The sequence below is a fragment of the Leptonychotes weddellii genome, chromosome 1 (genome assembly GCF_054177405.1).
Source record: "Leptonychotes weddellii isolate Sample4059 chromosome 1, ASM5417740v2, whole genome shotgun sequence".
Classification (NCBI taxonomy): Eukaryota; Metazoa; Chordata; class Mammalia; order Carnivora; family Phocidae; genus Leptonychotes; species Leptonychotes weddellii.
In genome coordinates this window covers 140,447,615-140,586,476 of record NC_138369.1, presented here as the reverse complement: position 1 = coordinate 140,586,476, position 138,862 = coordinate 140,447,615, and the positions used below count along the sequence as shown (strand labels likewise).

At 38.9% G+C, this 138,862-nt stretch overlaps 3 protein-coding genes and 2 pseudogenes across 6 annotated transcripts; 3 read left to right on the top strand and 2 right to left on the bottom strand.

Annotated features, from left to right (window-relative positions):
- Positions 1–17,486: 17,486 nt before the first annotated feature.
- LOC102731845 (primary cilium assembly protein FAM149B1 pseudogene) lies at positions 17,487–18,536 on the top strand (annotated as a pseudogene).
- A 5,455-nt stretch (positions 18,537–23,991) lies between these two features.
- On the bottom strand, positions 23,992–56,427 carry ATG3 (autophagy related 3). Of its 3 annotated transcripts, none has more exons than XM_081797085.1 (12): positions 55,959–56,427; positions 52,393–52,434; positions 48,712–48,761; positions 45,705–45,775; positions 44,104–44,211; positions 40,529–40,578; positions 38,165–38,246; positions 34,743–34,777; positions 34,103–34,258; positions 33,181–33,308; positions 30,949–31,017; positions 23,992–24,055 (listed from the first exon to the last, which is right to left on the bottom strand). In XM_081797085.1, exons 1-12 carry the CDS (start codon positions 56,028–56,030, stop codon positions 24,013–24,015), a joined length of 906 nt encoding a protein of 301 aa, XP_081653211.1. In that variant the 5' UTR covers positions 56,031–56,427; the 3' UTR covers positions 23,992–24,012. The 3 variants fall into 3 exon arrangements, with proteins under 3 accessions (XP_081653211.1, XP_081653206.1, XP_081653216.1); XM_081797080.1 differs by lacking the exon at positions 23,992–24,055 and adding an exon at positions 28,809–29,079 and having other exon boundaries at positions 55,959–56,424; XM_081797090.1 differs by lacking the exons at positions 23,992–24,055; positions 52,393–52,434 and adding an exon at positions 28,809–29,079 and having other exon boundaries at positions 55,959–56,424.
- Positions 56,428–56,569: 142 nt separating this feature from the next.
- SLC35A5 (solute carrier family 35 member A5) lies at positions 56,570–76,284 on the top strand. Of its 2 annotated transcripts, none has more exons than XM_081797063.1 (7): positions 56,570–56,781; positions 57,599–57,747; positions 61,824–61,922; positions 63,266–63,396; positions 65,958–66,025; positions 72,491–73,271; positions 74,807–76,284. In XM_081797063.1, the coding sequence occupies exons 1-7, from the start codon at positions 56,738–56,740 to the stop codon at positions 74,873–74,875; spliced, it is 1,341 nt and encodes a 446-aa protein (XP_081653189.1). In that variant the 5' UTR covers positions 56,570–56,737; the 3' UTR covers positions 74,876–76,284. The 2 variants fall into 2 exon arrangements, with proteins under 2 accessions (XP_081653189.1, XP_081653179.1); XM_081797053.1 differs by having other exon boundaries at positions 56,572–56,781; positions 63,263–63,396.
- Positions 76,285–86,452: 10,168 nt separating this feature from the next.
- Positions 86,453–122,680, bottom strand: CCDC80 (coiled-coil domain containing 80). Its single transcript, XM_081797044.1, has 8 exons — positions 121,738–122,680; positions 119,395–121,301; positions 111,509–111,665; positions 99,295–99,431; positions 97,418–97,566; positions 90,644–90,747; positions 87,966–88,046; positions 86,453–86,956 (listed from the first exon to the last, which is right to left on the bottom strand). The coding sequence occupies exons 2-8, from the start codon at positions 121,288–121,290 to the stop codon at positions 86,610–86,612; spliced, it is 2,871 nt and encodes a 956-aa protein (XP_081653170.1). The 5' UTR covers positions 121,291–121,301; positions 121,738–122,680; the 3' UTR covers positions 86,453–86,609.
- LOC115937901 (U4 spliceosomal RNA) lies at positions 98,819–98,944 on the top strand (annotated as a pseudogene).
- Positions 122,681–138,862: the final 16,182 nt, after the last annotated feature.

Genomic DNA, 138,862 nt, shown 5'->3' with positions numbered 1-138,862 from the left:
GGACCTCGAGATGGAGAGATTATCCTGGGTTATCCCCATGAGCCCGATGTAATCCTTAGAGGGATATGGGAGTCAGAGATGGAGGAGAAGGCAATGTGACAACAGAAGCAGGGATTGAGATGTGGCCACAAACCAAGAAACGTCAGCAGTCTCTAGAAGCTGCAAGAGACAAGGAAGGGATTCTCCCCCTGAGCCATCAGAAAGAATCAGCTTTGCTGATATCTTGACTTTAAACTTGTAAGTCTCATTTTGGACTTCTGACCTCTGGAACTGTAAGAGAATAAATCTGTGTTGTTTTAAGCCACTGAATCTGTGGTTATTACAGTGGTAATAGAAAAGTAATGAGCGACATTATTTTGCTCTCCATCACACAAATTCCCAGTAAATATAAAAATGTTTAATGTCTAGCAAATATTCTACACTAATACAAGAGAAAACTTGAATCACTATAGAACCTTCATGGAATTTCTTTTAGAAACAGTACGATGTGGCTGAACTATAAGAAGCTATGATGTTTTAGGGCCTAATTATCTCCTATGAATCTCAGTGTACCCAATAACTATTGAGGACACCAGGCAGCCCATCCCTCAACTTCCCTTGGAAGAGTGATGACAGTTCAAGAGGCTGTTTTAGGATTACCTCACTTGAATTCTGTATCAGTTTGAATTAAGTCCAGCGTATATAGTAGGAAAATCCAAAATTGTGATAGCTTAAATAAAATACAAGATTGTTGTTCACATGCAAAAGAGGTTTAGAGGTAAGCAGGATGGGGCTAACATCTTGGCTTCTCCTTCTTCAGTGACCATGTCTCCTGTCTTTTTCTTCACTTCTTAACTTTGACATCTGTCTTCTGGGTCCATGGTCCAAGTTGGATGGTCTCAGCTCCAGTCATCATATCTGACTTGTGGGCTCAAAGAGGGAGGCAGAAGGTCAAAAGAAGCAGCCCATGGGGATGAGTGAGACCTTTTCTGGAAATCCAATACCAACCTTTCACCTACAACACACTAACCCTGACTTAATCATATGATCCCATATTCCTGCAAGGAAGACTTGTAAATAGCATCTATTCAGGCAGGAAAAATGCCCAACTAAATTTCTAGGTTCCATTACTGAGAAAGATGGGCTGAAGCTGTGGCTACCATATCCACCACTTTGGCCACCTAAATATCTATGAAGAACACATTTTCTTCTCCAAAAGGGACAATACCAATATCTCGCCTTGCTACCTTGTTCAAGTCAAGATATTTGGAAGACACATATTCTCCCCATCAGATTTGTATGTAGCTTCTCATGGTTCCATGATCTATGACCCGAAAGGCAAGTTATATGTTCCCAACATTCCCATGATGGTGTTTTTAAAATTTTTCATATGCAATTTTTTGATTGTTGAGTGAAGTGTTACTTGTAATAATAAGACATAAGGGAGTCCCACTTTTAAAACTACTCTGCCAAAATGAGGAAAGAATATAGTATTCATAGCTTAAATTACTCTATGATAGTAATCAATTCTAATTGAATAATATTTGGTCCATTTTGATAAAAATAACATGTTTCTGCATCTTTTTTCTAGGCCATGGTGCATCAGTGCTCCATATTATGTAAAGGCTACTTGAAGCCAAGGGCAAAAGCATCAGTATGATTTCTTTTCAGTTTTTAGGAAAAAGACACACACAGACACACACACAGAAAAATTTATAAAGAAAAAGAAGGTCAAGAGTGAGTGTCCCCTGCTACAACAGTGGACAAATTCCTTGTTTAGTGCATCTGGTGCCCCAGCCTCTGTCCTCTGCAGTTTCTTCCTAGTCCCTGAAGATTAAGTTCCCTGGGAAGCAGACTCTGAGGCAGAGTTTAGGGTACAGGAAATTTATTGGAGAGTGCTCCAGGGATCAGTGAGTGCAGGGCCTGAGAAGAGAGTAGGACTAAGAAGAGGGAGCCCCCAGACTGTAATGCAGTCTCAGCAAAGTCCTCAGCCACCCAAGGGAGGTCTGACACTGGTTCAGCCCCTTAGAGTAGTTTGGTTAAGAAGACACGGACTTTATGTACCTGCATTGACCAATCATTGGATATAAGCTGTCTCTAGGAAAGGTCCTTTGGTGAAGTACTTCTCTTTAGCAAATTCCAAGACAAGATTGACAGCTGAGGACTCTCAGCTAGGAACACTCTCAGCAGCTGGAGAAATTAGTGCTTCGGTTCTGAAGGGAATCTGGAAGTGCATCACAGCCTCCACCAATCAGTCCTTTTTCCATTTGAGTAGAAAGTACAGAGAGTTCCCGTATACTCCCTTCCCCCACACAAGTACGGCCTCCCCTACCATCAACATCCTGTACCAGAGCAACACTTTTGTTACAATACACATCATTATCACCAAAGCCCATAGTTAACATTAGGATTCACTCAGTGTTGTACTTTCTATGGGTTTTGACACATGTATAATGACATTATAGTATCATGGAGACTAATTTCATTGCCCTAAAAAATCACTGTGCTCTGCCTACTCATCCCGGCTTCTCTCCTCTCTACCCCCTTGTAACTACCATGGCCATAGTTTTGCTTTTTCCATAATGTCATGTAGTTGGAATCATACAGTGTGTAGCCTTTTCAGATTGGCTTCTTTCACTTAATATGCATTTAAGATTCCTCTATGTTTTTCCATGAAAATGGAAATGATAGCCCATTTCTTTTTTACTGCCAAATAATATTTCATTATCTGGATGTACCTATTTGTTTATCCAAGCACCTACTGAAGGGCATCTTGGCTACTTCCAAATTTTCACAATTATGAATTAAGCTGCTATAAATATCTTTGTGCAGATTTTTGTGTGAACATAAGTTTTTAAGTCCTTTGGGTAAATGCCACAGGTGGATTTTTTTTAACTCTGCAAGATTCCAAATTACTGAAGGTTTAGTCTACTTAGATTGCAGGCCACAAGCCCGTGGCCTCTCTTAGCCAAGTGCTATTTCCTTCCATCACCACCTTGAGTTGATCTGTACCTTGCAGAATTTTGCTAAAAGCGGCAGGAATCAGCACACTTACACTAATATTTTGAATTTTTCCTAACATTTTGGTTAATGTTACAGGCATAGCTAGCATGGGTTCTGCCATTCAAGGATTGTTTGATATATAACTTGGTTCACAAGTTTTCCAGTCTATAAAATCTAAATCCTTAGAATCTTTCTCCCTACTTCCTTTTTATAGCCAAAGCTACAGTTTAGGATTGTGACACTTTCTGTGCACTGTCCTGAGAGGAATGACTGTATTTTAGATAACAGAATTGTCTATAGCTAGTTTAATCAAAAAAGGACTCATTTCAAATTTCTTGAAGCACCAGAAAACCAACTTAGGGGCTACAGAGTGAGAAGAAATACCAAAAACCGTATCTAGTTATCCAATAGGGTTGTTATGACAGAATCACACTGCTGTCACTACTCAGTATCTGTGAAGCCAGAGACTAGACCTTCCCCACTGCTGCTCTAGAAACAAAACAAAACAAATACCTCCATGATGGTGTTCGTCAGAAAAGTCACATGGCTGCTGCCTCATGATGTTCACTTCCACATTCCAAGTGTGACCCACAGAATCCTAACTACAAGAGGGTCTGGGGAATGTGGTCCTCAGCTTGCTTGTCTCCAGAGTACTGGAAGGCAGGATACAAAGCAGTTGCATTTGTATAGAGGAATGGTTCTCACCAAGGAGTAATTTTGTCTCTTAGGGATATTTGACAATGTCTGGATACATTTTTGGTTGTCACAACTGGGGTAGGCATAATAGTAGCATCTAGTAGATAGAGGCCAGAGATGCTGCTCAACATCCTACAATGCACAGGACAGAACTCACAACAAAGGATTATCCAGCCCAAAATGTCATTAGTGCCAAGGTTGAGAAACTGGTGCAGAAGGAACCAATCTGCAGTATCTGCCTCAAACTTCCTCCTTAGATTCATATTCCCTGGGGGCAGTGGAGGACCTAGAAATCCTTTCTGGAGACTCAGAATGCTGGGTCTTACACTAAGTACTGAAGAACCACACAATGATCATGTCTTAAAAAAAGAGGGGGGGGCTCTGTAACAAAGATAGGGACTATGCTTTGTGACCACCTGAGTTTCAGGCTTCCACCCCACTTCCCAAGGAACCTGCATTACTGCATCTTAGAAATGATGAAAATTTATGATAAGTATAAAACTCTCTTCTTTGACTCAAACTTGAAGAATTTGAACAAGTACCTACACCAGTCTCTCAACAAAGCCATCTCAAGTTCCATTTTAGATTGGGTTCCCCCTGAAGCAAAACCCAATTTGAGGACTCAAGCACAGTTTATTTGGATTTGTTCCCAACGTAGTAGGGGAGTGAAGAAGACAGGAAAGAGAAGGAAACTAATCAGTGGTTTGTTTTCTAGCAAGTTACTGCTGTGAATAAGGCCCTTAATCCTCTCCTCTGGGAACACCTGAGAGCCAAAATTGAAAAATGCCTCAGAGTCATCCCACTCAAGGACTGAGGAAGCTGGGGCATGTAACCATTTTATTAGTTTCCTATTGCTCCTATAATAAACCTGGTGACTTAAAATAACACAAATTTATTATTTTACAGTTCAGAAGGTCAGAAGTCCAAAATGGGTCATACTAGGCCAAAATCAGGGTGACAGCAGGGCTGGATCTGGAGGGTCTAAAGGAGAACCACTTCAGCCTGTAGATACCACCTGCATCCCTTGGCTGGTGTCCCCTTCCTCCATCGTTAAAGCCGGCAGCATAGCATTTTCAAATTGCTCTCTGACTGTAACTTCCTTCTTTCAGTTTTAAGGACTCATGTCATAAGACCGGGCCTGCATGGATAATCCAAGATAATCTTCCTTCAAAAGATCATGAACTTAGTCACACCTACAGAATAACTTTTGCCAGGTAAGGTAACATATTTGTAGATTTAGGGGATTAGGATATGGACATCTTTGAGTGGGCCATTTTTCTATTATTTCCATCTGCTCTCATAAGTCATTAGTTGAAGACTGCTCCCAAGAGGGGCATTGGCATTTCTAGCCTGCTGCTCAGGTAAACCAAGCAGATTCTGATGGCTAGGGAAAGCCTGTAAGCAAAGAAATATAGGTGTCAGCAATTGGAAGTTGGGCAGTATTCACCAAAGCAGTGAGGGTGAGGGATATAGGTGGGGCTCAGACACCATCTGCTGCAATTCTTCTTGGATATGTCAATAATTAGAGAGCACAATCCTTTTATTAGTTTTTGTTTTAAGAGGGAAAGAAAAGAATGCAGAAATGGAGGAAGAGAGGATAAAAACCATAGGATATCTATGTAAAGATAATGTTTACACACAAGAAAATATTCACATAAAGGTGGAGGAAAGACACAGAATTCAAAAAGCAAGCCACCATTTTTTTAACATCATTTTAAAAAAGGAGATAATTCTGAAAAATCAAAGGAGCCCCCTCCTTTTGAATGAGATTTATTAAGAGAAACAGAATAAATTTTGGAAAATGTTATGTTCTTAACATGATTCAGGAGTTCATAGTTCATTTTGGGAAGTTGAGGGTGGCAGCAGCATGTTTTTGAATCCTTCCAAATCCCCACACCAAAACAAATAGAGCAATTATACAGCAAAACCAAAACTCATAAATAATAGTTACCAAAACACATGCACACATGCACACGCACACACACACACACCCCAAATAAACAAAAATCTTAGATAACAAACTAATCCACAGACCATAGAGGAAGACAAACTACCAACAGGCATAAATCTACATGGTATCAACTCTGTACTGGAAGAATAAGAGGGATGCAATAGGAATCTCTCAGATATGAGAATAAGAGAATCCCCACATAGCTAACAGAACTAAATCATTGGAGCATGCAGCAGGCCAAATGGAAAACAGCAGCTGAAACTGGGATGGCTGTGTCCACTCCATCAGCAGGTAACCACAGGAGCCCAGTTGTTAGAGGGCTAGAGAAGTCAAGTCCCCATGAACTTTCAACACAGGGCCCATGCTCCTTCCCACAACAGGGCCCTCTGCTGAGTAGTAGCTATTAGGAGTGACATCAGAGCAGAAGAGGACAGAGATGATGAGGATGAAGAGAAAAAAGTTCATGTAAAGGTGGGGAAGGGAAATAGAGTTCAAAAAACAAGCCACAATATTTTTGACTTTTATAAAAAAGAGAAAGAAAATAGAGCATTCTGAAGTTAGAAAAGCTATACTGAATCATTCTTCCTTTTAAAAATTTGGAAAAACTAATTAAAAACAAGAAAAAAGTCTTGAGGTCAAATCCCATACAAAATTATAAGAGAATAAAAAACAGAATAACTTCACCACAAACAATGAAAGCATTGCATAACCGAAAGATATGTTTGCAGAAGAGATTCAAAAAGAGCTAAAAGAAATTATATAACATAAGACATGAAAGAACAACATAATTTAGATCAGAAAAACTCAAATGAAGTGACAATTCAAAAAATAATTAGAAATAAAATAACAAAATGTATTTCAAAAACAAAGACCTAACAAGAAAGAACACAAGAGGGAATTAGCACAACAGAATGCCTTCATGAAATAGAAGGTGAATCTGAGACAAGTTTTTAAATTCAAAAGAAATCAATAGGTAAAAAGGATTTGTGAGAAAGTAACACAATTGAAAGTAGGCAAAGAAGATCCAATACGTAACAGGGAAGAACTACAAATACAACCATAAAACAAGTAACAAAATGGCAACAAATACACATCTATCAATAATTACTTTCAATGTAAATGGACTAAATGCTCCAATCAAAAGACATAAGGTGACAGAATATATAAAAAAACAAGACCCATCCATATGCTGCCTACAAGAGACTCATTTCAGATCTAAAGACCTGCAGATTGAAAGTGAAGGGATAAAGAAACATTTCTCATGCAAATGAGTGTGAAAAGAAAGCCAGAGGTAGCAATACTTATATCAGACAAAATAGACTTTATTCATTCATTCATTCCCTTATTTATTTTAAGTTGGGCTCCAATGCGGGGCTTGAACTCACAACCCTGAGATCAAGACCTGAGCTGAGACCAAGAGGTGGATGCTTAACCACCTGAGCCACCGAGGCGCCCCCAAAATAGACTCTAAGACAAAGATTATAGCAAGAGACAAAGGACACTATATAATCATAAAGGGGACAATCTAACAAGAAGATATAATAATCATAAATATTTATGCACCCAAATGGGAGCACCCAAATACATAAAATAGTTAATAACAAACATAAAAGAAGTAATTGATAGTAATACAGTAATAGTAGGGGACAAGACGGACAGATGATCCAAGCAGAAAATCAACAAGGAAACAGTGGCTTTGAATGACACATTGGACCAGGTGGATTTAACAGATATATTCAGAACATTCCATCCTGAAACAGCAGAATGCACATTCTTTTCAAGTACACATGGAACATTCTCCAGAATAGACCACATATTAGGCCATAAAACAAGTCTCAACAAATTCAATAAATTGAAGTCATACCACACATCTTTTCTGACCACACACTATGAAACTAGAAATCAACCATAAGAAAAAAATCTAGAAAGAACACAAATACATGGAGGTTAAATAACATGCTACCAAACAATGAATGGGTCAACCAAGAAATCAAAAAGGAAATAAAAAAAAACATGGAGACAAATGAAAATGAAAACACAATGGTCCAAAATCTTTGGGATGCAGCCAAAGTGGTTCTAAGAAGGAAGCTTATAGCAGTACGGCCTACCTCAAGAAGGAAGAAAAATCTCAAACAACCTAATCTTACACCTAAAGGAGCTAGAAAAAGAATAAACAAAACTCCAAACCAGTAGAAGGAAGAAAATAATAAAGATTAGAGCAGAAATAAACAAGAGAAACTAAATGAACAATAGAACAGGTCAAAGAAACTAGGAACTGGTTCTCCAAAAAGATCCACAGAATTGATAAAACTTTAGCTAGACCCATAAAGAGAGAGAGAGAGAAAGAGAGAGAGGAAGCATTCAAATAAACAAAATCAGAAATGAAAAGAGGAGAAATAACTGACACTACAGAAATACAAAGGATTGTAAGAGAATATTATAAAAAATTATATGCCAACAAAATGGACAACCTAGAAGAAATGGATAAATTCTTAGAAACAGATAACTTCTAAAACTCAACCAGGAAGAAATAGAAAATTTGCACAGACTGGGGCACCTGGGTGGCACAGCTGGTTAAGCGTCTGACTTGGTCTCAGTTCAGGTCATGATCTCAGGGTCCTGAGATCAAGTCCTGAATCAGGCTCTGTGCTCGTTGCAGAGTGTGCTTGAGATTCTTTCTCCCTCTTCCCCTCCCACTCATGTCCCCCTGCCACAATAAATCATCTTTAAAAAAAAGAAAGAAAATTGAACACCAGCAATGAAATTGAACCAGCAATCAAAAAACTCCCAACAAACAAAACTCCAGGACCAGACAGCTCCACAGGTGAATTCAACCAAACATTTAAAGAAGAGTTAATACCTATTCTTCTTAAAATATTTCAAAAAGTAGAAGAGGAAGGAAAGCTTCCAAATTCATTCTATGAGGCCAGCATTACTCTGATACCAAAACCAGATAAAGACACTACAAGAAAAGAGGACTACCGGCCAGTATCTCTGCTGAACAAACATGCAAAAATCCTCGACAAAATATTAGCAAACGGAATCCAACAATACATTTAAAAAAATCATTCACCATGATCAATTGGGATTTATTCCCGGGATGCAAGGGTGGTTCAATATTTGCAAATCAATGTGACACATCACATCAATAAGAGAAAGGATAAGCACTATATGATCATTCCAATAGATGCAGAAAAAGCATTTGACAAAGTACAACATCCATTCATGATAAAAACCCTCAACAATGTAGGTTTAGAGGGAACATACCTCAACATAATAAAGGCCATCTGTGAAAAACCCATAGCTACCATCATACTCAATGGTGAAAAACTGAGAGCTGTTCCCCTAAAGTCAGGAACAAGACAAGGATGTCCACTCTCATCACTTTTATTCAATACAGTACTGCAAGCCCTACCCACAGCAATCAGACAAGAAAAAGAAATAAAACTCATCCAAATTGGATGAGGAAGAAGTAAAACTTTCACTCTTTGACCTGATACTATACTTAGGAAACCCTAAAGACTCCACCAAAAAACTACTAGAATTGATAAATGAATTCAGTAAGGTCTCAGGATACAAAATTGATGTACAGAAATCCACTGCATTTTATATACTAATAATGAAGCAGCAGAAAGAAATTAAGAAAGCAATCCCATTTCCAATTGCACCAAAAATAATAAAATACCTAGGAATAAACTTAACCAAGGAGGTGAAAGATCTGTACTCTGAAAACTATAAAACATTGATGAAAGAAATTACAATGTTCCATGTTCATGGCTTGGAAGAACAAATATTGTTAGAAGTGTCCATACTACCCAAAATAATCTACAGATTTAATGTAATCCCTATCAAAATACCAACAGCATTTTTGGTTTAGAACAAACAATCCTAAAATTTGTATGGAACCACAAAAGACCCTGAATAGCCAAAGCAGTCTTGAAAGAGAAAAACAAAGATGTAGTTATCATGATTCCATTTCACATTATATTATAAAGCTGTAGTAATCAAAACAGTATGGTACTGGCACAAAAATAAACATAAATCAATAGAACAAAATAGAAATCCAGGAATAAACCTGCAATTATATGGTCAATTAATCTTTGACAAAGAAGACAAGAACATGCAATGGGAAAAAGACAGTCTCCTCAGCAAATGGTGTTGGGAAAACTGGCCAGCAATATATAAAAGAATGAAACTGGACTTTCTTACACCATACACAAAAATAAACTCAAAATGGATTAAGGACCTAAATATGAGACCTAAAATGATAAAAATCCTAGAAGATAGCACAGGCAGTAATTTCCCTGACATTGGCCATAACAACTTTTTTCTAGATATGTCTCCAGAGGCAATGGAAACAAAAGCAAAAATAAACTATTGGGACTGCATCAAAATAAAAAGCTTCTGCACAGCAAAGAAAACAATCAACAAAACTAAAAGACAACCTACTGAATGGCAGAAGATATTTGTAAATGATACATCTGATAAAGGGTTAGTATACAAAACATATAAAGAACTGATATAATGTTAACACCAAAAAACCCAGACATTTCTCCAAAGAAGACAAACAAATGGCCAACAGACACATGAAAAGATGTTCAGCATCAATCACCATCGGGGAAATACAAATCAAGACCACGATGAGATACCATCTCACACCTGTCAGAATGGCTAAAGTCAAAACCACAAGAAACAATAAGTATTGGCGAGGATGTGGAGAAAAAGGCATCCTTGTGCACTGCTGGTGGGAATGCAAACCAGTGCAGTAACTGTGGAAAACAGTATGGAGTTTCCTTAAAAATTTAAATTTAAATTCAGTTTAAAAATAGAACAACCATGTGATCTAATAATCACACTACTGGGTATTTACCTGAAGAATATGAGAACACTAATTTGAAAGGACATACACACCTCTATGTTTATTGTAGCATTATTTACAATAGCCAAATTATGGAAGCAGCCCAAGTATCCAACAAATGAATGCATAAAGAAGATGTGGTGTATATATATATGAATATGTGGCATATATATATATATGAATATTATTCAGCCATGAATGAAATCTTGCCATTTCCAACAACCTGGATGGATCTAGAGAGTGTAATACTAAGCAAAATAAGTCAGTCAGAGAAAGACAAATACCATATGGTTTCACTCATATGTGGAATTTAAGAAAGAAAAGAAACAAAAGGAAAAAAAGAAACAAACCAAAACCAGACTCTTAATTACAGAGAACAAACTGATGGTTACCAGAGAGGAGGTGGGTAGGGGGAATGGGTGAAATAGGTGAAGGACATTTAGAGCACACTTACCATGATGAACACTGAGTAATGTATAGAATTGTTGAATCATTATACTGCACATCTGAAACTAATATAACACTGTATGTTAGCTACACTGGAATTAAAATAAAATAAAAAAATTAAAATAAAAAAACCCCAAAACAACAAAAAAAGATCTAATATGGGATTAATATAAATCCTTCATGAAGAAAAAACAAAGCAAGAGAAAAAATACTTAAAAACATAAACAGTTTTCCTGAAATGGACAAAATATTGTCATCTAAGACTATTATGTGTGTAATATAGGATAAAGTAAATATGTATTTATAGGATAATCTAATTCTACCAATTCCTATGTCTCTGGGAATCATGAGTCTCCGTGAAAGAAGGGAGATACAGATGTAATGTGGAGGTCAAAGACTCTGTAGCATTCCTAAATTTTGGATGGAGGTATTAAATATTTTATCCTAAAGTATGTATGTGTATATATATATATATATATAAAAGCACAGAGCTAGGAGATAGTTGGATAGGAAAAAAAAAAAAGGAAAGAAAGGAGGGTGGGGAGAGGAAAAAAAGACAGAAGGGAGAGAAGGAAGGAGGGAGATCTTTCCAAGCTCTATCCACCCAATAAGCCTAAAAACTGTGACCAACCCTGTAGCAATGAGCATCTCTACTACCGGAATTGTGGTTTTGACATACAATTTCCCAATTAAAAACAAAACAAAGCAAACAAAAACAACAACGCAAAACCAGGGCCTGTTGGAGAAACAGTTAATTCAGGGTCTGGAACAGGAAATGTACAAAATAAATCTAGAACATCTTGTCAGAAAAAGAGCAATGAAGCTATGAAAGATTACTAGGTTATATCGGAAAGATCTGGAGCAAACTTGAAGAGGCTCCTAATGGCCAACAGTGGGACAATTGAGCATTTAAATAGATAACTGCAATTTATTAAAATCTCTCAAGCGTGAGGAAAGAAGTGAGCAGGGAGAGAATAGAAAGCAGGGCGCCCATTCTAGCAAGACAAAGAGAGAAAACTTCATATCAATTTGAGGATTTAGTTTTCTACAGTGGATCAAGCGTAACGATACTGAATCATGACTGTGTTTGCAAACATGATTCTAGGACAATCTATTACTCAGGAAAGATCAGAACATCCATGAGCCTGCTGAAGCCTTTACCCAGTCAGGGCAGGCTTATTGCTACTAAATAAAGTTTGAAGGAATGGAAGGAATGATGAAGGATAAAAATAAAGTGAAGTTTTGATTATAATCCATGTGACTTGTTTATTCAATGTACCAGTTACATGCATAAAATTGAACCCTGCTCCCATGGAGTGGATAATCTAGGAAAGATGTTACATGTACACAAATAACTATAATGTAAAATGGTAAGAAATTAAGTGCCACAATGGAGACACAATCAAAATTCTATAGTTCGGTAGACAGAAATATCACATCTGACAATGGTGAGAGAGAAGAGTAAGATCTGAGCTGGTCTTTAAAGAATGAGTGGCATGTGGTGGGCAGAGATGAGAGGGAGATCATGCTAGCCTGAGAAATAGCTGGAACAGAAATGCAGTATAGGAAAGTACAGGGACTGTCTTAAATCACAATAGGAAATTCCAGTTGTCTGGAGAGGAACGTATGTGATGGAGGAGTGAGAGACAAGCCTGGGCAGATAGATTGGGACCAAGCAACTGGACAGGCCTTCATCATCAGTGTGAAGCTTTGGAATTTATCTTATTAAGAGAGAGTCACTGAAAGTTTTTCAAGTGGGATAAAGTTCTACCAACTAAAGAGCATTTTAGGGTACATGAAAGATATTCAAAGAAAGAGAATGCAGAAGCAGAGAGACCAGTGAGGAGGCCATCGCAGTCATTGAAGAACTGAGCTGCCATGGTGGCAGTGGGGATGAAAGGAAGGAGGTGCCAGAAATATTTTGAATGAAAACTCAAAATAGATTTTGGATAAATGATTAGCTAAGGAGTTGAGAAACTTGAAGCAGGTAAGGATAACTGAATCTACGTGATTGGAGAGAACTATGATTGGAGAAGAGAGAATTTTGTGCTTCCTAAACTTGAAGTATGTTGACTGGGAGGAGCAGGACAATTGAAATGAGGAACTGGAAACAGTGAGGGGCTGGGCAGGAAACAGTTTTGCGAGACAGGCTCATAATGCAACTCGGGGGTGGGGGGGATAAATGAGAGTTCAAGGGGTGTGCAGAGGAAGAAAAGAAGGGAATCGAAGACAGGCCCTTGGGAGAGGCTGACATCTGGCGAGGGCAAGAGGAATCAACGGAGGGTAGGGCAGGGACCTGGTGCAAACTCTCTGGCATATGCCAGCGTCTCCCAGGGCTTAGGCTGCCCCACAGTATAGATTATATCAACCTACCCTTTCCACCAGACCACCAGACACTACTTGAGAGATGGCACACTGCACAGCAGTGCTTCACAACCTGTGATGAAAGACAAGTTTTTTCTTTCCGATTTGTTGGAACCGATATCTGTAAAATCAGTATGAGTCAATCACGAAAAAAACAAATGATCAAGAGCTTGGATGTTTTGGCAATGTCAGCCTGCTGTGAAATTTTCTGAAAGCTTACTTTCAATTTCTGTACTTAGATTGTGGTAAGTATAAATACCAATATATCCAAGGAGTGCTAAGAGGAACTGACACAAAGACAGGATGCTATTTCCAGTTCTGTTATTAGCATTGTGACTATATGCAAGCCTCTTAACTTCTCTGGGCTTATATTCCCTTGTTTGTAAAGTAAGATGATTACATTTGCCCCACAAAGTCTAGATTGTATGTGTTTAAATGTTAATTGACACTGAAATGGCCTAAATTATCATTCTGCCCATACTCACTTTTCATGCCTAAGTGAGAAAGAACTATTTTCTATTCCTGGGAGCCTCCCCCACTCCTTATGTTTTGAAGTGTATTACTGTGTTTTGAGGCTGGAAGGCTGGTCAGGAAGAAGGACTTCAAGGAGCCAGATTTTCTGCAAAACTATTCTGAGCTAATCTGTAGTTGTTTCTAATCATGCCACATCAAAACCTACAGGAAATCTAAAACAAAAACCGTAATCTGAACCACAGGCCCAGTTTACGTAACAGGATCCATGATTCACCAGCTCAGGATTCCAGGCTACAGTGTGTGCACTTCTACATGCCCCAGTCAACTTGAGATGGTCAGTGGCGTTTACCATATCCTGTTCATCTTATATGCTAATGCCAAACATAGTGCCAGGCATACAGTAGACACCCAACAACTCTTTCCCAAGTAAATGAATGAATGTGAATGCCTCACATCCTTCAAAAGCCTTCCACACCCCAGGCTGACACTAACTTTTTCTTTATTCAGTGTCCCCCAGCATTTATTCTGTGAAGAAATTACCTGTTTCCTGCATTTGCTAAAGGAATTGTGATTCACATCTCTAAAAAATGCCTATTTGGACTGAACTGTGTCCCTCTTCCTTCTCCAAATTCGTATGTTAAAGCCCTAACTCCCAATGTGACTGTATTTGAAGATAGGACCTATAGGGGTTTTTTTACTAAAGGGTAAGAAAAGTAATAACAATGAGGCCTTAATATGATAGGACTGGCACCCTTAAAAGAAGAGGAAGACATTTCTCAATCTCTCTCTCTCACTTTCCCTGCACACCACAGAGGAAAGGCCATATGAAGATATAGCGAGAAGACAGCTATCTGTAAACCAATAAAAGACTCCTCATGAAACAGAACTTGTCAGTATCTTGATCATGAACTGCAAGAAACTAAATTTTGTTGCTTAAGCCATCCAGTCTGTGATGTTTTGTTATGGCAGCCCAAGCAGACTAATACAATGCCCTTCCCTGATTTCTCTCAGGTATGCATCAGATGATGGAATGAAACTAAGTCAGTAACAGCAAGAAAACAGGAATATTCACAAATACATGAAAATTAAACAACTCTTGAACTATTGAGTCAAAAAGGAAATCAGAAGAAAATTTAAAAACATCTCAAGACAGACAAAAATGAAAACAAAACATAGCAAAACCTATGGGATGCAGGAAAAGCAGTAATAAGAAGGACATTTATAGTAATAAATGGTTGGATTAAAAAAGAAGGAATATCACAAATAGATAATAACTTTACACCTCAAAGAACTAGAAAAAGAATAAACTAGGCTCAACGTTGGCAGAAGGAAGGCAAAATGAAGGTCAGAGAAGGAAAAAAAATGAAATAGACACTAGAAAGACAATTATAAAGATCAATGAAACCAAGAGGATAAACAAAATAGAAAAATCTTTAGCCACACTAAGAAAAAAACAGGGAAGACTCAAAATCACAAATGAAAGGAAATGTTACAACTCATAACACAGAAATACTAAGGATCATAGGAAACTACTATGAACAATTACGTGTCAACAGATTAGATAAACTAGAAAAAATGAATAAACCCCTGGAAACATATAATTTACCAAGACTGAATCATGAAGAAATAGAAAATGTGAACAGACCAACAATGAATAAGGAAATTGAATCAGTAACCAAATATCTCCTAATAAAGAAAAGTTCAGGAACTATCTGGTTTCACTGGTAAATTCTATTAAACATTTGAAGAATTAATACCAATCCTTCTCACATTCTTCCAAAAAATAAAAAAAAAAGAGGGAACACTTCCAAACTCATTTTCCAAGACCAACAATATCCTGATATCAAAGCCAAACAAGGACACTAGAAGAAAATTACAGGTCAATATCTCTGATGACCATAAATCCAAAAATCCTCAATAAAATATTAACAAGCCAAATTTAATAGTACATTAAAGGAATCATACATCATGATCAAGTGAGATTTATTCCTGAATGGTTCAACAAATGCTAATCAACAAATATGTTACAACCCATTAACAAAATGAAAGATAAAAATAATATGAACACCCCAATGTATGAAGAAAAAGTATTGGACGAATTCAACATCCTTTTATGATAAAAACTCTCAACAAATTGGGTGTAGATGGACTGCATCTCAACATAATAAAGGCCATCTATGACAAACCCACAGCTAACATCATACTCAATGGTGAAAAGCTGAAAGTTTTTCCTCTAAGAGCAGGAACAAGTCAAGAATCCCCACTCATGCCACTTCTATTCAACATAGTAGTGGAAGTCCTGGCCAAAGTAATTAGGCAAGAAAAAGAAAAAAGGCATGGAAATAGTAAAGGAAGAAGTAAAATTTCCTCTGTCTGAAGATATATTATATATAGAAAACCCTAGACTCTGCCAGAAAACTATTAGACTAATAAAGAAATTTAGTAAAGTTTCTGGATACAAAATTAATATACAAAAATTAGTTGTGCTTCTATACACTAACAGTGTACTATCCAAAACAGAAATTAATAAAACAATCCCACTCATAATAGCATCAAAACCAATAAAGTATTTAGGAATAAATTTAACCAAGGGGATAAAAGATCTGTACCCACAAAAACTATAAAATATTGATGAAAAAAATTGGAGATGACACTAATAAATGGAAAGATAGTCTATGTTTATGGATTGAAAGAATACTGTTAAAATGTCCAGACTACCAAAAGCAATCCATATTTTCAATGCAATCCCTATCAAAATTCCAATGGTATTTTTTCACAGAAATAGAAAAAACAATCCTGAAATTCATATGGAAGTACAAAAACACCTTGAATAGCCAAAGCATCCTGAGCAAGAACAAAACTAGAGACATCACATTGCCTGCTTTCAACTGTATTGTAAAACTATAGTAATCAAAATAGTATAGTATTGGCATAAAATCAAATACACAGACCAATGGAATAGAATCAAGAGACCAGAAATAAAACCATACACACATGGTCAATTAATTTTCAACAAACGTGTCAAGAATAAACAATGTGGAAAGGAGAGTTGCTTCAAGAAATGATATGGGGGGAGGGGGTTGCCTGGGTGGCTCAGTGGTTAAGTGTCTGCTTTCGGCTCAGGTCATGATCCCAGGGTCCTGGGATCCAGCCCCATGTCGGGCTCCCCACTCAGCGAGGAGTTTGCTTCTCCCTCTGTCCCTGGCCCTGCTTGTGCTCTCTTGCTCTCTCTCTCTCTCTCTCCCTCCCTCTCTCTCAAATAAATAAATAAAATCTTAAAAATAAATAAATAAATAAATGATATTGGGGAAACTGGATATACACACGCAAAAGAATGAAATTGGACGCCCCCCACCTTATACCATACACAAAAGTCAGCTAAAATATATTAAAGACTTGTACATAAGACCTGAAACCATTAAGCTCCTAGAGGAACACATAGTAGGTAATGTCCTTGACACTGGTCTGGCAATGATTTTTTGGATTTGACACCAAAAGCTAATGCAACAAAAGCAAAAATAAACAAGTGGGATTACATCAAACTAAAAAGCTTCTGGACCCAGGGAGTGTTGGCGGTCCGGAGTCTAGGTGACGGGGCGTGACGGGCCCGGAAGATGGCGGGAGGGGGCCGGGCAGGAGCCGGCGGGAGGGCCAGGCCTGGAGGCCCCGACACTGGCGTGTCCGCCCCCTCCACGACAGAAGAGGAATAGGAGGATGATCTCCAGATACACTTGGAAGGCGGTGCCACAAAGCTTGGAGCTGAAAGGAGTAACAAAACATGCCATCCTCTTCCAGGGCAGCTGGATGAAATTTCTTCTACCAATGACAGCCATGAAAAAGACACAAGTTCCCAAAGTGAGTCTGTCATCACACAAGAATCACCTTTCACATCAGCTGACACTGGGAATTCAAGATCTGCTTTTCCAAGCTATACAGGCACAGGGATCTCTACAGAAGGTAGCTCGGACTTCTCCTGGGCCTATAGTGAACTTGATCAAAATGCCACTGATCACAATCACATCAATGTTCACAGCCATTGATGAGCTCTTGTATGAGCAGAAGTTGAGCGTGCATACTAAGAGCCTACAAGAAGAGTGCCAACAATGGACATGTAGCTTTCCTCACCTCAGGATTTTGGGTAGGCAGATAATCACTCCAAGTGAAAGTTATGGGCTGTATCCTAGATCCCCTTCTGTTGTTTCAGCTTCATATGAGGCAACACTTTCTTAAGAAAGAGATTCTACTATATTTGGTATTAGGAGAAATAAGTTACATTTTTCATCTTCTTATGCTCATAAAGCATCTTCCATTGCCAAATCCCCTAGCTTGTATTCTATGGAAAGAGAAAAGAAAGACTGTGTAATCTTCTCTGAAGGAATAATAGAGGAATACCTAGCATTCAACCACACTGATATGGAAGAGGGGTTTCAAGGAAAGAAATTACAAGCAGCTCCAGAGAAACAGAAATTAGGGTACCCTCCCATTGCTCCATTTTACTGCATGAAAGAGGATGTCCTTGCTCACATGTTTGACGACATGTGGAGCAAGGTTCTGAGCTGTATGGAGCAGCTGACACGTTGTCATTGGGAGGGATTGGCTTCTGGTAAGGATCTTTGTGAAAACAGTATAAAAAAAATAATTGTTTATGATTTCCAAAGCCTAACTAACTAGTTTATCAGATTATATGCTTCATTAGTGTAAAAGATTCATATTTGTATTTCCTACAGACACTAACAGATATTCAGAAAATTTTGAGAATGAGTGGATGAGTAACAAGGCCTATTCTATGATGACTAGATTGTGTTTTCTTTGAATATAATTATTTGTGAGAAAAAACATGTACAAGTGGCAAATACATTTTAAAAACTGCTTTACTTAAGAATAATTGATATACAATAAACCATTCATATTTAAAGTGTATAATTTGGTAAATTCACCTATGTATACAAACATGAAACCACGAAACAGTCAATATAATGAACATATCCATCACCCCCAAAAGTTCATGCCTTTGTAATCCTTCCCTTCTGCCCATGCCTGATCCACCATCTCCAAGTGACAACAAATGTTCTGTCACTATAGTTTAGTTTTTATTTTGTAGAGTTTCATATAAATGGAATCATGGTATTTACCTTTTGTCCGCTTCCTTCATTCAGCATGATCATTTTGAGATTCATCCATGTAATTGTGTCAGCAATTTATTCCTAGTAAGTATTCCATTGTTTCATAATTTGTTTATCCATTTACCTTTTCATGGACATTTGGATTGTTTTCACTTTGGCACTATTACATGTAAAGCTGGTCTGCACGTTACTGTATTAAGAGTTTTTTGGGGTTAGGGCGCCTGGGTAGCTCAGTCGTTAAGTGTCTGCCTTTGGCTCAGGTCATGATCCCAGGGTCCTGGGATCGAGCCCCGCATCGGGCTCCCTGCTGCGCGGGAAGCCTGCTTCTCCCTCTCCCACTCCCCCTGCTTGTGTTCCCTCTCTTGCTGTGTCTCTCTCTGTCAAATAAATAAATAAAATCTAAAAAAATAAAATAAAATAAAAAATAAAAAGCTTCTGTACAGCAAAGGAAACCATCAACAAAAGTTAAAGGCAACCTATGAAGTAGGAGAAAATATTTACAAACCACATATCCAATAAGGGGTTAATATCCAAATTATATAAGGAACCCCTATAATTCAATAGCAAAGCCCCCCACCCCCATATCCCAATTAAAAAAAAGGGCAAAGGAAGGGGAAGATTGGGCCTTCCTCGGGCAGAGCAGTCCCACTGGGCCTGCTGTAATGGCTACTCCAAACCTCTCCATTGTTTTCTTGGTTTTCCACCGGGCTTCGCAGAGTCCAGGCGGCTGCAGCGCTGCCCCATATCGTCTCGCTCTACACGCGCTTGGGCTGGAGTGTTATGGTCCTAGCTCGCTGACACCCCCCACTTGAAAAGCGACTCCCCCGGCCTGGGCTAGCGACACAGGCAAGAGTGGCTGTGTCTGACCTAGGCAGCAGACAAGAAGGGTTCAAAAAGAGCCCTGTCCTTCACCGTGGCCTTTATAAAGCGCTGTGCACTCTGGACATGTCACTGTGCTGCTTGCAACATGGCCTGTGATGCCCTTTGGGGTCTGCCCCACCGTCCTGTCCCTCCTGAGCCTGCCCTGCTCCAGCTTCCAGAGAGCCCTCTGGCCCGTGGGGTGCCCAGGTCCCCCATCTCAGACCTGCTCTTCTCTCGTGCCTCCCCACCCTGCCCATCTCCAGGCCCCTCAAGAAGAAAACAAAAAACAAAAAACAAACAAAGACATTTTTTTTTCAAATAAGACATCCAAGTGGCTAGCAGGTACATGAAAAGATGCTCAACATCACTAATCATTAGGGAAATGCAAATCAAAACCATAATAAAATATCATCTTACATCTGTTACACAGTTATTATCAAAAAGAGATAACAAATGTTGATGAGGATGTGGAGATAAGGGACCTTGTGCACTGTTGGTAGGAATGTAAACTGATACAGGTACTACAGAAAACAGCATGGAGGTTCCTCAAGAAATCAAAAACAGAACTACGATATGATCCATATATCTCATTTCTGGGTATATTCTAAAGGAAACAAAATCATTATCTCAAGAAGATATCTGTACTCTCATGGTCATTGCAGCATTATTTATGATAGCCAAGGTATTGAAACAACCTGTCCTTTGACGGATGAGCGGATAAAGAAAATGTAAGACACACACACACACACAATATTATTCCGCCTTCAAAAAGAAGGAAATCTTGTCATTTGCAACAACATGGATGACTCTGGAGGGCACTTCACCAAGTGAAATAAGCCAGATAGAAGACAAATAACACACATTATCACTTATATGTGGAATCTTTAAAAAAAAAAAATCAAACTCCTAGAATGAGAGTAGATTGGTGGTTGCCAGGGGGTGGGGCAAATAGGGAGAGGTTGGTGAATAGGTGTATTAACTTTCAGTTATAAGATGAATAATGTATCAATATCTAATGTATTGTATGGTGACTATAGTTGTTAATACTTTATTGTATAATTGAAATTTAGGTAAGAGAGTAGATTTTAAATGTTTTCATCACCTCCCACAAAGGGAAATATGTGAGGTGATGGATGTGTTGTGAGAATCCATTAACCATTTATTTATATATCAAATCATCACTTTGTATACATTTTTAAAAAAGATTTTATTTATTTATTTAATAAGAGAGTGCGAGCAAGCACATGAGCAAGGGGAGGGGCAGAGGGAGAGGAGAGAATCCCAAGCAGATTGCTGTGAGCACAGAGCCAGATGCAGCCTGCTCCCACAATCCAGAGATAGTGACCTGAGCCGAAATCAAGAGTTGAACACTCAACTGACTAAGCCACCCAGGCGCCTCCACTTTGTACGCTTTAAATACATCATTTGATCAATTATACCTTGATAAGACAAAAACAATTTTAGTCCATTTCCCTCATTTTAATATGAAGGACAAGAGAGGTGTTAGGAGATTGAAACTGCAAATAATTACAAAAACAAAATCTAAGTATTTGTAAACCACATGGTTGATAAGGGGTTAATAACCAAAATAAACTGGGTGTATCACTGTTCTTCAGTAAATGGAGGGATGAGAATCTCACATATTGGAGGTTCACCAACATCATCCATTTCCTTCCTCCATTACAACAAAAAGTATCAGGAGAGGGAGAAGTGATTTTCAGTAACTGGCATCTCCAGTATGCTTAAATACTTAAATCTTGTGCTATTCTACTGCCCTCTGCCGGATGTATGTGATACTTGTCACCTTAAACCTAGTTCTAGAGTGGTAGCAATAGTGATCATTATCATCATACTAGCAGCAGCATTAAAGGTCAAGCACTGTGCTAAGTGCTTTACATGTACTATCTTATTCAATCCCCTTAATAACTCTATGGCTAGAAACTGCAATTCTTATAGGTGAGGAACCTGGAGGTTCAAAGGCAAGCAAACCGACTAAGTTTACACAACTAAAGTAAGGGAACTGGGAATTAAATACTAACTCTAGAGCCCAGTTCTTAGCTATCTCCTGTTTACTAAACTCCCTGTTCAACTGTACTGGAGATAAATCTGGAAAGGTATTATCATTTGAGACCTGCTGATTCACTGATTAATAATGGAATCAAGAAAATGACTTTTATTCTAAAAAGCCCAAATAAGTATCTTTTAATTTTTCCCTCTCAAGCCCTAAAATTATTCAAAAAGGAAGAGTTTACTCAATTAAGAGGACAAAGTGTTTCTTAGGGCTTCTCAAAGTGTGATCCATGAATCTCCTGCATTAGAATCATGTGAGTTGCTGGTTCAATGTGCAGAATCCCAGGCACCAGGATGCATTGTGGAGGTAGAAAGGACAGGACCTGTTACTGAGACATGATATGTGTTACTAACGTAGGGGTTGACAGAAAGAGGAAGCAAAGATGATTCCTAGGGTTTTTCGCTTAGCAACTGGATTGGTAGTAATGACATTAACTGAGATAGAAGATCGGAAGAAGATAATGGGTTTTTATTGTCAGCAGCTCAGTTGTGGTAGTTGGGTGTTTGGTAGTGGATATAGAACTGGGAGTTTTGGTTTAGACATGTTTGTAATGTCTAACAGGTAGCCAAATAAAAACGGAAAACAGAAACTGCAAAAGGAATAACAGACCCATTTTTTTTATTCAAAACTGTATTTAAGATCCATGTTGTGTCATGTTTATCTGATTGCTGTATAGTATCTTGTAACCCAACAATGAAAATGGCCAGATCGCTTCCAACTCCTGTTACCACAAACAATATAGCAAAGGCATCCTCCCAACTGTTCCCTATAAAATAATAATAATATATAGATTGGTCCTTGCCCTCAGTTCTTGACACCGGGATCCTAACACTCTTAGAAATTCCTAAAAAGAACACTAAGAGCATCTTTTGTTCTACTGAGGTGATTCTGGGTGGGTTCTTGGTTGGCTGCTGGTCACCAGAAATACCAAGCCATGATTAGAAGTTTGGAATTTTCTTTTTTTTATTTTGTTATGTTATGTTAATCACCATACATTATATCATTAGTTTTTGATGTAGTGTTCCATGATTCATTGTTTGCGTATAACACCCAGTGCTCCATTCAATACGTGCCCTCTTTAATACCCATCACCAGGCTAACCCATCCTCCCACACCCCTCCCCTCTAGAACCCTGAGTTTGTTTCTCAAGGGTCCATAGTCTCTCATGGTTTTTCAATACCGCACCTCATCCTCCAGAGAAGGGAGAGGGACTAGAAATAGAGTAGATTGATCATGCGTATGTGAGCAAGTGTTCACAAAATCTCAGTAGTAAAGGGTTCAGAGAGCTTCGAGTCAGCCGAACACATTCACACTGGGTGAGACACCCCAACTCCACAAAGACAAAAAAGCTCCTGTGCTCAGGACCCTCCCAGACCTTGCCCTATGTATCTCTTCATCTGGCTGTTCATCTGTATCCTTTATCATATCCTTTAATAAACCAGTAAACGTTAAGTGTTTCTCTGAGTTCTGTGAACCCTTCTAGCAAATTAATCGAATCTGAGGAGGATATCGTGGGAACGCTTAATTTTGTAACCAAATCAGATGTAAGTTGTAACCTGGGGACCTATCACTTGCTATTGGGATTTGAAGTAGGGTGGGCACAGTTTTGTGCAACTGAGCCCTTAACCTGTGGGTCTGATACTATCTCCAGGCAGTGAGAATGAAGTTAAATTGCAGGACACCCAACTGGTGTCACAGAAAACTGCTTGGTGTGGGGAAAAACCTTTACACATTTGGTAACTAGAAGTAAAGTGTTCTACATGAGAAAACAGGTAGAAAACTGAGTTTGTCTAATACATCCCTATAAGGTCTTCTGCATCCACTCCTTTGATTATACTCAGAAGTGAGACATTCTTAATTTGATGAAGTACTACCAGATTCTTTCCTAAAATGGCTGTATCAGTCTACACTCCAGCAGTGCACAGGGTTGGTTCCAGCACCTTCGCATGTCTTTGAATGCCTGTCATTATCCAACCAAATGTTTGCCAACTAAACAGATATAAAGAAGCATCTTGTTTTAAAATCTCTCTGGTAAGTTTATCTTAATACTCCTTAGCTTTTGGGGTTTTTCTTCCATAAATTGCCTATTCAAACATATTTTATCTTTTTAAAAGAAATTAGAATTCCTGGCTGTGGACTTAGTGAATCTACAAGATGGCCCACAATGATCCTTGCCTCATGGCATTCACGTCTTTGGGTAGTTTCCTTCCACACTGGATAGGGCAGATCTGTGTAACCAATTGGGTATTAAGGAAATTATGGTGTGTAAATTCTGAGGTCATAAATGATATTGTGGTTTCCACTTTATTCTCTTAGATGACTTGAGCTCTGGGAGAAGCCTGCTGTCATGTCCTGAGGACACTGAAAGAACCTTATGGAGAGGTCCACAAGGTGAGAAATAGCTACCAGCCAGCACAAACTTGCTGGTCATCTGGCAAGTGAGTGAGTTGTCTTAGAAGTGGATATTCCAGGACCTGAAGCCAAGCCTTCAAGTATTTGCAACCATGGCCAACAAGCTGACTGCAAGTCATGAGACCCTGACCCAGAAAGAGGGCGAAGTCACTCTCAAATTTCTAACCTATAGAGACTGTAAAAGATAGTAAGTGCTTATTACTGCTTTAAGTCACTACATTTTTGGGTAATTTGTTATACAAAAGATTACTGACACCCTGATTGCTCTCTGTTGTTGATTTGTAGGACTTCCCTGCATAGTCTAAAAAGATGAGTCCCCTGTCAGTTTTAGACTTTATAAATATCCTCTTTCAATCTACCATTTGTCTATTAAATTTGTCTGTATTGCCTTCTTAAAATAAATCCAAAACTTTGATATAGTAAAATTCATCTATTTTCTGCATTATGGTTCATGCTGGGTAGGGGGAAGGGCTGGTGTTTAAGACTTCTACATCCTAGGTCACAAGGTATTTCCTACATTTTCTTCTAGGAAGTTTTTAATTTCACCCTTTACAGGTATTTTTGGCCTACTTCTATGCTCTCATCAGACCAGGTTTACCTCAATTCAGGCATATATAATTTTTCACTGCAAGAATATGATCCCTTATTTGGGGGCGCCTGGGTGGCTCAGATGGTTAAGCATCTGCCTTCGGCTCAGGTCATGTGATCTCCAGGTCCTGGGATCGAGCCCTATGTCGGGCTCCCTGCTCAGCAGGGATTCTGCTTCTCTCTCTTCCTCTCCCTACTGCTCCTGCTCTTTCTCTCTCTCTATCTCTGTCTCAAATGAATAAATAAAAAAAAAAAATTCTTTAAAAAAAAAAAGAATATGCTCCCTTGTTTGGACGTAGAAAGAGTATAAATTATAAATACAAAGCATTTTCCATCCTGTGGCTTGAGTAATAAGCTTTACCTATGAATCAACTTACTAGAGCTCATGTGCTTATAAAAGAATTCCTTCTAATAAGCCTGTTTTTCTTACTTACCTAATACTTTAGGAGAATCTAGGTTCAAGTTTCTTGCTTGTCTCTCCTTAGAAGTCCAAATCCTACAAAATAAACTACATTCTTTAGACAACTGAAGGGAGCTCTCAAGTCTTTATCACACTATCACGTATTTCCAGTTTAAATCATTTATATGCAGAGGTCAGCATAAACATTCTTCCACCACTTGGCTTAAATGAATCTATCTTGAAATTGGTGTTTTAAAAAACACAAAGACTTTGCCTCAAGATGTAGAGACCAGGAAAAAGTATTTCTTCCATCCTTGCAGCAAAAAAAGGAACAAAACTAGCTTCAAATTTAAGACTTTATGTGAATCCACAGGAGACCTAAGGTTGCAAAGGAAACAACTGATCCAAAGTCTTCCCTGCAGGAAAAAGGAGAGGTGACACAAGCCCACCTGAGGCAGTACAGCTGGTATAGCTGGCAAACGGGAAGGCAGACTCCAGAATGGCAGAACACTGTGAACCCTTTGGACCAAAGATACCGGGGGGAGTCCACATTGTCTCATAGGCTCTTCTTCCATGAATTCTACCCGGCACTCACAGAAAAGATCAGAAGGGGCCTTAAGAAGTATCCACTGTGGTACAGATCCGGGGTAAGGGAACAGCAGCTCTGCAAAAGGGGCAGAAACTCCACCAAGACCTTTCCCCTCTATCTCCACTACAGAACAAAATTCCTTCAAGAAAACAAGTTATCAAACTCAAGAATAAATAGTTAAGTATAAAGAAAGTAATTGAACCTGTATTTACAAATTTCCAAAACCTCTCAAGGCCCAGATGGTTTCACAGGAAAATTCTAATTCTATACACAGTATCTTCAAGAAAATAGAGAAAGAACGCTTCTCAACTCATATTATGAGGCTAACATTACTGTAAAACCAAAATCAAAGACATGAGAAGAAAACTACTGACAATATCCCTCATAAACACAGATGTAAAATTCATCAATAAATTTCAGCAAATTGAATACAGCAGCATATAAAAGTAATACATGGTTCATCTAACAAATGCAAGGCTGTCTTAATAACCAGTGTAATCTCTATTACAGACATAATACAAAACACTATATGATTGTTTCAATAGATACAGAAGACAAATCTAACATTTATAACAAAAACTCAGCAAACTAGAGACAGAAGGGAGATTCCTTAACCTACTAAAGGGCATATACAACTAACATCCTACTTAATGGTGAGAAACTGAGTGCTTTCTCCCAAAGATCAGGAACAGGTAAGGATTACATTACTCACATTACTCCTAATCAACACTGTACTGGAAGTCCTACCCAGGTGAATGAGTTAAGAAAAATATAAGATACACAGATTGGAAAGAAAGGAGTAAAACTATAATTGCAGAAGATATGACTATTTATGTAGAAAATCTAAAAGGACTTGCAACAAACACCAGGAATTAAAAATGAATTTGGCAAGGATGCAGAAGACAACATCATTATATGAAAGTCAGTTGTATTCCCATTACGAGCAATAAACAATTAGAATTTGAAAATAAGAAACCTAGCAGACACCACCTTAACCGACTGCTTCCTAACATAATGCAAAGAGAAGGAAGGGCACACCAGCTCAGTGGTATTCTTCCCCCCCAATTTTTTTTTTAAAGATTTTATTTGTCAGAGAGAAAGAGCACAAGCAGGGGGAACAGCAGAGGGAGAGGGAGAAGCACGTTCCCCGCTGAGCAAGGACCCCGATGTGGGACTTGATCTCAGGATGCTGGGATCATGACCTGAGCCGAAAGCAGACGCTTAACCAACTGAGCCAGCCAGGCGTCTTTTCTCAAAATTTTTAACCTCAGTCTGAACATGAGCAAACATCAGGTAAATCCAAATTGAGGGACACTGTACAAAATTTCTGTCCTCAATTACTCTTCAAAAGTATCAAGGTCAAAAAAGACAAAGACAGAAACTTTCACAGATTGGAAGGGACTAAGACATGACAACTAAATGCAATGCAGTATCTTGGATTGGATTCCAGAACAAAGACATTAAGTGGAAAAACTGAGGGAATGTGAATAAAACATGCAGTTAATAGTATGGTATCAATGTTAATTTCTTAGTTTTGATAAACATATCATGGTTATGTAAGATATTAACATTAGAGGAAGCCGGGAAAGGGTATACAGGACTTGTGATGCTTCTATAAATATAAATTTCAAAAGAAAAAGTAAAAAAAAAAAAAAGCAAGAAAAAAACTATTACCATTTGCTACTATTTATACAAATCAGATGTTTAAAAACACCATCAGGCTAATATAAAAAGTAAACTGGTTGCAAAGGCTTGTAAGATTGTCATCCATAATCTGAATTTCATCAAAACAACCCACTGTTGTCATAAACTCCTATGAACTTACAAAAACACATACCATTAACAAATCCATTTTTGTTGTATGTATTAAGGATCCCTACAAAGATTTCAATTGGAAAAAACATCTGAAACTAAAAAGGTTTGACCAGCAAAATTTTTATGCCCCCCAGCAGTGACGGAGATAGATAGGACTCATAACTTAAAAAGATTTGAGGTTATTTGTACTTTTGGTAAGATTTAACTGGGAAAAAATGTGGACAATGTGGTAATATCTAATAATGGATATCATTTAGACTGAAGGTATTCAAAACCAGAATATATCAGTAAAATCAGTTTGGAAGATTAAATAAAGAAAGGAAGAGAGCTTGCTGGCTTTATGAGCATGCAGGATACCTAAAGTGTATTAGAGGATGATGCCCATATTTGTATCTCCATACTACACTGTATCAGCACCTTAACTCTGACTTGGTCATTATCTCTATTATAGAGACTTCCTTGCAATACAAGAACTGAACTACAATTGGTAAAAGGAGAAAAGTAAAGGGGCACTGAAAGTAAAGAGAGTATTCTTGAATGATGATAAGAGGAAAAAAAAACAACAACTAAGGTTCCTTAAAAGCAAGGTTAGTCACTCCATTATGTGCAGAATAGAAGGAACAGGGACAAGAGGCAATGTATAAAGAGAATGTCCTAATGGGCACTCTGGTCCTACTGCTTGGCTGTCCCACAGTAGAATGCATTTTACCTTTCTGAACTCCTACATCCAGATCTACACACTGATGTGATACAACAAAGAGATCCTTTTAAAGGCTAATATTCTACTATGCAATCACAACAGGAGAAATATTCCTGAATCCTTAAGTAATTTTGGTGGTATCAACTTACTAAAATAATCAGGAAACAAGGTAAGTATTAGCACATTTCCTGCCACACAATAAGTTCTTCATAAATATTGGCCATTAGCAGGTAGGAGACTTGGGAAGAGGGGAGGGGACAGAAAATAAAAAGAACAAAGAGGAAGAGAAAGGGAAGGTATGTCTAGCCTGCAGTAATTTTTAGCCCTAGTTCATACTATTACAACACATTTAATGCCTTCCTCATAAATGTGAACCAAAAATACTCTTTTATCATCCTATAGGAGATACTTCTTCACTTTCAGAGTTCTTATTTAAAGAAAATACTGTTACCACCTTTTGATAAGAAGCAAGAACAGTTTCTTTACACTCATTTTTATTAAACAAATAAGTCTGGTAGTGGAACTTTTTTTATTTAATGCATAAACATAGAAGTCTCTTTATTAGAGAAATTGTACATATTGGTGAATATGGTCAATGGTCACATCTATGGGTTAATTGTTTAAAAATCAGAAACAATAATTAGGATAGATTCTATGCTCTCTTCGTTACATTGTGAAGTGTCTTGTGTAGTCATATTCTATTGTTGGAATGACAGCTTGTACAAACTTCAAGAAAATTAGAAGATACCTATAGGTCTTTAGCTAAGGAAAACAGATTGGTAAATGGTACTATGATTTAAGCTAACATTGTAATTATCCTTATTAAGCAAAGATTTCTCAGAAAAAATATGGAAGACAAAATCTTAAATCAAGTATATTAAAAAAATTCACTCATGCAAGTTTGTTTCTATTCAACATGAGGTTCTCCGTAACTTTAAGACTGCCTGACCCATTCCCATTTAATATTTGAATGTCAAACTTCCTAATAAGTATGAATTCACAGGAGCCCAATTATTTTGATATAAAAATAAGGACAAGGTTGTGCATATTTAAATGAGTGGGAAATGGTTCCTTTACTGCCTGTTAGTTTGCTAGGGTATGTTAGAAAATAAGGCAGGGTAAAGAATATAAAAGCACTGAAGCAAAAGAGAAAAAAATAAAGTGGAAACCCTCTGTAAGGACTGATTTTAAGTTAGTGCATGTACTTGCCATAGAATCTGCTACAACGGACTGTCTTTAATAAAATCCTGATTTTTTCCCTATGTTCCACTGTTCTTGGATATATTAAGAGCTTAATTTTTATTGGGGGAATTGATGAGTCAATTATTAAACACAGAGTCTTCCAAGTTGCTACCTAGCCTATAAGAGAGATGAACGCTCAAGTTATGCATCATGGGGTTTCAGGAGTAAATCTGGTTTAGACTAAAAGTTCTTGGTCTCTCTTTTTTTTTTTTTCTTTTTTAATTTTTTATTGTTATGTTAATCACCATACATTACATCATTAGTTTTTGATGTAGTGTTCCATGATTCATTGTTTGTGTGTAACACCCAGTGTTTCATGCAGAACGTGCCCCCTTTAATACCCATCACGAGGCTAACCCATTCTCCCATCCCCCTCCCCTCTAGAGCCCTCAGTTTGTTTTTCAGAGTCCATCATCTCTCATGGTTCGTCTCCCCCCAAAAGTTCTTGGTTTCTTTTAATGCCAAACAGGACCAGTGTTCCTCTGAGGAACACACTTTATCAGCAATTCTTAAGTTATTTGTAATTCCAAGACAGCGGTGACCCCTCAGTCTACATCTAACACTGAGTGGCATGAACTACCAAGTGTAACATCAACCTAGCACCAGATTAATTCAGACTATTTGGCATTTAAATCATTGATTTTGGCTGCTATTGATGAATCCATGCTATGGGTACATGTATTTCAGGATCCAGCAGTTTAGTTTATTCCTCTTGTCAACCACAGAGAACTAAGTAGGAAAACCATAGTAAGATATAAGAAGGGTGCTTTTATCTGGAGAAAAATAAAAATACTATACTTTAAGAATATCTGAAATATACTTTGTGTGTTTTACTTTTTAATTAACCTATTTGTTAAGCTGAATTCTTTGCTTCAGAGACCTTAGAATGACACAACCTAACTTTACCTGATGGGAAGCACATTTTTTATAACAGTTAAATTGGAAATATACTTAGGGAAAAGATACTCATGTGTTATCTTCTAAATTAGTAGGTTACTCTTCTTTCATCAATAAATTATGCCCACTGAGTTTCTTTTCCATCAAGAGCAATGGTTTTATGTTCACATGCTCTTAGCCATTGCCTCTTGGACAAACAAAAAGCAACAAGCTGCTACCTAGAAAAGTACCTATTGATCGAAGGCTCTGGAACAAGGCAGAGCTGACTGGTGCACACAGGGACATGTGCTAACCAACTGAACAAAGCAGAACTATCACAATGTAACATTTTCCAAATAAAGTCCTACTAAGACATATGAGGGGCTAAAACAAGTTATAGGTACTGTGGCACTAACGTTGTACCAACATTTTCCAAAGAGGAAAAAAAAAAAATCCTAGGAGCCAATATGCCACTAATGACATATATAGGTAAGGATACATATGAACACCAAGTTCTCCCCCTCCTTCTGCAACAGTCTCAATGATTTTCTTCATCACCTCAGCATGCCTAAAAGCAAAAGAACAAATAAATCTTATTAGCATAGAGTAATTAGATCAAAATTGGAAAAGCAAGTTTTTGTGAAGAAATCTACCTTATTAGTGTCTGTGATTTAATTTTAACATAATAATTATAAAATATTCTCCTCCCTACTCCCCAACAAGTCAGATTGTTGAGAATCATGTACAGTTTTATTGGAACACAGGCTAAATTTTAAAAGCTATGGTAGTCAAAACACAATAGCACTAGTTTCCCTATAACAGGGGTGGAAAAGAGTTGGGGGGGTGGTTAGGGCAGCAGAAAGCCAGAGAAAGGGAAATCATGCCAGGGTGTAATTGCAGAGCAAGAGCTCTCTGCTCTAAGAAACAAACAAGAATCAGACCAGGAAAATTCAAAAAAGCTACATGGTAACAGCTAATCAAAAAAACAGACATATTTATAATGCTGTGATTTTGACTATTCAAATATTTAACAGATAATAAGCCTAAATTGGGTTTTAAAAAAGCTAAGTTGGTTAGAGTCACCAAGTTATATATTTTTAATTTGTCCTAATGCATACTGTAAAATTTATCTGATTTTTTTTTTTTTATTTGAGGAGAGCGCATGAGAGCATGGCGGGAGGGTGAGGGAAGGGGAGAAGCAGACTCCTTACTGAGCAGGGAGCCTGACACAGGGTTTAATCCCAGGACCCCGAGATCATGACCTGAGCCGAAGACAGACGCTTAACCGACTGAGCCACCCAGGCACCATCTATCTGATTCTATTTAGAAATAATTTTTTGGCTTTATATAAAAAAATATGTTTATTTGAAGTTTTTGTCCAATCCACAAATCTCTTCATAGTCAACCAGTGTCTTTCCTCTGATATCAAAGTAATTGCCTAAGTATATGAACTGATAAAAAGGCCATGCACAAAAGAATGATCTTTTAGGTACACTCTGGCTTAAATAATGGTGCTTCAGTTTTTATGAATATAAACTTCATGACAGAGGCTGTCAACTTAGAAGATGAGAGTAAAAGTATTAACTCTGCGAATCCAAAAACATAACCTAAGATGGCCCATGGCAAGGCCTAAAATGTACTTGAAATCTCATCTTATAGAACCCCAACTTTTTTGCCCTATTTACATTACATTGCATAACAGTCATTTATTAAAATGTTTCACATTAATTACCAGTTAAACTACTTATTTCTTTTCCAGACTAAAATTTACAAGCAAGAGAGAGACATGCCTCGGTATGATAAGCACTGTCCTGAAACCTCAAACCACCACAGGAGCTGACAAAATAAAATGAAAACTTTTTAGATAATACAAAACTAAAACTAATGACTCTTGAATTACTTTTCAGTTAGCAATATTAACAACTCTTGACATTAAAAAAACTGGAAAAATGAACTAGGCTTTCTATACAATAAAGTTTGAGAATCAAGAGGCTGTAAAAAATGAGAAGAAAATATTAAAGAATTTTTAAAAACTAGAATGTTGCATCCAATTAGTCAATGGAATACTAAAGTTTTCATCTCAAAAAGATTGTTACCAGAATTTCTCAATGTTTTGTGAAAGCTACCCATTAGAAATAACTGAACAAATCATGCATACAGACTCAGCTTCACTTATTTGGCCCTGAAGAAACACAATAATACAAAGAAAATCCCAAATTATAAAATGCACTTGAGTTAGTAGGGCTGAACATCTCTCAACTGAAGAGTAAAGGAAAAGAGAACTCTGCATACATCTCTCTTCACTAACCAATAAAAAGAGATAAATAGGTCACAGAGAAAAACACAAGGATAACTTCATACTCCACATTCATAGAAGGCTACAACACAACAGAGCAAACCATGTCTAAATGATGGGTATTTTTTAAAATCTAAAAAGCATCTTCTAAATTATTCTTGGAGCTAAAAACAGTAGTAAAATCACAAAGATCTATACTATAATTAAACACACAAAGAGAGCAAAAAATATTAATGAATTAAACTTAAAATAAATTGCTGACCTTTTCCTTTTTCTTATACATTTAAACACAAGAACATTTCTAAGAAAGACAAAAGAGAACTGTATTTGCTTATTATATTTTTTTCTGTTAGGACACTTTGTTTACAGATTGCCAAGTAATAAATCCATGCAGTACACACAACACACAACACACACACACACACACACACACACCTGCAGGGGTGAACTGAACACATAGGAGGTGGTGGGAGATGAGGGTGATTTTCAATGGTCACTGTTTTCTTCACATGATCTTGACTGATGTCTTCATACATGTGTTCAACTGTTAAAGGCTGTCTTTGCTGAAACAATAAAAAAATGTTTTGAAATCACTGTTTAAAAACTTTTAGACCTAAACTTCCATGTTTAAAATACATTTATCCCCACCTCCCATATCACTTGTAATATAGAATTCCAGACTATTTAGAATTACCAGACTGTTTGGGGGGAGAGTTTACAATCCATTTATGCCAATAAACGGAGGAGAGAGAAGTCTCTACATCAATGCTATGTGACTTCAGCCACCATCTAATGCAATAAAGATCCCAAAAAAAAGCAAGTTCATGGCTGTCAAAGCATTTTATAACTTTACAACTCATATTTTGGGTCTATTTTGTTTCACTTTTTTGTTTCCCATTCATAATCATAAGAATGACAGGTTAAAACAAGTTAAATTTATTTGTTATCCTTTAATTCAATTAAGTAAATGAATTTAAAAAAAAAGGGTTTTCTGTCTTAAAGAAAAAACCACACATGCCAATATGATCATTCTGTAAATGCCTCCTTGTATATTCAACAAATTTAATACAACAAACTAAGTTTAATTTCCCTTTTATTTTGAAGGAATAACCCTCTGGGACCAAGCAATAAATATGTAACAGATTATTTCTGTTTGATTCTTTATAGTGTTACTGTCACACTGAATAATTCATAGTTTCTTCAAAATAAGAATCAAGTTCAGTATTAATCATGAAATTGTAAAACAAATGATTACTAAAATTTAGAAGGCCACAATATATACCCACAGACCAAATGACAAAGGAATTAAATCCAACAATTTAAAACATTTACATTAAAATACATTTTCTGTTTTTACCTCATCATAGCCGAACAACCATAGTCGTGGTGTCTGGTAATATTTATCATAAGTGATATAAAGGTCATAAGTTCTTGTTTGCAAAATAGCATCTTCACCTCCAGCATCAGTTTTAGCTTTACAAGCTTCTACTATTTTCCTTGTGTCTAGGGTAGCCTGGCAATAGGGGGAGAAATTTACACCCATTAAAATCAGTATGAATCTGACAGGGGCACCTGGGTGGCTCAGTCATTAAGCGTCTGCCTTCAGCTCAGGTCATGATCCCAGAGTCCTGGGATCGAGCCCCACCGTCGGGCTCCCTGCTCAGTGGGAAGCCTCCTCCCTCTCCCACTCCCCCTGCTTGTGTTCCCTCTCTCGCTGTGTCTCTCTCTGTCAAATAAATAAAATCTTTAAAAATATATATATATATAAATAAATAAAATAAAATCTGTATGAATCTGACAATTTAGAAAATATTTTTCCCCACTCTCTATTTTTTTTTCAAAAACAAACAGAACTTAAAAGCCAAAGCTAAAATATTATATGCTATAACCAATGCAAACATATAAATAAAGGTTTATTGGAAATATCAAGATACTATTAGAAATACTAATCCCCAAGTTTATTCACTAAAAGTTAACTAAAAACTCAATTTACAAACCTCATCTGTTTCCAACAATCCACTTTCTTCATATTCTGTTATAAAAAGCAACAGAAGATTAATCAAGTTCAAAAAAATTTCCCAAACCAAACTATGTATCACTTCAGAGTATCATTCAAAACCTGGGCTTTTGCTTTTAACTGAAGATATTGAATAGGTATGAGGGACCGAATTTTACACCTCCAAAGCAGCAGATTCTTTAACTGACAGAGCCAGAGAAAGTTAGCTTGCCAACGCCTGGTCCAAACTACAGCCTATCAGCAATACTGAACAGCATAATGGTACTGTAGAACACTCAGTGACTCCATCGCATACACATGGCTATTTATATAATTGCATAAAATGTGCTCATTAAAATCATCATAGGCTTCCATGTTGCTGAATTCAGGGGTAAATTCCCAGTTTTCATCTTAACTGATCTCTCACAGGGCCATCTGGATGATTTAGTCCCACCTTGTTTGAACACTTTCCTTGGCTGTTAAAATACTGTATTTTCCTGCCTTTGTCTCTCACCTCACTGGCTTCTCCTTTACTATCTTCTATGCTTGATTCTTCTTCATCTCAACTTTTTTAAACACTGCAGTAACCAAGGGCTCAGTTGTTGGACCTTGTCTTTTCTCTATCCACACTTACTCCTTTGATGATTTCATCTAGTCTTAATGGCTTTAAATGCTAATAATTCCCAAATTTATCCCTGGCTACAAACCTGGATATTCGTTTACTTATGGCTCTACTGGAATGACTAATGTACATTGCAAAGAGCACACATCCAAAACTGAACTCCCAAACTCCCCCTCCAAAGCGATTCGGTCCTGTAATTTTCCTTGTATCAGTTACGACACCTTTCCAGACACTGTCAAAAATCCTTGGAGTCACACTTGACTATTTCTGTCTCTCTCATGCTACTCCCTCTCAGCAGCAAATCCTTTTGACCCTACCCTCAAAATATGTCCAGAATTTTGTTTTTCATCACTTTCAATGTTACCACTTGAGCCCAAGGTGTTATCATTTCTTGCCTAGATTATCAAAATAGCCTAACTATTGTCCCTAAACCTCTTCTATCTGTTCTTAATACAGCACTCACAGTGATTCTGTTAAAATGTTAAATCTCATTCTAAGTTCTTTTCTACTTAGAAAAACCCTCTAATAGCTTCTCATCTCACTGAGTTGGAGCCAGGGCCCTACATGATCTGGTCCCAAGGTTATCTCACTGACTGCACACCTTACTTCTCCGCCTCTGCGCTTGCTCCTCTCTGAACGGGTATTTATTTTTTTAAACCCAATCAATGTGGGGCCTGAACTCATGACCTGAGATCAAGAGTCACATTCTCTACTGACTGAGCCAGCCAGGCGCCCCTGCTCACAGTATTTTATATAAGCTACACAAGCTCCTACCTCAGCTCCTTTGCACTCTTCCTTAGATAGCCAAATAGCTTGCTCACTCACTTCCTGCCAGGCTTTACTTAAAACTCATGTTCTCAATTAGGTTTTTCTTGACCAACCTATTTAAAATAACACTCATCCTTCCCCAAGACTCTCTGTCTCATTCCCCTCCTTTATTTTTCTCCCTAACACTTATAACCATCTAATATAGCATATATATTGCTTATTATTTTTTGTATGTCTCCTATAACTAAAATATAATCTCCATAAAATCTTGTCTACTGCTTTATTTCTAGCACCAAGAACAGTACCTGATATATAGATACTATACTGCCCAATGTTTGTTGAGTAAGGAATGAAAATTGCCCGTTATACTAATTGTTATATTACCTGCTATACCATCAACACGATTTTTTTAAGCAAAATTCCATATAAAGCAATTTTTTCTTTAGCTCTTTCCAAGGGAATGTAACAAACACAATAAAAGGCTGTCAGATATTTAAGGCAGTCCCACAGCTTGTACTCTAAAAACAGTGCTTTACTCATAGTATTCTTCCTACCCCCCACCCCAGCTTGGGTAACTGTACACAGTTCAGACAGATGGAATGCAGAAAGTATTTGTGCAAGGAGGTGGTGCTGACAATTATAAGACATTCAGGTGCAAGTGAAAATAAACAAGTACATTTGAAGTTCAGGAGATCTGGACTGGAGGTTTAGATATGAAGTTGACCACAGAGATGGTATGTGAGATTGCTGTAAGCAATTTTGGTTACAAGTAATTCATTTTGATTTCTTCAAAGGATGGGAGTTTACCATAAAAATAAGGACAAAACTCTTACTAGAATTCAGGAACAGATATACAGCTAGGTTTAATGAGGGCTTAAAAGTAATTTAGGAAACAAAACTGAAATGTACTTTAAGGAGCGCCTGGGTCGGGGTGCCTGGGTGGCTCAGTCGTTAAGTGTCTGCCTTCGGCTCAGGTCATGATCCCAGGGTCCTGGCATCGAGCCCCGCATTGGGCTCCCTGCTCTGCGGGAGGCCTGCTTCTCCCTCTCCCACTCCCCCTGCTTGTGTTCCCTCTCTCGCTGTCTCTCTCTGTCAAATAAATAAATAAAAAAAATAAAAAAAAAAAAAAGGAGCGCCTGGGTGGCTCAGTTGGTTAAGTGTCTGCCATTGGCTCTGGTCATGATCCCCAGGTCCTAGGATCTGATTGAGCCTCGAGTCCTGCTAAGCGGGGAGCCTGCTTCTCCCTTCCCCTCTGCCCCTCCCCCTCACTTGTATTCTCTCTCTCAAGCAAACAAACAAACAAAAGAAAAGGTACTTTGAGTCATGGCTACTCTGGCAATTTGGCTATGCATCACCTCCTCATCAGCAAACACCACTTGCTATTATGGTACTTCAACTCCACTTGGCACCATCTTCCAGTACTACATGCTATAAAACATTTCTATCTCACCATAAATTCTATCTATTTGGTCAAAAAAAAAGAAAGAAAATACATAATACATGAGCAAACTTTGTTCTGCTCTGAAATAGTTTTTAAGAATTAGCTTAAGACGGGGTGCCTGGGTGCCTCAGTCATTAGGCGTATGCCTTCGGCTCAGGTCATAATCCCAGCGTCCTGGGATCAAGCTCCGCATCGGGCTCCCTGCTCGGTGGGAAGCCTGCTTCTCCTTCTCCCGCTCCCCCTGGTTGTGTCCCCCTCTCGCCATGTCTCTCTGTGTCAAATAAATAAATAAAATCTTAAAAAAAAGAATTAGCTTAAGAATCTGTATCTTCGAACTTTTAACTGCATTAAAGATTTATGACTAAGATGTATCCCACTAGAAATAATGCTATACAGACTATGTCCTAGGTAAAGCCCAACAGTCCAAGACCAAGGTACGTTCTGCACTAACTAAATTTAAACTAAATAAAATCCTCTCTAAGCTGTTAAATGTTAAAATCTAAAAATGGAGTACAATTCTTATCCACATCAATTACAAATATTCCAAAATCAACATTCTAGTGTGATTAAAGAAAATCTAGAACATAAATACCTTCCATATCTGCAGCTTCTCCTTCGTCTTCTTCTTCCTCCTCCTCACATATTGCTGAGCAATCTTGAAGTTTTATACTGTCCTTTGAAATTAATTATAGTTAAAGTCACTTAAATATGTCCATTAGTTCAAACACTGAACACTCATGTGTCAGCACAATGCAAACCACTGTGAAAATAAGAGTCGTAAAGACAGTTCTTATCCTCAAGAAACTCCTACTCCAGTGGAGATAACAAATCCATAAACCAAATATTAAAAGTGATGTGCTAAGTGCTGTGACTGAAAAATATAAAACGTATCATAGAAGCACCAAGAATCATCTAAGCTAAATTTAACGATTTTTGCACTTCCAAAAAATAGTATTATTTAACCAATTCATTGGTTAAAATTACCTAAATTCTCACAACTTCTCTGAAAGGAGGAGACAATGTTAGTAGCACTTTACAAATGAACTCTAAAAGGAATAACACCAATATTAGAAAACTGGTTCAGAGTTATAATTTATCATATAATTTAAAGGAGAAAAAATGTATATATTTGTAAATCACATTTATTATTATAAATCAAACATATTCTAATTTGTTAACAATATTTTAGGATGACTTAAGTAAAATTATCAAGACTTTACAGTTATTATAACATGTAAGATTTCAGTTAAATTTTTAAGCTATATTTGCACTAGAATAAAAGAATAATACTAACCAAAGACGAGCCTAATATACAATTATCATTTTACAAAATCAATATTCTAAAAATCTAAAGTCAATGTAGTAAAGTATAAAAAACTGGACATCTAGTTTCACCCAATTTACAGTTTTACTTAGAGAAGATTTCTGTTTACCACTAGAAACTTAAATTACTTTTAATTTTTACTTAAATTACTTATCATTACCACACCCAAATGTGATACTAGAAGATAGTATCTAGATAATTATTAGATGAGCGAATATCTAACAAACTGATCATTACGGGAAATTTTAATCATGTTGATGTTATGGTGATCATACCTGAAACAGTAAAACACAGTAGAAATCCACAAGAAAGATTAATACTTGGGTCTGGACAACAAGTATTGTAAGAAATTATAAAAAATAATGTAAATTCTATATTAAATAGGAAATGACAGGAAAGACATTCAAGTTGTACATTATTCTAAGGAGTCATCTTTTAGTCTGACATAAGGATGTTAAGTGGGATAACAAGTACCATATTAACCATTACTGCATTTTAAAAAAATTCTTGAATTACCATAAACCTATCAAAAAATGCTATCCACACTACTCTGCCATTTATCATTCCCAAAGTGTGAAGCATATACAATTAATGGCTGGAGTAAACAAGATTTTCTAAAGTAGCAAAAGCCATTTTGGTGATTTCTCTTTAGTCGTTCAAATTCTCCAAAAAGTAGAATTTCAAAAGAATGAATTTTCAGGCCAATGAAGTGAACTTTAATCCCCAGCAAGCATAAAATTGTACATTGAAAAAAAAAAAAACAAAAAAAAACTTGTTTTAGTTTCTAACACTTCCTGTTAAGACCCAGTTATAAATCCCAAAAGATCCAAATGACAAAAACACACAGAAGAGAGTATCTTAAACTAGTAATTCTTATACTAAATGTTTTATAAGGACAAAAGAAACTCAATTACTCTGTCCAAATATCCTATCCTCTTAAGAGATCTGTTAAAAAATAATTAAGAAAAGATAAGGGTAAAGGCATTTTGTATTCTTTTCAAACAAATATATGAAAACAACTGCAACCATTTTCTCTCTAGAAATGAAAAGCTAATATAATACAGTCTGAATTAACTGAAAATTTTCAATCAGAAAAATTCCACCCAGTTATAGATTTTTACTCCCCTCCCCACAATAAATCATACAATAAAACCTAACTGATTTAGCTTCCACTCAGTCAAAATATGTATTTTGGATGATGTTAAAGTTTACCTTTAAGTTTTCAAAAACAAAAACTTCCACCCAAAATAGCAGTGAATTAAGAAACTATAAAATTTAAACAATATTATCATTAGCATCTAATCAGCAAGTACATAAACCTCAAAAACCTCGATTTACAGAACATCTGGTACTTACACGTAAGAATAAAAAGCTATTTCTTTTAAACTAGCCTAGTAGCCTTCCCAATTGGTGAAAATTAGTAGTTACAATCTCAAAAAAAATTTTTTTAACCATACAACAGACTAAGGAAAATAAGCACTGGGCAGCAGCAGTTTGGATATAGGAAAGTGAGAGAAGAAAAAAACAACTGCAATTTTAAAAAGCTTGAAAATAATCAGGTTGAAGAAGAATATATATACATGCAAATAACTATGTCATTGAAATTTAGAAATGTAACTAATTAACCAGTACCTTGCTCTCCAATGTAATCTCCTTAACTGCTTCAGTTATTCCTGCAATACCTGTTTAAAATTTAAAAAAATAACTGAAATTGTAAACATCTTCTATTTACCAGATTCAAGCAACATATAAGCACTTAAAATTACCTAAATTCTCACAACTTCTCTGAAAGGAGGAGACAATGTTAGTAGCATTTTACAAATGAACTCTAAAATGAATAACACCAAAAACACTTTTCAAATTGGAAAAAAAAAAAAAAACCAATGTGATATTTTACCATGATTATTCTACTCTATCACTCATTTACTATTCCTCATTTACTTTCCCAGTGTGAGTCTCTACCCAACATATTCATTCTCAAAGTGAACACATTAGGAGACTACAGGACTCGTATTTATTTTTATTCAAAACCACAATGAAATTTTCTCAAGAAGATATTAATGTTATTTGTTCCAGAAATCTAGGACATCCAGAAGTAGTAATACCACACCACATTTATATGGGGCTTTCTATTTTATTGTTTCCATAGCTTATTTCAGCCTTACAAACACTATCCTTTGAGGTAATTAATAAATCATTTCTCCCTATGACGAAATAAAGTCTCCAAAGATGAAATAACTTGAGTCTCACAGTTAGTGAAGAAATTGGGATTCAAATCCACATGTGCTAACTTTTAGTTCAATGTTCTGTCCACTACACCTCATTAAGCAACTACTTTGAACCTACTTGTCTCAATGAAGGTGGCACTATGCAGAAGGGGCACCACAAGTCAGCTAAATAATATTTCTAATTCAAAATACATGTCAGTGTTTTTAATTCAACAGTTCAACAGGATGAAATACACTAAAGAGGAAAAAAAAACACCCTACATACAAAATAAGCTTTGCCCCTTTGTTAATCTTCTAAAACCTTTATATATCTGTTCAACATCTCCAAACTTAGTAACTTACTTTCACTAAGAGAAAATGTGACAATCCACAGCTCTAACATAAAGCTTTTACTTCATAGTTTTTCTACAAATTACTACATAACAAATATGATTATTTCATAACAATAAAACCCAAATCTTGGCAAGCTGAATTGGTATTACAAAACAATCAATGAATCCAGTACTTAGATACAAACAAAATAAACCTCTTCAATCCATCTCAATATAATAATGTAGTAGTATTCCACTAAACTAGACTCTTCTAAAAGTAGGACATACTGGCAAAGAAAAGAAAAGCTCAAATGACTCTAATGAGGGTAATATTCTCAAGAACTGTGATGGTTAATTTTATGTCACCTTGGCTAGGTTATCATGTCCAGATGCTCAGTTAAATACAAATGTAGATGTAGCTGTGATGGTTATTTTGTAGATTTTAACATTTAAGTCCAAAGACTGAATAAAGTAGATTACTCTCTATAACGTGGGTGGGCCTCATCCAATCAGTTGAAGGCCTTATAAGGAAAAACTGAGGTACTCAGTAAAAAGAAAGAATTCTGCTTTCAGACTGTCTTCAGACTTGAATTGAAACAATCAACCCTTATCTGGGTCTTCAGCCTGCTGGCCAGTTCGTCCTATAAACTGCCATCTTGCTAGCTCCTGCAATCATGTAAGCCAATTCTCAAAATAAATCTATCTATACCTAATACCTGTATCTATATATACATCAATTTTTCTGTGTCTCTGGAGAACCATGACCAATACAAGGGCTAAGAGAAATAAAAGAAACCTATGAGAAGTAAAGATGAAGCAAAGAGAACTGAGGTGAATAAGGAACCAGGCACAAGACCTTCTAAGTCAACTGGAAGCAGTGTTTTAATCAAATCACAATATAGTTTAAACTAAAATTCTAAGGATATCTCTCCAGCAGGGCAAACATTTTTTTAGTTGTTGAATTTCTATAATAGATTTTCATCAATCCAATCACACTGATACCTATTTATCTCCATAACGAATGCCTCTGTAAATATGCACCTAGATTTTGAGTTAGTGATTATGGAACTGAATACAACCAGACATCAAAATAAGTCATTTACTTGACATCAGAAACACAGTGCTATAACTAATGGCTCTAGTTAGTCAACAGTTTCCTACACATGTGCTGCCCACATCTTCCACCACAGGAAAACTAAAGCAGAACAGCTGAACAAATTTGGAAAGATCAAAAAATAAAGAAGTCCATCTACCAGCACTCTCAGTGGGGGAAATAGGATGATTCTTTAAATCATTTTAAAAAGTTGTTCAATCCACTATTTTACCAAGGCCTTGACATTAACGTTAAACTCAACTCATCAAGAAACAAACAAGTTTCAAATCAAGAAGCCCAAGTCCTGAATCTATGCCTATATCATCATAAACACATGACAATGTCCCTTTTTAAAAGTAGAGGGAAAACTGACCTAACAAGGTACTTTTTCCTGTGCAGATTACTTAGCTCTCTGACTACTGCAGTGGGTCTCAGCCGATGGCAGCAATTTTGCCCTTCATGGAATATCTGGCACTGTCTGCAGGCATTTTGAGTTATCACAACTGGGTGAATACTACTGGCATCTAGTGGGCAGAGACCAGAGATGCTGCTAAACATTCTGCAATGTACAGAAAATGCTACAGCAAAGAATCATGCAGCCCAAAATGTTAGTAGGGCTAAGGTTAAGAAACCTTGCTCTAGTACTACTTCTGATATACCTGCTACTTTCTAGGACTTCGTGGGAGAAAACTTATTTTTTAGTATTCTAGATTTAAACTTAGAACACATTTTCTTCATTAAAACTAAGTCATAAATGGCATTTATATAACTACATAAATTAACTATTATAATTAACTAATAATTAAGTACTATCATTAATTTATAGTATTGTATATAACTATATTTATATAACTATGTGAATGCAGATTAGTATACGCTGCTATAGCTAAGTTAGCATGGCTAAGTTAATATAGCCATAGCAGCATATGCTAATATGCATTTACATAGTTATATAAATATAGTGGCAAAATAGGTTTTTAGGACTTGAAATAAAAAATCATCTTCAGGCTTATAAATAACTTCTGCAAACATACACTTACAAAAGGCTTGAATTTAGTCAATTCTTTTAACACAAATTTATTGAACAACTTCTGTACCAGATACTATGTCAGATACTGAGGATTCAACGGTGACTCTCAACCTATAGTCTTTCAACAAATAAATATTAAATACTTCTAAATGCCAGCTCTCTGAGTAAAATAAACATACATATAGTTCCTGTCCTAAAGCTTATCATCCAGCAATGGAATGACATGTAAATTAAGGAATTCTAAAGCAAAGTAGTATGCCTATGCAGCAGTTCTGTCTTTCTTTCTTTAGAAATAAAGAAAATGATATGGGTATTTTCAATTTGCAACTGAAGTAGCAGTACTATAGAAATTTGGTATACTCCAAGGGCATTTTTTCTTTTTTTCCAATTTGTCTTCCTGCTTCTTTTCAGATAAAAGTCTATTGGGACAACTGTACCTTACGTATCCTTTGTTTTTGTTGTTTTTAAATCAACGCTGTAATAAAAGATTGTAAAAACATTTAAGACAATTTAAATTAATATATGGTCTTCTATTTTCCTCTTACCTGTGTTATGATAAGTATCTACCCATCCCCCATCACCATCATCTTCTTCAATGATAGCTTCCAATTCATCTGAATATTCCATCTGTTTGCACCGCTTGTAGCATGGCACTATAAAATAAATGGCAAACAGTTACTAGCACATAATCTGCTTCCTATAAATCTATTAGAAAAAAGAGACAGTTTAGTCCATTTTAAGGAAATATTATATTTCACTTCTAATAAAAGTGACTAAAGAGTTGTATGCAGTCCACAGACACATTAATGACCACATTTATCTTTCCCTAATGGCTTTGTTAGAACACAAATAGAAAGGCTCTACTGGAAATTTTCTATGTATTCTTTACCCTGATGGTCTGTGAAGAACAGCAGGCTAGAGCCAGACATAACATTGTTCAACTTTAGGCTAATGAATACCTTATTTTAACAGCTTTACTCTCAAAACAGGAAGGCACCACCTGTCATTCTCAGGGGTGGTAGAGGTGACCTCCAGTTTGCAATGCTATAGTAACTTTTAATATGTATTTCATAATTCTTATTTAAGTTCCAGCTATTCATAATGGATAAGCCAGTGTAAAATTCACTAAATTGCTACATTTTACCATCTTACACAATATTGGAGCCAAGTTTTTCATACAGTACATGTGTCAATTAACAGGTATTATTCATATAAGCCTAAAACTTAACAATTATAATGTAAAAACATGATGAAATGGCTATTAACCTCTTGATTTAAAAAAAAAAAAAGCAGGGTATGAATGATCAATTCTAATAAAACATATGCTGTAGGAAAGAAAAAAACTGATTTGTTATATATATTTTCCCTTTCTGTTAATAGATAAATTAGGACAAAAATCAATGCACTTTATGTGGTTAGATAGGAACTATAACAACCTTCTGATGCTGTTTTCAGAATTAACTTCATAAATGACAAACTAGCAGTTTCAAAAACATTTTTTGTTCCTAAAGGCAATCTTTCAAAGACACAATCTTTAGCTTGGAACTTTTAAATGTCAAAGGTAGTATCAATTTCATTTTTCATGACAAATGTTTATGTCTAAAGAAGATCAAAATCAAATAACCAAAAAGTTTATAATTATGAAGTCAACTTTAAAAAAAGGCAATCAAAATTCCAAATTCCAAATTTGCTTGGGCCCTTTCCCTCCACATCTTAAAACCAGACCTTTTTGGCAAAAAGTAGTGACAAAAAGGAAGGAGGTAAAAATGAAATACAGAAAAAAATACTCTAGCAATAGAAAACCCAGAGTTTCATCAAATTTCCAAATTTCTGTATGGCTTCAAGCATAAATTAAGATCAGTAAATGCTAAGGTTTTGGGCACGTGGGTGGCTCAGTCGGTTAAGCATCTGACTCTTGGTTTCAGCTCAGGTCATGATCTCAGGGTCCTGAGATGGAGCCCCACATCAGGCTCCCCACTCAGCAGGAGTCTGCTGGAGATTCTCCCCTGCTTCTTTTGCTCTCTCTCTCTCAAATAAATAAATAAATCTTCAAAAACAACTTTTAAAAAAATGCTAAGGTTTTTTGTTTTTTTTTTACCACAACTCTTTGTGCAAAATTCACTAATATATGCAACGTAATTCTTACCATTTTTGGTGACCAAAAATTGTTTGCCTGTTGGTAGGTATGCCTTCACTTTCAATTCTTCCCCTGTAGCCCTTTAAAAAGAGCAAAAAGCACCAAAATATAAGAACTATTTTAAAAGGCAAAGACAGAACAGAAGATATCACATGTAAATATCAAAACTACACAATCCACACTCCTGAGAAAATTGTTTTAGGACTAGTTTTGGAAGGATGCCATTAAGTGATGTATGTTAGGGCATGGAAGAGCATAGCATTATAAGTGAAATGTACTAAGAGACGCAGAGAGACCTAAGAGAATTTAAATTAAATATTAGATAAAAAAGACAGAATATAGAACTATTAAGCAACTATTATGTTTGCCTCTAAACAAAAAGAAAATGTTGTTCCCTAGGGAGTATAATCTCAGACTTTTAATTCTCAAATACTGCTCATCTTCAGATCAAGAAGAGGCAGAAAAATATCTGTAGGACATTACATAACAAAGTAGGTGGTTGGCAAGATCCCTAAAATTGGAACGGAGAGAAAAAAGATGCTTTGAATCACAAGATGGTGATATTAAAAATAATGACTGAAAACAGAAAAAAAACCCCTTTCATTGAGTGTTTACTTAGAACTCTAACATGCATTATTTTTATTTACTCCTCAGAACCCTAAGAGGTGAGTAATATTAATATCCCCATTTTAGCTTAAAGAAGTCAGATTGCTCAAGGTCAGGAAACCAGAACATAGAAGAGCAAGTGAATCCAGGGCTCCTGCTCTTAAACACTACTCTCTCTGTGGGTCAGACCAGCTATACCACTTCTGATTTTTCATAGCTACCCTGGACTATCTTACTAAGAATTTGTTCAAAGATTCTTCTGTGGGTCACCTAATGGAACTGGCCAGAGCTGGAGTGGCATGTGTTATCTGTCACAAACATCTGAAAAAAACTTGGAGTCTATTGCCTTTTATCAAAGCTTCAGTCTAAAGTTTAAACCACAGGTACGAGCACAAGATAAAGCCAGAAAATGACCTACTATCTTAGTAACCTTCTAGGCCTCTTTAAACCATTCTCAAGTGTCAAATTCAATAATGACATGGCAATGCCTGAAGTTCTGAGTGAAGAATATACAATACTCTCATGATGGCATTTGTAGACACAAAACTGTAACATGGAAATAACCTGTTTCTAGCACTGGTTTAAAATGAATTGTTCCGGGGCGCCTGGGTGGCTCAGTTGGTTAAGTGTCTGCCTTCAGCTCGGGTCATGATCCCAGGGTTCCGGGATGGAGCCCCACATTGGGCTCTCTGCTCAGCGGAGAGCCTGCTTCTCCCTCTCCCTCTGCCTGCCGCTCTACTTGTGCTCTCTTTCTGTCAAATAAATAAAATCTTAAATAAATAAATAAATAAATAAATAAAATGAATTGTTCCTTTGGCCCCAGTTCAGCCAGAAGTGCGGACGCTGGAGTAGTGTATAACTGAGTTCTAAATTATTTCAACTATCACAGTTCATAAAGTGAAACTATAAACTACCTGCTAAAAAAAGATCCTGTCCATATACACATATTCCTGCAACAATATTATAAATCATATGTCTGAACTAATTAGACAAATAAGGACTATCACAAAGAAACCTGAAGAAATGTGTATCTATTATATTGAAGAAAATCCTAAATTAGTTCCTTTTATAAAATGGATGTTATTTTAAATTTTATATACCTCTTTGACTTCAAATACATAAAAATTATAGGCTAGAACAAAGCTAAATATAATTTTAATAGACAATTTATAATTTAAAAAAATCAATCACCCTTACTAAATCATCAGAGAGCTGCTATGATATTAACTCAATTTTAAATATGAAACAGAAATACATATAAGGAAGACAAGGGCATAAAAATAAATGAACCTGACATTTTGGCCTTTCTTGGTACATTAAGAAATAGTGTTCTAAAAGATAAAGCGCAATTGATAAAAAGCTGTAAAACAATTTTGGTTATGAGTCAAATATAAAAATTGAGAAGAGAATAGGCCACATCTAAAAGAGAGTTCCAACTTTGGCTTAAAATAGTTTTAACTATTTATACGAAGGAAAACATTATCAGTTCTAACTTTATTTAGAAACCCTGCTCCCAAATTAAAACTGTACCTTTCAACCACAACTGAAAAAGTGTCACTAAGGGAATTAAAATAAAAAGAAAAAAGGATATAACAAGTTGAACCACTTATATCCAAACAAGATGATAATTCCAAAACAATTCTAGCCTAATTAAAATAGCTCTGCCAGTATTGGGATCACTTTTTCAGCCAGTCAGGTGGTTTTACCCTAAGTACTTAAACATAATGAAACAGCATTTGTTTTAAAACGTTCTCTTATTATTCAGAATATTTAAAATATGTTATGAGATCTGCTAAGTTGCTTAAATTACTTTTTCTAAATTAACTTTTACAATAAAAAAAGTTTATGAAAAAAACAAAAATGTAAAAAGTCTATTACCAGCAGATTTCCAGTTACGGCCTTTAATGAGTATCATGAACTTTCCCTTTCAACTAATTCCTAAAGTGCGAGCATACTTTTGAACCTTATAGAAGGTCTTATGATTAAAAAACCTAAGACTTTGCAAAATATCTGCATTTATTAATGTTATAAAAATATTCAGTAAACATTTCAGTTTGAAAAAAATGAGCTGGTCAAATTTATTAAACTCTTGAACATTATTTTTTAAAGATCCACCACAAAATCAGACCTAGACACTACAGAGAGAGGGAGTACTAAAGAAGAAGTAAAGGCATTTATCTTAAAAATGTCTCTTATATTCTAACAGAGCAAAACAAAATAGGTATAACAGCCAATTTGTCAGCCTTTATTTTACCTTAAGTATCACTGGCACACTGCTTAACAGAAAAATCTACTAGAACAGAGTTAAATTGGTCATTCTAAGGTTCATGCCCTCATCCATTTTGCAAACTGCCACAATTATAAAGTCATACTTTTTACTAATTTCTATTCCTCACTCAAGATTACTTACCATTGCCATGTTGGACAGTGGTGGACTAAGTGATCTCCAGCTGCCACAAACTATTTAGAATTGAAAAGGAATATAAAAAAAAAAGGAAAAAAAAAAATTGAACATCACTGAGTGTAAGATGATAAAAAACCGAAGTGATCATCCTGTGTAAGCTTGATACCCAATAATCATACAAATGCAAACAGCACCAAACTTGCTCTACTAGTCTGATGATTTTTGATTATTACGCTGCAAAATTTTTTACATCCATAAAGTTTAAATTTTGCAAGAAAAAACACTGAGTGCTATTTATTTATTTTAAATTCAATTTTTATCATTGGATTAAATAATGCCAAAAGGATACAGTATTATGAAATGAATAAAGGTAATACTGCAGGATTTAAAATGTCAAAACCATTTTATGGATAAATAAGATGAAGACAGATTCCTGCTAGGGGCTTAAAATTCAATGAAGATCTTTGAGAAAAATTACTAAATAGATAAAGGCCTATGATGTAAGGAGTTTATGACATCACAGTGCACATTTCTCTCTCTTTTTCACGTGAACAAGAGTGAAAAATGTAATGCCAAACAATGGGGAAAGTTAGAAGCTTTTGGATTGACTCAGAAAATACCAACACAGTTAAGAAATTGAATCCTCTAACACCTTAGACTTTCTGGGCAGGCTGAACATTGCAAAAGTTTTTGTTTTTCTTCAGAAATCAAAAACAGACTCAGGAAGAAAGAGTTTAACCTTTTGCGAATTTCCATTATACATGAGCATGAACTGACCTTACTGTAAGACAGAAATCCTGCTTATTCTTGAGAGCAGAAAATGAAAGAAAGTCTCTTAAGCATGACTGCAGTGTCCCAACTCAGGCAATACAGACACATACTTTCCTAATTACTTCTATTTCATAATAGCTCTAACTTAAATTCATGTATTGTTCATGGTTAATTACACAGCAAAAAAATACAGTATCTTTAATCTTCTAATGTTTGTCTCAGAAAAGAATTTCTATATATAATACTCTATTTCCATTTAAGAGAGTAAAAATTTTATAAAATAAGTTTTCTAAGAGTAATTTCTTTCAAGAGATACATTAACAAGATTTAACAGCATATTCCCAACAGCAACTTTTCAAATGTTTCTATTCTTGTATTTTAAAGAATCTTATTATTATTTCAACTAGTTAGGTAAAGACAAAAACCCAAATAAAAACAATACTCCCTCCCAAAGTTTTAAGCATTTTAGGTCGTTGTAACCAAATGCTACCTTTAACTCTGTGGTTACCAGGAACTAATTTATCACCACCAAAAAAGTATTAATTCAACAAAATGCAAGCAAACAAAGAGTTAAAAATTTATAAATTCTTTAATGATATTGCCTTGTCACAAGACTCTAATATTTTATTCTCTGGCACCTCTAGTAGCATCTATTAAAAAAATAATAGGAGCACCTGGCTAGCTTAGTCAGTTGAGCATCAACTTATATCTTGGGGTTGTGAGTCTCAGCCCCACATTGGGTGTAGAGATTACTTAAAAAATAAATAAAATTTTTTTAAAAATAACAAACCACTAGAAGGAAAGAAAAACTATAAAAGAACATAGAATTGCACAGATAATTAGTACATGTGTATATCTGCCCTCTTTAACAGTGGCCATTATTGCAGGCTTCATATGCTCAAATGAAACAAAATGTAAGGCAGACTCAAATTTCTCAATTCTCAGTATCCCTTGCAGTAGCTTTCTCTCAGTGATTAAATATTATACAATACTGAATAACTCCAAGATAGAACCAGTTATTAACATTTTGGTCAGCAACTTTATCCTTCAAGCTATTCTACTACTAATACTCTACTTAAGTCATACATATGTATATTAAAGTAATTTTAGTCAGGCAATTCTGTATTAGATAATGCCTACCCCTCTTTTTAAACACAGTACTTCCAACAGCTCTCAATGAAAACACAGAGAGAGCTGGAGGATAAGAGCCAGAAGCCCAGAAACAGTAAGAGAAAACAAATAAATAGATCACCTCAGTAGATCTTTTATCCAAAGCAAATTATGTCTTGTTTTCCTCCTCTAGACTCATTCTAATCTAACTCAATCCCGTAACCATGCTCTATCTCAATCCAGCATTATGTGGTTGGTACCCAGCTAAGCTAGTTTTGCCTTGCATTTTTTTAAAAAAAGGAGTAAATTCATAAACCACTTAATGATACAGTTAAGTGTTATTCATTCTATGGTTAGTAGCTGTTTTAAAATAGCTTCAGTCTATCCAATGACCACAGACTTGCACCTCTAACTCCAACCATCTATTTACCAATTAGTCATCTTCCCATAGATAAAGCCAAAGAGTGCAAGAAGAACAGCATACTTTCATCCCTGCTCCTGATTTCAAATAGTTTTAAGAGCCAAGTCTAAATTACACCTCTGTTTGGCAAGAAAGTTAACAATATCAAAACTTAGTTTTATGTGGCATTCAAGGTATTAAACTCATGGTGCCTAAGGTAGAATAGGTCCTTTAGAGAATGTCTAGCCAAAATCCCTCATTTTACAAACAAGGAAACATGACTGTCAAAGCTTAGATTTGCCCAAGTCAGAAAAGGAGAAATTAAGAGAAATGGGCCTAGAAGGCAAATCCCCTATGTTCTTTCTATACCACCATGTGTCTTCATTAAAAATAAAGATAATTTTAGATAAAAGATCAATTCAGCGCACCATCCTCAGAACTCACAAAGATTTGGGACTCAAAAGATTCCATCACAATTGAAAACTGAAAGATCAGTTAATTCTTAGGCTTGAGGTCTTAGATCTGGCAATAGCCAGATCATAAAATATGCCCCAATTCAAAATGTTTCTTTCAATACAATAAGTAAAATTCTATTGCCAAATAAGTGGTATTTTTAATGAAAGTTAAAGGTGAAACTTAAAATAAATTCTTTGCTATTTATTAAGACTAAAAAATAAGTCTGATGCAACCATAACTATTCATGAAACTGGGATGTAAAAGGATGTTTAGAACATCCTTCTCTAAGGATAACAAAACAAACTACCTAAAGGAAAGAGAACACTTTTATTATATAGATTTGGTGATCAAGTAAAGTGATTCCTCAAATTATTCCTTCAAATAATTCTATGTTAAAAGTTCAATAAAACACAACTCATCTATAAAACAGACATCAGTTTCAGTATTAAGCAGATTCAACATTACTTGGTTAATAGAAAAAATGAAAGAATTGTGAGAAAAAAATCAGCATTAAGTATGTAGCAATAAAATATTTAAGCTAAATACTGAAAGAAAATTTAATATCCAAGCAGAGAGCCAAAGTTTCCAAATGAAAAGCCACAAAAACTCATGTTTGATATAGACAGAGGCAAGACAGCAGCAAACACCACAGAGCCCATTGTATAGCCTCAGTGTAACACAAATATGAGTGGAGGGTAAACAACCATCAGAATCTTTTCCATTCCCTCTCCCACCTCCATTTCTAAATAAAGAGGAACTATAAAGAAATATGAGAAGTGGCAAACTGAGACAGAAGTTACATCCTCTCTTATGGGAAGTAGAAATCCCTATAAAATTGCTAATATAGTCAAAAGAATCAAGATTGAAGTTTAAGATGTTTCCTTATAAAGCCAAAAAACCACCCAGATAAATATAAAATATAATAGCTTCAGAATATCTTTAACACTCACCTCTTCTGGGGTGATAACACCTGTTTCCTTAAACTTTGATTCCTAAAGAAAGCAAAAATAACATATTATTTTTCACTTTCAAATTAAAAATGTTTGTGGGCAAGTATTTGTCTGGCACCCTTCCAGGCAACAGAGCACGTACAAAAAAGAATCTATTACTGGTACCTGACCCCAAGGAATATACAAGTCTAATGAAGGTAACTGACATGAAAATAATTACAGTGCAATTTGATCAGTGCTATAATAGAGCAAAGCTCTTTGGAAAAACATTAAGCCTTACAATGATTTTGTGAAATGACCAAATATCTTTATTTTACAGAACAGTAAAAATGTCTTAAAAATGTTTAGGGAAATTTTACTATTCGGCCAACATCTCCAACATCTCATTTCAATTGAGTAACACTAGAAAATCTAGAAGTCATAAATCATTTAATCCTTTCCCATTATTTATTTAATTTTTTAAAAGATTTTATTTATTTGACAGAAAGAGACAGGGAGAGAGGGAACACAAGCAGGGGGAGTGGGAGAGGGAGAAGCAGGCCCCCCGCGGAGCAGGGAGCCAGATGCGGGGCTTGATCCCAGGACCCCGGGATCATGACCTGAGCCAAAGGCAGACGCTTAATGACTAAGCCACCCAGGTACCCCAATCCTTTCCCATTATTATCTCCAAGATATTGATACAATATTTTCTCCTCTAAAGCAAAGATGCTATTTACCAAATATTTCTAAATTTTAAGTTAAATGTTAAGATTTTGTAGTACAGTCTACAAAAATGAAAGGATTCATTGATGAACATCATTATTCAACAAGTATTTACCAAATAACCACTATGTGTCAAGCACTATTTGAAGTAAGGGGGATATAGGAGTAGGTAAAATAGACCAAACTCAGCCTTGTCCTCATAAGGAATTTAAACTTTAGTGGAGTGAAAAAGCCAAATGGTAATGAAAACCACAAGGAAAAAAATGAGGCAGCTAGGAAACTGGTCAGGGGTGGAGGGAGAGTGATGGCTATTTAAAATAGGATGGTGGGGTGCCTGGGTGGCTCAATTGGTTAGGTGGCCAGCTCTTGCTTTCTGCTCAGGTCATGATCTCAGGGTCCTGGGTTGGAGCCCAGGGCATGGCGCCCAGGGCATGGCAGGCTCCATGCTCGGGGCGGGGGGAGTCTGCTTGAGGATTCTCTCTCTTCCTCTCTCCGTCTGCCCCTCCCTCCTCTTGCTCACACACGCACTCTCTCTAAAATAAATAATCTTAAAAAAAAAAAAATAGGGGTGCCTGGGTGGCACAGTCGGTTAAGTGTCCAACTCTTGGTTTCGGCTCAGGTCTGATCTCAGGATCATGAAATCAAACCCTGCATCAGGCTCCATGCTGGGTGTGGAATCTGCTTGAGTTTCTCTCTCCCTCCTCCCCACCTCTCTCTCTAAAATTAAAAAAAAAAAAAATCGAAAACAAATAAATAATAAATAGGATGGTTAAGAAAACAAAGGTTTCACTGATAGGTGACTACTGAGCAGAGACCTTAAAAAAATGAACAAGGCACAAGGCTGTAAAAGAGCACTTTAGGCAGATGGTACACCGAGTACAAAAACCTGAGGCAAGAGAGTATTTGATGGAGTAACAATGAGGTCAGACTAGCTCAAGTAAAAGTGAGCAAGGAACAAAGCTACATTGCGATTAAGGGCCTCTATCCATCAAGTAGCAGCTTGAAGATCATTGTAAGAACTTTGGCTTTTACTGTACCTTGACTTTTCTTAATTTCTACTTGCTAGGGTAAGTCATTGTTTTCTTTCCGAAGGATTTAGTTTTTCCTTCTTATGTCTAGTAGGAAACTACAAGGATCCTCTCTGTAAATAGGGACGGGCAAGGAGAGGGTCAGTAATTCTGCTTTCCTTATTACTGAAAATACATACTGACAAATATATACTGACAAACTAACCCTTTCCAGTTTGGAGAATAAGCAAAATGATTTCTCAAAACATAATTCTGTTATAAGTTCGATAAAATACAACTGGCCAATAAAACAGAAGTTTTTTTTAAAGACTTTATTTATTTGACAGAGAGAGAGAGAGCACAAGCAGAAGGAGCAGGCAGAGGGAGAGGGAGAAGACGACTCCCCGCTGAGCAGATAGCCAGATCCCAGGATCCTGGGATCATGACCTGAGAGGAAGGCAAGATGCTTAACTAACTGAGCCACCGAGGCGCCCCTGAAACATTAGTTTAATATTTAATTTGGGAACTTTTTTTTTACTCTTTCTCTCTGAAACTAAAGAGTTTAACAATCGTATACTATTTAAATGCTGCATATCTAGGTAGACATGTTTCTGAAAAATGACATGCAAAAGAATCATTTGATTCAAACATCAGAATAATTTTCAATTTCAAAGATGACTAATATTAATTACAAAGAATTTTACAGTAAAAAATATATAAGCATAGCAAGAGTTGGAATTTTCATTTATAAACTTTTCTTTTTTTGTTTTAAACTTGGCCCAACAAGGTATCATTTTAAAATCAGTCTTAGAAATAAATATTAAAAAAAGTACATGACTAACATTTCCCTTTGTCATGGAAAGGGAGCAAAGTAAAACTATCCACTATTCTTCTTAGCATACTAGGATAACTTATTATAATGAAGACCAACCATATCCAAGGATATTTCATCCCCACAATAAGATCTGTAAAATTTTCATTGAAAGCTTAAAAAAATAAAAGCACTTAAGAACTCCCTATTCATTTATTCTCACTGCTCACTTATCAGAAAGGAAAAAGTTACAATGACAAAAAACTTATAAGACTTATAAAACTTGAATGTACTTCTAGAAATTTATCTCTGAAAATTAAAGTCACTGTTAAAATAGCTAATCTGTTACTACTTTTACTTTAAAAACACTGTATTATTGACAAAGAAAAAAAAGAGTAAATATAGGAGGATCAAGCTGCTGGTTATTAACAAAGAAGTACAGGATTTACAAAGAGTTTTCGGCTATTTTAAAAACTCGGAAAGGGAAGTTTTGCCTGTTAGTTGGGTTCAACGATGCTGACAGAGATAATGTTGCAATTCACCTTGTTCCTCTGAAATCTAACAAGAGGGTACCTCAATCACAACTTACTATTTCAAGCTCCTAATTATAAGAGACTTTCTATGACATTTGAAAGAAAATACTGACATGTCATTTTACTACCAAATACTGATTTCGTTTTTAAAAAGATAAGCAAAACTAAAAAGTTTAAAAGACTTCCAATGTTAAGATTTATGTTCTCAAATCTACTTAGCTGCCGACCACCTTCCAACTTGACGTACCCAGACGCGCCGGGTTCTGACGGGTGGCGACAGCAATGCGCACACAGCGTCGCTCCAAGTTTACCTGAATTCAGAGCCCGAAAGCCCTAGAGAACAGCTCGGTAAGACCTCCGGTAGGGCTGCACCCTTTCCTGTGTCCCACCCTTACCACCTTCCTACACTTTTCCCCGCCGGAGAACACGGTGTCCCTCCCGGCGCCGGGTCCTCAATTCCTGCGGAGTTGAGCGTGTACCTGACCAGCCCATGGCAAGCCCGGCCTGGCTTACCTTGAGGACCGGGGTCAGGTACTCAGCCACTTCCAGTGCTTTTCCCTTCACCGTGTTAATCACATTCTGCATCCTGGGGCCGGAGAAGCGGCCGGCCCCGCGACGGGGCGGCAAGGGCAGCCGGGGAAGGGACGGGAGTCAGAAAAAATCCCCGCTGCCGCCGACGCGCATCAGCACCCGGCCGGCGGCACCCAAGGGGACGGGATGCGACGGGACGCGACGGGACGGACCGGACGAGGGGGAGGGGCGGCCGGCGCCAATCGCGAGGGCAGGGCGCGCGCTGCTCGCCACCCAGGCAGTTCGCGGCGGACCGGGCCAAGGTGTCACCTGGCCGCGAGGGAGGGCGGCGGGGACAAGGGGAGAGTTAGGAGAGGCGGGCGCACGCGCACCCCTCGCCTTCTCGGGAGCTGTCTTCTCCCCCTTGCTTCACTCGCGCCCCTTCCGGCTTCCCCTTCTCTCTCTTGCCGTAGCTCCGCCGCCACCTGGGCCTCACGTGACTTAGGACTCTCCCGACACGTGACGCGAGAAAGGGCGCGCTGGGGCGGGCTCAGGCCACTTCTTCCCTCCTTCCGGAAGCGTAACACTGAACGCGCCTGCGCAATGGGTACCAGGTCCGCTCTTTCCCAGTTGGGACGTTATTGTGCTTTTTGTTCCGGAATAGGAGGCTCCGGGGCGGAGGCTTTTTGGTCTTTCTTTTCTTCCCATAGCTTCCCCAACTATGGACCCTAAAAGCTACTGCTGTTTCTGCGGAGTTACACAGTTACTGCCTCAGCTCTAAGATGTGCGCTCCTCCACTAAAAACCCTTCGGACGGACGGACAGAGGTAACCTCACCCGGCTGACAAGTGCGCGTGCGTATGAGGGGAGGGCGCTCCGCTCGAGATAACTACTGCGCATGTGACAAGAAGGATTCTGCCCCCCCCCCCGCCCCTTCCCCCCCGTTGAGGGAAACCTGCCTTCCTAGCGTACATCTTTGACCTCTACGCTTGCGCGCAGGTGGGCTGTCCGTATTGACGTTTCAAGCCCGTCTGTCTCGATGTTCTAGGCCCTGTGCACCATCCCTGCAGTGGGAGGCTGTGGAGGAGTTACCCTGCATAGAGGTTTCCTCAACATATCAAAAAGACGACCTTAGAGGCATTGATTTTTAAGCTCTCTTATGCTTTTACCACTAGTTAAGTATAAATTCACAGCACTGTTTCACATATTTCCATTTGGCTCTTTATTGTAACGAAATCTTTCCCAGCAAGCTCTTTTCCCACTTTCTAGAGAAGTGCTGCTACTGAGGAGAACAACAGAAATCTGAAATTCTCTTCCTCTAGAGCAAAGTTGCTAATAGGAATCGAAGTTAAAATTGCTTTCTGCAGAATTCAACAGCCCCAATGTGTCAGTTGCTCACTTGCTACTTTGGGTAGCACTTATAATCTGGCACTGCCTTTTCTGTCTCTCGAGTTTCCCCTCCTATCAGATTCTGGCTCTTTCATTTTTTCTCCATTTCCTCTTGTTCTCCTCAGTTTTCTTGGTTTTGATATAACCATAGCTGGAAATCTACATCAGTTCTTTTCTGTTCTTCACTGATCAGTGGTATTTGTTCTATGCTTTTCTGCCTGCAGCGTTGCTCACGAATATGTTCTTTTCTTTAAGGCAATTAAAAAGCAGTGGAATGGAAAGCAAGTGCTGTGGTCATCCCATGTTCTGCTCCTTGTCAACAATGTATACCTTCCTGTTAGGCACCATATTCATTGCTTTAAGCTCAAGTCGAATCCTACTGGTAAAATATTCAGCCAATGAAGGTAAGTTAAGACTTGGAATATATGGAGCACTTCTATCTAATCACACATTATGTCTCCTGTGTTTGGTCTCCTTATGTGTAAAATAGAGATAATACCCTTTCAGGTACTCTGCTTCATGTAAATGATAAAGTATGTTTAAATTTGATTCTGTAACCTCTCATTCCTGAGCAAGAAAAATGTTTGATGCTGAATGAAATTTGGATTAGTCAAGTGCAGTGCTGAGCCCTTTAGAGAACAGATAATAACATCTGACTGTTGCTTTAATCAACAGATATCTCTGGGTCTGTAGCAGTACGTGTAATTATAACTTACTTTGAAATAGGAGCATATATATGGTCACTTGGCATTTGTGAGGTACTGTCTTAATTACTATACCAGTGTGGCAGTAGAGATTATTAGCTTTGAAATTATTAGCTCAAGAAGTCTTCTGGTTGGGTTTTTTTTGTTGTTTGTTTGTTTTTTTGGGAGAGAGCTTGTGTGTGCATGGTGTCGGGGAGGGGGCCAAGGAAGGGGGAAAGAGAGACTCTTAAGTAGGCTCCATGTGTGGTGCAGAGCCCAGTGCAGGGCTTGATCTCAAGACCCTGAGATCATGACCTGAGCTGAAATCAAGAATCAGACACTTAACCAACTGAGCCACCTAGGTGCCCCTTCTGTTTTTTTTTTTTTTTTTTAATGTAGGAATTTGTATTTAGATAAACTATTTCTACAAAGCTGTATTGAGAACCTTTCAGTAGTTATTGAGGACACACAAAGTCATGACATCACGACCCTTAATGGTTTGCTTGTGGAGTCCGATGTGTATATAAATCTCTACTTTGGTTAACATTTATCTCTCGGGCACTAGGCCAAGTATTAAGTAGCAGTGTTCAAAGTGTGTAAGACATAGACATTGTTCTCAAGAACTCGGTTTATTAGGAGAGCCGTACGTGTGAAACATCATGAAAATATGGTAGAATAAATGCAGTTCTATATCAAAGATGCAGAGATAGTTTAGATTAGGAAGTGATATATTCTGTCCGGGAGAGGATGGTATGGAGTGCAAAGGGATCAGGGAACACTCCCTGATAAGGCAAAGTTGCTCCACAAGAAGACCAGTGGGCAGGGGCATTCAGAACAGAAGCAACAATCCATAAAAATGAATAGATACGTTAAAAAAAAAAAAAAAGATGAATTGTGAGAACATGTACTTCAGAATTACTGAGCAAAAAGTTTAAGGACTTGGAGGAGAGGGGCAAAGCGTGCTTGACTAGAGAGGAAAGTTATGATCAGATACTTAAGGACTTCATATGCCATGCTAAGGAGCTGGAACTTTGACTTTATTCTCTAGGCCCTAGAGTCTGAGGGGTGGGAATGCTTGAAGATTATAAACAAAATGAGAGAGACTGTTACGGTAGCTGGATAGAGGATGGACTCGGGAAGAGACTGGAAGCAGAGTAGCCAGTCGAGGTTATTGCAAATTCAAGCCATAGATGAAGAAGACTAACCAAGGCTTTTGAGGTAGAAATAGAGAAGAGAGGATAGATTAAAAAAAATACTCTAAACATAGAAAAGCCAAGACTCTGAGAATGTAATGAATATGGAGACTAAAGAACATGAAATACTCTATAGCTCAAAGGTTTCTGGTTTGAGGTGCTAAGTAGATTGATGGTGTTCTCAGCTCAGACGGAAGCTATTAGTAGAAAGAAGCAGGTGGGCCAGAATTTAGAAAGATTACAGAGTTTTAGTTAGGTACCTTCCATGAGGCCAGGAGCTATGTCCTTGTTCATTGCAATATTCTGCACTATCTAGCACATCACATATGTGAAGGAAATACCAATTGAATTCATACAAAGAAGGTAGTTATTCATGTGGATATGTTTAGTGAGCATTAAATGTTCCAGAATACAGATTTGGAGACATTAATATTAAATTGACATTTACAACCATAGGAGCAGAGAGCTCATTCAGGGTAAGCATGCAGAAGGAGAAAATAAGAGCCAAGGATAGAATTACTAGGAATGCCAACATTTAAGAGCCATGCCGACACTCAGATGTTAAGAAAGAATCATTAGAGAAATAAGAGAACTAAATGCACATGACTTACAGAAGGGAAGGAAATGAGTTTGGAGACAAAGGAAATAGTATCATCATAATAAGATAGGGATTAAAGCGTGCCCTTTGGAATTAGTAATTAGAAGATGTTTGGTAATCTCAGAGACTAGGTAGTTTGAATAAAGTGATGGGATCAGAAACCAGATTGCTTGGGAATAAGACCTGAATGGAAAGTGGGTAAAAGGGAGATAATGAATGTTGGTGCTATTTTAGGGAAAGAAGGAGAAAGTATGGTATAGCTGGGGCAGGGGTAGGATCTTATATTTTGGTTTTTTTTGGATAGGACAGTTTGAGCATACTTACAGGCCAAAGGGAGGAAGCCAGTTAATAGAAGACAGAGGAAGTACTTATTGGAGCAAAGTTCCTGAAGAGAAAGGAAAGTTTTAAAGGGGAGAATGGGTCATAATGGATCATGGCCCCTTTCTTCGGACTAAATGGAGCCCAGTAAGGATGGATGCAGTGTAAATAAGGTGTATGCGTGAGGGCAGAAGGTAAGCACAAGGAGGCCCAATGTGATGCTGAGTCACAGTTTGGGATCTACCATGAGAGAAATACAATTTAAAAATAAATAAAAGCCAAAGTGAGTTCTAGAGCAGTGGCAAGAATTTGAGAGCTATAATCTGAAGGCCTCTCCCCCGTTCTTGTTGTGTGCATGTTCGCTTGTGTGTATCATAGAGATTAGTCCAAAGTAATTATTAGCAGGTAGTAGAGTGTGATCTCAGCCTAGCTTTAAGCTCAGAGAAGGGAGGAGAAGTTTTAATGAGGCTTCAAATGATGGAGAAAGTTTAACAGGCAAGTATTAAATTCAGGTGAACATTTATTAAGTGCAGAATACTGTTACCTGCCAGTTATATGAAGATGACTAACGTGGGCCCTTTCTCATAAGAAGCTTACATTCTAAGGTAATACATACACAGAAGTAACTATAATACAGTGGGACAAGTACTGCTATAAAGGTTTATAGGTAGTGCAGCAGGATCCGAGATGAACAAAGAATTGACTATGCTTATGTTGAGAAGGTCAAGGGAAACCACAGAAAAAAGAAAAAAGGTGTTCTGGATAGAAAGAATGCTGAGCTGGCATTTTCCCTCTGTACTTGGCCAGTTTTGGTTTTTCATATCATGACCAAGGGAAACAAGCAAATGTTTCGAAAGGGGGGATAATGCATTCCTTAAAATAGGACCTAACAAAGTTTGTTTGTTCCTGGCAAAATTGTACAGCAAGTTGTTTGTCAGCATTTGGAATAGACAGAGGTAACAGCTAAGACCGAGGCATACTGACCTAACCTCATTTCCTAATTAAATTGACTTGTAAGTTAAGACCTATCTTCCCAACTCATCAGTGGGTTTGGATTATGTCAGATATTTCCTCCCAGCCCTAGAGGTAGCCAGAGCCCTGGGCAGTTGCCTCTTGGCTCTAATAGCTTCCTTCTTTTACCCCAAGGTACTGTTTATCCCAGAGTGCCAAACAAATAACGTTTTCTGTACATGCCACGATACGAAACAGATGGGACTACTCTAAGGGAATATCACAGACTGTGTACCTTGATTCTAGCAAGGCAGACAAGTCACACAAGAGGAACCATGAGCTGGGTCCTAATTCAGCCAGATAAATCCATAGCTTTTGAGGAGTCAGGCCCTGAGTGCTAATTAGTGGTCAGTTTAGAAGCCCATCTCTAATGCCATACCCCAAAGCCGCCTTTGCCCATAGCCTTAACCTCCTCCACATATTTATCAGCAACTTGGATGAAAACATCAGAAGGCTGTTTATCAAATTCAAGAATAATAAAACACTGAATGTCATAGGGATGGCTAAAACATTAGGTGAACAGATTAAAAAATCCAAGAGAGAACAAAGCCAACTGGATTGAAATTTAATATAACCAGTATTAAAATCTAGCTTTTAAAAACAGCTATAAATTATTAACTGTATATAAGCATTATGTAGAACAAAATTTATAGTTAAAAAAATTTGTTACATTTCAGAAAACAAGTATGATTATCTTCCAACTACTGTGAATGTGTGCTCAGAATTGGTGAAGCTAGTTTTCTGCATGCTTGTGTCATTCTGGGTTGTAAAGAAAGGTAAGTCCTGAAGTGGTACTCTATACTTGTTAAAAATCACAGAATCAAAACATTTTAGAACTGAAAGGAATATTCAGTGTCATTTAGTCTAGCCCACTAATTTTATATGTATGAGGACACTAACATAACAAACTTAGGTATGATTACTGCTGTTTTGCAAGTGGAGAAACAGGCCCAAAGAGAAAATGTTACACAATGGTGGGTAGGAAGGGGCAGGGCCAGGACTCCAGCCCACATTTTCCTCGTGTCTTGGCCATTGCTCTGCCGTGTTACTTGTTCCTTTGTTGGGTCACACAGCGAGTTAGTTTTTATTCAAATTCAGGATTTTCTAAATCACGGCTGTCTGATTTGATATGTAGCATATTGCCAAAACAGCCCCCATTTCCTACAGGGGAGGTACTATAGTGGATTGGAGTCAGAGAGACTATATTCTGGGGTAGATTATTTTAACTTCCCTGACTTCTAATTTCATCAATTATCGAACAGAGATACTCATCCCTTCCTCACATCTAAAACATTTGGCCTTTTGTGGCTCTTCATATGTATTATGTATTAATTCTCCACCTTAGTTCTCCAATTCTTGAGCCTTAGCACATTCTATTCTTTAATCTGCCCTCACATGTGAGGTAAACAGAATTTAAAGTATTAACGGTCTTTTCCAGGAAGATTTCTTTTTATTCTTAAAAGTTTCAATTTGTGCAAAGTTTCTAGTTGGAATACATTTCTTAATCTCATGAAATTTATGTGTTATTTGCAGGGCTTATATTTAAATTTTCTATTTTTGCAGGTTATTTTACATTCTCTTGTTATGGTACCTTCCTAAGGTTTTGGAAATCTGGAGATGGGATCATAACTCATATGAGGATTAGTAAAATTCAGTTTTCTCTACTCCTACATTATAAATTTTTGCCTGGTATCTTCTTTTCCTGATCCCCACCCCCCCACCCGAGGGGGAAGAAAATCCCAGCATAAATACTTGATTTTTTTTTTTCCTCTATATTCTAACATTTAGCTCTCTCTCTTGGCTTTAGGCTCTCATAGTAGTAAGAGAAACCTTAAGTATCCTGAGATGTTCCAAGTGATGTTTCAAGTTAACAGGAATTAGGTATTCCTAAGGGTGTTGCTGATTGTCAGTGATGAGGCAGGGTAGTTGGTGGGTTGAAGAAAGAGAGACAATATGAAATCCTACATTGCCTTTGATTTCTTAAGGCTAATAGTCACTGATGAAAGCAAGTTCATAAAGCCTCTTTCAAAGAATTGTATCAGTAATCAAATACAACTCTAAAAATATGGGCATTCTCATCAAGATCCTTTGTTTATTGCTGTCTTTCTTTCTTTAGAAGATCATCAAAGTAGAAACTTGAGATGTGCTTCCTGGAAGGAGTTCTCTAATTTCATGAAGTGGTCCATCCCTGCCTTTCTTTATTTCCTGGATAATTTGATCGTCTTCTATGTCATTTCCTACCTTCAGCCTGTAAGTAAATATGATAGATAATAGCACTGGAAAAATACAGAGAAATGAATCCCAGAACTAGTCTTTTTTATCATTTTCATTGTCAGTGTTAGTTTCTCTTTGCCCCCAGTGGTCTTCCTGAGGTTTGACCAGAATCATCTGAATACGGTACAATCTGCTTGCCACATTCTCTCTCTGTTAAAGATTGCTGTAGAAAGCTGTGCTGACTGGCAGGAGCTGGTCCCTGGCCAGTGAATGTGGAGCCATCTCTCTGTGTGTAACCTTGGTTAGTCTGCCTGTTTGCTGAGCCATCCTATGGTCGCCAGCCTCCATTAACTTTAGCATTTAGTACCTCCAAACAGATTTCCATGATTAACTCAGAAAATCATGTACTCAGTGCACTACTTTGTCCTATACCTGCTTTAATGTAGTATATGCATTCTGTTTGTATGATCTTTTTTTTTTTCTATTAGTTTTTTCTATCATTTAACCAACAAGTTCCTTAAGAGTAGAAAATACATTTTCCCAGCTATAAATGCTATCTATACCTGATAATACTAGGGATGTTTCTCATCCCTCTTGGCATCCTCCATGCCAATTGAGAAATCCATTTGTAATCGGAATTAAAATTTGGTCTCCTGCTTTTATATATTACTCAGTTTCGGGCATGTGTATATTTTCCCCTAATATTTTATAAAATGATGATTTCTATTGCCATTGTTGCCAAAATGTGTTTTAAGTTTCTTTAAAGAATATATGCAGGCATTTTGATGATAAATAGGATTTTTATTGGCACTCGTTCTCTATCTGAAGCCTCTTAAATATAGCCAAATCAGTTTGAGAGTGGGACAAGAAGGAGAGATCAGTAGAGCACTAAGTAGAAAACAGGAATTTGATTCTTTTGCACAATTTAGAAGCTGTGTAATTAAGCAACCCCCAACTACTGTGTCAGTTGCCCATCTGTAAAATAGAATAACATTAGAATACCATACCAACCCAAAGGCAGGAACCTGGGCCGGGTGATCACCTGAAGTTCCTTTCAGCTGTGTGATCCATGTTATTAGTAAGTCTTGAATATTAGAATGTGTTCTCTCTTAACATTCTTCCACTTTGTTTTTCAGATCTGAGAATTCCTTTACCCAACAACGTAATTGTTTGCATCAATGAGTACATAGTCGTTGTATTTTATTTAGATCAGCTCTAAATTTATATCCCTTTCCTCTGTCCTCAATATGAAAGCAAGATTGCAGCTTCCTTGGTCTTCCAGCTTATTGCTTTGCTCTTCCTTCCTGATTGTGCACAACCACAGATATTACAAAATCAGTCACATGGCATATTCTGTATATTGCTGTGCCCAAGTCTAGTTGGAAAGAGTTAGAGATGCATGGAAGTTTTGGGGCAAAGAGCTCTGGTGTTTTGTTTATTCTCTGCTCTGGCATGGAAAGCAGTCTCAGAACTCACCAGGGCAGCCAGGCTGCTTGGTTAGGTGATGTGCACCGTTATTGTGATCGATCAGAGCCACTGCCCCCTCCCTCTCACCAGCCACTTACTTTCCTCCTCAGCTCTTACTCTTCTCCTACGCAGGGGTTCATAAACATTCGTCTCCAGAGGACACTGAGAAATCCTTAAAACAGTGCTTCCCATAAGAAATTCAATAGAAAAACAACAATGTTGTATTCTTGGAATTTTTGCTGGTTTTTATTGGATTTATTCTTATTTCTTTAATTCACCTACACGGTAGCCATGTTTGCTGGTTATATAAGACTACTGAAAAATACTCTTTGGAGTTCAGTCACCTTAAACTGACGGGAAGGAAAAAGGCAGGGTGAAATAAACAAGTAGGATTTGTTTTGAAAAATTGTTAATATTGTCAGATCCAATCATGGGGAGCAATGATGAAATTTCATACTTTCTGAGCCAAAATATATACATGTTCAGATTAATATCTCATATGTGAAATATGACTGAATTCATGAAAAGAGACCTTTATGAAATCTGGCTAACACATTTCTAAGTGTTGAGAACAATATGAATAAATCAAAGGACTGTCAAATACGAGTTTGGTATTGAATTACTGGTACTGAGTCACTGCAGTTCAACCAGGAGAACTGATTGAATTGCTACAATAGTAAAGATGCTTAAAAACCTGTACCTCAATTTTCTTACTGTGTAAATGGGCCTAACACTCCTTGCCTTCCCTCCACCCCTGGAAATAGTGTGAAAAGTCTATAAAGCACTTGAAGAGCTTGAAAAAGTATACTTCATAAGCAAGGTAGCTGTTATTTCTAGACCTGAACATTTAGAGTTTCTAAGCATTTCCAGATCTGCATATACAGATTATTTACACAGGGCATTTGCTGAATTTAAGCATGTTTTCAAAGCCTATACAATAATTTGGTCATATCTGCATACGTTTAACAACCAATAAAAATGGAATTTAATCCTCTAGTGAAATAGCTGCCCTAATAACCCCTCAGGTTTTTGCCCAAAAAGCTCTTTTTATCAGGTGAACCAGAGAGCTGGGAGATTTCTGAAGTCGCTACTTTGTTTGGATTGTAACTCTATCTTCTCCTTCTTTCTAGGCCATGGCTGTTATCTTCTCAAATTTTAGCATTATAACAACAGCTCTTCTATTCAGGATAGTGCTGAAGTAAGTAACTAGCTCTGATATCATATATCATACTTTAAAACGGCACAGCCTTATTTTAGATAATATACCTAGAGCACTGAGCCCTCCGAATCCCAGGGCCGGGATTTTATTCCTAACTGGCTTTGTGTTTTGGACAAATTGTTTAACCCATCTAGAAAGCAGCTCCAGTGCTGGCCCGTCTAAATCTTTGCAACTAGATGTATGAAAAGTTTTTTCTTAGCGTCTCTGGGACGCCTGGGTGTCTTAGTAGGTTAAGCATCTCAAAAAAATAAATAAATAAATAATTGACCAGCTTATTTTAATTTTTAGTGCCAGATTTTCAACAAAGAATTCATGAGCTTCCCCCTCCCACCACCCCCCCCCCAGGATCTCTATACTTTAGTAGGGAACCAAGAAGTTCCTAAATATTGCTAATGCATTTGTTATTTGTAGTTTGGATATGATAAAGAGTGGCAAATTCCTTCTTAAACTACTTGAGACAGGTACATGATTTAAGCTCTGATTGGCAGAGGATTTGCATGAGGAATCTAGTCAAAAGTACAATTAATAAGAATGATAAATTTTTAAACTTTTTTTAAAAATGCTGTCACCAGTGTTTCCTTTCTCCAGGAAGACCTTTGAATAAAATAAACATTTTTAAGTAAACAGGCTCTGCTACCAAGCGAAGGCCAGAACATTCTAAGATATAATGGGATCTGGGTATTTAACTCCAGTTTAATTTGTTACTTGATGATGATAAAAATAAAATTAACTTCTTGTTATATTTGTTGTGATTGTTTTTTTTTTAAATTTTGCGTTCACTTCCCATTTTAATTTCTTATTTCTCAATGTGCCATGTCATAGTATGTGCTTTCATAATTTATGTGTACAGAAGGGTGAATGGCTTAGTACATAGGCACTCAGTAAATATTTGTTGAATCCATGATGGATTCAGTACATTGATTATATGGAGTTCTTGAAAGACTTTCTTTTATCCCGAGGCATTTTGATGATAAGTTTAAGAAGCATTCAGTTTAACAGTTGATGTGAGAGATGATGAAAAAAATGAACATTATATTTCATCCAGGTTAAAAGTTAGAGTGCACTGAAATTTGCTTTGCATCAGGTTCTTCATTTTATTTATGAATTGTGACAATAGTTCAACTAGCAAGTTAATGCTAATTCCAAAATGTTTTGAAGTCTTTAAAATTAATATAAAAGTCACTTTATAGGATAAAAAGTTGGCTTCTGAGATATATAAATAAATATATATATCTGAGATATATATATATATGTTATATATAAACAGTAATATCTTTATATTGATTCCTGTCATAAAATTGGAGATGCATGTCCATGGAGGAATAAAATTGGCCCTGCCATGTAATAAAAGGTTCATTATTTGATAAGGGAGTCTCATAAAGGGGTCTCAAAAACATGTTGGCTTTTTTTTAAGTAAAATTTTTTTTTCTGTGAAATGACAGTTTATGGGTACACGTGGTATTATACTTACATTATACAATACATAAGTATTGTGTCAAGATTATATCAATTTAAAATTGAATTTGCCAAAGCAAAAATACATAAAATATGTATTGCCAGATTTGGAATTGGCCCATAGCTCTAGCTGTGCCCTTCATTGTATATAATATTTTTTTTATTTTTGTTCGTTTGTTTTAATTTACTCCAAAGCATGAACTATGGCTCAGAGGTCAGGGCCTCTCAGAAAGGCCTTATCCAGGGATGGCCTGACTGGTTTGTAGGCAACAGGGCGGGCAGGCTTTCAGCTGGACAGTGAGAAGATAACACAATAAGGACTCCCCAGGGCCAAGGGCTGGGCCAAGGGCTGAGCTGAGGGCCTTTCCCCTATCTAGGCTTAACTCCACAACAACCTCAGGAGGCAGGAGTTATTGTCCCAGTTCATCAGGAGATTCATCCCAAGCTGAGTCTGTGCCCAGGGCCCAGAGCCACCAGGCATTTTGCAGCATTTAGGCGGCTTTGACCACAGGGGAGGGAGCATGTGGGGCGGCAGGGTTAGAGGCAGAGGGACCAACTCAAAGTGAACTGCCCCTGTCAGGCTAAGACAGCTAGCACACGGGCAGAGATGGCCCTCTTAAATTTTTAAGCATTTAACTATTTATATTAAGAAAGTTAGTTCTTAGCATAACCAAATCTAAATCTAATTATACTGTAAACTTAATTATAATAACATTGTTATATTGTTGCTAGTTTTAATAATAACATTACGAACTAAAGTTCCAAGAAGGTTTTGCCCATATTTTACTTCTTAATATTCAGAGCAGTAATATTCTTAGACATGTATTTGCTTTGTTGTTAATATCTCTGTTTTGAATCCTTCGAAGTTAATTAAATAGACAATAAAATCACTCCATTTTTATTATTTTTGCAGGCATTAACTTAGCTCCTAGAGGGGGTCTTAATTTGACTGATTCACAAATCAGCACTGAAGCTACTTTTAATATTGCTAAAAGAATATAATAAATCTAATACTGTCTTTTATGAGAATGTCTTCCAAGTACTGTATTATCTGTTACTACATTTTAAATCAACTTTGTTCTATTTTGATCTTTTTGTCGTTGGTGGCATATGTTGTTAGTTTTCCTTATTCGTCTACTCTTTGTGAACCATTTAATGTTCTTTTGCCCTTAACAATAAAATTTTGACCCAGGAGTAGCAGCTTGAGTCTTATTACATATTCTTAATGTGTTTGCCATAAATAACTCATTTTACATTTAGAATATTTTTAATTTAAATTCAATTAGTTAACATATAGTATATTATATATACTATATAGTATAGTATATAACCTATAGTATAACACCCAGTGCTCATTATATTATGTGTTCTCCTTAATGCCCATCCCCCTGTTACCCTATCCCCCCCCAGCCCCCTACGTTTAGAATATTAAAGCTGGTGTCTTATACTTGACTCTAGCAGAGCCATCAAATACCTTTCTCATACAAAGAGTATAAGGCTACACAGGTAGGAAAAAAGACCCAGTGACTAATGCAAGAATTAGTTGGAAGAATTTGAAAGTGGTAGAAAGAAAAATAGCACCAATCAAATATCTTACCGGATGTTCAAGAGAAGCCCCATGTGAATGTGTAGATTTGTTCCTTGAAGTATAGCCACTTGTCCACAGTGGGAACTGGTGGCAGGCATTATGCCTTGGAGCCTTACTGGTTTGCTCTTAAGGCTTGGCGAAGTTGTACTATCTTGTTTAATTAGACTTTAGGAAATAGTAGTATCAACCTGAACATTGAGGTCTGGGGGCAAAAGATAACCAAACAAGCACTTTTATCTAAAAAATGTATATAAATTTCTCTGATATCTTCAAAAGGAAGCTGTTGGGAAAAAAAAATCAATGAAAAACATTTTGACACATGATGGGTCTCTTAGAAGTTATGGTAACGTTTAGTTACTCGCCACATAAGCAAAAGAAAAAAAAAAGTGCCACTCACTGGTACAAGCATTTCTTCAAAATCATTCACTTGATAACTCTTTTTTATAATTTCCTGTTATAAATATGCCACTGGTCACTCTCTGTGCTACTAAGAAATGTTTTATGTACAATTTTTTTTCAAGTCCTGTGAGTCTTTCCACTTTATTTTCATGTTCTGCCCTGTTTTACTGTCACCAAATATGGTAGAGATGCTCTTATCTAACACAATTTGGACTTAATTTTTTAGTTATTAGGAAAACTCAAAGTGGTGAATCATTAAAAAAAAAAAACACATACTTTAAACAGCTTAAGATGTGTAAATGTCCATTCATCAATGTTTTGAAGAGCTCAGGCCTTTCCTTTGAAATGTGTGGGATTTGCTGATTGGAGTTTTTTTGGCTTCTTTCTTGAAACTACATTCATTATACATCATCCATGCTTTCTGGTTTTAGTTTCTTTAAAGTAGAACAAGTTCTTAAAAATACTTTTAGTGTAGATTATTGTAGATTTTTATTATTTATTTCCTAATCTTATAATTAGCTCATTTGCACCCAGTTTGAAGGCCGGTTAATCTTGCGAGTAATTTGCCTTTAATTAATCTTCCAAAGCATTCAACTTTTCATAAAAAGAGCAATCCTTTTCTTTTTTTCATAATTTATCATTTATGTAATCATTAAATATCTAATTACAATAATGAGGTCACCTGGCAAAAACACAGGAGCAGAGACTCTTTGTGAGCATGGAGGTCATTTGGAAGCAGAAGCGCTCAGGTAGAGTGGCCTTCTAGCTGTAAGTGTTCAGCTCTAATCAGCAATCCGAATGGTTTGTTTACTAGGGTAGTGGAGAGATCAGTTAGGTGAGTTTCTACTGTTGCATTCACTAAACTGTGGGAATTCTTTCATGCACAGTTATTTATAAGAGCACCTATCCTCAGCTGACTTTATGGGATAATTTATTAAGCTTTATTTTCTTTGCTGAAAATCTACCATTTTCAGCCTAACCCTTAATAATTTTTCCCTTCTTCTAGAACATTACCTTGAATGAGCAATATTTGCAGTGGTACCAATTAACTTGGATAAGGCTTTGTTTAATTAGGTTCTTTTTTCTCAGTGTCAGTATTAGTGGAAAATCTGTAGCTGTCAGAATTGAAAACTTCTAAAGGAATTATAGATTATATTATATATAATTATAATATATATTATATTTGTCTTGATGTCCAATAATCGGTTATATAATGATTTTTATAAGTTGGGCATATACTTTTCATCTGTCTTTTCTGTTTCCAATCAATTTGCTTTCTACCACTTATTGCCTACCATCTACACCTTTAGAAATTTATGTGATTAGTACACAGGTTCTGACCTCATGGCTTAGGGCTATGCTAGCCTCATAACTAAACGCTAGATCTGGTTATTTAAAAGTATACATGAGAAGACGTGATAGTGTGCACGTGTGTGCTGCTATCTAGGCTGGTCTGTGCACATAAAATTTTAATTCATGAAGCTCTGTGGAAGCATTGGTGAAATCAGACACCTCTCCCTATATATGCACGTTGGGAACTCATTGTACTTGAGAGGCACGTTGGTCCAAAAGGAAGACATTCAAACCATGGCTCAGATCCCTTCCTTGCTCTTTCATAAATATGTGACCTTAGGGAAGTCCATTAACCTCTCAGAGCACTCTTTTCTTCCTTAGAACAGAAATTGCCTGACCCATAGTAGGTGTCCAATAAATGCTCCAAAGTTCTTGTAACTTCCATTTCTTACCTTTTGGTTTACACTTCTTCCTTTGCTTATATTCTCTGTGTGTATGTGTGTGTGTGTGTGTGTGTGTTCCCTCTTCTTCATCTGACTAATTGATCTTTAAACTTGAAGATTTTGTTCTCCTTCAGATCTCCGTGTCTACCCCAACCTGAGTCAGCTGCTCCTCTTTCCTTAGTCAACATTGTACATTCTTGTTGCCTTTGTATAGACTCTTCTCTCTGCCTGGATATATCGCCAAATGCCATTTCACCTGGCAAATTTCAGTTTATTTTTCATGTTTCACCTCAAGTGTCATTTTTTCTTTGAAACAACATCTGACTCCCATTTACAGACTCAAGGTTCCTTTCTTATTGTGCCCCAATTGTTCTATGTATCGCTTGTCAGACATGATGTTTGCATTGTTTAGTTTCAAGGTTCTTTCCCTATTAAAGTGTAAATTCCTTGGGGATGGAGATCAAGTCTTATCTCCCCAGGCTCATAGTAGCCTGGCACATTGTAGCTGCTTATTTAAATGTCTGTTGAACTGAATGAATCCACAAATAGATTGACAATAAAGCATGTCTTCTGTATCATACAAGTTTGTGGTTAGGCAAAAAAGTAAAGAAATAAAGCATTGTTGAGACTTTGTAAACTGAAACACTAAAAATACTTTTTTCCTTACTGTCCCAAACAGTAGTTTACTGTAAAATTCTTTTATGATTAAGCCACGGATCTAGGAGCAGGCTCCCTCCTTAAATCTTTTCTGGGTCATGAACACCTTTGAAAATTGACAGCTTTGAAGGGTCTCATGGGATTGGTGGGGGCAGGGCCGAGAATTCACCTGTATAGAAGATTTGGCACCTACTGCAAGGATTTGCGGATTTCTAAGGCTCCAAATTCAGGTTCATGGAAATCAGGTTGAGAATCTGCCATACTTACTTCACAGCAAAGCAAAAAATTATTGTTAACAAAGGTCTACGATCAGCTCTGGAGGTAAAAAGGAGACTTAGTTGAATCTAAAGTTAAAAGGAAACTTAACAATGAGGAGAAGTGACTGAATGGCATTAAGGGACAATTTATTACAAAGGTGAATAAAAATATCATGCTTAAGCACCAGAGACACCAACGGGTTTCCTTTGAACTTGAATTGGGAATGCTAGCAAAAACTGGGTATAGTTTATTCAACCAAGTACTTAAGCGTCTGAGTTTTCAGTAGAAACAGTCGATATGGGAAAGGAGCAGGGGGACAGTAGTAAAATCTTGTTTTTCCTCTTTGAATAGGAGGCATCTAAGCTGGATACAATGGGCTTCCCTCTTGATTCTGTTCTTGTCTATTGTGGCCCTTACTGCCGGGACGGAGACTTCACAGCATAACCTGGCAGGACATGGATTTCATCATGATGCCTTCTTCAGCCCATCCAATGCCTGCCTCCTTTTCAGGAGCGAGTGCCCCAGAAAAGGCCATTGCACAGCAAAGGCATGGACTTTTCCTGAAGCTAAGTGGAACACCACAACTGTGGTTTTTAGTCACATCCATCTCGGCTTGGGCCATGTGCTTATTATAGTCCAGTGTTTTATTTCTTCAATGGCCAATATCTATAATGAAAAGATACTGAAGGAGGGGAACCAGCTCGCTGAAAGCATCTTCATACAGAACAGCAAACTCTATTTCTTTGGCATTCTTTTTAACGGACTGACGCTGGGCCTTCAGAGCAGTAACCGTGATCAGATTAAGAACTGCGGGGTCTTCTATGGCCACAACGTGTTTTCAGTCGCTCTTATTTTTGTGACTGCATTCCAGGGCCTCTCGGTGGCTTTTATTCTCAAGTTCCTGGATAACATGTTCCACGTCTTGATGGCCCAGGTCACTACTGTCATCATCACGACGGTGTCTGTCCTGGTCTTTGACTTCAGGCCCTCCCTGCAGTTTTTCTTAGAAGCGCCCTCAGTTCTGCTCTCCATATTTATTTACAAAGCCAGCAAGCCTCCAGGTCTGGAGTTCGCACCTAGGCAAGAAAGAGTCCGAGATCTAAGCGGCAGTCTCTGGGAGCGCTCCAGTGGGGTAAGTTTGTGAGGATGCTGCCTTTTGCCTGTTCTTCCCAAAGTCAGCACATGGTTATACAAGAAGAGAAATTGGTCAGTGCTTATTTTGCAAAGGATATATTGGATTTCTGTGACTTTTAAAAATTATTCAACAAACATTCATTGGACTTTGGTGTGCAAGGGCTCGTGATAATGCTGTAAGGGGTCGAAAAAGAGCATAAATCACAGTCTTGAGGACCTTACGTGTTAATTGTATCTTAGAATGTTCTAGAGCCACAGAGCTGGGAGATGTCCCACAGGTTATCTTGTCCAGTCTTTCTAGTTTGGTAAATGAATAAACGGACTCAGAGAGGCTAAGTGGGTTATAGATAGTACGTAAAAAAAAACTATACTTAACCCATGAGGTTTGACTCCTAGTCCATTACTCTTTCCAGCCCACCATAGTCGGGAAGTATGCCTCATTCATAGTAAAAGTTGGTCTTTGACATGAGTCAGTCTTGTTAAATATAAGTGGAAGTCCTGGCTCGTTGATTTTCCCTGAGTTACTCATGAACCCCAGTGTGCCAGAGGGGCAGGCCTTATCTCATTAAGAAGGTGGTTTTCAAAAGGATCTTCATAAGAGAAAAATTTTTTCTAGTAGTATTCTGCCAGTTGCTTATAATTCTTCTAGGAAGGTCTGTCAGTCATGGTATCAGCAGATTAATAATGGTCTTTTTGAGATTCAAGTAAGGAGATATATGTTTAAAAGAAACTCCTCTAACTAGCTTTAAACTTAAAATGTTCATGAACATACAAAATATTAAGTACTTCGGGCACCTGGGTGTCTCAGTCGTTAGGCGTCTGCCTTTGGCTCAGGTCATGATCCCAGGGTCCTGGGATCGAGTCCTGCGTCAGGCTCCCCACTCAGCGGGGAGTCTGCTTCTCCCTCTCCCTCTGCCTGCCGCTCTGCCTACTTGTGCTCTCTCTCTCTCTGTCGAATAATTAAAATCTTTTAAAAAAAAATATTAAGTACTTCACAAAAATGATCTCTTGCCTATTAGTTCGTGGTGGAGCTTCCATCAGTAATGTCTCTGAAGTAGAGACAGAACAGATTCTTAAGATGAAGAAATTAGAAGGGTGGGTCTCAAATGCCCTGATCTCAGCCAGAGTACAGTTTCAAAAGTCCTGTATTCTTTTCCAATGGTCTGATAACAGTGCTTGCCCTAATTTTTAGGTAAAAAAAAAAAATACCGATTTTAGGCAAGGGCCTAGTTTATACTTATTTCTCCAACCACTAGTTACTTCCCTTCAAGACCAGCAGAGGGTGCTCCTTACTGTGTTCCGGTTGTTAGTTTTGAAATTCAAGTACTGAGGTGCATGTCGATTTTTAGTGATCTCATTGTGTGTCTAAAATTAGCTTTCCAAGAACATAAGTATTTACCTAATTTCATTTGACTAGATTATAGTTGTAGTTTAATGAAATAAATTTGCCAGTAGGGTTTCTCCTTAGTAATCATTACAAATGGTATATTTCTAGTGTTTTAAAGTAATTACTGATTTCATATTTCCTTTTAGGATGGAGAAGAACTGGAAAGACTTACCAAACCGAAAAGTGATATTGAGTCAGATGAAGATACTTTTTAATTGGTACCCAAATGATTGGCAGCTCTCAGAAACCTTATTTTCACATTTTCAGCATGTGTAATATTTATCTTTTCACTTTGATAAACAAGAACATTTCTAAAGCATTATACTCTTTGCATATATGTAACCACTCCCTAAACAGTTCCTCCAAGGCTTAGAGTACCCAAAGGCTAAAACATTCTAAGGAACTGACATGGGAGTAATAGTATGGAGACTGAATTATTGGTACTTGGTAAATCGACAAGACACATTCCCAGGTTATCTTCCTTGTCCTCCAGGGTTCCAAAAAACTTGTAATAATCACGTTGGCTATACCTTATAAATACACAAATAGCGATCAGTTTGCCAGATACTCACAATTATGTAGTTCCATTCTGCATTCTAAAGTCTTTCCTTATGTATCATTATAAATATCACCTAGGTTGTCCCTTGAATTTTGAAGTCCTAGAGACATTTACTTTGCAGTTAAAAAGCAATGTGACTCTTTCTAAGAAGTTTGGTGGCAGGACCTTACCGTCTGGACCAACGTTGATTTGAGGGCAGTGTAATCTGTACCAAATGTTTTGCCAAAGAAGCAATTTTTCAGAAAGAAAATGTTAGAATTTTAATTTTTAGAAATTCATAGGGAATTTGATTTTCAGTGATTATCTTTTGATGTCTTTCTACACAAATAAGCTTCAATTAGGTAAAAGTTGGTTCCCAATTACCACGATTCTCACTTGGATTTTAAATCATTTAAACAAGCCACAGTGGATTTTTTCCTCCTCAGTTTGACCTCATTACTCTTGGATTATTAGATTTTAGAGAACTAAAGCCATTTCACTGTATTAGTTATTAATTAGAACTTAATGATTGTTATATTCTTACTATCATACCCTATTCCTAAGAATTGAGACACTGGCTTCAGAATCATAACAGACTGTCAGTAAGATTAATGCCTGAGAGTTCCTTTTAAGAGGGTCACTTTGCAAACAAATGACTTTCACTGAAACATTAATAGTATTACTCTAAAACAAGGAAACATCATAATAAAGTACAGTAATAATATTGACACTTCAAATGCATGATATTTTTCAAGGTATTTTTGCATGCAGCCAATTAAGTATGAGGTAGAGAAGTAAGGTGAAGATAATTTAAAAGTGAGAAAACAGAAGTGACTTGCCCAAGGTCATGCAGCTAGATGGCGATAAGACAGGCCTAGCTCAGAGGACTGTATGTTTATAGAGCACTACACTGTAGATGTGAACTTTAAGGTGTCATTTTCATGCAGTCTGTACATCTCTTCTTTCCCCTAATTTTCATGCAGATGAACATGTGATAATAGTGTAAATAATCCATCTGTGATATCTGGAATAATATGACAGGCAAGAATTGGTGGAAATTTATAAATAAAATAATTATTAAACCTGTACCTTGAGTCATCACTGTCATGTGAAGTGGGACAGGGGGTTCTTTGCATTTTCATTTCAAAAAATGGAGGCGGCAAGAAATCCAAACAACTTTTAAAACTTTCTTTTTCCATAGATCTTGACTTCTGAGAATAGCAAAACTGAGAATCACCTTATCATAGGTATACCCCTCCATGTTGTGAAAGAGGGAGATTACATCATTATGGCAATTCATTTTAAAGGTAAGGAAATCAAGTATAGAAAGACCTCACTTTTAGGAACCATAATATATAAAAACATCTATCTTATGGAACAGAAAAAATTACAACAATATTATTGGCAAAGGTATTGCCTACATTAAATACATACATTAAATAGCAGATTTCACTAGTTCATGGAGCTTGATTTTCTTATTTACAACAACTTTATTTGTAATTACAGCTTTACTTGTGTTAACTGACCAATTAATAGGATAATGAAAACTGGAACTAAAATGTAAAGTTCTGCTGTGGACGCGCTGTAGTACTTTGTGGGCACTAATGCTTTAAAAAGAGAATCACTGGAAGGTGAGAGGTCCTGAAACCATAGCTTATCATCTCAAGTGCTCTTAGAGTCAAGTGTATAACCTGGGAAGAAGAACAATTGTCATGTGGAAAAAGAAGTAGTCTTTCCTACTCTAAAGAACCAAATTACAGTGAAAGTTACAGGGTGACGGTTATTCTTTCCTTATAAGCAAGACACTCTTAACAAATGGTTCTTTTCAACAGTAGAAAAGGTCCTGAAGAGTGGTAGAGAGTAGTAGTGAATTCTCGATCGCTGAAGTTTTCAGGGAGAGGTTGTACCATCAGGATGTTTTAGAAGACAGTCCTTCATTGGTATAGAAGTTGACCTATTTCTGAAGTCCCTTCTAATTTTTAGATGCCCTTCTAAGCAGTTATGACCTACAACTGATGTGCTGAATCTGCTTGCTTCATAGTTTCTGAATAGCCTTTGGTTGGGCCTGCAGCAGCCTGGTTCCAGCTCTGTCACTGGCCCCAGGACCAAACTTAGGTCCAGCCCTGTTCTTAATCCTGAGGGGAAGCAGGATGTGGATGCTGCTTGTAGTGGGAAAGATGGCCTAGACCCAGGATCCCAAATCCTTGGCCAGCTGTGTCCTCCTGCCATAGGTTTTCATGGTCCACATGCAGAGGAGACTCATGGCCAGATTCCTTTGTTTACAGCTCTAAAGCCTGCCTCTCAGTCCCCATGTGGAAGTCCTGTTGCATGTGAGCTGGACGAGACTGTGGAGCTGCAGGGCATCCCTGCACTTCTCCGAACAGCCTAACACACCTGACCTAACACAGCCCAGGTCCTCCTTGGCTCTTTTCCCTTTTATGTAAATCCTGATTTTTCCCACCAACTCTTACCACTCCAGTGTGGAGAAGAGGCAGAGAAAGCCAAACTCAAAGTAAAGACAGTGGCTTTCCTTCTCTAACACTTACAGCTGACTTTCTGAAATTGAGTAATATATATTCCTCTTTTAAGAGAAAAAAAAATTTTTTTTTCTCACAGATCTGTGTTGGCCTTTTTCTCCTTTGCTGTTATTTAAACTCATACAAACGTAATATGAAGTATAAACTTCCTTGCTTATAGTTTTTATATGAAAACCAAAACAAATTTGCAAATTAAAATAGAAACATAGCTATAAAAGCAATAAACTTTCAATTCAAATATGAATATAGTGAGAAGGGGTTGTTTTGCTCAAATAAAATCACAATAAATCCCTTAACGACCTGCAGAACATTTGCCCTCACTTGCTATTTTACTTGCTTCAAACACCATCCTGTCTTCTGCCAAGATAACTGAAACCTGCTGACATTGCTAGTAATGCATTTAATCCTGCTGGGATTTATCAGCCCATGTCCCTGACAATCCCATACGGATGTGGTGTGGGTCAAGCTGCCAACTCCCATTGGCCTCGGTGCCCTGGAAACATTTTTAAAACGTCAGCTTTATGTGTTCCCTAAAGTTTTGAAAGAACTCTCCAATAGAATTGCCTAGGCTTGGCACTTTTTGAGCCCCTCCCCCCCCAACATTCTCTATTTACTCCTTGTCCTACTCTGGGTCCTCTCTGTCATTTATATTTTGCTAAGAAATCATCCAGATTTTCAAATTTATTTGCATAGGAATTTTTGAATCATTCTCAAAATTCTTTTAATTTCTTCTGTTACTATAGTTCTATTTGCTTAGTTTTGTGTGTGTGAATGGCTTCACTATTGTTCTTTTTTAAATAAGTTAAGCAGTTTCTAATTTTTATTTTATTGACATTTCTTTTATGTTCCATTTTTCTAAGATTTGTTTTATGTCCTTTTTCCATCTTATGTACTTGAAATACATTTATTATTTTTTAATGAACATTTTTATAACTAGTAGAAATGTTTCCTGGAGTAAGTACATACTAGGCCAATCCCCAAAGACTTTAAATATGGTATTGTCATTATTTTCTAACTAATCTGTTTTGAGTCAAGGGCTGTGGGATTGAGGTTTTTATTCATACTTTTGTTAATTCCAGGTTTTCATACACTTGATTAGAAAATGAGATCTGTATTCTTTCTGTTGTTTGCATATTTTTATTGAATTATTAAGTGTAATTTGGCTGGTCCTTTAGTATGCAATAACTTTTTTGAGAAAGTTGGTATTGGTTTGATATTTTGAACCAGTCTGAAAGTTTCTTGTTATATTTGACATTTATTCCACTTAACTTTCTAATCTATTTCATCACCATTACTTTTACATTTAAGAAAGCAAATTTAGAACCTTATTTATAAATTTATCAATTTGAAAAATTAAAATACAGTCATCAACTCCTTTCACTAAGAGATGAGGAACTTAGGATATTATGTTTCCTCCCAACTCCCAGTTTTTCCTAATAAACTCGAGAATTTTATCCAGGTCTGCTATACTATATTTTATCTACTCTAAAACTCCTATGTTTTCACATTACCGTCTTTAAAATTGGAATGCCTTAAGCAATGGCAGGTTAAAATAGCTACTGTCTTGCAGCATAATGATGAAGTTGTCTTTGCTTGCATGTGCAGGTATTTGGTGTGACTGGACAATGTTTCAGTCAACAAACCACTTAAAAACCATTTGAGGAGAAGGGCGCCTGGGTGGCTCAGTCGGTTAAGCATCAACACTTGATTTCTGCTCAGATCATGATCTCAGTGTTGTGAGAATGAGCCCCATGTAGGGCTCTATGCTGGGTGTGGAGCTCATTTAAGATTCTCTCTCTCTCCCTCACCCCCTCCCCCCCCCAAAAAGCCAAACCATTTGAGGAGAGGATAAGAGTCCTGGTTGTTGTCTGGAAATCTTCCAATGAGACCTCCTGGTAAGATCAGGAACATGCCAGTATTACATTTTACAAAATGGGTGTCAATAGCTTGAAAGTTTTTGAAAGTACTGGCGACAGAGAAACTTAAGAAATGCTGCATCATCATCAGTTCTCTCAAGGGCGCAGAGAACTCTGGAAAACCTCAGACATCTGCAGCTCTGCGCCAGAAAGTGATTCAAAAGATTTTTGGCTCAAAATGGGAAGATGTTTTAGAAATAGCTTAATTAATTTAAGTTACAGTTTCTCTTTTTATGTAACCAGAAAATGGTACATTCGTCTTTAAGAGCTCTTTGAAGAAATACAAAGTAAAAATTCTAAGTTGTGAAAAATAATATGTTTAATTGACAGTGTGCTCTCTTAGTGGGGACATAAAATAGTGATTGATTCCTTTTGGAATTAATGCTGTCATAGGCATGGTAAAATTTTTCATTCAATTTTTTTGTTGTTTTGTACCTTTTCTTTCAAGAATTAATAGTAATTCCAATTATCACAGCTAATTAAACTTGATTTGTTCATGACATAATTTCCTCATTCATAACTTTTTAATGCTAATTTATCTCTCAGCTGGAAGCTGCCATGAAATAGATATTTCTCTTCTGAAAGGGCTTTTGGCTGATACACTTTCTGAGGTTTTGGGTTGTTTGTTTGTTTGTTTTAGCATCTAGCAATTATTTACTAACAGCACTTTTTCTAGTCATATTGCTCAAACAGGTTTTACATTTTTTATTACTTTCTATAGTCATTTAACATGAATAACAGCTTGTCTGGAAAATATTTCTTGAGTCACCTTTTTTTATTATCAGAAATCTCTTTTTTTATCATTTAGGGTTGCAAGAAGTTAAATGTTTCCCTGCTATTTTATTGTGTATGGACGTGTGTTTGTGTATTTTTTCTTTCTTTTATAGGTGAACTGTGTTCTAAGCCTAGGTGATTGAATGCCTATTGTATGGGTCCTTTCTTTAAGGTTTCTGTGTACTCCTCTTTAAACAAAGTTTAACACTCTGAGCTAAATATATGCCACATATTTGCCACAAAATGGCATAGGTAGAATCTCCTTTACCTAATTGCTCTTTGCCTGGATACTAGGAAGCCGGGACCATAGAAAATTGCAATGAGGGAATTTTGTAGATGATGCTTTTCTTATAGGTTGAAACTTCTCCTTTGAGGGCCAGTTCCATAAAGATGGGGGAAAACTGTCTCCTGTCTGTGAGGAGGGGGTGTCACTTGGAGTTTTAGTTTATTCCTCTGTTTTAGGTGGAGCACCCTGCTTTGGTTAAGAAGTCAGGTTAAGCGAAGTGCCTTGAAAGTAGCACACAAACTTTCTCTACAGCTGTGAAATTTACTGCTAGAATTTTTATATTGTATACTTCTATATCATATAATATATATGTTATATTTAATACTCTATATACATCTAATATGCTATATAAAATGCTATATTTTATATTTTATAAATTTTTATATATACACATATATGTATACAAATACATACTTAAATATCTGTACACACACACATACATACATATATACATAACACACCACCCTGCAAAGATTTCCCAAGTTCATACATTTGAAAGGACTCACCAGACTCCACAAAGTACACTTTTATTTAAAGGCCAAGGATACAGTACAGCAAGAAAAGAACGTAGACATTGGCAATCCAAGAGAGAGCTCATGACTACGCTCTGCAGGGTTCTCTTCTGTTCATACAGACCACACTGTCTCCACTGTCTCCTGCCTGAACTACCAAGATCTGTGTGAGGAATCTTGACTTTGGGAGAGCTCAAAGCAGAATTTTCCAGGATTTTTATGCCTTGCTGGCTATGTAATCAGCTGGATTTACTTAATCCTTAGGCCAGTTGGAAACCATCATTAAAGAAACTGACCCTAGGGATCACCAGAGTAGTTCCAGACTTTAAACAGCACATCATAAATCCCACTGCTGTAATCTTGGCCAAGGGTCAAAAACCAGACATCCTTATCTCCCCAGAGATAAAGATAAAGCATTTCCAAGCCTAGCTGTAAACCAACTCTGTCCTCCATATATACACCCTCACCCCCAAGCCTCCTTCCTCCAATTAGGAAGCTAGATGAGTCAGAAGGGGGAACGTAAGGACACAGCCATGTCACCTATCTTTGGCCTCTCAACAGCTGACCCTTGCATAGGCAATGGACTACAAGTGTTTTCCTTATCTTTCCTCTTGCCAAGTCTCCCCAAGTTGGGGATGGTAAATAGGCACACGTTACTCAGAGTTCGTGCTATAAGATTAAGGCCATTCCCTAGTTTCAATTTTGATGAAGTTTTCTATAAATTCACTACTTTTTGTCCATTTTGGTTTATTTCAGGGAAAGTGGTGTTTACAAATGAATTAATGCCACCATCTTCCCATGGATATCTAGACAACTTCTTAAATCTGGGAGAGGGAAGAAGTTCCCAGGAGAGGCAGTGCTTGCACTGTGAGTATCCAAAGCCCTTGACCATGGTGACAATGGAGTCAATATGAGGCACTTGCTCACGTCATGTGGACTTGACAGGAAGAGCAGTTTATAATTCTAGACTGCAAAAGACTGAAGAACTATCACCACTCATCTCTCCTTGGTTCCCTCTGCACCCCATACCCCCCCCCACATGAGGACCCAATATTGATTATCCATGCACAGTATTTTATAATTAACTGTGCATATGACTATTCTCAACTAGTCTATGAGCTTCTGTGCAGGGAAATTTTTTTTTTCCAGTTTTATATTCCTGGTTTCTAGGAGACTACACAGAAAATAGTATAAATACTATAAATGTTTGAGTCACCATATAACTTGAGTCTAATCTACAAGCTAGTGTCTTGGATTAAGAACCAGAATGACCAGATGGTTCTTTGCATACATCAAGGCTTTCAGCTGTTGTGGATCAGGTCTTGCCAAATTTGGGAGTATTCCAGCCTCTGCCTACCCTACCCTACTTTGGCTCTCTAAAGAGTGTTCATCACAAAGAAGTAAGCTAAAGATAGAAAAGAGCACTGAAGGAGACAAATGGAATGGCAGTGAAGTCTGCAGGAGGAAATTATTCTTTCTCTAACATTTTTGGGAAGGGAAAGCGAGGCTTGCTTCCAGGGATTGGCAATCTTCCAGAAGTGGTTTGTTCCCTATCTCTCTCCCTCAAGGATTTCCCTTTGCATTGTAGATATTCTTGAAAAGGGTGGCACCTTTAGCCTATCAGTTATGCCTAATCAGTTGTAGCCATCTCTGAGCCAGAATGGGTCATGGGAAAGTGGCTGGAAAAGGGAAAAGGCCCAGGAGAGAGGAAAAAGATTCTTATGGAGGAGGTAGAAAGCCAAAGAAAATTTTGCCCAGGGTCAGTTTTACTTACTCGAAATCACCCCCTCCCTTCACGCAGCATCTTTGCCACATGTATCAACCCATAGATTGGAGGAATGGGGAATCACTCTTTCTAGAAGGAAAGTGCTATTATTTAAGTTCTCTGCAGCCTGTCCAGGGACATCCCAGTTTGTCCAGGCTTCAGGATATCAGAGAGGTGATGCCTGTGGTCGCCACATTAGGAAATTGTGTTGGAGAGCAAGCATATGCCTTGTCGGAGGGACTTCATCAGTGTTCAGGATGCTCAGTCTTTGCCAGCCTGAATGTCATTGGAAGCTCCAGTCTAGCTGTATGGAGATGATGAGGGTTTCTGTGTTAGAGGTTATGAGCCCATTGGGTCCAGCTGCAGCAGTGCACCGTATTGGAAAGAAGTTATTCAATACATTTCCCCATTCCCATAAAAACCTGGAACTGGAATCTGAACTATGAAGTCTGGGTTCTCTATAAATTTAACATTAGTTCAATTAGAGGAAACCTCTGAGTTTAGTATCCTTCTCCCTATGGCCAAGAAAGATTCATAAATACCATGGAGTTAGATGATAACTTAGATATCTATTCCTACTCTCTCATTTTGTAGATGAGGTACTGAGTCCCAAAGGTAAAATGACTCACCTCAGGTCACACAGGTCAGTCTGTGGCAGAGGGAGGACCAGCTATTTTCCCAAGTCGGGTGGCCATTTTATGGCACCCTTGAATTCTATGACACCTGACCCTTTGCCTCTCACTGCCCTAACCTTGGTTCCTGAGTTCTTAATAACATGTACAAAACTAAGAGAAAGTTTGGCTTTGGGAGATTTGCACCAACTTTGAGAGAACTGAAGAGACATAGTTAGCATTTAACTGTGCTTAATTTTGTCATGAAGTTCAGAGTACTCATCAACCACACCCCACTATCTGCACCCCCCAAACCATTAAGTACAGAGCAGCCAAGGAGGAGAAAGAAGGCAAGGAAAGCAATCCTGCAGGGAAAGGGGAGTTAGTGGTGGCAGAAAAACAGACAGGGGTCCTTTTCAAGAAGCTTCTCTTTTTCTGGAATTTCCATACATTATTGAATACTGAGATCATCAATTGGTGCTCATTGAGCCATCATTGCCCCTGGTCTTGAGTTGTTTTTATCACCAAGGCTCTAGAAGTTGAGAAGGTGTGAACTTCAATGTTAACTATAGTCCAGAAAATGAGACCAGCTGGGTTCTACCGATTCCACTGTGTCTGGACTGCCTCCCTCTGCCTCTGTGGAAGGATCTCTCTGCCCTGCAATTTCTCCAGTGAAATCCCAGAGCTCTGCAATTTCTCCAGTGAAAAACAATTCCTGGAAATTCATGGAAGTGCATTGTGACAACCAGCAACTTTGTTTCCCTCACTCTCCTGGGTGTTTTTCTTTCTGCATACCGTAATTCCATAATAATTCTCAAAAACTATGTCTTTTTTGTTGCTGTTGTTTGGAAGGAAGCACTTTCATTAAAAAACAAAACAAAATACCCAGATTACAAATGACCCAACCTGTACTCCCAGAAGACACAGATTCAGGTGAGCTCATTGTCTAATCTTCCCATTTACTGAAATGTACTTTGTGTTTTTCCACATTATAGGATTTGAGGACATTTACCAATGGCATTTTCCTCTGCATGTGTCTCAGTCCCTTTGCTGAGCTATGGCTTATTCTACAGCACTGCAAATGGATGATTCACGGCTTCTTGGCCCACTCACAGGAGGAAAGAGAGTTCAGATACATTACTAATTATGATTTCAGTGCCAGTGAAAAGTAATCTCAGGTTATGAGAAAGTGTTGTCTTTCTTTGGTTGTGGGCAGCTAGAACTTTACTAATATTATTCTATAAGTAAATTTTCAATTATTATCTAATTGGTTTCCTTGGGAGATGAAACTTACTCATTATTATATTTCCTGAAATTGAGACTCTTTGGGCCCCTTACTTAGAAATCGTCCCTGTGTAATTTCAGAAGCAATGGTAAAGAACTCCATTTCTTAACTGGCGATTTTAAGCTAGCCATCACCTTGGCAAATATTTAAGAGCAATTACAACATCCTGGTTCTCCCACCTGCACACTTTGAGCAGCTGGTATAGACTGTTCTAAAAGGAGAGAGGAAGAAAGCTCTTCACCATGGGAGGGGTTAGGGGTGGAAGCATAGTTTACACAATAAGAGAACTGTGTTCTAAAGTCACTTGAATTGTCTGGACCTCATTTGCCTATAAAACAGGTAAGAATGAATGGTCTTCATGGAGAATTAAGGGCAAAATAAGGGATTTCTCAAGTTTATTGAGCTACAAATTCCACTTTTACAATATAATTATGTATAACCAAGTCCAGATGATGTAAAGACAAATTTGTGCAAATAGGCACAGATAAGTTAATAACTAATATTCACATGTGGCCTGAATGCAGTTATTAATAACTATGACCATGAGAGTTAATAATCAATACCAAGAGCATTAATTATTAATAAGAGGGACAAAAAATAAGAATTATCGATAGAGGCTGGCACGTTAAGATGCTAAATGCCTGGGAATTGGACTGACAGCCCAGGGCAAGTTCATAGATATTAGTTGGTAATATTACTTGGTGTTTGTTGAAAAAAAGAGGGAAGGGAAAGAGGGAGGGAGCATATTTAGTTTGAATTGCCATATCTAAAAAATAAATGCTCTTTTTCAAAGATAAATATTGTTTTTTGCACTCCAGCTACACTTCTATCCATTGTAACTTAGTAACATTTACCTCTGAAAACAGAAAGAACCCTTGATATACTCTCCTTTTTTGTAAATTTCTTATATAAGATACCAGCATGGTAATAAGTCCATTAACTAGTAAGTACAGGGGTGTCAAGTGTGAGGGGTCAAGCTTTTCTGTGCCAGGAATTCCATGGCACCTGCTAAAATTCTGGAAGTATCACCTCTGGTTGCAATGCCAGATTCTGGTGATGATTTAGGGATTCCTTTTCCTGGCCCTCTGATCTGTCTCTGAAAATACAATAAAATAAGAGAAACAGGGCAGAAAATGGCTATGATAGCAAAGCTGGGTTTGGTGTTTTTCCTGGCTTTGGTGGCCAATATCATTGGACTCCTATGGTATCAAGCTTTATGAAAGAATCTCACAATATAAAGCAAAGCCATCTCAATCATTTTTAGACTGACATTTCCAAAAGTGTTAAGAAGGTGTTTCCTTTGTTACATGTGTTCAGATGTTTCCTGAAAACATCTGTGCTGTGATCTTTAATTTTCTTTAACAATCATAGTTTTACTTACCAATGAATACTTTTTAAAAAATAAATGAGAGGTATAAATACTTTTACATAGAATTTTGTGTTCTAAATAATGGCTATCATATAAGAAGAGGGAAATATCCATTCAGCACCAGATCCCCTCCAGTTAGAGAAAGAAACGATTCTCTTAAACATCTTTATGATTTAAGGTTTCAATAACAACTCATGAGTAGGCAAAAGTTTGCTATTTATTTAATTTTGGAAGAACACAGAAAGAAAAAGCCAGGGGATGTAGGCAGTGTGGAAAAACTCCTTTACATAGCTGGCCACTTGTGGCTTTAACAGCTGCATGGGAAACTGGCTGGGGCTAAGGTTACGTGTTTCTGTTCAGTAAGGGTATCCATGGTGGTAACTCTCATGATGACGGTAGTCATCCTGGTAACCATCCTGGTATCCTTGGTGGTAGCCATGGTAACCGTAGCCTGCGTACTCATCTTCTGGGCAGCGCATCCCCAGTGACTGCTGAATGGCCATTTCCTGTCTCCTTAGCTGCATCGAATCAATTAAATCATACACAATCACCATGGACCACATTGGGGAAGGATACCAGGATTTGACATTTCCATCTTTTCCAACTAGAAGCATGGAGAAGTACTCTGGGCTCACTTGAAAATAGTTCCGGATGTCTTTCACCAAATGGGCTGGTATGTCTTCTCGCTCCACAACAGAACTCCCTAGAACAGGGTTAGAAAAGTTGTTGTTAGGGGATTGAAGTCACCCCTCGAGCAAACATCAAAATGAGAAGAATTCACTATGAGAATAGGGAAAGTACCCATGAGTCCTTTGGTTCAAAATCCAATTAAAGAAGGTTGCTGGGTTTTTCCACTAGAAATTAAATGTCCCTGATGTTCTGCAACACTATTAGTGTCAAACTTTAGGACATGTGATGTCTCTTTTATAGGAATGTTACAAAATATAAAACCAGTCCTTTAATTTAATTCTGGCAAGATCAACTTCTTTCAAGTTTGTCACGAACAGAGATTATATTGTTTATATTTCTAAGTTTATTTCCAATTAGCTTAGTTACTTCTTTGCAAATATGGCTTTCCTTTTGATACTTTTTTGTATAACAGAAAGCTTATTTCATTTTCAAAGGGAAAAATACCAATTATGCAAGATGTAGATTACATGTATTTAAACTATTATGGTCAGTGAAAAGGAGAAGGGGAAGGGGGAGGGCGCTGATGCTTTGTGTGCCAGGGAGTTTATGCACTTTATCTCTTGTGAAGAACTTGATCTTGCAAGGAAGAACTGATTTGCTTTCTGAAAACTTGAGTCACTAGTCATTTTCTTTCAGCTTCTCTGAGCCTTTCAGTATTGATCCTCATGTATTAAAAGGGAATCAGTAAGATATGACCCAGGTGCTTCCTAAAATTATTGTGGGAATTAAATGAGATGGCATAGATAAAAATGCTTTGTAAATCATAAAGTCCTATGCAGACAAAAAGCATTATTCTAGTTAAAAAAAAATGGATACTTTTACTGTCACTTATGAATGATTTTATATTAAAAACAATAATAGTGATTGCACTCTATTTCCCGTTTGCATGCACATGCACAAGGTGGGGTGAGTTCAGTGAACTGTGTTCACCTTAGAGGTACACCCACTGCTTGCATACAGTTTAATATAATTTAATTGAACTTAACAGTAGTTCATAATGTTCTAAAATAACAGCACTTTACCATTAATTGGGAACAGTTCTAAAACTCCCCCAACTTCCTCTCCAACCCCTAAAAGTTTCAGAATGGTTATGTGGCGCAGACCTGAAAGAAAAAAGAAAACCATAAAATTGGTAAATCATATTTTACCTCCAAAGGCCGATGTCTGACAATTAGAAATCTCTACATTAAAAAGAACATAGAACATAACCTGATGGATTATTTTGCTATAAAAATAATAATCACATACTTTTAAAACCTCGAAAAAGACCAATTGTAGATTTAGGATTAACAACAGGGTCAGATGTGGTGTTTTGTTTTGTTTTGTTTGTAGATGGAAATAGAAGAATTTGCTCTTAAACTGTGGTTCTATTAAATAACAAAACAAAAATGAAACCATTGGAACATTAAAATATCTGGGATGATCTGAGCTGATTTGTGTGCTGAAAAAAGTCATGCCTGAGGTTATAACAGCTTACACGGATAATTCAACTGTATCTAGGAGAAAAGACAGCAGAACCCATCTGTTTTGATTGTTAAAGGTATAGTTCTGGCTTTCTTGCACAAAGGTTTGTCAGTGTAAAGGGCAGGTTCTTATCACTTATTTAGAGGATTCAAAGGAGAAGCACTTAAGCAAGCACAGTGTGCTTCCCGCATTCAGCTAAAGTTTCAGGAAAGGAGAGAAGGTCATGCCTTGGTAGCTTGTTGGAATTCTTTTGAGGATGAAGTGCACAGGAAGGGATTCAGGAGAAAAAAACATTGGAGGACAAGAGGGCTGTCAGTTCATCATACCAAGATTTCATGGTGTTAGACAAAATGCCAACCTAGGCAGGGTCATAACTTGGGACTAATAATATGAATATTGATGGAGTTTTTTGTTCAGAGGAGAAAACTGACAGTTGTCATGGCAGGGGCTGTTTTAAGGAGGAGCTAAAATCCAAGCAAAAGGCTATTCCAAAAAAAAAAAAAAGTTTGTGGTCTTGCTCTTCTCCCAGAGAAGTGAAGCATTCTGTTCTCCACGTTGTTGAGTCATGTTTTTCAAAAGGGAAGATCCTGAATTTAATTATTCCCAGAAAATAGGACTTGTTTACATTTCCTGTATATTACAAAAGGGTTTGCTTGCACTAATGTGATTTAGGTTCTGTGTGCAGAGATTAAATGAAACACCACTTAATAACTGTTCCAAAACTGTCTTTAGAAAATTAACAAGGCATGATTTTATTGATATTCTTATTGTGAAGGGCCATTAACTTCTCTAAGAACTTCTGTCTTACCTAGCAACATTGGTGGCTACAAATAATTTAAAATATGCTTAAAAATACAAAAAAAAACCACCTCTATATTGATATAAAGTCTTAATTATTAACTTTGATAATAAGGACTATACATAAAAACTCATGAATTTTCTAGTTGTTCTTACTGTTATGAGCTTATTTTCTGCCTGCTTTTGAGTTATTATTTTACATCTTAAAACTGAAATGTATTTGTAATTTAAGATACTGGGTCATAGTAAGGCCCCAGGCTCTGTTAATGCTTTACAAAACTTATACGGCCATCTTTTTATAAATCAAGCACAGTTTTATAACTAACAAATGATTCTTCTTCCTAGTAGAAGGATCAAAATAATGCTGATTTACCTGTGTTCCAGTTAGGAATGGAATTTTTAAAATCTGTGGCTTCTAGCTACCCCCACCCCCCCACCCCATGACTGTCAAATTCTTCCTCTGTAGAAGTGCATTTTAAATGAGATTTCAATTGTGAATTCCACTTTTGAAACTGCCCTTAGCTCCTTCATTCACCATAGCACTTAATGTTCTATGTACTATGCATTTTCCATTCTATGTGTCCATATTCAAAATGATACTATAGGCCACTAGGATAATAATTTTGGTAAAGAAAGCAAATGTTAGTCTTCAAAATACTGAGCAATTCACTATAAAAAATAAATAATAAATTATGTTTCTCTTTGACCTACTTGTCCTAAAAATAAGATTCTGTTTAATAAATCTTGCTGTCTTTGGTGCCCAATTATAGATCAAAATCCTTTTTAAGGGAATGGCAATATAGTACAGTATGCTTCCATTAATATATTATTTCTCAAAGCCATTCCTGTTTTACAAAAGACATTTAATCTATGGAGAAAGATCCAGTGTTTGTAGCTAAGTATTACCTAAGTAAATGATAATACCTGAGTTTTATGATGTTGAGACAAGTTAAAAAAAAAAAGGGCGCCTGGGTGGCTCAGGTCATGATCCTGGAGTCCCGGGATCGAGTCCCACATCGGGCTCCCTGCTCGGCAGGGGGTCTGCTTCTCTCTCTGCCCTCTTCCCTCTCATGCTCTCTGTCTCTCATTCTCTCTCTCTCAAATAAATAAATAAAATCTTTAAAAAAAAAAAAAGAAGGCACATAATACACATAATACAGATCACTCAAAGTAAAACAGTAGGTATTTTCAAACACTTCAGTGAAGAAACCCAGAGGGGAGAATATTGAGAAAAAAAAAAACAAAAACAAAAAAACTCCAGTTGACTAAGGCTCCAGTCTGAAAGCAACTTTATACTCAGTACAACTGAGTAAGTGTCTGGGAATCTCCAGTCTGGACTGAGGAATATTTGGATGATCTAAGCTTCTATGTTCCATTTTAGAATTGACCAGAAAGAGAGTGGTATGGGAAAACAGTGATGACGAGGCTTCCCACTCACCAAAATTGCAGGCCTGGCCACTGAGAGCCGAGAGCTGCTGTGAATAGGCCCAGTCTTCATCATTAGGGGCAGAGATCACCAGCAACCGCCTCCTCCATCGGAACCTGGAACAAGCAGGAGGCATGATTACTGCTTCAAACAATAGAGGCTAGTGTAAGAAAGAGGAGTCACTTTGGCTGGTGGGTTTGCCTGTGCCCAGAATGAAAAACACTGGCCCTTAGAAATATCTCATAGTTCCTCAAAGCCATTAAACTGCATTTCCACATTTCTTGCACTTTTTCTGTTATAACTTCACGGTCTGCCTACTGTAGCATTTGCATGAAGCATCAGGCATGAGCCTGGCCACCATGCCGGGGGGGTCACTTGGGGAGACACAAAGCTCTCAGATGCCATGAAGACTGGCCAAAATGGTATGTTACATTGTAGCCACAGAAATAGGGAATCCGAAGGGAACTGAAGAAAACTCAAGTTCTAATAGAGTTCACTAGGGCTTGGAGGGAGTTAAGAATTGAATGTATGGACAGGAAACAGTAGAAAAAGAGAACTAAATTTAAAGTAGGTGATAGTGACAGGAAGAAGGAAAATGGGGAAGTGGCTCAAAGAGGTCAAGGAGGGTTCCTGGTAAAACAAAGCCCTAGGCATCTTTCTTGGTAGCCGGTGGTTCTTCCAGAAGCAAATGCAAGTTCTAAAATGTAGCCTACCATCATTAGTAAGAACCAACATTACAGAGTCCTCCTGTGAAGTGGGATGGGGCTACACCTAGAGCCTAGGATTTTAGCATGTATGGTAAACCTGTTTCTGCTCCAACACCGTAGGGTAGTAGAAAGAGCTTTTGTCTTATAACCTGAGTTCATGTTTCATCACTGCTAACTTTTTGGGTTCCTTGAGCATGTCACTGAGTTCATCAAAGTCTCAGTTATTCCTTATCTCTAGAACCAAAAATAGCTTCTACTCAAAAGAGATGATAACACCTAAGAATGAAACTAAAACCCATCCATGTAAGTTGTCCATGTGATGGCGTGGATATAGATGGTGGCTTGATTTGTGGGCTTCTAGATGTAGAACTTTGTCTATCAATGGGCCTCGGACATTTGTCGGTCATAATGCCAAATGATAAGTGATTCAGTCCTTATGTTTGTGTCTCATTTCATAGCACACATTCATCTACACTGACAACATTAGAGATCAGTGAAGGCACGGCCTATTGTCTTCATTTTACAGATGACAAAGTGGGGCTTAGAGAAGAGAAGTAATTTGCCTAACTAGTAAATCAAAGAGGTGGTACCAATGGCTTCCCTAGTCTATCGCCCTCAGAGATCCTGAGGCGTGGCTGACGCAGCCGGGGTCCCTCAGGAGATAGGAAGGAAAGAGGGTATGCATCCAAGGGCTAACAGTATGGAGTTGTCTCCAATCCCACTTTCACTGGAAGAGGGCTTGTGCTTTCTGCCTTCTGTGCAGACTACAGTGGGGTGTTAGTGCACTCGCTGAGCTGGAAGCCAGTTGATTATATTCATGACTTCTCTCCCTGTGCTCGTTCTAGCCTCACAGTGAACATGAGAGTTTTCAACCCCACAGAAAATGGCCTCTTGGGGGAATAGTGGTTTGGGTGAATGAGAGAAAATGATAGTCTGATGAAATACAACCTCTGAATGGACGCCTATAGCAAGGCTTGCCAAGGACTGCTTGCTGTGACATTACATTTGCTTCCTCTGCTTGTTTCTCTTCAAAGGGAAAGAAAAACTAAAACCTCCACTGAGGATAGGGAGATGAATGTATTTGGCATGGAGGAGGGGAGAGGAGCGTCTGAAACTGTCCGAGATCTCCTGGGAAAGGGAACAGTGACTGCTGTCGGATCACAAACATGGTCTCCTGCACCCTCCCTGCTTCCTTAGGACGCAGGCCAGCCCAGCACTGGCCCCCCAGCCAGCATCCAAACCAGGCCAGCCTCCTGGCCTCACACAGAGCTGCAGGGTATCCTCGAAGGAGCTATTTTGGGTGAGGTATATTTTGGCTTGTTTACCTGTGTGCACCACTGAATGCTGTCCTGATTGGACAGGGACAGGATCTGAGACTCCCTGTCGCAGACATAACTAGGCAAAGGTCATTTCCCCTAAGTAATGATTCTTTCTCCCACGGACCTTCACATTAAGATACAAGGCTCCAGCTCTCAACACTGAAGGAAATAACTTGCATAGTGGTAACAAGAAGTGTCAACATGGCCCACATCCTTATTTCGGACAAATTGTTCTCCTGTCACTTTAACTTATCAGTAAATAAAAATTCTGTGAGCTGCATGTGTGTGTGTTTTTGCTTCTCTTAACTGGAATTCCCAAATTAGTGTGCATTTGCCCACTCTTTGGGGCTTCTGTCTCAGAGGAATGTAATTATAGCCTGAACCAGATGAGTGTCACTAAAGACCAGACTGGCTTCAGAATCTGGTCAGCTGGAACCAGGCTGTATAGACTCACCAACAACTCAGCAAATTTGAAGGAAAATTCCGATTGGATACTCATTTATTTATAGAACTGCTATTTAAAAAAAAAAAATTTTTTTTTTTTTTCAGTTCTTTTTGCCTGGGTTTCAATCCTGAGGTGTTTACTAAATCTCCCCCTACCTCTCCTTTCACGACAAAGTTCTCTAACTAGGAGCCGAATAACTGGTCCTAATACTACTAATAGCCAGCATTTGTTGATGACTTACTTTGTACTGGGCTGTGTGCCATCAGTACCTTTATTTTTATTTTATTTTATTTTATTTTTATTTTATAAAAAGATTTTATTTATTCATTTGACAGAGAGATAGAGAGAGCCAGAGAGCACAAGTAGGGGGAATGGCAGAGGGAGAGGGAGAAGCAGGCTCCCCGCAGAGCAGGGTATCAGATGCAGAGCTCCATCCCAGGACCCTAGGATCATGACCTGAGCTGAAGGCAGGCGCTTAATGGATTGAACCACCCAGGAGCCCCACCCCCCATCATTACCTCTATTGAATTTACCTTTCACAACAATCTTAAGAATAGATACACTCATTATCCTCATTTTGCAAATGAGAAAACCAAAACTCGGAGAAATTAAATAATCAGCCCAAGGTCACATAGCTAATACATGGAGAAACCAGGAATCAAACTCAGGGCTGTCTTATTCATGCCTTTAGGTAATACACGATTCTACTTTAACTTTTAAGATCAATGATAATTATCAGCACAGTGATTTCATGAGTTGTGACCACAAATCATGCATAGCTATAGGACATCCAAATTATAATCATATCCATTCTGAGTATCTACAGCAGATGCATGTTCCTGACATAGTACTGAATATTAAAGTCCATAAGCCTCTGACATTTGAATGAAAATACATTTACATATCATAGTGCCCTATCCAGTACAAAAGGCTTTAGATGAAAAATGTGCATACAAGTCTTAAAAATCAAAGATATGCCAAATTCAGATCAGTGATCAACCGGAATGAGCACAGCAAGCTTTGTATGTGATCAAAATTGAGATAATGTCAAGCCTTCCCTGTCAAGATTTGAAACCCATGACACAGTAATTATAAAAAAGACAGCCTGCCGGGTGCCTGGGTGGCTCAGTTGGTTAAGCGACTGCCTTCGGTTCAGGTCATGATCCTGGAGTCCCGGGATCGAGTCCCGCATCAGGCTCCCTGCTCAGCAGGGAGTCTGCTTCTCCTTCTGACCCTCCCCCCTCTCATGCTCTCTCTCTATCTCATTCTCTCTCAAATAAATAAACAAAGTCTTTAAAAAAAAAAAAAAAAAGACAGCCTGCCTGGGGACGGTAAGAAAAATCTCTCGGAATGTCTGTAGCTGCAGGTCCCAGAGCTGGCCCAAATCCTTGGCTATAAATAACAACAATGAACTGGGTGGTAAATGCTGTAGAGCGTGGGCAACCTGAGTTTACAGGGTTGGTTCAGCAGGTATGCATCTTTTAGTCCTGGAAGATTTAGAACTAAGAAGAGAAAGTTTTCAAAGAATCATAGTGATAATATATATTTCTAAGAAGGATCCTGGTCTTCTTTATATACATAATTTATGTTCTCGTGAAACTTAAGAGAATTTGGCTTAATAAAATGACAACCTTGAAACTTTAAATTATAAAGTGTAATTGAGTAATTGGCTTAGATGTGTGGTTTTACATTGTGTGCAGGTACTAGAACATCTGAGAAGACTTTATTTTTTTTTATTTTTTATTTTTTAAAGATTTTATTTATTTATTTGACAGAGAGAGACACAGCGAGAGAGGGAACACAAGAAAGGGGAGTGGGAGAGAGAGAAGCAGGCTTCCCGCAGAGCAGGGAGCCTGATGCGAGGCTCAATCCCAGGATCCCGGGATCATGACCTGAGCTGAAGGCAGATACTTTAACGACTGAGCCACCCAGGTGCCCCCTGAGAAAACTTTAGATTCACTGTATTTATACGATTACTGGATCATTTAAGTACTCAGCAGGGTTTTATTTGTTTATTTCAAACAATTCAAAAATACATATTAAATGTAAAATGTTTGAAATAATAAAATTGTTTAATTATTGAGTTTGCAAGCAAGATCAAACATTATTCAAAGCCCATTAAAAGTGATAGCTAAAATTTGCTAGGTTATAAATAGAATAATAAGATTTAAAAGCCAAACTTAAAAGTTTGAGAGCTACGGTCTTAAATTTATAACTTGGATATATTTAACACTAATTGTGAAAATCAAAAGTAAACTTCTAAAGAATCTTATCTGCCATAAGGAAGGAAGGGAGGAAGGAAGGAAGGAAGGACGGAGGGAAGGAAAGAAGGAAGGAAGGCAAGCAGGCAGTCCGAGGGAGGGGAGGGGAGAGCAGGGGAAGGAAGGAAAAGGAAAAAGAACACCTCAAGGGAACCAGAAAGCTTTTATCATCAATCTTCTACATCAGTGCCATCGAGAGGGATGACCTTGGACCAGAAGTTGATGTTTCAGTGCACCCAAGACTAGACAAAGAGCCATCTGTCCAGTGGAGTGGTAGAGCCCTTTCTCAGCCAAGAGAGTGGCCTGAAGACTGAGTCGAGCCTCACATCCTTCTAAAGACATGCCCCTTCCATCTCCATTCAGATGCTTGCACTGCACTGAAAATTTGAATGAAGGAAGAACCTCAGGTTCCTTTCAGCTCTGAAATCCTGTGGTTTTAGGGATATCTCTCCTTGCTTCAAACCCAGGGCTTCTGGTTCCAAGACTAAAAATAATTCACATTATATTTTCAAAAGGAGTATTAGGCAAGAATGTGGACTTTGGGAGCTCAGTTCTCCTGGGGCCACTGAGTCCTAGAGCTGACACTAGCTCAGTGTTGACAGTTATTTAATCTCCATTAGCCTCAGTTGTCCCATCTGCAACACAATAATACTTACAGTATTCAGATCCTAGAATTGTTGTAAAGATTAAACTCAGGAGGGAAGATGAAGTGTTTGGCACAGAGGCAAGCATACCAAAAGTGATCTCTTGGGACACCTGGGTGGCTCAGTTAGGTGTCCGCCTATTTTGGTTCAGGTCATGATCTCAGGGTCGTGAGATGGAGCCCCCTATTGGGCTCTGTGCTGGGCATAGAGCCTGCTTAAGATTTTCTCCCACCCTTTCCCTCTGCCCCTCCCCCTGCTACTGTGCACGCACTCTATCAAAAAAAAAAAAAAAAGTGATCCCAGCAACCCTGGGATGTAGTCAGGGCTACTTGTTAATATTCTCCATTATGGGTGAGATTTTTAAGGCAGGTTAATAGAGAAACATAGAGAAATCAACATAGCTAGTAAATTGCAGACCCCAAATTTGGATGAACAATAAGTCCTATGCTCTTTTCACATTGTGAAGTTCTCTTTTAAGAGACCCAAGCCTCCCGAATCTAGAGGAATTCAGATGATCTATTCATCTACTAATCATAGAATCCTTGATTCTCCAACTCACATATGGAGAATATGCTCTATAAACACAAGTAAGAAGTTAACAGCTTCCAAGTTAATGAGTCTCCAAGTAAATGCTGCTCCATTTCTGGAGCCCCTTAGCCATACAGTCCAGCTAGGTGTGGGGGGTGCGGAGGGGAGATGTTACACTGAGATCTCTGTGCGTTTATTTGTTGTCAGTGGAATTTCTGCCGCTTTGTACCTCCTAGGGCCCCAAAGGCCCTGTAGAATTTTTATCCAACATGGGGGAAGGGATGGAGAAGGGAGAAAGTGGAGCAATTGTTTAAATCAATCTTCTCTAAATAAATCAAATTTATTGAAATTTTCCTACAATGGCTTTCAATAAACTCTACTCCCCAGGGAATCAGGGAGCTGGGTCAAGAGGATTTCTTCTTTTGAGGTCCTAGAGGGGGCTTTTGTTGTTTTCTGCACAGTTAGAAGGAAGTGGAAAATCAAGCAGAGTGTTCTAAATCCTGTTTGGAACCAGAGGGGCCTAATAAATAAATATGTAAAATAAAAATGCTGTATACAAAGCCCTCTAAATTCACTGATAGAATAAATGAACCCTCCCAGGTCAGAATTCTCTATTCTGTGCCAAAATAGGAGCCATAAAGAGAGAAAAGACCTATCCAAAACCACCAAATCAATATTCAATCTTGGAGCTGACCCCAGTCAACCTTGTGACCAGAGCCCTTTCAAAAGACTAAGCCCAGTGGCCAGAGGGCTATGAAGCAGACAGACCTTCCACCAGGGAAGGTCTGCACACAGGTCTACTTTGTGTTTCCTTAGCCTTTGTATTAGCTCACCCAGAACACCTTCCCACCCACCTCCTCAGGGACTCCAAATGTGGGGTACCTGGATAGGAAGTTCTCCAATGACTGCTTCTTGTCTTCCTTGCAAACAATGCCCTCCTTCTTCTGCTTTTCCATGTCTTTGATTCGGGACTGGAATGTATCGATCAAATCGAACACAGACTTCATTGATATAGGCACTTCATAGTATTGCTGTTTAAGAACGAATAGAAAGCATATAGTGTATAAGGGTGTTTCCTCCCTCTGTTTGGAGGATAGAAAGCCTGGGAGAATTCAAGAGAGCACTGGAGAAATCAGAGCCTGGAGGGTTCATTGATTTATAAACTAAACTCTCTTTTGCAAAAGTACCTCTGTTGATGTTTTGAGGTTCAGAATCCATGAAACAACTGTCCCTTACCTTTTATGAGAATTTTTTGCATACCTTTTAGTGGAAAGGGTCCGTGCCTTCCTCATCACACATATTTTAGGTTCGCTTCCCTATTTCTAGGACTAAACTGGTTCCTGTTCACTACACCACTGAAGAGAAGGTGAGAAATACTATAAACAACACAGGAATGGAATAACCTGTTAAGAGTATCTGACCTGAGCAATAAGGGTAATATTCCACCAGAGGGAGGACTGTTCTGTGGTCATCAGGAATCCACATAAACCCTTTGTGATTCCCAGAGACTGTTTTATTGAGCAAGCGCCACTTAAAATTAGGTCATGTTTCTATACGTATTCTCAGAAAAAAGTTGGAATCCAGCTTCAAGATAATGCAATTCAGTTTCCTGGATCACAGCTGTCTGGACTTACAACAGCAACCTAAGATGGATTTGAGGGCTGGATGAGCATAGGCAGCATAAACTAGAGAGAAGTCTGGACATAGCTTGGAGTTCTGCCCCCAGTGGGAATGTGAAATGTGAAAGCTGGCAGAGACCTTTGGGCCCATCTAGTCCAGCCCCTCACATTAGAGGTGGGGCAACACAAGTGAGGAATGGATTAATAAAAGGTGCTCTCGCCAGATCCAGAAGAATACTGCAGGTTGGATCAGCTATTCCTATTCCGTTAGTCCAGGTGACCTTTTTCCTGATGATTTTCACATAAGCCTGGTATGCTATTGATGTGCCGAATAGTTAAGACGTGCAAGCTGGAGCCCGCCTGCATGGGTATGAAGCCCAATGCTAATTGGGTGAACGTGGGCAAGTTACTTAATCATTCTGGGTCTCTCTTTGTTCTTCTGTAAAATAAAGGTAATACTTGTTATTTATCTCAGAGGTTTGAGATAGGGATTGTAAACGGTTGACGTGAGTGCCTGGCATGCAGAAAACACTTAATAAAGTTAGATATTTTTGATAGTACTATTATAATTATTATTAGTGTTACTACATGGCACAGTTTTTCATGGGTCAGAACTTCTGTCCCTAAGCATAGGAAGAAAGTAGGTATAAAACCCTGCTGTTTTAGCTTTGTGCAGTGGCAGTATCGTAGCCAATGAGGTTTATCCGAGGCGCGATTATTGCTAATTGTAAACCCTGCTGTCTTGTCCATGTTGGATCAGGAGGTAAACTTCCAGGCCCTTCCAGAGTAGGTCATGTTAAATCTGGCTTTCCCGAAGGAAGAAGCCAAATACTCTTCACCTTTTATCCTTTGAGCCTGGCACATCATAGCTATTCAACCAGTGTCTGATGAATGCATGACACTGAATTTTGTCTGAGTCAAACAGCTGGGCCACAGGAGGCCATCCAACCCAGCTCTTTCCATATACTTCATTTCTAGGCACAAATTCTAGAGGGCGATGTGGAATATCTGAACCATTCCAAACCTTTCCACTTATAAAATAATCTGTGCCTATTCATATGTCTAATTGATTCATTGGCAAAAAATTCCGAGTTGTATTCAAAGGAATAGAACTGTATCATCTAAAACAGAAACCCATACCTTGACTCTAAGGTCCACATCTGTGAGCACCATGAAGAAGTCATTATAGGTCATTCCATACTCTTTCCTCAGCTCACCAATGAGATGCTGGTCTACCAAGTCCTCATCATCCACCACTCGCATAGGTTTTTCATTATCTTAAGGCAAGTGAAATGTGAATAAATATAGGTGCAACAAGACAGAAATAAGTGGGAAGCAAATGGGTGAAGGCTCTGGGTCTCCATCCTGAGTTAATTAGAACAGCTTTCATTAATTACACACATTCAACTAACATTTTGTTTGAACAAAAGTTTCCCAAGTGAATAAGTAAATATAGAAATAAATGAATAAACTAATTTTGAAAGTCAGTACTCTGACTGACTTGATCAAGCCCCACCTCTGCCTACCTTGGTCGTAGTGAATCAGAATGAGCAAAGTGAGAGTGAAGGCAGCTGAGTCATCCCTGAAAGAAGACCGCCAATTCTACCCTGGGAATGAGACATCACCCCACCTCACCAAGGAGATTTAAAATTTATTTTAGTTTTAGTTATTTATTTAGTTGAGTCTAAAATCTGTGTCTTTTCCTCACTTTTATTAGAGAATCACCTTGGGACTCAGTGAACTATGTCATTGCTATAGAGAAAAATAAGCCTAGGTTCAAGCCTGGCCACAGGTTCATTTTAGCTCCAGAAATGTAGGGCTTTTTATAATACAAATGTTGTGAGTGAAGACAATTTCAAGCCACGTGTTACTAAATGTACGGAAGTTTTTAACCATTATGTATTTTTTTAAACATCAAGCCCTAAAAATAAATTACTATAATTTGAAATCGTTCTTGAAGAGGTCACTAGGTTGATGGGAAGTATGAACATGGCAACTCCTATGTCTCTGGAAATCATTTTAACATTTCTGAGATGATAATGCTACTTCCCTCCCTTACATGTCACCGTGTTTCCCTCAACCTTACTAAAATATTTCTCTGCAAAATAATCCCCTGTACTTAAAAAAAAGTGAAAAAAATTAAAGTTAGCAAATATGTGATAATAGATATATTAGTGAAAAGAGTCTATCAGTTACTATCCACATTGCTACCCATGAATAATATTATAGTAGAAACAACCACAGTTTTGCAGATACAGAGGTTATAGAGCTTAAGTACCATAGACCATTGCTCTTTTATGGATTAAAAGGGGATGATTACAATTTAACTATTACTTTGGTTTATTTGATTAGGATCATTGAAAGTATACAAACAAGGAACTTGATTTCCCCCAAAGCAGATCAAAACATGAGGAGAAAGAATCTATTTTCCTCCCCCAAATTGTGACAGTTCTTCATGCAGGGGGTTCAAAGACATGGGAGCTGACAGCTTATATGAAGACCAAGCACTGTCTGCAAAATGAAAAATGACATGCTTCATGCATATGAACTATTTTTTAAATGTATATTTTTTGCTGCCATTAATTAATTACAAGTAATGAAAAAGAATTGCCAGATCCATGTTGGTTTTTGTTTAATATGTCTCATTGAGCAAAAAAAGCAAGTTGTTGAAGAAAATGTATAGTAAACGTTACTCTTGGTTAAAAGGAAATAAAGCAAAAGAAAACACATCTGCACAGGAATAGACGCCAGAGAATGTCCGGAAGGACATCTAGCTGGTAACAATGGCTGCCTCTAGGGAATGGAAAAGGTGAGGTGGAAGCTTTCATTGTTTATTTCACACACGTCTATAGCATTTAAAGTTTAACAAGAAGCATACTTTACAATTAATAATAATAATACTAAGGTAAATCATTAAAAACTGATTTAAAAAATGTTTTTAACAACTGATGTTTCTAAAATTTTACAAACAAGATTTTATCTGGAACCTAAGGATTAGCATTTTTAATTCCCAACATACAGTCATTCATTCAACAAAATATTTGTTGCCAGTGTCCTGAGCTAAGTCTATGCTGGGCCCAGGATTCAGAGATAAGTAACTTGGATGGAGTTCAAGTTCCTAATTAGAATCAAAACTAAACCATTACATCTACCTAACAGAAAAAGTTACAAAAACCCCTGAATGGCTGAGATGGAAGGAGATTGTGGTAGATTTCAAAGATGGCCCCGACTCATTACCCCTCTCTATACCTAGACTCTTTGCTTAGTAACTGCAGCTCTCATTAAGGTGAATGAGTTCAACTATCCTGCCCCTTGATTCTGAGCTCATCTATACAACTTGCTTTGGCCAATGCTAGCTGATGTCAGCACAAGTGACACAGACAGAGGTTAGAATTGGGCCTGTACATTTGGGATTGCTCTTGCCTCTACCACGGCCATGAGAACAACATCCACACTAGCCTTCTGAAAGCTAAGATACACCAAGTCACCCTGGCCCCAGCCCAGACAGGGCCAATCCAGATCAGCCAACACCAGTTGACCACTAACGTGTTCAAGCCCAACTAAGATCAGCAGGACTGCAAATACATGGACCAGCCTCACTGAGGCTCACCAAGCCCTGCCCAGATGAGCAGAACCCTACAGACATGTGACTGAATGTTTAATAATTATATGCCACTGAAGTGTGCAGGTCTTCTTTACAAAGCCTTATTGTGGCAATAGAGAAGTGATACAGACGTTATCTGGCACAACCCAGTCACATTATCAAGAAACAATAATATAGGAAACATTATATGGAACAGGAACTGAAGAAGACACTGTGGTGTGTTGTCCAGATCCCACCTTGAGACGCAAGGCAGCTGTGAAGCTGAGCAGCTGACTCCCTCTCCAAAAATCACTCTCCTTGGAAAAGTACTGCCTTTCCCCCTAGTCACACACTTACTAGGGGAGAGCCCACATTCAATGGTTGATGAGGTGGGGAGGGGGTAGATCTAAAAGCTGTCCCCCTTGCCTCGAAGTGGACCATTCTGAAGGTTTGACTGCATTACAATTAAAATTCTCTCTCTGTTCTCGCCTATCCCTCACCTCTCATAAGCATTATTCCTGAGAATACTCCCCATTCACCCCATGCATGCAAATCTCAGGGTCTCAGAGTCTTTTTCCCAGAGGATGAACCTATCACAGAGCCCACGAGGGGAGCAACTTGCTCAAGTTCACATTAGTAGTTAATAACAGAGTGAGGGTGAAGCCTCAGGTAATAAGACTTCACTCTTCTCTAGTGTTCTCTCTAGTTTACCAAAATATGTCCCACTCAAGGATAGGAAGGACCTATGACCAAGATTTAAGCCAAACTTTGTTGTAACTGGGATATAGCAAGAAACCAATTTCATGGTCTGATTTCTCCTTTCAACTGAAATATTTTCTGAAACATTTTGACTCAACATTAAACATAAAACATTTTACACTTCCAGACTACAGAATATCTAAATCCCAAATGAACGTTTGTGTCAAGGAGGAGCATCCACCCCCCTCAAAAAACAATGAAAACACTGATCAACAGTGGCTGCAAAGATGGGCGCAGCTCTACCACAAGACAGAGTTCCCCTCTGGCCCAATTCTGGGTATGTGCGAAGCCAATTCCCAGCTCAGCTGCCTGCCCTGCTCCAGGTCTCTGTTAACGCTCTGCATTCTGTCTCAGTTGGAGCTGAGACAGGACTGGGTGAACACGAGGCTCTCCTCAGTCTGGAAATGCAGCATACATCTGACAGCTTCTTGTTATACTTATCCACGTTTTGCCAAAGCTCTCTAGTCCTCATTCACAGGGCTTAGAAGCAAACATTCTTTAGGACACCTCCTATAAACATCCTATAAACGTCCACATGATCTTGATCCAGCTAAACGGATTCCCAGATCCAGACTCATTTGGTGGGATTTGGCTATCCCACACAGCTTGTCCCTGACCTAAGGTGACTGAGGAGGCACAGAAGGGAGTGTGAACTCTGTCACACGCTGGTGGGGACCTGTCCTGCAAGTACAGCATTGGCTTGGGTTTCCATCCTTGAAGAACCTCAATTCCAAAAGTCAGTGGCCAATTTCACATTGCAGTAGATTCGTTCATGTATTTGTTCTTCCAAGTCTGACTACAGACAGCAATGACATTGCCGAAAAATTCTGCTCCAGTCACAACTAATTAATCACCAACTGGTGCCAGGCATTACGTTCGAAGCTTCCATCCGAGATGGCTTCTTCTCTGTGATATTCATGGTATATCTCCTCCTCCTACCCTGTCCTACCTGAGTTTAGGCATTCTGCCAATGTCCCTGGACCACATCAGCCTCTCCCACTGCTTCAGAAGTTTCTTATCTCCTCTAGCAGTTTTTCAAAGCATGATCCACTGTCTACCTTCATCACAATCACCTGGGGCACTTGTTAACATTACAATCCTTGGATCCAGAACCATTGGATCAGAGTTGCTAGTCGTGAGGCCCAGGAATCTACATTTCTTTTAAAGATTTATGTATGTATGTATTTATTTATTTATTTGAGAGAGAGAGCATGAGAAGGAGAGGCAGCGGGAAAAGGAGAGAGAATCTCAAGCAGACTACACGCTGAGCACGGAGCCCGACTTGAGGCTCCATCTCACGAACCTGAGATCACGACCCCAGCTGAAAAGGAGAGTCGGGACGCTTAACCGACTGTGCCACTCAGGTGTCCCAGCAATCTGCATTTTAACAAGTTTTCTGAGTGACTGTTATGCAGTCTAAGGACAGAGAACAAGGACAGGATAAAATCCAAATCTTAGGCTTAGCAACCAAGGCCATTTCTGTCCTGAAGTCAGCTGATCTTAGCTAGCTGATCCTTTAACTCTTCCGAATATTATGCTCCAGCTTCTGTTTTCGGTTTCTGGAAATACGCCTTCTCTTTCTGGAATGCTATCCCTACCCTTGTCCACATGGGATCTAAGTACCTGTCAACCTGTCTCTACCTCATCCGTGCACTCACAACACTTTTACATGCTTCTGCAAACATGCTTATCACCTTGCACTGCAAGTTGTTTATGCATCTGTCTTCCCACTAGATATGAGCAATGCATCAATAGGGACTGACCTTTGATTATCTTCTAAATCCCTGCAGCCTGGCACACATAAACACTAGGTACAGATCTGGTAATCACAAAATCTCTTCCCTAAGAAAGATGTCACGTAAAAAGAAAAAAAAAAGAGGGTAGTGAGGGATAGAGTAAAGAAGGTGAGCAATTCTGAGTCTATACAGAGAACCCATCGTTAAACCCTTGCACTTCCTTTATCTTGTGAGCCTATAACACAGCCATTCTAAGTGTAATTTGAGACTCATCATATAGATTTATTTTCTAAATTTGGGTTTTCATGTATGAGGTCTTATAATTGTATTGCTCATATTTTTAATTTTCTATATATTATGATCTTTTGACATCTTAAAAACCCTTTCTGACTGGGGAGAGACTGCCCCTCCCAAGGCTAGCCAATTCTTAGAGACAGCAAAAGGTCCAGCCTGCAGCAGCTCTCTTAAATTCAAGCCATCCAACCCAATACCCTACCTCCTGGATCTGGCACATGCACCCCAGGAAACAGTATTCCTTTGCTTTAATCATCCCAGGGTCAGGTACCAGGCAACTAGGGACCACCCCTATAGCCCAAAGCCTGCTGAAATCATTCAAACTAGCCAACCAGAAACTATTCACCATGTCCTGCCCTGCCTTTCTCTTGGGAACCCCGGGGATAAAGGCAGTGACCAAGGCTCTCCCCTCCTTGTTCTGCTTTCAGACCCAAGCCAGGCTCCTCTTGTGGCCCTGGGAGGCATACTGCTCTTTCCTCTCTGGGACCCATGAGCAATAAATTCTATTTTCCTTTGGCATTCTGATCTTTTGAGTGTCATTCACTGTGCTGCCCCATTCGTCACCATACCTTAATAAACCCTGTTGGAGGGGAGGGTAACAGGCAGCATAGATAAAGTGTGTTTATATGGCATTTAAAATATAACTATCCTATTCAAGAAGTCAGCACAGGCCAAAGCTGTGGATAAATCTGAAAGCAAAGACTCCAGCAGAAGCTGAATTGCTTTGATCTCAAGAATATTTCTGGGATTGCTGAGCAGTCTGTAGTAGATTAATCTCAGTTAGGATAACCCTGGGCTCCACCGATGGGATTTACTTTCTTTTGATTGGAAACAGATCAATTTAAATGACTTTGTAGTTGATTCCCCTCCTCCTATTTTACTGTTTGAGTGGGCTGGTTGCCTGCCTACCAACCCCTGTGAGATGAGTGTCTGGATTAAACCTATAGGTGGGACTAGCCTGGCCATTCCTGATCACAAAGTTGCTGCTTTCACTTGATCTCTAGAAAGAGCAACTTGTCCCATCAATGAAGAAAGTGTCCTGCCAGGTTCTCTTCTGTTCCACAGACTAACTCTACCAAAACTTAGAAGTTATTTAAAATTTATTTGAAAAATATACTTAGAAATCTTTAGTGACTCCACATGGTTTACCAAATAAAGTTTGGATTCTCTGGCCTGGTATTTGGAATCCTCTAAAATCTGGTGCCAGCCTCTTTTTCCCTCTGTTCTACACTTAATCTTCTGCTCTCAAGCAAACCTAGCTGCAAATCAGAACCACTCAGGCAACGTTTTAAAAATATAAATTCCCGAACCTTATCCCCAAACTGGCTCAATATCTTGGAAGGGGGAAGGGAGCCAGAATCTGAATTTTCATCCTCATTTATAAAGAGTACCTATAAATTGAGATTAAAAAGAACAATCCTGGGGCACCTGGGTAGCGCAGTTGGTTAAGCGTCTGGACTCTTGGTTTCAGCACAGGTCATGATCTCAGGGTCATGAGACTGAGCTCCGCATCAAGCTCCGCGCTCAGCATAGAGTCTGCTTGAGATTTTTCTCTCTCCTTCTGCCCCTCCTGCTCATGCTCTCTCTCTCTCTCTCACATAAATAAATAAATAAATCTTTTTTTTTTTTTAAAGAACAATCCAAGAGAAAAAGAGGTAAAGGACACTAAAAACAAAATATAAATGCTTCCTAAACATATGCAAAGATGTTCAATCATACTCATAAGAAGAAAAATGCAAACCAGCAACACACTGCACTAAGATATCATTTTTCACATACCGCATTGGCTAAAAACATTCACAAGTTTGGTTATACACTCTGTTGGAGAGGTTTAGGGAAATAGACACTCATACATGCTGGTGCGATGACAGTATGATACACCTTGTGTGGAGAGAAATCTGGTGATATCTAACAAAGATAAATACATTTTCCACTTGGCCCAATAATCCTGTTTCTCCGAATTTATTGTAAAGATATACCCACACAGATAGAGTGACATAGGATAAGGTTATTTACTGTGAAATTGCTTATAATAACAAAATACTGAAACTAATCTAAGTGTCCATTGACAAGGTGACTGGTTAAATAAACTGTGGTAGAATTTTATAATGGCTTAATAAAGAATGAGGACAATTTCTATATACTCATAAGGGAAGGTCTTCAGGAAATATTTTTTAGGTGAAAAAAGCAAAGTTCAGAGTAGTATAAATACTATATCTTGTACTAAAGGGGGGATATAGGTGTTTATATTTATTAGTATTTGCATAAAGAAGCACTAAATTCATAAATAAGAAATCATAGGGGTGCCTGGGCGGCTCGGTCGTTAAGCGTCTGCCTTCGGCTCAGGTCATGATCCCAGGGTCCTGGGATCGAGTCCTACATCGGGATCCCTGCTCTGCGGGAAGCCTGCTTCTCCCTCTCCCACTCTCCCCGCTTGTGTTCCCTCTCTCACTGTCTCTCTCTCTGTCAAATAAATAAATAAAATCCTAAAAAAAAAAAAAAGATAAATGAGAAATCATAAAGACACCTATGGGGCAGAGATTAATAAGGTATAGGGGTCAGGAATGGGTGTAATGCTTATCTGTGTATACCTTTCTATGTAGCTTTGACTTTGGAATCCAAAAAAATGCATCATCTCTTTAAGAAATTAAATAAAAACAAAAAGTACTTTGATGGAGTCATCACCTATCAAAAAATCTCCATTTTCAAGGCCTCTCCAATAAATCAACCCACTTTTTAAAATTCTCTGATGTTTACAGCTTCTCTAATGACTGCAATTGGAAGAGCTTAACCTTCCACCACATTCTTCAAGCACTGTTTTGTATGGTTGACTTATATCAGGTGCTTTTCGTCCCTTGATCATCAGGGGTTGATCTCGACACTGATGCACTTGAGAGGCAGGAGGTTGGTGAAATGGGATGACTGAACAAGCTGGGGGCAGGCTCCCCAGCCTCCAGGGCACACAGTGATTGATAATCAGAGACTGAATAAACAGAGAGGGACACCCAGCCAGTGTCTGGAAATCGGATCCCTCACCCAGCCTGGCCTCCCAGCACAAGGGGGCAGCTGCCAGACTTTGTCACCATGATGAAAGGAGGAGCTGGGGCAAAGGGTCAAATTTTCAGGTGCTCCTGAGGGGAAGTGACATTTCTGCATTGTTATGGAGCAGGCGAGGCTTGTCCATAAAAAACAATTCTCTTCCACAGGATCAGAGACAGAAAGAGAATATTAGGCTGAAATGGAGTCTATCATTCTCACCTATAAAAGGTATTTTAGAAATTCACCCATGAATTTCTTACTCATATGACTATGGAATCACTTTTTCTTCTGTTGTCACATTCCAGCTGCATCCCCATCAACTTTCCACCTCATTTTTCATCGAATACCCTCAAACTTGTCTTCCTTCAAAGGAAGCTTTCAAAGAACTTCCTTTGCCCATAAAAATGTCTTGTATGTTCTAGTCCTTAAAAGCTGGTGATTGAATATCACTGTCAAATAGTTTTCATCCCTGTATCTTGCTAAGAGAGAAACATGCCTGCCGTGTTTTCCCTTTATTTCTCTTTCCATTCTGCAGTAAAGCGCCTTTATTTTTTTTTTTAATTTATTTGAGAGAGAGAGAGAGCATGAGCAGAGCAGAGAGGCAGAGGGGGAGGGAGAAGGAGAAGCAGACTCCCCGCTGATGCAGGGCTCGCTCCCAGGATCCTGGGAGCATGACCTGAGCCAAAGGCAGACGCTTAACTGACTGAGCCACTCACGCATCCCAGTAAAGTGCCTTTAGCCAGCTACTTCTTCCTATCTGGCACACTTTGTCTATAATCCATCCTCTTCATATATACACCAATTTTTCTATCCAATTGATATTTTAAATACCACTAACTGAGAATGCTTTTATGTGCTATGTTTTTCTAAACTCTCATGTATAATATTAGCTTGGATGGCAAAACCAGATGGGTTTATTCTTCATTACAATTTGCTCAGGCAGAGTGACTTTCATTAGGCTAATGACTGAAATCTTAAGGTAAATTTTCTGATATTTGTAGGGCCATCATCTGTAGTCCATATACATTTAGCAAAATGGACCAGCTGGTGAGTACAGCCTACAGTGTAGTTGGATGTGGGTCTCTCTTTTTAAGGCCCAGTAAAAGTCTGGAAGAGTAGAGAGTGCTTGATTTATTTTTAAGGAAAGTAAGGCCATCTGATAGATTTCCAGCTGAAAATCGGTCAAGGCTAGAGTTTGGTTCACTGAGTCCATGGTGCATGCCAATTCCTGTTTTCCCATGGCTGGCTCCCAGTCTTGGCTGAAAATTCTATGGCCTTTCCCATAAGGAGGGTAAGCTGGGACATAACACAAGGAGAGAAAGGCCTTCCAGGAATTAAATGAGGAACAAAACAGAAGGCCCCCCAGATCATGTCCAAGCTGCCATTCAGTGAGAGGCAAACACCCAATGCACAATACCTGACTTCCAATAGGGCAGGAAAAACCCCTCAGTGCCTCTACTGCTCATATTCAATCCAGATGTCTAAAAAACCAGCAGGATTAATGCTAAAAATTTGCCAAGGCAACACCAGATGCTTGTAACAGTTGGGACCACATAGAGGCTGAAGCAGAACAGATAATGATTTTTCCAAACTTCTCCGAAATAAAGAATGAGGATTCTTTGGGCAACACGTTTGACACTGGAAACACCTGGCAGGGGAGGACTTTCATCGCCAGCCAGCACCAGTTTCTGCACTGGATTGAATACCTACTTCCTCTCTAGACATCTGGATTGTAATTAAGCTCACTGGCTCTTGCTACTATTTGGAAATCCAGAAACAAATGGTTGAATCTCGATTAAACACTAAATAGGTGGCTTTGCAGTCTTAGTCTTGTGGGCTTTGGTTTTATTACCAGGAGCAGTAATGCACCTTGTGACCTGGGAGGGCACTTGTGAGGGTTCCCTGTCAACGTTCTGTAATTAGCTGAAAGCAATTACAAGTGCTTTTTAATTATAGGTGCTCTAGTCCCTGTGACAGCTCAGAGCTCCAGATGCCTGCCAAAAAAAATGGTGATGATTGTGACCACATAATAGTATTCATTATATGGCAGATACTTATAGGCCTTATCTTACTAAATCCTCACCATAGCCCTTGAAATAGCTATCATTATTTTCTAGGCTGAAGCTTAGGAAGCAATTTGCCCAAAGTCACACAACAAAGAAGTTGGGAACTGGTCTGTTTGACTCTAGAACTCGTTCTGTGTCTTCTGTTTGTACGATTATTGTTGTTGTTGTTAAGGGCTCTGTTGTTGTTGTTCTCCCTCCCAAACATACACTCAGCACAGGGATGAATGTCCACAAACCAGTCACTGATCCCCAGTGTTTTATGATGGGACATTGGAAAGGATGGTATTTATTTGCCTTTGGAGCTAACTCAGGGGAAGGTGAGCTAATAAAAATAGAGAATGCATAACTGAAACTTCATATCTGAATAAATTCTAGAGACCTGCTATATAATATTGTGTCTATAGTTATGACTGTAATACAATACTGTATTGTGCAATTAAAAATTAGTTAAGAAGATTGGACTCAGGGCACCCGGGTGGCTCAGTTGGCTAGGCATCCTACTCTTGATTTCAGCTCAGGTCATGATCTCAGAGTTTTGAGATCGAAAACCATGTCAAGCTTTGTTCTGGGCATGGAGCTTGCTTAGGGTTCTCTCTCTCCCTCTGCCTCTGCCCCTCCCCATCTCTCTGTCTCACTCTTAAAAAAAAAAAAAAAGGTTGGGATCACATGTTTTAACCACATTTTTTTTTTTTTTAAGTAGGCGCCATGCCTAGTGTAGAGCCCAACATAAGGCCTGAACTCATGACCCTGAGATCAAGACCTGCTCTGGGACCAAGAGTCAGACGCTTAACCATCTGAGCCATCCAAGTGCCCCTTAACCACAATTTTTAAAATATGATTTAGAAGCTAGACAATATCCAAACCAAATTGGCATTATCATGACATAATTATGACTGCTATGTGTTCTATTGCATCAAGATCACACAACAGAAAAATCTGTGAGATACTGTGTTATATATATTGAAGTTAAATGTTAACTAATGGGGAAAATATGTTTTATATTCTTTCCGAGGAAATGTATTTTATGAAAAATATGCAGGATCTGCAAATGGTGAAATATGAAGAACTTTCGTTGTAGTTAAAAAATTTAAAAAGTAGAGAATGCATGAAGGGAAAAAGTTTTTTTGTTTTTTTTTTAAATATAAAGCCCCAGAGATGTAATAATTATAAAAGAAACTGGGTGAGTCAGATCTGGGGCTTCTGACTGTGACCAAACTACTCACAGTAAGTCTTGGCAACATTCCCATGAGAACTGCAAGGAGTTAGCTGCCCAGCGCTGAGCTGTATACCTCATGAGCCTCACACACACCATTAATATGAAAAATTGTGAAAACTCTACATTCAGCCAAATTCTGCAGCTCTCCAAAAGGACTTGGGTGCAATTCAGTCCATATTTTCACTAACTTTTCATTTAGCTGAACAGCCTTTCTCAGCCCTCCCCACTCTTGCCAGAGTCAAGTGCCTCCAAGGGCCTGGCAGGTTCCCATCTGTGAGTGACTCACCTGCAGCATCAAGGTGGCAGGAAGATCAAACGATATTATTCACAGGTAAGAAGACTCTGGATCCAGAAGAAACTATCTACATACCTTTCTGGCTCTCCCACCACTGTATTACTTCTCCTGTTTTTCTCTGCCTCATTGACTTTCAAACCATAGGATGCTTGCATATTTTTTTCATTGTAAAGTGCCAAAAACTTACACCAGAACCATCCAGAATAGTTACATAAAGAGGTAGGTAAACTGACCTTTGTTACCACAAGGAAAGAGCCCTCTGAATATCTGAATTTTCCTCTTAATTCCCCGCTGACCTCTCCCATAAAGTTTGTCTCACCTTAGGTACTAGAAAAACAATAATGTAATTAAAATGTTTAAGAGAACCTAGCTGGAAGTGGTCAATTTTCATGGTGCTGTTGTTGACAGGGCCAAAGATGGTGATCACGGAGATTTTCCGGGTGGCCATCTTGCAGAAACTTTCCAGATACTCATCTCGCTGCTGCACATACATGTTGTTCTCGGCCTTCGGAGCTGTGATCAGCTAGAGGTGGGAGGAGGCAAGCAAACATCAATTCACAGTGATAGTTGTACACAGAGGCAAAATCCAAAGGGCTAATTTGGAATAGAGGGCTGGCAGTGACTAATGCTAAAGTCAACTAAACTAAAGTGTTCTATTGAACAGTTGGCATAACTGGCACCAAAACAGTCCATTTGGAAAGGCCCCTGTTTTGTAATGGCTCCAAATACCTTAGAGTTTTCTATTCCCTCTAGTTATCTTTAGTACTAGTCTTCATGGGTCCTAGCTTTCTCATTAGTGAACTCTGCACAGGAATACTTATTTTTACAAGGCTGTTGTGGACATTGCATGAATACTGGACATGTAATAATAGTGCAGTAAGTGCTATCCCCCTTCCTTCCTTTTGGTCTTTATTATCCTAATGGGCTGCTCTTGTGAACTGAGTGGTTACTACTTTTTTTTTTATGTCCCACAGGGTTGAGAGAGCTTCATAGCCATTGTAACTTCAAATCCATGCATAGATTCTATTTCATTCTTACCATACTTCACTAGGCAACCTTGCAGAAAGTTTTTAGGATGGACCTTTGGCCTATGTTTTGTCACACAGAATATATTCATTGTCACACTGGGCCTGTACAGAGCTCGTGGTAGACTTCTTTGACACTGGAGTCTGCCCCAGCAAGATGGATTTTGCTCTTTCAGTTCAGCCTTCTGTAATTTAGGCCTGGCATTTTTCAATGAGCTCCTGTGTGTCTTTTAAGCTCACTGTGAACCCCAGACAGAGCAAAAGAAAGAGACGCTGTAGTCACCAGAGTCATCTGGAAAAGCATATTTTATAATTTTGGATAAAAGGAGGATACCCTTCATTTTTAGGGCTCCTGTTGAATGCTCTAAGACTGTCTCAATATTTCCATCTAACTGGATATAAAAGCTTTTCTACTTCCTTGATTATTTTTGTAGGCTCTTCCTGAGCCTTCTCCAATTTTACCAGGTTCTTCATGAGCAGAGACCAGAGCTAGGTACCACACCCCACAAGTGGGTGGGCATGGTGCTGTTCACCCTGGAGGTGGAAGAACGTGGAATTTCATTCTGATGATGAGCAGGTCTTTGTTGAGCTCTCTGACCTTAAATAGCTCACTAGGCTGTTGTCTGTATGAACACTGTCTATTCACCCTTTGTTAACTCATCACTTGGCTTAGAGACCAGCCTCTATACACTTTCTCAAACCTGACCACATTCAAATTTATCAGCCACTTTTCTACTTACCATCTAACCTTATAAAATATTTCTGAAATTTGTGGCTATTAGCTTGACATTTTTCAGAGGGCAAGTCTCCATGTTGTTATTGTTAATCTCTTCCAAACACTTTATCGAAATGGTTAATAAATCTGCTCCCAGCTTGATACTGCTATTTTTCCTTCTCTGTCAGAGATGTGTTTATTGTTTCCTGCAGGCTTTCCCTTTTAAAAATTCCCTGTGCTATACAAAATACTATCCCTTGTGGAAATCAAAATGTTCAAAAAGTTCAATAACTTTTGAGCGGAACATTAACGAAGATTTTTCTGGGATTAAGCTATTTTTTTTCTCAGGTTATTATTTATTTAAGTGGTCATGATTTTGTTTATTTTTGATTTTGTGTTTATACGCCTGTTCAGATGGACAGGGTGGGTAGAACATGCTGATTTTAGAAATGTAATTTCCCAAGAGAAAAAATAATATTTTTCCAAATTTATTCATTGATTCATACTTAGCCTTAAAAAAAGATTTAAAGTGGCTATAAAAAGATACGGTAATAATATTTTTGCTTTGTTTGTTAGTTTTTAATTGGTTTTATGACATTTGAACATATTTCTTCAGGTTCTGATGGTGGCCCATATCTTGGAGCTTTATTTTCAGTTGGTATGTTTTAGGTTTTTCTTTCTGGCCATTCTTTGCTCACAAACACACTATTTTGAAATAAATGAATGTTTAAGTGAAAGCACAAAGTAGCCAGAAACAAAGGGAAGATTTAGTGGTAATGATTTTGGATTCTCTTTTCTAAATGAAGGATATACCCAAATTAGAATATATTTAGAGGAGTCTCTAGGGCACAGCTGCCCATGTGCTAGATGACTGATAATTACCTGTCTTTGTAACTTCAAATCCGTACATAGATTCTACTTCATTCTTATTATACTTTGCCATGGACCTTTACAGCCCATGGACAGACCATGATAGGACAGGATTTCAAGAGTCCTCACAGCTCCCTCTGGTCTGTTTCTCCCTCTTGTGAATAACAGAACTTCAGACAACATAGAATCATACAGAACCTCATCCTCCCCTGCCTGGCAGCTTCTCTCAGTACCTCTGAACACAGTAGCCTTAGGCCATTCAATACCCAGTGGGAATCAACATAAATAAATAAAGAGCCCTGATGTTTATTTTCACCTCAGGACCTGTGCCCTGGGATGCCTTAACCTACCCGTGAGGTGACATTTACTTTGCATGACTCACTTCCTCCCTCCACCACCTGGCCCCAGGCTCTCTCTTGCTAACCTTTCCTCCTATTCCTCCCTTACATGACCTCTTCCCTCTGTAGCCAGACTCGTCTCCGTTATGAAATGAAAGGAATCTGAGCAGAGGGGCACAGAGAAAGGGTGAGTGTAGTCAAGGTGGGAGGGACTGCATTTGCTCCTAATTCAACGCTGGCTACCTTGTAGCCTCAACAAGGCCACTTAACTTTCTGAACCTTGGCTTTTGCATCTTTAAAATGGAACAACTTTCCTGACAATCGTAGTGAGAATCAGGGAAAAAAAAAAAAAAAGTCTATGTACCTGCTGTGTGCACACAAGCACCATATGTGTATGTTGCCTCTGAAGAGTTGACTCTCATTCCTTCCCTTGCCTTGGCCCCTATCACCCCTTCCACCCAGAAAGCTCTCCCCTACCCTCCACCTTAACTGCATGCAAGCAGTCTTCAAACGCAGCATCCTCCTTAACATCCTTCCTAGCCCACGATGGTCACTTTCTCCTTTTAATTGCTGTTCAAATCCTGGCCGATGTTCCTCAGTTTCCATAGATCACTCCAGCCAGGGGAGAGGAGGAGTGGTCCCCTGCTTAGGAATGTCTAGATGCCGTCCGCGAACCAGCTGCTAAAGACCCCTCTTCCCTTGCATTTAATCTGTTGCTCGAGCTTGCATCAGGGACAGTAGAGGAGGTTGATCACATGAACATATTTCAGCCACTCTTTCCCTGTGTGCTGACACCTCCGTCCCATTCGTTGTTGAGTTTGGCAGTATTTTCAACGGTGTTTCAAATGGTAACCGTGTCCAATCCTCTTTTCCTAAAAAGAGCATCCTAGAACTTCTCAGTAAACATTATTGTCTGACACTTGGCCTCCTTCCAGTTTGGCGGTGATAAATCAGGGCATGTATCATGGATTCAGAACTGTGTTGTGGTTATTTTTTAATGTTTCTATTCCAACTGGTGTGTGGGCACAAGGAGCCTCAGAATATAATGAAGTCTGTTTGCATAAGTAAAGGGAGCAAACAAGAGTGGGAAGATGCTAGGGGGAAGATATTTTAAGTCTCAGCTTATTCTAAGCACTGTGTTAAGCTCAAAACACTGGATTTTTACAGGATTCTGAAAAATAACATCCAAGCTAGTAGTACGCCTTAGTAAAGCAGAGCTTTATAGCCCTTTCTAAAATTAAACCAAATAAGTAGATTGTTGTCCCAATATCCAAAATTCTGAGGTAGGGTTAAAAGTAAGAACCTGGTTGAATTATAGGAAATTCAGTCTCCAGGTGCTTAAACTTGATCTTGAGTCTATGTAATTCCACGTTATGAGGACTCTTGCTAGCTGACAAGTAGGTACATCTCAGGGCACAAAATGATGGCTTTTCAGCTCTACTCCATATAGTCCATCGTTTTAGCGATAAACGGCTTTTCTCTATTCTTACTGTTGTCAGCCCCAAACTGACACCAACCAGTCTGAGGGTTTAAGTCAACTGGGATTCAATCTATTGTTCTCGACTGACCCCCAGGCAAGCCGGAGGGCTCAGGTGCAGAGAACCAGCTGGTCATCAAGGTCGGAAACTCTACACTGTTGCTTAGCACAAAATGTTGACAATTGATAGACCTTACCATTTATCTGAGTAATTTAAGGTTAAAAGTGAATTTTAAAACATCTGTATTGATTAAAAGGATGATTTCTCAGTTTCTCCTTCACTTTCTGGCATATGCCCATTGAAGGCTCACACCCATAGGATGCAGAATGGGGGGAGTGGCTGGAGTATGAATTTTAAAATCAAACGGACCCGAGTTCTAATTCTGACTTGGCCATGTATTAGCTGCACACCTTGGGAAACTTCTCAATTTCTCTAAGCTTCTTTCCTTGACTGTGTAGTGGAGTTAATGAGTCCCTCTTCATGGGGTTGTTATGACAGTTAAACCACACAGCTTTGGCAAAGCACCTTGCAGGATGTGCCTTTTTCCGTTTATAGGCTGAGAGGAAGGGGGTTTGAAGGACTGACCTCTGGCCTCAGAATAGGACACCTGGTTCTACCTGTAGGTCCTTGGAAGGCCCCTTGGATGCTGTTCACCATGGTGGCCATTGTTTCTCTAAAAAATGGATAAGTAGCGGTTACATGATGTTTTCACATCTAAAGAATGATACAGATAAATGTGAAGCCCTGGGGGTTTATGATACATCGTAGCTGGTTACTGAGAAACTGCAAAGAGGAGCTAAAAGTCCTGCATGACTTCTTGGAATGTAACCTCGTTTCAGTTTGAACACACTGGGTTCGGTTGAGGCCAGTTGGAGGTATATGTTGTCAGCCCCCCTTTTACAGCTTGGAGAATGTTAAGCCTTAATGAATATTAATTGAATCGTGGCACTTCCTGAATAACATCAGCATGTATAGTAGGAAAAAATGAGTGGAAAAAAGATAAAAGGCACCAACCAGCTCTTTCACCCAGAAACCCAAGTCTCCTCTCTGCCTGGTGAAACAGATTTCTTTTCTCCCCATCTTTTGATATTATATCATGTTTACTTCATCTTGTCTTTTCTAATCCATTCCTATTTTAGATATTATCTCTTTAGGAAATACATTTCTGATATGATCATCAGCTGGGCACATGTGGGATGGCGAGACTGAACTGCCTCTTGTTGGTACCTCCTTCTTAATAACAAACTTGGTTCTCTCGCCAGCCCCAGAGAGCAATGCTGCCGTGAACCATCCCAGCTGGTTTCTGGCTTGCCTCACATGACATCAGCAGAGGCTGTCGTTTGAATTTCATTTGCTAGAAATTTATGATCAGGGATACTGTTTAAAGCAGAAAATACCCAGCTGGGCTTTCAAATCCCTGACTAGGGGAGTAGAGTGAAAGGGGAGAAATGAAAGGCATGACTAATATCAGGGATAGAGTACGAAAACCTCTTTCTTTGCACTCACAAACCAGGGGTAATGGAAGTATTTGCCAGATGGGTGCACAATTACAATCCTGACATTTTACCCATGATTATTTTCCCCCTGCTTAAAACCTGCCCATGAAGAACACTTCGCCCGCCCTGTTGGCTAAATGGCCAGGGTTGGGTGATGTGCTTTAACAGGCTGGACAAAGTCCTGGGTCCTCGGGAGGAGCACAGTGCGCGAAGGCTTACCTACACCTCAAAGGGAGCAGTTGGCTCCCTTAGGTTCTGTAACAAACATTTAAGTACCAGGTAGAATTAATTCTCCTCTGAAATGAATGGTTCTTTTGGCTCCGACTAAAATATTCTCATTTAAATTTATGTACTCTGAAAATAACCAAGTAGCTGTTAAACTACTCTAGCAGACAGCCTATCCTCTGCTAACTAAGTTATATACTTTAAGGCTCTGGTTAAAAATGACTAAAATATACAAAAAATGCATAACAACACACACACACACAAACCTGTAGAATCAATGAAAACTTACGTTTTGTTCTAATGCATAGGGGCACCATTGTGGAACAGCTGTGAGAATTTTGGGACATGCCCCACCCATGATAAACACCACCAGGGACTCTGCTCTGAGTAACATTTCAAATACATACTTAAACTTTTTGAAACCGCTAAAGATAAATGGACACCAGAACCTCTCTGCTCAGATCATTAATCCAAATTTAGACCAGATTGGAAAAACTAAAAGCCCCTTTGAGAGACGCCTTGAGAGAAGAGTGCCTATCTCTTCGGGTGGGGATAATGCAGGGTGCAGTCACCTCGTGCCTTTAGTAGGACAAACTCTGTCCTCAGTGGCATGAGCTGTCTCCTTCCCACCCATGTATCTGAAAAAAATCCTTCCTCACTCACACTGCCTGACATTAATTTACTGATCCTTTTCTCTGAAGTGATTGTACTGTACCTTCTCCTCCTTGACAGCCTGGAGTAAAATGACAGCATGAAGAAGGGGTAGAAATCTTGGAACGGCCCTAAAAGAGGGGGCAAGGAGACATGAAGAGGGGAAGAAGGAACCATTCGCACATGGCTGATGAGAACTGCCCTTACATTTAAGGTGGGGTTTCTTTCTGCCCAAAGGCTTCCTTTGGCTTGACTAGATTCTTTAATTATTCTTGGGATGGAGGCTAGTAATGGGGCCAAAAGAGAGAGCTCCTGAGATGGACCTTGACTTACTCTGTATCAGTGGCTTCAGAAACACAGGCAAAGTGGGAGCAAGACTTGCTTGTCTCCTTTCTCTCTCTCTCTCTCTCTCTCTCTCTCACACACACACACACACACAGGCACTCATTTGACAGAGGCTCAGGAGAAACTGACATCTGTCTCTAGCATTTTGGAAATTGGAACAATTAACCCAGTTCCCCACGCTGTCTTTTTGGCCTCTTACTGTGAGTTGTGCAGTGATGGGGGAGGTAGTCTTTAAGGGGAGAAGACTTCAACCAGCTGGTTTTAAAGTATTCGTGAGGGGGCGCCTGGGTGGCTCAGTCGTTAAGCGTCTGCCTTCGGCTCAGGTCATGATCCCAGGGTCCTGGGATCGAGCCCCGCATCGGGCTCCCTGCTCGGCGGGAAGCCTGCTTCTCCCTCTCCCACTCCCCCTGCTTGTGTTCCCTCTCTCGCTGTGTCTCTCTCTGTCAAATAAATAAAATCTTTAAAAAAAAAAAAGTATTCGTGAGGGTCACGCCAACGAGGACCCTTCCCCACTCCCAGTCATACCCACTCCCCAACCAGGCTGCCTTCCTTTCCTCTTTGAGGCTTCCACTCTGATAGAGACCTAATTAGGAGAAAAAGGAGAAACTTGACCATTTCCCCATACACATGCTTCTAGTTCCTAAGCTCATGAAGAGATACATCCTCTGCCTAAGTTGTGACCAGAGTCAATGCATGCCATTTTAGGAACTCCTTTGTTCTTCTTTTATTCTTTGAACTTGGTAAAAGGGAACTCTTACCCAGAACTATCCGTTGGAAGAGAGCTAAGGATGGGGGATGGGTACTGACAAGTTTGGAAAAAGCTGTGCATAGAGGCCTCCCTGGGCTTATGTCTAAGGGCTCCCGGCCATTGAGTCTGGACCTCAGGGCCACGAACCTGTGTGGACAGAGTATGGTTCATAGAGCACTAAACCAAAAGGAGCTACTGGCCTAGCTGCCCTTTCTGGATGAACCTCCTGATCTTCTTGACATGGCACGGATTCAGCCACAGTCTGCCATCCAGCAACATGATTGTAGAAAAATAACGTAAAGCAAACATTACCATGCCCTGCCTCAGCCCACAGAACAATGCTGGGGAGAAGATTACTTACAAGAAGCCTTCGTTTGCCTTCAAAGGACCCCAGCAGATTGGTCACCGACTTCCTGGGACTCTGAGCGAAGTGTTTGGTGGTGGGTTTCAGGTAGCCCTCCTGCTCTGTTTTCCCTGCTTTTTTCTTCTTGCTCTTCTCTTTCTCCTGCCTGCTCTTTTTCTCAGCCTTCTCCTTCTTCACCTGCCTTTCACTCTTGAGTAACTTGTCTGCTTTCTCATTTTTCACCTTTTTTTTCTTCTCCTTCTCAGGTTTCTCAAGCTTTTCATGCTTTTTCGATTCCTTTGCTTTTTGGGGGGGAATATTTCCCACCTGCAACTCCTCCTCCAGCTGAGAGGCAGTAGGCCTGCTGAGGTCATACTTACTCTCATACTCATTGCTAAGAATTTTGTCCTGGGCTTTCTTTTTGGGAGGTTTCCCCTTGGCTGGCTTGTGAGGACCTGGCACCACATTTGGGTCCCGGTGGCCGTGCTCCCGCCTGTCTGTGCGGTTGTCCCGGAAACGTCCCGCGCCCGCCCTAGTGCTGTGCTCTGAGATGGTGGTGGGAGGGGCAGCCGTGAAGCTCTCGAAGCCGGTGGCCTTGCCGGGCCTCCTCGTGGTCTGCAGCCTCTCCCTGTGCTGCTCCTTCCTGGGCTGAGGGTAGAGATTCTCTGAGGCCCCGGGCTCCCTGGCAGGGGCCCCCTCTGCCGTTGCGGGGGGCCTATGGGCGTCTGAGGAGGGGAGCACCCTGGGGGTCCAGGGCTTCTGGGTGGTGGGAAAGGCCGTGGTGGTTGTCAGTCTTGCAGCTGCAGTTACCACCCGAGAGGTGGCCCGGGTCACGGTTGGGACTGCAGCAGGAGGCAGGGTGGTGGCCCTTGGGGTTGGAGGAGGCGGGGGAGGGGCGGCCGTGGTGGCGGCCGGCTTTCTCAGCACCTTCACCCGACTCTCTCTGGTCGGTGGGACTTGGGCTCTCCTCTGGTCGTCCTTTCTCTTCTCACTGCTCACGACCGGCTTTCCTGCCCCTCCGCCATTGTTCCCCTCCTCCACCACCTGGCCCTCGACCCCAGAGGCCTTACATTTTTGGACAAAACCCTTCTGCCTGATTTTCTCTATCCTGCGGATGGGGCCTTGGTCGATGATCTCATACAGGGCCTCCAGCCTGACGGGATAGGGATAGCGCTCCTCCACCTGCAACGTCTTCTTCAGCAGCACCATGCCAAACTTCCCCTTCTCCAGCTTCAAGAAGCTCATCAGCTTTGGGATGAGGTTGGGGTCCAGGGGCTGCTCCAGGACCCGGCCCTCACTGGTGATCCTCCGCACCTTGCCTCCTTCCTCGCCTGCCTGGTGGAACAGCACAATCTGCTGGATGTGCCTTTCCGCCAGCTCGCAGTACACATCGTCCTTCAGGAGGCTCATCATGAGCCGGTAGTAGCCCTCCGAGGCGTGAGGGGCCGAGATGACCCAGACCCTATTCTTCCCTGCAAAGCTGGCAAGGATGTTGGGAGAACTGGACCCAGAGGGGAAACGCAACATTCTTGAGCGAGCTGAGGAGCCCTCATCTCGGATCATGTCACGGGGAGAGCTCGGGGCTACTGGTCTCTGCTTGGGTCGCGCTGGCGCCCCACTGATGTGCTCTGGGGCCGGCGGCATGGTTGTCGCGGGAGCTACTCTCAACACCGGCACACTCCTCCTTCTCTGGAGAGGCGGAAGGTTTGGTTCTTCCAGAGTGCTTCTCTCAATTCCCTGAGACCTCCCCGTGTGCCTCAGCAGCCGAGCTGGCCTTCTGCTGGCTGGGGAAACCAGAGGTGCTTTCCGCCCTCCGTGGCTCCCCCTGTTCGTGGCATGGAGGTGGGGTTCTGAACCACACACCAGCCACATTGCCAACAGCATGGTAAAACTGAGTCCCATTCTCCATGTCATTGTGCAATCCACTTTGAAAGGCAGCAGGGTCAAAAGACAGAAAGGGAGAGGGGGAATGGAAAAAAAAAAAAGAAAGAAAAAGAAGAAAATCATTTAATTGCAAACAGAACTGGGCATTTTCTCTTTCTCTGTCTTGGCCAAGGGGGTGGGGGAAGGGGTGGTGAAAGAAGAAGCAAGGAGGTCAGGGAATGGAAAAAAAGGATGAGATCCTGTTGCTTTTAAACCCCTGTAATTTGTTAGTGCTTAACAGAGACAGTTACATTAAGCAGGAAACCCAGCTCGGTTCCCCATTCAGCGTGCTTGCCCTGTTTCCACCCGGTTCTCTGATGCTCCAGAGAAAAGGCACACTGAGCATGTTAATTATGACAACATTCCTGTTTCATTTCTTCAAATGAGCAACCAAGAAACAAACAAACACACCAAAGACAGCAAGGATTACACACTTACATCGTGGCTCATGGAGATGGAATGCAGAGGGTTTAAAAGGCAATCTGAAGTGTGGGTCCCAGGACAGTTTCCTAGATGAAATACTTTTCCTCCCAAGCCTCGTTCTCCTTCGCCCGGCTGAGCAGTACAAAGGGGGGGTGTGCTGCCGCTCCGGCTCCCAAAGGCGCCACGGACCCACAGCCTGTCCTGACCTGAGGGCCGAGCTGCTTTCTTCTTTCCTCTGGCTGTCTTCTCACCTTCTTGACAAGTAGGATGAGGGGAAAGGAGCTGTCCTTGTGAGTCTTTGCATCTCCATTTGTCTGTAGTTTCTGCTCGTGTGTCTGTGTGTGCCAGTCCCCGTGCCGACAACACAGGGCACCCCTGAAAGTGAAGTCCCAGCTCTCCCTGACTCTTGCTCTTTCTCTCTTTAGAGTTCCAGGATCCTTCTTATCACCCTTTCCCCCACAGTCTGGCTGAGTCCCTTTGTTTCCAAGCCTGAAAGCACTGGGATTAATATGTTTTCCAGGCTGAGAGAAAACACAGGAATGTGATGTTGAAAAAGGACTTTTTTCTTTTCCTGTTCTTCTCCCCTCCTTTATTTCTCCCCACCTTTTTTTTTTTTTTTTCCTCCTCTTTTCCTTCTCCTTCTTTTTCTTCTTCCTCTTGCCTGGACCCGGTCCCAGAAATGCCAGGACAACCTCAGTTTTGATCCAAACCAAACTCAAACAACAGCAGCTGCTGGAAATCAAGGAAACTTCACTAAGAATTTAACAGATCAGCAAAACACCACCTCCTTCCCACTTCAGCACGTTGAGAGTGGACTCGGTGGGGAAGGAGAGGGCTGTTCTTTGGGGTGGGGGAAAAGTTTTGAAACACTACACATCATCATAAATCACTTTAGAATAGGATGGCTGAGGACTTAACCCCTTCCATACCAAGGAATCAGGATACTTTCCCTTCCTGTCTGGACTCACACTGCACGTCGGGAAGGGAAAATTCTCAGATTTCTGCGTCTGGCTGCTTGGTTTTCCTGGGGACAGATACTCATTTGGGTCAGGGTGCTTGGCTGTACATCCATGGACAGTATATATATATTTCTAGTTCCGTGTGTATATTTTTATCTCTTTCTCCCTGTTTTATGTGTTTAGTTTGAGGTTGGAAAAGCCCATGGAAAGCATGACTGGATTGTTTTTATTTTATGCTAATTGGGGATCATATTACTGAGTTCTTGTTCCTCGTTTTCTCTTTGGCCTGGAAGGAAGTTGGGAAAAGGTTAGAAATGGCAGGCGATGGTTGCTGTTCCCCTGAGACTGTGGCTGGTCATTACATCAGGGGAAGGGCATTATGACCTCCAGCCCTGGGCTCTGGCTAGAGATGGTAGGCTAGGGGCTTCCTCGGAGGACATGAGTGTGTGAGAGGGTATGGGGGGAAGTGCAGGACTGTGCTCTCCAGAGGCTGCAGGAGTCTGGAGGGTTTTAGGCAATCCTTAGAAGTCACCAGATCAGGTTCCAAAGGGGAGACTGAGGCAGCTGTGTGTATCCACCTCCTGGGTCTGCCATGGGCATTCGGCTTTTGGTGGTGACAGTACGTGTCTCAGGGTATACAGATATCTCTTCTAGTCTCTGAAAAAATATCATTCAGTCGGTATTAATTGCCACAGACAGTGGTGAACCAGGATTCTCAGAAGGCTGCTTCAAGTTAGTCCATGTTAGTGGCTACTCTCATTGGCTAAAACCTAGCTCCTAATTGCTACTCCTTGATCAGCCCCATCTCTGACTGGTCACATTTACCTTTCCTTCACGTAAGGTCCCAGCACTGAATGAAAGACCTGTAGGGGGAGTAGTGTAGGCTTCTCAGCCCACCGCTTGAAGACCAAGGGGTGCCAAGAGGAAGGGCTCTCCTGTGGAGCCCTTTCTGACACTTGTGAGTACAGTAACAAAGGTGGACTTCAGACAGAGACCCTCGGTCCGCTGGAGTCGGAGAAGACATCCCCTTTCATGGGTTCACTTGTTCAGTTGATCAAATAAATGCCTTCTGCTAAGTTGGACAGTCCTAGATGCTATTTCCTTTCTCACATCATAATGTGTTCTACGCTATCCTTTACTGAGCCTTCTTCTTTCCTTCTCTTTTCCTTTTGTCTTTTCCCTACTAATAACACTACCATTTATTGAGCATTTTCACGTGCATCTCTGGGCTTGGTGCTTTCATATATTCCTTTATCTATCCCTCACAGCATCTCTTTGAGATAGGTGGAATGATGCCCATTTTACAGATGAACGTATTGAAGCTTACTAAGTTTAAATAAATTGCCTACCATCACACAAATCGTAAGTGGTAGCTCCGAAATTTGAGCCCAGGTTTAGAACTACCTAGAAAGCATGTTATCCTGTCCCCATCTTTCATGTTCTCTCCATGTCCTCTTTTTTCTCTTCCTTCAACTCCTTTTTTGTGTTTCTAGTATTCACAGAGAAATATTATTTGTTTGTTCAACCAGAGGACTTATAATTTTAGAGTCCTACTCTCTGGGATAACTGCATAACAGTACTTTTTGCCTTTCTTAAGAGGTCCTTAAAGTCTTTTATCCTTTTCCTTAAATATCCCATGACTTCCACCAACCTGCTAATGATGTGTACAGCATTCGTCACCTGTGCACTGGTAGAGTTGAAGTACAGTCAGTTTTGCCATGGAAATTTGACCCAGAGGGGAAGCCAGCCCAACCTTGAGCGGTGTGTGTCTTCCTGGGGCCCTCAGGCTTTCTTGCCTTCTGCGAGCTTCACTAGATGGCGCACTAAACACATAGGCAGGAGAGGACCGACTACACCACCTCCACGTCTCCCCAGCACTCCCCATCTGCACAGACCTGCTGGCAAAGTGGGGGATTTTACGCCTGTTCAGAACTTTTCACTCTCTATACCTAGAGCCTTCCCTGAGACCTCAGAAGTCCAGGGAGCACATACTTAATAAGAGCGATTAGGTAAGCAGGTTAGCATCCACACCTTTCCAGAGGACCCTATAATGATATATGGTTTGCAAAGATTCTCAATTTCTAGTCCAAGATTTAAGAGCTCTGTATTAAAAAGCCTCCCACTTAGATCTTTCCATTTTTTCCCCCGTAACCTAAAAAAGAGACATTAACCCATTAGCTGAGAAGAGAGATTTGAAAGAGATGGATGTTGCGCCAGAGAAAGGTAAAAGGAGTAACACTTGAAAGTAGATTTTAGAAATGCTAGCTTGGGAATTCACTGTGCTGAAACTGCCTGACACTGGTTGCACAGTGATTTGGGAGAAGGAAGGAAATGAACGTGCAAAACAGAACGGCACAGGGATTAGAGACACGAGGATGGGAGTAGGTATTTGATGGAAGTTGGAATAAACGTAAGGCGGCATCCATAAGGAGGTGTGTTCACTGGTCAGATCCACACTGACCCAAGGCTTCAGCAACCTGGGACGAAGACTCCGGGAAATAGCAGAGCCATTTTATCACACCTTTGTGACAGAGATGTGGAATTATACATTGAAGATTGCTATGTGCTTTTCCTTTTCACTTGCAGACCTTAATCAAAGGTTCAGTCTTAAGGATGAAGACCACGTTCATGTCCTTCGGAATGAAAAAGAATTCTCCTCTTTCTCAGTATTCACAGGGTAGGACAATGGAAGAAATATAAACAACAGGGTCCAGGGGAAAGCCAGCAGTGTGTTAATTCAGGATGGTGCCAGCCCAGAGAGGCTCTGAGAAAGGCTAATCCCCAAAAAGAAACACTCTGAAATTGTTCCTGGAATGTCAACGGGGTCACATGTTTAATCCAAAATTGAGGAATATGTGTATTTAAAAAAATAAATAAAAATAAGAAATACTTGACAGGATAATGGCCAAAACTATTGAGAAACAGTTATAAGTATATTTTTTATTCATTTATTTTTAATTACTTTAGAATTTGCTAGGGTAGGGGGTGCGGCGTAAAGGCACTTTTTTTTTTCCCAAGTGGAAGGTTATTTAGTTAAGAGAATGTTGAACTCTTAATTAGAACAAATTGAAAGATCTTGCCCTGGCAGAGATTAAGGAACTATGTGAATAACCTAATGGCTCATTTTAAATCTTTAATATCAATGATTTGAAATTTATATCTGTATTGGTTGCCATTCTATCTGTGCAAGAGGTGTAAATTGGTGGACATATCAGTTTGCTGCTTAGGGGGTCAGTTCAGGGTTGCGAAGGGATAGACCGTACTGTGTTCAAAGTCTTAACCATTGGCCATTCAATGCATGCAAAAGATTTCTATCAATCAGGTTTAAAGAGGCAAATTGAGATTATGCTTCTCTGCACACCTGTGGGTATTGCCAAGAAGAGATTAATGATCCATTTTTTTTCTCCCTTCTTTCAGCCATTCTCTCACATGTTTGCCAGGAGTGCAGACTTTGTATCAAGAACAATACAGAACCAGGAAGTCTCTTCCCCTTAGAAGTTCACAGCCCATTGGAGAAGATAAACAATTATCAATTATATTTCCACAGCAGTACAGCCAACTTTCTCATGTAAAAATTCAGTGCTGACTATGGTTGCAGCCAATATGCATGGAGACCAGTCCTGTTGGAGACATTGCTCCTTTGATTCCTGGAGCAGGCTTTTCCCCAGAAAGAGGCTTCCCATGGCAGCTACCGCGTGGCACTGGAAAATCTTGTTTGGTATGAGAGAGAGAGAATGAGAGACAGAGAGCACGAGAGGGAAGAGGGTCAGAGGGAGAAGCAGACCCCCCGCTGAGCAGGGAGCCCGATGCGGGACTCGATCCCGGGACTCCAGGATCATGACCTGAGCCGAAGGCAGTCGCTTAACCAACTGAGCCACCCAGGCGCCCTACATCATTAGTTTTTGATGTAGTGTTCCATGATTCATTGTTTGCATATAACACCCAGTGCTCCATGCAGAATGTGCCCTCTTTAATACCCATCACCAGGCTAACCCATCCTCCCACCCCCCTCCCCTCTAGAACCCTCAGTTTGTTTTTCAGAGTAGGATGGCCATTTTAGATAGGGGTCAAGCATAATGGTCCTAAGTGAAGCTAGGGGAGCGAGACACCCAAGTACTGGGGGAGTGGAAAAACATTCTAAGTGGACGGAATAGCAGGTACACAGGCACTGAAGCAGATTCTGTTACACAAGTGTGTCACAGAAGAGCAATGTTTGAAGGATTTTAAGCAAGATGTGGCCAGAACTGATACATAATTTGAAGAGATCACTATGGGTACTACATGGTGAGTATAGAATGACAGCAGGGAGACCAGTTAGGAAGACATTGTCCTAGAGCAAGTGAACAGTGTGGTAGCTTAAATTAGGCTGTTAGCAGGAGGGTGGTGCAGAAAAGCCATCCTTCTTGGTATATACTTTAAAGACAGAGCTTATATGAGTAGTTTGAGGGGGAGACAGTCAAATGTTTTGTTTGAAAATTCTGTTAAGACGCTGTGGTACAGATGTTGAGTTGGCAGTTGGTACATGAGTCTGGACGTCAGGGAGGACTGAGGCTGGAATTATAAACTTGGGAGGCTGTTTGAAGCATGAGGCTGGAAGAAATCACTTAAGGAGTGAGTACACGTAGAGAAGAAGAGTCCTGGGGCCTGAAGCACAATGTTTAAAAGATGAGAAGAGGAGTCAAGGACACGGAGGAGGAGCAGCTGATGGGGTGGGAGGAAGGCAAGAGCACGTGCTGTTTTCCACTGCTTGAATCACATGTTGCCTCTGACCCTTTCGCAACAGGTCCTTACTGCATGTGTCCACATTCAGCTCATTTCTCAGTGTCCAGGCCCTGTACTATCTCTTCCACAGTGTTTTCTGAGAAGCCCCAACACAAGCCATTCTGCTTTTTCTGAGAAGGTATTCTGCAGAACATCACTCTTCTAATTGTTTTGTACTTCAAATACAGGTTCTTGTTCCTCCAAACACATCTTTAACCTTCTGAAAACATGGAGTAACCCTACTCTTATTTTGCATTTTTCTTAGCACCTTGCATGTAGTTATGGTACAAAAATGGGAAGCCTGTACCAATCTAATACAGTTAAAAGGAGAGACAGCAAAGTTCCAGAAGACAATCCAACTATGACTTATCACCTAAAAGTAGGAAAGAACAGAAGAAAAGAATCTACACTGTTAATGAACCAAAGAATCACTTTATTTCTATTTATTGAATAATAAGAGTAGTAACAGAGCACATGGCACTCTAAGTCATCACAATGAAACCTTATGCTTGCATTGAATTATGGAATTGTGAAATTGAAGCAAAACATTTATGTAAAGTAATATAAATCTTCATTTTATTCATTCATTCATTCAACTGTTGATGGAGCACCTTTTATGTGTTGGGCATTATTCCAGTGTCAGGAAGACAGCAACAGACAAAAGTCTCTGCTCTCATGAGACTCACATTCTATTAGTGAGAGATAAGCACCATAGAGAAAAACAACGTAGGGGAAAGTAATAGCGAATGAAGGAAGAAAGGTACTATTTAAGACGGGGTGATCAGGTATTACCAAGTGCAAGCCTTACGAGAGTAGTTGTATGCTTCATGTAAAGGAATCTTTAGGATATCTTCCGCTTTGTCAATTCTTCAACATCTGAAGTTGGAGTTGAGTTTTAGTCATAGCCTGAAGTCTCTAGAAGCCAAATGTATTGAATAAAGTAGATGACCAAATTGTATATTTTTGGTTGGGGGTCAAAATAATAGATGACTATAAAGAGATAAGTTTTCTGGGGCACCTGGGTGGCTCAGTCGGTTAAGCATCTGCTTTCAACTCAGATCATGATCTCTAGGTCCTGGGATTGAGCCCCATGTCAGACTCTCTGCTCAGTGGAGAGTCTGCTTCTCCCTCTTCCTCTGTGCTCTCTCATTCTCTCTCAAGTAAATAAATAAAATTAAAAATAAATAAATAAATAAGATTTCTGCATGGTTCATTAACTGGCTTTGGGAGAAATATCAAAAAGGAATTTCAAAAATTCTCTGAGTGTCTGACAGAATAAGTACTTCTTATGTGTTTCAGTGAATGGATAATTAAATATCAGTATGTACAGTCTCCCAAGATGTTTGCTTTGAAGTCAATGATATGAATTTGGACTCCACTGTTTTCTAAAAAGTCACATTAGTTTGTAATCACATCTCAGAAATCTCAGCTTAAAAATTATATTGTTATAACTTAAATATTTTTAGCCAAAATCTGTTGCACAAATTCCAGAATCAAGATCAAATACAAAGTGGTCTTCAAAGTGAGTTTAAAAAGTTCAAAACAAAATTCATTCTGAATATGTTAACAGGTAACATTCCAAAGCTTTAAATGTTATTTTTATTTAAAAGTTAAGCATGGAAAATAAAAGCATGTGGTCCCTTTACAAATAATTTGGTTTGATGGATTTTGGCAGGAGTCTTGGCATTAACTATCACGAAATTCAATCACTGCAAATAATGTTGGTAAGTAACTGCATCAAAAACAAGAGAAACAACTTAGATTTAAAAAAAAAAAATTCCTGTTCCTGGTGGGAGAACAGTTCCCAGTTCCCATAGTTTGAGATTTCATATATTCATTGGCTAAGATTTGTTTTGCTTAAGAGAAGGTAGTATAAAATTTGCAGCTGAACAAGCCTTAGATTGGAATGTGGGGTTCTCTACTCACTAACTGTGTGACTTGGGCAAGCTGTCAATTTCCCTGAACCTCTCAGTTTCTTCATCTATAAAAATGTGAATGGTTGGTTTTTTATGTAAACAATAGGGTTAATTTTTCTCTAACAATGATTTTATTAGAGTGCTTCATGGTTCAAATTATAAGAAATCCATAGCTAACTGCTGTAAACAACAGGAAATTAGTTAGCTCACACAAATAAAGTATCTTGAAGTAGGGCAGGCTTCTGGGTTGATTTGCCCCAGGAGTTCTCGTTCTTTTTTTGTTTGTTCATTGTGATAAAATATAGATAACATAAAATTTACCTTCTTAACGATTTTTTCTCATTTTAACGATTTTTGAGCAGCACTGAGTGCAATCCCTTTGTCGTGCAGCCATCATCACCATCCATCTCCAGAACTTTTTCATCTTCCCCAACTGCAACTCTACCTATTCAACGGTTGTTCTCTGTTGCCTGCCCTTCCTCAGTCCCTGGAAACCACTATTTTACCTTCTGTCTCTATGGATTGGACTGTGAATGGCTATTTTTAATGTGTGCAATGTGCCTACCACAATGCTAACACTCAGCTGACTCGGGGAGAGGGGAACGGTGCCTGCACAAGAACAGCCATAAACTCAGGCTTCCAGCCTAAGGTGAAAGGCTACTGGAGCAATGTGGGAAGGAACTAGAGTGTCAGACAGAAGTGTTAAGCACCAAACACAAAGAGAAATGGTTAGACACTGGAAGAGGACTCACCTAATAAGTATTTTGTACCAATCTGTCGTGAAATCAGAAGCCAGACTAGTGTTTACATTTTGTGTCTCCTGTTAGCTTTCACCTCTACAGCTGCAAAAGTCTTCCAATTGGTCTTCTGGCCACCAGACTCATCCTTCTCATCTATCCCCGAAATGGTTGTCACTGTAATTTTCCTCAAACATCAATATTTCATTCCTGCTGCAAATTCCTCAACAGTGAGCAGAGAACTTTAGAGAGAAAACTCACAGTTCCCCTGGTCTAGAAGTGAGCTGGAAAATAGGCACTGATTTTAGCAGTGACGATGGAAACCTGCTGAGGGTGTGAAGTCAGATCAAGCTGGAAGTGGTCATGAGACTGTAGGCCTTCAGTAAAAATACCTGAGTGGAGCTTGGGACCCTGCGATTTCCTCCTGCAAAGAAGGTTTTGAACTTTAACCAAGAGATGAGTGTGAAGGTGCCCTAGAGGAACATGAGAAATGCATGACCTTCAGGGCCATGGTCTTCAGAAGAACATGGTTTGAATGTGAGTTGCTCAAAATGCAGGGAACTATGAAACTCCCCAGACACATTTTTTTTTTAAAGATTTTATTTATTTTTTGACAGACAGAGACACAGTGAAAGAGGGAACACAAGCAGGGGGAGCGGGAGAGGCAGAAGCAGGCTTCCCGCAGAGCAGGGAGCCAGATGCGGGGCTCGATCCCAGGACCCTGGGATCGTGACCTGAGCCGAAGGCAGACGCTTAACGACTGAACCACCCAGGCGCCCCTCCCCAGACACATTTTATAGGGTCCACCGAAAATGGTGAACATCCCCATGTAAGAAGGGAAAACAGAGCCCCAGAGCCTTTGTCTTTAATTAAAGAGCAGTGCAATTGCATTAGAAATTGAGCTGTGATTCCATTAATTAAGGGTTTTAACAACTTAATTATAAAAAAGTTTTCCTGAGTGTAAACTTGGAATAACAAGGAAATAATTTGTTTTTACTATGTTGCCCCTAAATTAACCTGGCTATAACATACAACTTAAGAAAAGAAAAAAGGAAGGAAAGAAAATTATGCCTTTAATTTTACTTTTGTAAATAAAATAATTTTTTTGATTTTGAAAATATGGTAGCTTTAAATTATTTTTAATTTAAGTGTTGTCTCAAATAGATGGGCATTAAAACATGACACATGTACATCTGTTCATGTTCATGGTGAGCTAGTATGTCTAAATTATCAAGATTTCTGATTCGGTAAGCGATTATAGATAGACATAGAGCAAAAAAAAAAAGATTTTAAATCCACAGGTTATTTTTAAGAGTTTTTTTGAAAAACAAATATTTTATTATGTTTAAATGTTTAATATTCACCCAGTTTATTGAAATGACACGAGTACTTAAAGAGAGATTTCAAACTATTTGTTCTGTAGATAGTCAGAGCATGATAATCTGACAGATGCTTAAAAGAACAATTTCTTTTCGTGTTTTCAACTACAGTAGACCCAGCTAAATGTTCACCTCACTATTCAAACTCAATTTGCCTCCATGGCAAAAATAACCCAGTTGATTTTTTCCTCCCTTTTCCCCGCTGTGTTTTTCCAGCATCCTGACAGCTGTACTTTCATATGCCCAAATACTCGATAAGATTTCAGCTTACTACAAGGAAAATGTTATAAATACCAGAGCTGTTCAAACATGAAAAGGGATGCCTAGGGAGGCAGTAAGCATCCTGTTGGAGAAAGTGTTAAAATAGGGGTTCCTTCGCAGAGAATTCAAACATTTGGAGAGTGGTTACCCCAGGTAAATATTTTGCCTTGAGTCTGGGAGTCTATGGTTACTATAATTACTGTGTATGAATTGAAGTAATTTCCCTGGCTTGCTTTTGAGAAAAAAAAAATTTAATGAAATACCTGTCATCAAAATTGTTATCTAAAGACACAAGGTAGAAAAGAAGCAAGTGTCCTAATAACTCAAAAGTAAGTAATAAGTTGTAAGTAAGTAGACAGTCCACTACTTTTGCATTATTACGACACTTGCTTACAAAGTGTCATAACTAACTTACAAAGTTAGTTTCCAAAAGTTCTTCTCCATGTAACAACTGTGCCCATCATTTAGCATTTTTATCTAACAAGAAATAGTGAAGAACTGCTAAAGATACACGCAAACGGATCTGGCAGAAGACAAAAATCAACAAGGGTGAAAAAATGATTGGTACTGCACTTGAAAATTATTTGGAAATAGGTCTTTCAGAAAATCAATTAAGCCACTGAATAAGCTTAAAAATGTGATCCTCACTGGGACTGTGCTATAGAAGTCCACTGTGAAGTGATGGATACTGGGTCACATTATGTGATTTGGCTGGGAAAATTGTACTCTGCCCCAAATCAAGGGCTGAGTCATTCTTTAATCATCCTAAGAACATAACCCACATTTGCAACTGCAACTCAATATGTTATACCTAAAATAAGTAAACTTTATATTTTTCTCTCAGATTTCAAGATAAGGTTGCAAAGAAACTTTGAACTATTTTCTGACATTTAGTACTTGTTGAGATGGATTCGTTTTGGTGGTCTTCTTTCAGGATTACATTTTTGTTGAGCAGTAAAGACTTAGTGTATTTTCCAAGGGAGCGCCTTAAAGCAATCTGAAAACAAACATATATAATGAGAGGCATTGTATTAATCATTTTAAAGAAATTATTTAAACTTTCCCACTCTACACAAGTCCGCAGTAGAAATAGCAGACATTATGTTAACTTAAAAGGAAAAAGTCTATGCTGTTGTGTCAGAAGCTTCTTTAGAAATCTAAGATAATTCCACTAATCAATTATACCCAAAACAGTTTACACAAGGCAGGAAGCATGAGGGATCTCAGTCACTGAATGCAATTATGGGTGACAATGGGTGATATTTTTAGGTGATTGAGCATACTGAGACTCGGGTGTTTACTCCTGAACCAGGTCTATCCCAACTCTGCCTGTGATCTCTACTCTATGAACCCTACCTTGGTCTCTTGACCTACCTCTAGTGTTTTGGGATCCAGCACATCAGTTTGAGTGCCTATTGGAGTCCATTTCTACTCTCACAATCCTCACAGGTATCACCTGGTTTCTAAAGTAAACTTAACTCTACCCCAAGCTAAGTACCAGGGAACTGGATACCCAAAACCTCTAGTTTACTCGAAGCCAATTTTCTCCTTCCCTCATTACAGAGTAATGCCCTCCAGGAGAGATCAGGAAATCCTGATACAGACATGGAGGTTCAGCCTTCTCATAATTGAGCTTTCTGACTTTGGAGGCAGTTTCAGACAAGACAGAGCCACAAATAGACTAGAGCCCAAAGATCAGCCTAAACAACTTTTCAAGACCTTTCTGGCATCTTCCTTGACCTTTACAGAACTCATAACTTCACATGTTGGCCATAAACACATTGGTATTTGGGCCAAGGCAACAAGGTGAAGCTTTTGAAGAACAGGCCTTCAGATGATCTTCTCCATGATAGGAGATTTCCATTTCTTTGCTCATCATTGGGAGAAAGAGCTTAACCTCTGGCTGCCTCCCTTTATTACATAATCTGTTCATCACGAGGCCCAACCCTAGTTGCTCATTGCTTATTTGGATGAAGAGTTCTTTATGGACTTTGAATTCTTTAAAAGCTTATGTAGATGGCTTAGTGTCATTTTCTTCTATGTTGGTCAATTCATGCCAAATGTGTCTATCTAATGTGAAAACTTATATATGAAGTAATAGTACAAAGCCTTCAGCTACCTATCTTGTTCCTACTAAATAAATTCTTCTTGCCTTGGGAATAGGAAGCCCTGTCCCATGTTTGTCCCAGCTCTAAACAAACCCAGTGCATGCCCTGAGAGCTCTGTAGGACATACCAAGACAGTGTCTCACACTCTCTGGAGTTCATCATGGAAACGTGATAAAGATTAGAAATATGTAGACCTTTCTCTGTGTCTATCTTCCAAACGCCCTGTGAGGGCTGGCGAAAAAAAAATGTTCTTATTCCCCAAATATTCACTGGCATGTACTTGTGCAGTAAAATTATGTTTGGGGTTTGTAGTTGGACTTTTTAAATGAACATCTGTTATTCTCTTTCAGTCAAGAGGTTCTGAACCCAGCTGGGTAGGGCAACTTTTCTTCCCCCACCACCTCTGTAGAGTCACAAATGGAGCCTGTCATCCACCAGCTGTTTGTTGATTGGTTGACCAGCTGCCACTCATCTCCCACAGCTGTTTTGGCTTTGAGAGGCCCTTGGGTGTACAGGGAGAGGGTCAGGGTCAGCTTGTTCTGTGCTGCAGCCCCTGGGAGTTCCAGAAGCAGGGATATTTCATTAAGCTGCTCTGATCAGCCATTACTGAATGCTAAAGTCACAGCCCTGAGTGGGTGTGAAACAGGGTCTGGTGTGTACCTTTTAGAATGGTGAGTCATAGCAGCTTAGTTTTTAGAGCAATTGTTTTTACCTCCTGGTGTCTCTCTTGTCTATGTCTGTGAGATGATATTATAATGTGACCCATGCTAAGGCAAATGAGAGATGTGGTTGCAAAGAGTGCTTTATTTTCACCGAAGAAAAATGCTCTCTGGATCTATATTATGAGTTCTATATTATTTGGAAAAGGAAGTTTATTTTCTACCTGTGTCAGTACCACCAACTACGAGAATGCTTTAAGCTCCCTAGACCACTCTGACTCTGATAGCTTCAACACCCTGGATTTCAAGAAGACAAAATACAAGACTTCAAAAGCTTCCTCTCCAGGCCCTTCAGCAAAGTTATATCAATAGTCATAACACTCCTTTTGACACGCTGTTATAGGATGATTACTCTTCCTGACTCACAGCTCTAATCATGTTATTGTCTCGCTCAAATTCCTTCCATGGCTTGAAGCTGTTAAAAAATACAGGTCATACTCCATAGCTTGGCATTCGAGGTCCTTTATGATCTGATCTCAAACTACTTGTCAAAACTCTTAATTGCCAAGTACTATCATTAACACTTCCTTCAATCTAGCCAAAATGCACCATGTACTGTTTCTTTGTTGCCCCTTGTTATCCCACTTCTGTGCTTTTGCTTATTGTTTCCTGATCTCCTCAAATCTAAATGCTTCCTGTCAAGGCCAGTTCAAATATACCTGCTCTAAAGTCTCCCTAAGCCTTCTCAATAAATCCCATCTCTGCTGCCTCCAAATATCTAATTACTTTCCCCAAGTTATCTTAAAGCACTTTTTAGGACTTTCTGCCTGGAATTATAGCTCACAGTGCCCAGTTGTCCTACCTTCCCCCAGCAGGGGCAGGCAGAACCTGTGTCCAGGTAACCTCTGTACTTGCCCTAGGGCTTGCAGATAGTGGGTGCATGATCAATTTTTGTTACAAATATAGTAATGGACATTTGTAGAAAGCTGTAGAATTTCCAAAGTAGATTCCCATTCATCAATTCAGTTAATTCTCATAAGTGAAAGTACAAAGAACATGTGTTCTCTTTATTATAAATGCAGAGAAGGGAAACAGAACTAATTTTTAGTCAGAATTAACCTTTACTTATTTATCAAACTATGATTTGTGCCATTCTTAATGTCTGCCTCTTCCACCATATTGTAAGCTCCATGAGAGCAGGAACCGTGTTTGTATTTCCAGTGCCTTGCACATTGCCAGACATAAAAATTCATTAAACATTGCTGAATGGAGGAAGGAGTGAATACCATGAGATAAGAAGTGGGCTGAGTGTTCTATGTACATTATGTTATTCTCACAGCAGGTATCACCTCCATTTCACAGGCAAGGAAATCTAGTCTCCAGGGCATACAGTGCTTGTGCGTGTAGCTGAAATGGAAACCCAGTTCTTGTGATTATAGATCTGATGTCTTTTCCTTCATACCATCAGCCTTCTATGAAGTGCCTTTAAGTAGTCTTTCTTTTGTTATTTTTTTACTTTTAATTGCTTTGTAATCCTATAAGAAGAAAGACATTTTCAAGGGTTACCTTAACTCTTAAATATTTATCTCTGTTAATTATAGACATTGTATTTATAAAATAGTGGATAAGTTATTAGTCACAATTACAGAGTCCAGTGGTATCACTGTGTGAAGGTAGATGGGGGTGTACTCTTGGAAGGGAGGAAATGATTTTCTAAGGATTTCTCTACCTCTACTGTAGGTCTCTGCTTTCTTGAAATGAAAGAATTGTTTTGATCTAAGAGTAAAAAATAAGTCCCCATCACAATTTGCTTTGTCCTAAATGATCCAGATGAATATTCGGTTACATTTTTTTTTTTAAGATTTTATTTATTTATTTGGCAGAGAGAGATACAGTGAGAGAGGGAACACAAGCAGGGGGAGTGGGAGAGGGAGAGAAGCAGGCTTCCCGCTGAGCAGGGAGCCCGATGCGGGGCTGGATCCCAGGACCCTGGGATCATGACCTGAGCCGAAGGCAGACGTTTAAGGACTGAGCCACCCAGGCGCCCCTATAGTTACATTTTGATTGCTGTCTTTGAAGAGAGAAAACGAACATATTTTGAGCAATCGCCCCATGCCAGGACTTCTGAGGTGAATAACCTGATGAGGTGGGCATTATTATTACCTCTATTTTACAAAGGGAAATGTTATTGCTTTCATTTTTAAGAATGGTTTATTTTTATATCTTTTGAATTTCAAAAGAAAAGAATGTGATTGAATTGTCCAAATCTCCTTTTTCTTTATGTGAAATTTGGGGAAAGACTTTCTTCTGACTTAACAACTTTCCTCATGCCTAAAGTCAAAAGGGAGTCTTTAACTTTGTAATTTTCTGAGTCCTCTTTCATAGTGTTTTCATACTGTGGTTGGTGGTCAAGTCATTGGGCTTGAAATGGTGTGTTTGGTTAACACATGTGTGCAAAAATGAGAGTTAAATAATGCCCATGATTATTATTATTATTATTTTAAATGTTTGTTTTCTTTTTATAACAAGATCAATATATTTGTTTGACTTCTCTTTCCCAACATACATTTGGGAAGCCAAGTCTAAAACTTCATTTGAAAGGTAGGCTGTTTCAACATGATTTCTAAGAGGGAGTCCAGTTTATTCATATTTTATAAATCAGTGTTAATCAATCTTTACCACTCATCATCTAATTTGCATCTTTAATATTTATGGTGCCTTTAGTGACAATGTGTTTTTCTTTGTTTCTGTGCAGACCTCACCTACCAAACTACTGGTATGCAGTTAGTCATTCACAAAATGTATTGGATCAAAACAAAAGACCTTTAGGCCAAAGTTTAGTGCTCTAATACCATTCCCATGAACCCTGCTTTTACCCACAGCAGGTTCCTATCACTGGGATATGGATTTAAAGAAAGCTTTTAAAAACAGCAGATTAGCAACATCTAAAAATCCCTAGATGGAACCATTACTCTCAAAGTGATCCAAAGCTGACATCACACAGAATCTTGTAAAAATTTCTGTTCTCATGGCTACTTGTGGTGCAAAATACTTACGTGAACCCAGCTTTGCAAAAGAAAACAACTACTGGAAAGATATCTTGTCTTCTTGCTACTGTCTTCATGGTCTCACTTCAAATTTGTTGCCGGGCACTTTTACAGCCAACACCCCCTTGAAAAAGACATCTGCAAAGGGAGTTGGGAACACTGAAATGCAAACTGTAAAATAAATAAATAAATAAAAACACACCTTTGAGATAGAGTTTTCTAAGTATTTGTACCACCTCTTAAGCATGTTGAAGCAGAAATAATTATTAATTATTTTAAATTTTACTTAGTTAACATACAGTGCAGTATTGTTTTCTGGAGTAGAATTCAGTGATTCATCACTTACATACGACACCCAGTGCTTGGGGCACCTGGGTGGCTCAGTCGGTTAAGCATCTGCCTTCGGCTCAGGTCATGATCCCAGGGTCCTGGGATCAAGCCCCATGTCGGGCTCCCAGCTTGGCAGGGAGCCTGCTTCTCCCTCTGCCTGCCGCTCCCCTTGCTTGTGCTCTCTCTCTCTCTCATTATCTCTCTTTCTGTAATAAATAAATAAAATCTTTAAAAAAAACAACACCCAGTGCTCATCACAACAAGTACCCTCCTTAATACCCATCACCCATCTAGCTCATCCCCTGCCCGCCTCCCTCCATCAGCTGTCAGTTTGTTCTCTATCATGAAGAGTCTCTTATGGTAGGGGTGCTTAGCTGGTGCAGTTGGTTAAGCTTCGGATTCTTGGTTTTGGCTAAGGTCATGATCTCATGGGTCTTTTTTTTTTTTAAGATTTTATTTATTTATTTGACAGAGAGAGACACAGCGAGAGAGGGAACACAAGCAGGGGGAGTGGGAGAGGGGGAAGCAGGCATCCCCCAGAGCAGGGAGCCCAATGAGGGGCTGGATCCCAGGACCCTGGGATCATGACCTGAGCCGAAGGCAGACGCTTAATGACTAAGCCACCCAGGCGCCCCGATCTCATGGGTCTTGAGATCAAGACCTCTGTTGGCCGATGCATTCAGCTCAGAGTTTGCTTACGACTTTCTCTCCCTCTGCCCCTTCCCTGCACATGCTCTCTCGCACTCTCTATTGTATGGTGACTAACATAACAAAATAAAAAAATAAATAAAATAAAAAAAATCAGAGTCTCTTATGACTTGTTTCCCTCTCTCCTTTTTCTCTTTTCCCCCTTCCCTTATGTTCATCTGTTTTCTGTCTTAAATTCCCCATATGAGTGAGATCATATGGTATTTGCCTTTCTCTGAATGACCAATTTCACTTAGCATAATACCCTCTAGCTCCATTCACATTGTTACAAATGG

Excerpts from the sequence above, each read along its gene's own strand:
- ATG3 (XM_081797080.1), bottom strand. The coding sequence starts at position 56,030 with ATGCAGAATGTGATTAACACGGTGAAGGGAAAAGCACTGGAAGTGGCT. Across the intron at positions 44,212-45,704 it reads ATTTTTGGTCACCAAAAATG|TGCCATGCTACAAGCGGTGC; the intron begins GTAAGAATTACG and ends TTTATTTTATAG. Across the intron at positions 38,247-40,528 it reads AGATTACATTGGAGAGCAAG|GACAGTATAAAACTTCAAGA; the intron begins GTACTGGTTAAT and ends TTAATTTCAAAG.
- SLC35A5 (XM_081797053.1), top strand. The coding sequence starts at position 56,738 with ATGTGCGCTCCTCCACTAAAAACCCTTCGGACGGACGGACAGAG. Across the intron at positions 57,748-61,823 it reads AAAATATTCAGCCAATGAAG|AAAACAAGTATGATTATCTT; the intron begins GTAAGTTAAGAC and ends GTTACATTTCAG. Across the intron at positions 66,026-72,490 it reads CTATTCAGGATAGTGCTGAA|GAGGCATCTAAGCTGGATAC; the intron begins GTAAGTAACTAG and ends CTCTTTGAATAG.
- CCDC80 (XM_081797044.1), bottom strand. The coding sequence starts at position 121,290 with ATGACATGGAGAATGGGACTCAGTTTTACCATGCTGTTGGCAATGTGG. Across the intron at positions 97,567-99,294 it reads ATGTGGACCTTAGAGTCAAG|CAATACTATGAAGTGCCTAT; the intron begins GTATGGGTTTCT and ends GTTCTTAAACAG. Across the intron at positions 86,957-87,965 it reads AGAACTGTTCCCAATTAATG|GGAGTTCTGTTGTGGAGCGA; the intron begins GTAAAGTGCTGT and ends ACCCTGTTCTAG.